This window comes from Catharus ustulatus, chromosome 2, assembly GCF_009819885.2.
Source record: "Catharus ustulatus isolate bCatUst1 chromosome 2, bCatUst1.pri.v2, whole genome shotgun sequence".
NCBI lineage: Eukaryota > Metazoa > Chordata > Aves > Passeriformes > Turdidae > Catharus > Catharus ustulatus.
The window spans coordinates 16,529,233-16,671,319 of NC_046222.1; the positions used below are offsets into that span (position 1 = coordinate 16,529,233).

Consider the following 142,087-nt stretch of genomic DNA (forward strand, 5'->3'; position numbering starts at 1 on the left):
GAAGAGCGTGTTTCCATTGTTGGGGTGACGGGGGGATCACAGGAATTGTCTTTGCTGGAAGCTGAGGTGAGCCTGACAGGAGAGGGGTGGCAGAAACATCCGATTGTAACTGGCCCAGAGGCACCGCCCATTCTAGGCATAGATTTTCTCAGGAGTGGCTACTACAAAGACCCAAAGGGATACAGATGGGCTTTTGGAATAGCTGCTGTAGTGGCAGAGGGCATTAAGCAGTTGAACACCTTGCCTGGACTGTCAGAAAACCCATCTGCAGTGGGACTCCTGAAGGTGGAAGAGCAACGAGTGCCAATTGCCACCTCAACAGTGCACCGCCGGCAGTACCGGACGAATCGAGATGCTGTGATCCCCATCCACAAGATGATCCGTGAGCTGGAGAGCCAAGGGGTGGTCAGCAAAACCCACTCACCCTTCAACAGCCCCATCTGGCCCGTGCGCAAGTCTGATGGAGAATGGAGATTGACTGTGGACTATCGTGCGTTGAACGAAGTGACTCCACCACTGAGCGCTGCCGTGCCGGACATGCTGGAGCTCCAGTACGAGCTGGAGTCCAAGGCAGCAAGGTGGTATGCCACCATTGACATTGCCAACGCATTTTTCTCCATTCCCCTGGCAGCAGAGTGCAGGCCTCAGTTTGCCTTTACATGGAGGGGCGTGCAGTACACCTGGAATCGTCTGCCCCAGGGGTGGAAACACAGCCCCACCATCTGTCATGGACTGATCCAGGCTGCACTGGAGAAGGGTGAGGCTCCAGAACACCTGCAATACATAGATGACATCATTGTGTGGGGGAACACGGCAGTGGAGGTATTTGAGAAAGGAGAAAAGATCATACAGATTCTGCTGAGAGCCGGCTTTGCCATTAAAAAGAGCAAAGTCAAAGGACCTGCCCGAGAGATCCAGTTCCTGGGAGTAAAGTGGCAAGATGGACGGCGCCAGATCCCCACTGAGGTCATCAATAAGATCACCGCAATGTCCCCACCAACCAGCAAGAAGGAAACACAAGCTTTCCTAGGTGCCATAGGCTTTTGGAGAATGCACATTCCTGAGTACAGCCAGATTGTGAGCCCTCTCTACCTGGTCACCCGTAAGAAGAACGATTTCCACTGGGGTGCTGAGCAACAGCAAGCCTTTGCCCAGATCAAGCAGGAGATCGCTCATGCAGTGGCCCTTGGCCCAGTCAGGACGGGACCAGAGGTAAAGAATGTGCTTTATTCTGCAGCCGGGAACCATGGCTTGTCCTGGAGCCTTTGGCAGAAGGTGCCTGGGGAGACTCGAGGCCGACCTCTGGGATTCTGGAGCCGGAGCTACAGAGGGTCTGAAGCCAACTACACTCCCACAGAGAAGGAGATCTTGGCTGCCTATGAGGGAGTCCAAGCTGCCTCAGAGGTGATTGGGACGGAAGCACAACTCCTCCTGGCACCCCGACTACCAGTGCTGGGGTGGATGTTCAAAGGAAAGGTTCCCTCTACCCACCACGCCACCGACGCCACATGGAGCAAGTGGATTGCCCTCATCACGCAACGCGCCCGCATCGGAAACCCAAATCGCCCTGGGATTTTGGAGATAATTACGAACTGGCCAGAAGGTGAAAATTTTGGTCTCGCCGATGATGAGGAGCAAGAACAAGTGAGCCGCGCTGAGGAAGCCCCACCGTATAACCAACTGCCAGCAGATGAAACATGCTACGCTCTTTTCACCGACGGCTCCTGCCGCGTCGTGGGGATGAACCGGAAGTGGAAAGCCGCCGTATGGAGCCCCACACGACAGGTTGCACAAGCTACTGAAGGAGAAGGTGGATCAAGTCAATTTGCTGAACTCAAAGCTGTTCAGCTGGCCCTGGACATTGCTGAAAGAGAGAAGTGGCCAAAGCTCTACCTTTATACTGACTCGTGGATGGTAGCCAATGCTCTGTGGGGTTGGCTGGAAAGGTGGAAAAAGGCAAACTGGCAACGTAGGGGAAAACCAATCTGGGCTGCCGACGAGTGGAAAGACATTGCCACCCGGGTAGAGAAGCTACCTGTGAAAGTTCGTCACGTGGATGCCCATGTCCCCAAGAGTCGGGCTAATGAGGAACACCAACACAACGAGCAGGTTGATCAGGCCTCAAAGATAGAGGTGTCACAAATAGACCTGGATTGGCAACACAAGGGAGAATTGTTCCTGGCTCGATGGGCCCATGACGCCTCAGGTCATCAGGGCAGAGATGCCACATATAAGTGGGCACGAGACCGAGGGGTGGATCTAACCATGGACAGTATCTCTCAAGTCATCCATGACTGTGATACGTGCGCTGCCATCAAACAGGCCAAGCGAGTGAAGCCCCTCTGGTATGGTGGGCGTTGGTCCAAATATAAGTACGGGGAGGCCTGGCAGATTGACTATATCACACTGCCTCAGACCCGCCAAGGCAAGCGCTACGTGCTGACCATGGTGGAAGCCACCACCGGATGGTTGGAGACCTACCCTGTGCCTCATGCCACTGCTCGGAACACCATCCTGGGCCTTGAGAAACAGGTCCTTTGGAGGCATGGTACCCCTGAGAGAATTGAGTCAGACAACGGGACTCATTTCAAGAACAGCCTCATAAACAGCTGGGCTAGGGAACACGGCATTGAGTGGGTGTACCATATCCCCTACCATGCACCTGCAGCTGGGAAGGTCGAACGGTGCAATGGCCTGCTTAAAACCACCTTGAAGGCACTTGGTGGGGGGACTTTCAAGAACTGGGAAAGTAATCTACCAAAGGCCACGTGGTTAGTGAATACCCGAGGTTCCACTAACCGAGCAGGCCCTGCCCAATCTGAGCTCTTGGGAACACCAGATGGGGATAAGGTTCCAGTGGTACACATGAGAGGTATGCTAGGGAAAACTGTTTGGGTAAACTCTGCCTCCAGCAAAGACAATCCTGTCCGTGGGGTGGTTTTTGCTCAAGGACCAGGTTGTACCTGGTGGGTGATGCAAAAGGATGGAGAAACCCGATGCATACCCCAAGGAGACCTTGTTCTGGGGTGAACTACCTATGATACTGTGTCTGTAACTGCATGTATGTATGTAATTTAAAGGTTCTAATTTAATGTAGTATGTTAGCATGGAAAAAATTTGGGGTGGATAATGTTGTGGGTTGGCGAGGTTTAGAAATTTTTTCCCATTATTATGTTAAGCTAGCCGGGATGGCTCTCCTATTAGCCGTTAAGAGCTGGAGACCAAGGACTACTTGAAGCAATGATGGCCCATTAGGGAAAGGTGGAGTCCTGCTTTTGTCTTCGGCAAGTAAGAGGACACCGGGGGTAGGAGAACTACACAGCTCGCCGGCCGAACTGGAGGAGAGAGGTTCCGTTTCTCCTGTTGGGATCAGGCTTCTTGGATTTGGACTGCTAAAGTTTTCTGCTTCCTCTGAACAACTGGGAACTGGGACGCCCACGGTGAGCAGAGTTTCCTTCCTCTCACCCTTTTCTTCCACCTGGGGTGGTGAGGCCACCTGGCCCCCTCCCCTGCCCCTGCAGCAGCCGCGACTAAGAAGCCGCCCGCCCTGGTCCATCGGAGAGTCATCGGTGACTGACAAAGGGACTGGGACTGAATTCCATTCTGTTCTGTCACTGTTTTTTTTTCTTTCGTATAGCTGATGCTGTTTTTGTTTGTCTTATAAATATTTCAGTAAAGAACTGTTATTCCCAACCTATACCTTTTTAGTGCCTGCGAGTTCCTGAATTCCCTTTTCCTGGCAATACTGTCCCTTTAAACCGGGACAATATGCCATGAGATAGAACAAGATGTGGCTGGAAAAAGGAGCTAAGGTGGAGATAGGGCAGCACTTTTTCATGAGAAAGGTCACAGAGAGTATGGCATATGGGCAAGAATGGGCATGGACTATGGAAGGAATTAAGACCACCAAAGACCCCCAAAGTCCTCCAACCCATTTTCAGAAAGGCCTGAAAGAACAGACTGTGCATGATAATCCACTTACATAGAAAGTAAGAAACCTGTCTTCAGGGTGGAGAAATGTATTCATAGAAAGATACCCCCTCAAGCCCAGCTGGTGCCCCAGGACCCTGGACATTTCATTGGCCAGATGGACACAGCTGAATCCCCACTGAAACCAGGACTGGAATCCCCTCTGCTGGATCAACACCAGCATCAGGACTGGTAATCTCTTTTTCTTCTCCTCCCTCCCTCCCTCCCTCCCTCCCTCCCTCCCTCCCTCCCTCCCTTCCTTCCTGACTTCCTGCCTTCCCTCCTGCCTTCCTTCCTGCCTTCCTCCCTGCCTTCCTCCCTGCCTCCCTCTTTAATTTTCCTCTTTTCTTTCACCCTACCCTTTCAGCCAAACCCCACTAGGTAAGGGATAACGCTAATTTTCATGCCAAATGGGCAATTCACTGTTTGTTTGAAATTCTGACTGTTTGCAGACTCTCAGACTTTTGTAATTCCTTTTGACCAGTGACCATTTATGAATTTCAAGTACGTACTACCCCTTAAGGGTGGGTCATCACACTCACACAATATCGTTTAAGTGCAGTACTGACATGAAAGACTCAACATCATCTAATGAATTATTCAAGATGACATATTGCTTCTCAAAATGATGATATTGATATTTCTCACAATAAAGACATACTAATTGGCTCTGCCATAATTTTTCCACCAAAACCCAAGCAAACAAAATTCAAAATTAACAAAATGCCCACCTTTTTTGTTTGATTTTGAGTACTCCACAGGAAAGAATTCTGACAGTTTTATCACTTAAACTGCAACATGTTTGCTACAGGGTTTTTGACAGATTGCCATTAATATTTTCAAATATGAGTTACCTTTGAAAAGCAGTAATACCAGACATCAGAGAATAAGCTCTAACTTTTTGAGCTCTTCCTTGCACCTCATCCATAGCATGACTAAAAGCAGCTGTTTACAGAAACCTGCTCTTCAATGCTGCCCCTCAGAGGGCACATTCTAGAAATTCACAATATCACAGAATGGTCTGGGTTGGAAGGGACCTTAAGGATCCTCTGCTTCCAAACCAGGCCATGAGCAGGGACACCTCCCACTAGACCAGATTGTTCCAAACCCTGTGCAGCCTGGCCTTGAACTCTTTCAGGGATGGGGCAGCCACAGCTTCTCTGGGCAACCTGTGCCTCACCACCCTCACAGGGAAGAATTTCTTCCTAATATCCAAACTAAACCTCATCTCTGTCAGTGGGAAGCCATTCCCTCTTGTCCTGTCACTCTCTTGTCTAAAGTCTCTCTCCATCTTTCCTGTAGGCTCCCTTCAGGTATTGGAAGGCCACAATTAGGGCACCCTGGAACTTTCTAAATTTTTCAAGTTGAACACTCCAAACTCTCTCAGACTTTTCTCATAGCAGACATGCTCCATCCCTCTGATCATCTTTGTAGCCTCCTCCAGACTCACTCCAACTGGTCCACATTCCTCTTGTGCATTTGAAACCTATTGACTATGTTGCTACTGACTGTTCACCAATATGGTACATTAATGTAAAACTCCTCAATCACTTTAAGAAATTGCTTTTACCACAGCAATTTTTGCCCAAAAAAGAACCTTCATGTCCCATTCCACATTCATGCTAGCCCCTAATGACAACCTTGCTTTGATTTTATGATTTTCTTCGTATAGTCCAAAATCCAAAGCAAATCCAAAAGCAAAATGAAATCTCCAGACTAAACCTGTAATAGTTTTTATAAGCTCCACTGGCAGTACCAGCTAATTGCTTTAGCACCATGAACTACAGACAGGCTGCTGTAGTTCCTTTAGATGCTTGAGGCATCTAAGCCCTGATATTAAAAAAAAAAAAAAGCATGCACATACATTTTTTTTAACTGTATGTTCCAGGTTACAATTTAGATGATCAAACTGTCTGTTACTTGAGAATTTCAAGTCTTCAAAAACAATGCAAAATTAGAAAATTACTACTGAACTAGCTAAAAGAGAAATAACTCCCATCCCATCCACCTAGTTCTTGAGTTTTACAGCTATAAATAAAATAAAAGTGGTCTAAAATGAACTAAGCCAGCTATTAATATAGCTCACAATTCTTGAAAAGCTATAGAACACTGTTTGTGCAGAGAACTGACTGTATTATTACAGCTTAGCAGCTGATGATATTTGAATTTTAAAGCAATACTTTCAAAAGTTACAAAATCTGTGGCAAACAGACATGACTAGTTTTAAACATTAAAAATGAAAAGTATAAGAGATCAGTTTCAAATATTTTCCTTTTAAAAAATTTTTTTACAAGTCATAATTTTCCATTAATGATTACAAAAAAGCGAAAATTAAGAAACATTGTCTAATTTCTTGCTGATGAACCCCCTTTCTTTTAAGTTCTGTATACTCACATATTGGAAGGTTTTGCTATTCCTCTTCACACTGCCTTTCACAAATTTCACCATAATCTCACTCAAGCTTCCTTAAACCAAGAAATAGACAAAAAAAGTTAAAGCAGCAAGTTTCTGTGAGACTGTAAGATGCTGTGCAAAGGACTCATTGTTTTATTCTAGATTTCAGGGAGAAACATGAAAGCATGTGTCTGGAATCCTCTAACACAGGCAAGTAGAGATACATGAATCATTAATGATCACAGAATCATTAAGGTTGGAAAAGATCTCCAGGGATCACTGACTCCAACATTTGACTGAACATCATGTCACCTTCACCTTGGAACTTTAGTGTCTGGTGACATCCCTTAGCTAATATCAGTGAGCTTGAGGATTAACAGCAGGATGCTACCTTTTTTGTTGTTGTACGTATTACAACGCTAGTACACTCACAGTGACCTGTTTTGAAGGTACATTAGAAAATGTTCTCTGCTCATTCCTTATATGTAAACCCTATTGCACTATTTAAATGATACCTTGGTTAACTGTCTGTAATGATTTTATTTATTTATATATATATATGTCACTTTATTTTACAAAATAAATAGTATAGTCTTCAACATAACAGGTTTTTTTAGTCAGTGTGTCTCTACTGTTCAAACAGAAGATCACACTTTGGGGATTTAGCGTGCAAGACTGAGAACAAGTCCCATGTGATAGTCTCAATTTTTGGTCTGAATCCATTCTGTGGCTTTTGGCCACACTACATTATGGCATGATTCCCTTACTTGTGCAATGTGGTGTAGTATCTCCTGCTTTGCATATGTGCACAGCATTTATTCATTAACATTTCTTTAAACACTTCAAGAACCATGTAGGAAAGACTATGCATTTTCTGTGGTGTGAGATATGGTTCTTAGTTACAGCTGGGCAGGCTTTGCAGTGCAGAAACGAGGGCTGCAGGGGTGTCTTTAGAGCTCTTTTGATTCACAACCAGGCACAGATTCAGGCCAATTTCTGAGCTGCTGGCAGATACACAAGGCTGGCAGAGTAGCCAGGAAATAATGGGACATGATGAAGTTCCCCAGGTCGTGCTGGTGGGTGACACTCCATGCTGGCAGCAAGAAGGACAGTGCCCTTGCAGACCCTGGGCCAAAAGACTCCCACTGACCTGAGTTCTGGAGATGAATGAATTCCTCAACAGGTACATACAGAGGACACATGATAAACAACCCTAAAATTAATCTTCAAATAATAATGGGGACAATATACGAAACAAATCTTTTAGTTACTTGGGGAAGGCCTTTAAAATTATTTAGGTAGCGAAACAAAGTATTAAAAATTGGAAAAGCCTCTGTCTCTGTCCTGAAGATCTAGTGCTAGACCATTCTTAGAAAATTCCAAATTGGGCATCAAAGTAACGATATGAAAAAGTGAAGAAAGAAGACCACAGATGTCAGTGGCTCAGCACTAGACAGCATAAGTTTTGGTTTTGATCTTAGAATCCTGCCTTTTTATCTAATTTTTTTTTTGCTTAGTGTTTTCAGAGCTGAAAGAAATGCAAATCAGGCATGGTAGCAGCTTGTTTCCAGGAGGCTACAGACAGATGTTATTTATTCTACTCTTCATTACTTCTTTTGGGTATTATTTCTGCAGAAGTCTTCATTTATTCAATGCCAAGTTTGTCCCTCTCTTCCACTATTTCCTATCTTTTCCAATTACAGCCTAAAACTCCTGTTTCTCTCACTCCTCAGTTTGGTGTTCTCCAAGTTTCCATCACCACATAGGTCCAGGTAAGTCCTTTCCACCTGACAAGAACAGCTGAACTTTCAGTAGCAATAGGAATGTATTTCCAGGTGTTTCCAGACTTTTGTGCACTCTACTGAACAAGAGTTCCCACATGACCAAACTGAAAATTGAAGAGAGGTATTTTTCTAACCCTTATCTGATCTTGTATTTAATTTCCTCAAGCAAAACAGAACTCACCATCTAGTGGACATGTCATTTTTGCCCAATCATGTTTTTTTCTTATGACAACAAAACAAGAAGGATCTCAACAATTTTGCTTTCTCTCATGAAATAAAGGCTCTTGTGTTGTATTTTGTTGAGTACCGTACCAGTGTCACAACCTCTTGATTGCACCTGCAATACAAACTCAATATAAACAGCATTGATTCCTTTCTGAGACTCATCCTTTCCAATTTGCTTGTTTCAAGGAACTTCTGAATTCTTGTCACTTGTTAGAATCACAGAATCGTTTAGGTTTCAAAAGACCTCTAATACCATTGTGTCCAACTGTTCCCCCAGCAGTGCCAAACCCACCACTGCCTCTCACTGTCTCATCTAAAAGTCTTTTGAACACTTCCATGCTAAGGCAATACTCCTCTAAAATCCCCAGAGATGCTTTCCTGTGACTCAAGCTAGCTGGATTAGCTATAGCAGAGACCCTACACTGAGGTAAGAATACCACATGGTAAGGAAATCTTGCTTTCCTGTTTAGCTTGCAATCCTCTGCACAAGTGAGAGAAGCCCAGGATGAGGGCAGTGTTTAACCCAGGACCTGTAAAGCAACGACCTAAGTAGTACTTAGCTGACTGGATGTACTCTAGTTGATTAGCCTGTTCCTTCCCATTATGTTACAAGTGACCTAAGTACAGTCTGGGGGAAAGCTAAAGTAACTGTTGCTACTAAGAGAATATTCTGAATGCTCAGCACTATGGGGCTCACAATTTTCTGTTTCAGGTTTAAGCACAATTCTCTGCAAACTCAGCATGGCCCTTAGCTTCCCCTCAAGATGCCACTCACATTTTTTTCACTGGCCAGTATTATTGGTGAAACACAATTGTTCCACTCACACTTCAGCAGATGCTTTTCAAACCCTTCTTTTCCATTGCTCAGGTTCCCACAGCTGAATAAGCAAACAAAAATTAACATTCTGTTCTTTTTATGAACTTCCCAAGATCTTATTAAATTTTCACCATCCTGGAATTTGACAAACAAGTCCCTACAGATAAGCTGGGGGTTTCCATGTGCACAATTATAGATTTTAGGTGGTGAAAGTGCAGCCAAGGCCAATAGCCAACCCTCTGACCTTTGCATGGTCCTTTAGCATGGCAATGTCTGTGCAGAAAATAAATGGTGTAGATGCATAGCTAAAAAAAGATCAAGGCCAAGTCAAAGTCATGATTAGTCAGCGAGTCCCCAAAGAAATCCTGGTTGTAACACAAAGGGGTGTTTTAGTGTTAATTCAATATAGCTTAATGAATACATATTGTCTATATTCATAGTCACAAGCATACATATATATATACTATGGTTTTAGTGGTGTTCTGGCCTTAAAAAATGTAGGTAGCATAAGCTTTGATAAAAACATTGTACCAAGAGGGTAGTTCAGAAATCATAGCATCCCTTTGTGCCCATGGTTGCCCCTTGTGCCAACTCCAAAAATTCTTTTTGGAAATGCCCACACTCCTTGGTCATGATAGACATGGCTGAGTAAGCTCCCTGTTCTGCTTCAAGTGGCATCTACCTCCAAATACTTCTGGCAAAACTGCATACAGAATTTTTAAAGTTCATTTGTGGGGCAAATTATGTAGTTTTCCTCTATCTTTCCTCTATCTTCCTCTATACTTTTTTAATACTTCCAGGGGCAGTGTACAAAACTGTTACTCTGTTACCCTGTTTTACAGGGTAAAACGATTTGATTTAAAGAATTACAGGACAGTAAAACTAAACTGTGGTCTTCTGAGATTACTCAAGCAACACATATCAAGTGATTTAATGAACCTTGCAGGGAGCCTGCTGCAGAGGTGGGGTAACAGTCTCTCTTGGCTTACAGGCTCAGGTACTGCAGATTATTTCTAAGGTCTTGAACTTCTTGTCTTTAAACAGTGTATTTGATTTTGTGTGGCACAGAAGCAAAGTTAATAAAATTTGTCAAACTTAAAGCAGATTCACTGTCACCTGACAGGACCTCAACTACCTGAAGAGGTGTCAAGGAGGGCCTCCAAACTGCTCTTCACCATGTTCTGTAGTGAGCATATTACTTTGCATTACCCTGGACAACAAGGACCTGACTGTCCAGCTCCGGGGTCCCCAGAGCAGGAAGGACAGGGACCTGTTGGAGTGAGTCCAGAGGAGGCACCAGGATGATTAGAGGGATGGAGCACCTCTGTGATGAGGAAAGGCTGAGAGACTTGGGATTCAGCCTGGAAAAGAAAAGGCTTTGGGGTGACCTAATTGCAGCCTCTCAGCACTTGAAGGGAGCCTACAAGGAAAATGGGAAAGAGACTATTTACAAGTGACAGTTTTGCAAAATGTGGAATATATAAAATTCTCATAAGAAAGGATATTCTTTAATGTTTTGTCTTCGTATACTTTCAAGCCCAATCAACAAGAAGGGAGATTTAATCCCTGAAATAGGTAACAGCTAGCAAGCAAATTGTAAGTGATGCCCAGGTGTCAGAAAAGCAAATTACTTGTTGGTAGAATTGCCTTGTTAAGGTTTAGGGCTTGACACGCTTTAATGAGCTCAGATGTATGGGAAGAAAAACAAAGGGAAGAAGGATACCCACTGATAGTGGACACAAAGAATGCAGAATTTCTGGGCCACAAGGATACCCTGCAGGAAAAAAAAAAAATCCTAATAAAGCCAACTCAGCCATTGTGCTGAAATCAGCTCAAACTGGGTTAAGAGTAAATCTGGCAGGGGGAGATCATTACCACTTGACTCAGACCACCAACTCAAGAAGCACTAATTAATATGAGGAACAAGAATTATTAAAAACCAGCAGATAGAATACTAAGAGAACTACGTAACTTGCAGCCAGCGAACACTAACTCCTTTGTTTGCTAAAACATATTAATAGTATTAAGTTTTCACAGTTAGCATGTATTATTTGTGGAAGACCACTGAGACCCCGGGCTTGTGCAGCTCTGAAATAAATTGCCAATGACTCTCTTGAGTGTTTAATTATTGGCATGTTGCACACCAGGTTAACGAATCTGATTTTTGTGGACAACAACAGGACAAGGGGAAATTGCTTCAAACTGAAAGCAAGCAGGTTTAGATTGGATATTGGGAAGAAATTCTTCCCCGTGAGGGTGGTGAGGCTCTGGCACAGGTTGCCCAGAGAAGCTGTGGCTGTGCCATCCCTGGAAGTGTTCAAGGCCACTTCAGACGGGGCTTGGGACAATCCGGTCTAGCGCAAGCGCTTGAAACTGGATGAGCTTTGAGGCCCCTTTGGACTCAAACCACTCCGTTGTTTCACGATACTCAGTTTTCCTATCTGTGCATGGCGCTTCCATGTGGACAAATATGTACTAAGCGAAACGTTTGACTGGAGCCTGCTCAGTTTTATGACGAGCCTTTACCATCGGCGGCCACGAAAGCTCTGCACTGTTCTCGCAACTTCCATGGCAAAGCGGACCGAGGACAGCCTGGGGGACGGTCTGAGCTGGACAGGGAAAGCAAGGCTCGGAGGGAGCCAACCCACTTGCTGGCGCTCCCCGGCTGCGAACGCGGCCAGGCCCAAGCGAGACGAAACCGCGGCCCGGAGCGTGGCACGACCCGGCCCGGCGCGGTTCCGGCCCGGGGGGCGGTACGGCACGGCCCGGGGGGCGGTACGGCACGGCCCGGCCCGGCCCGGCGCGGTTCCGGCCCGGGGGGCGGTACGGCCCGGCCCGGCGCGGTTCCGGCCCGCCCGCCCCGCGCCTGCGCGGTGCCGCGCTCCCGCCGTGCCCCGCGCGCTCCCGCCGCCGCAGCCCCGGCACGGAGCGGAGATGGCGCTGCACGTCCCCAAGGCCCCGGGCTTCGCCCAGATGCTCAAGGAGGGGGCGAAGGTGAGACCGCCGTAGGATGGATGCGCGGATGAGCGCACGGATGGGTGCGGGAGGAGGCTCGGGGTGGCGGTGCGGGAGAAGCCCCGGCAGGCCGGCGGGCCCGGCGGCACCACGTGTCCGCGGGGCGGGGGCCCGGGGGTTCGGGCACTGCCGCTCCCGGCCCGGGGCCCCTCCGCGGCCTCAGCGCTGCGGGGATCGGAGCTGCCCGGCCCTGCGGGGCGGTGCCCGGCGCACGCGGCCTTCCAGAAAGCTCTGCGGGGCCGGGATCCCGCTCCCCGCCCTTCCCTGCCCGCGGGCCCGGCCCTGCCGCTTCATCCCCGGGATGCGCCAGGGCCCGGCCCGTGCCCGCGCTGTTCCGAGAGCTCTCACAGGGGCTGGACAGCAGCATTCATTCGGGCCCTGGTGTTGAAGCTGTTCAGAAGCGTCCGGGTCGTTCTTCTTGACGTTTTCTGATACCTTTGTCAGTGATGTAGAACAATGTGATGTTTTTTATGTATTTCCTTGCCAATAAATCCGGTTTCATGGTGTTTAACGTTAACATAATAAAGGTTTTGGTAGAGTTGAAGGACTGTGTGTTATTAAAGGAGAAGCTTTTTTTGAAAAGTGGACAGAAAGCAAGCAGGTCTTTTTAAATTTTTTTAAAATTTTTTTTTTAAAAATTCATAGAATCAACAAAAGAGTTTGGGTGGGAAGGGACCTTAAAGGTCATTTAGCTCCAAGCCCTATCCAGCCTGGTCTCGCAGAGTTGTGCATCCACAGTTTTTCTGGGAAATCTGTGGCAGAGCCTCACCACCCTCACTGGGATTTCTTCCTAAAACTTAATCCAAACCTACTCTCTTTCAATGGGAAGCCATTCCCCCTTTTCTTGTCTCTCCAAGCTCTTGTCCAAAGTCCCTCTCTCCAAGAAAGAGGGAAAATAGGAAGAATTTTTGTTTGCTGCTATTTAATAGCAAGAAGAGTGAAGGTAGCAGCTCTGAAAGCCCTTTGTCTTTCCTTTTAGATTCCTTCTTGGGGCCAAATAATGGAATGCGTTCAGGGCAGGGCCAGAGCAGGGAAGCAGAGTGGCCTCATTGTTAGCAAGAGTTGTTTTCTGCAAAACAAGGAGGCAGCTGGCAATCTAAGACGTTTGATTTGTATTTAGAGAGTAAATATTATTGCTGCTTTTCTCCCTTCTCTTATGGGCTGCACAATACTTTTTATCCTGCTTTTTCTTAGGGTCCTTTCTGGGGATCCCACCTTGTCTGAAGGTTTCCAAACTGAAGGCAGGCTGATCACCTTCTCAAGCACAGATGTTTTACTTAATCAGTCTGTTTCCAAATTTTCAAACCACACATTTTGAATGTAGAACTGAGTTAAATTATTTTTGTAGCATACAAAGGTGGGTGTAAAGAAACATGTACCCTTGCCCTCTCTCCCAGCAACTGGGTCTTGGTTGGTTTTTGTTTCTTTTTGGTATGTCACAGGACTTTTTTTGAAGACTGAGGGGATGCAAATTGTATTGCAAGTCAAGTCAGTGTTCAGATTTTCTGTTTAAAAGCTTTTTGTGCCCGCTGAGCAGCCTAGTTCAGAAGGTGTATACAGTGGTTCTCACTTTTTTTGGGTAAGGTTTGTCTTTAAACTGAAAGTGAAGTACCAAATGTATATTAATAAAAAACTTTGAGGACTCAGTTGATTAACACTGCTTTGATGAGAAATTACTAGTTCAACACTTTTTTTTTAGCCTAATTCTGATCAGTCATTTTTCTCTTTAGCATTATTCAGGACTAGAAGAAGCTGTCTATAGAAACATCCAGGCATGCAAAGAACTTGCTCAAACCACCCGTACAGCATATGGACCAAATGGTAAATAAATCCTAAAATTATTGCTGCATTTTGACAAATGCTCTGTTTGGAGGCTAAACATACCTTGACAAAGAAGCAGCTGTTTGTTTCTGGGGGAAACACATTGGACTTGCTCTAAAACTGCAAATGTGTGACTATTTCTTTGTGACTGTAGAAATCAGATTTTGTTTTGACAGCTCTTCAATTATGCTCAGTGTCTGCTTTCACCAGGTTTTTGTAGCAGTTACTATGTTCTCTTTGAAACATGGTATAAAATATATAAAAAAACATAGAAATTTGAGGAAACATGATTATAAGTAGTCATAGTGAACATAATCTTATTCAGTCAGATATGGGGAAACAGAAGGTTCTCCTGTATCATTTAATTAAATAATGTGCTGGTATTTCTGAACAGAAAACTACTTACTCAGAACTTACTGATTTCTCCTTAATGTCTCACACAAGTGTTATTTCACAAAAATGTTTTAATGTTCTTAAATTATAAACAGAGCTAACATTTTAATGTGCATGATAAACCTGAAAGTTGGGAAACGGTGTCTATGTACAAAATATTGTTTGCATAATGAATGATTGTTATGAATTGTTTTGTTTTGCCATTTAGGAATGAACAAAATGGTTATCAATCATCTGGAAAAGCTTTTTGTTACGAATGATGCTGCTACTATCCTGAGAGAGCTAGAGGTAAGTTTTCTTGCTTCAGATGATGTCAGCTGTGAACCAGTGTTTCTGCTCCTGGGCTGTCATGGTTCTGACTGTCAGTAAGGAAATGTCACTCTGCCAGATGATTTACATAAGTCACTTTGAAAGTAATTTCCTTTTTTTCACTGAATTTGAGGTCCACAATGAAGAATATAACTATTTTGTGAAGCAACTTTAATAGTTGTAAGAGCTGCTTTATAATTTCCTACTTGCCCCAAAACCAGTAGGATATGTCCAGAAATTCAGTGGTTTGGAAAAGTCTGCATGACATAGCTGTTGAGTTAATCTCCCAGTGTTGTTGCTTGCCATGCTCTCCTGACTGCTTAGAATCCATCAGTTGAATTTAAGAATCTGAGGCTATAACAGCATCCTTCTGTTAAATACTTTAAAGGCATGAAAAGGCTGCCCTCTCTTAATTCTTCCTCTGACTTTAAATGGATATTGTGACACAGCATGAACAATATTTTACTGAATTTTATACTAGGTGATAGAAATAATGTAAGTATTTCCTTACTGAATGCAGTGTGTTAGTGTTCAGTATGAGTAGAATAACTGTGGAAATCTCAGTTGTGTTTTTAAAAAATATGATCTGCATACTAGTGACCTAATCTGATACATTTTGCATGTTACTTTCTGGTATAAAATGTCAGGTATAAATATTCAGGAATAGAGTGTTTTATTTCATTACTTGAAAGAAAAATGAAGCAATCTTGAAGCAGAACCCTCCCACACCCCCTGCCCTTAAAATGCAACTGTTATTTAGACATGTGCTCTGTATGTTACACATGAATTCAATTTGAAAATCTCAATTTCAGACTCTTCCTATTGCAGAACTCAGTTGTGAAGCCACTGCATCCTTTATAAGTAGCTCAGAACCAATGGATGTCAGTTGCATGTTGTAGCACCAGTGTTCAGTTCTCTGATTTTTTTTTAAATATATATTTGTACTTTTTTCTTACTGAGGGAGTTAACCATTTAAGATTATCTGTGCTGCTTTATTTTCCAATTTTGTGCATTCTTAATATCTTTAGGTACAATTTGAAATAAGAGAGCTTAGAAAGATGTGTAGAAAAGCCTGAAGCTGCAATCTTAGGTTGGGTGTTCATCACCAAGATGTGTTACTTCTTTTAAAGGTCCAGCATCCTGCTGCGAAAATGCTTGTGATGGCTTCACACATGCAAGAACAAGAAGTTGGAGATGGAACAAACTTTGTCCTTGTTTTTGCTGGAGTTCTTCTGGAGTTAGCAGAAGACCTTCTGAGGATGGGATTATCTGTCTCAGAGGCAAGTTATATTTTTATTACAGTTCACACAGCTTGAATCCAGATTGTCACTGATTAGTACTCTTGGGTCATAATACTGTGAGTCACCTGCTTTATTCTCACCTAATTTTTTAGATAAAGATGTTTGAAGGGGAACCATGTGTTCTGTTGCTTGTGATTGCTTACTTCCCTTGTAGACTTTTGCATCTGTAAATGTTTTATGGCTGTTTGAAAGGCAGATAAAAGCAGTATGAAGTGTTGTAGTGATTATTTACTGTTTGCTGCACAGGTGATTGAAGGATATGAAAAGGCTTGCAAGAAAGCCCTAGAAATTCTTCCAGACTTGGTGTGCTGCTCTGCAAAGAACCTTCGGGATGTTGAAGAAGTGGCATCTCTGTTGCACACGTCAGTCATGAGCAAACAATATGGCAATGAACGGTTCCTGGCGAAGCTTATTGCTCAGGCCTGTGGTAAGTGGGCAGAAATAGGTGTGGGCACACAGCTAAAAAGCTGAGTAGGTTTGCTTATGTCCTTACATCTTCATGTAGGATACAAAGTATGGTTAGTTTAGCAGGTTGGATTGGATGGAACACTTTAGCTCTGACATGAGGGTGATCTTTTCATGTTGAACTCTGTATTGGCATTATAGTTCAGAAGAGATTTGCCTTTCCTACTAGGCATTTCTAGAAATAGCTTTCAAGTCCTTTTAGTGCAGAAACCCATTTTTCTCCCTCTTTTTACATCATTAGGAGCCCATATTGCCCTTCACATAAGCTGTTATTAGTTGCAGCCACAGAACAGTGGAAGTAAGACTGTAGTTTTGTTGAGTTGTTCTCCCTTCAGATTTCTGGGATAAAACCTTCATTTTTAGTTCCAGGGATTTCTCTAAATATTCTGTGTCAGACTTATCTCTTGACTTTACCTGTCAAATGTGAGTGCATGTTTGAACTTAATTAATTGAGCACCCTGAATAAATGTTTCTGATTATTGCTTGATAAAAACAAAATTTCTGTTTCTCTTTATGCCAGTTATTAGCTGGTTATAATTGTCTTGAATTTAGGCAGAAATTTAGTAGTTCAGAAAAATTCCAGGCATTATTTATGGTGTCATTGTTCTTCTTTATTCATTAGGCAAGACATATTCATTATTTTTCTTTTTCTTTTTTTTTTTTTTTGCCAGTTTCTATTCTTCCTGATTCTGGTCATTTCAACGTTGATAATATCAGAGTGTGCAAAATTGTGGTAAGTTTGAAGTAGCTGGCTTTACTGTGATTATTAAGGTAAACAGTGTAATGAGGGTTAATCTTTGAATTTCCAGAGAGTCTTTCCTGATTTTGTTGTGCCATGTGTACTAAATTTTGGAAACTAGTCTTGACTTCTCTTGTTTAGTGCCCAGTAGCAGCATTCAGAAACAAAAATCATTAATATTGAAAGTAATCTAAAATGGGAACCTCTTAGACAATGTTTGTTGTTACTGAATAAGCTAAAGTCTTATTCTTGGGCTGTGTATCAATCAGTCCAAATGATTGTAAGGTCTGCTTTTCAGTCAGAGTAGTGCAGGTTTCTGACAATAAATAGTCAGTAATGCAATGCTGCCCCCCATTCATAGAATCAAAGAATAATTTGTGTTGGGTTTCAATGTGTCTTAAAGATCACCCAGTTCCAGCCCTATGGAACCTTCCATTAGACTAAGTTGCTCCAAGCTCTGTCCAACCTGGCCTTGAGCATTTACAGGGATGGGGCAGCCACAGCTTCTCTGGGTAGCCAGGGCCTCACCACCCTCACAGGGAAGAATTTTTTCCTGATATTTAATCTAAACTTAATTTTGTTCAGTGGGAAACCATTCTGCCTTGTGCCATTACTACTTGGCCTTTTAAAAAGTCTCAGATTCCATTTATTTCCTTTCAGGGTGCTGGTATTTCTGCTTCCTCAGTACTGCATGGCATGGTTTTTAAAAAAGAAACTGAAGGAGATGTTACTTCTGTCAAAGATGCAAAAATAGCTGTGTATTCCTGCCCTTTTGATGGTATGATAACTGAAACTAAGGTATGTTAAAGCTCAAAATAAGTTACATCTCTATTTATGCATATGTGCTCTTATTTTTAGACTTAGCTATAAATATTCTCGACACTTGGTGATTGAGATATTTTGGAGAATATTGATTTTTTTATTTAAAAAATTGAAGAGAAAAATTCTGAACCTTGATTGCTTCATAGGGTTTTTGAGGTAGGGGAAGTGGTGTTGGTTTTGTTGGGTTTGTCTAGAATTGCTTGGTGATTTCCTTTTTTTCCCCTCTCGTCTTACCGTGTTGCCTGGGGAGGGTGTCAGTATTACAAAATAGGATGACTTGAGGTTTATAGATAGGTTGGGAGACAAAATGGTTTGTCAGAAACTTGTAGACATGTGGTATGATGCAGAATTGTAACAGTGTATGTGTTCTACTAGGGCACTGTCCTAATAAAGAATGCTGAAGAACTGATGAATTTCAGTAAAGGAGAAGAAAATCTAATGGATTTGCAAGTCAAAGCTATTGCTGATAGTGGTGCAAATGTAGTAGTAACAGGTGGCAAAGTGGCAGATATGGCTCTTCATTATGCCAACAAATACAATCTTATGTTAGTCAGGTAAGTACTAGGAGCACATGGAAACATTTGGACTACCAGATTTATGAAATACACTTGCTAAGTTAAGAGAATACTCTTGTATGTGTGTTAATGTTATGGAAACTTGTTTTTAAAGGTTGAACTCCAAGTGGGACCTGAGAAGACTGTGCAAAACTGTTGGTGCAACAGCCCTACCCAGACTGGTATGTGCTTCCCAAATAAAGTGCAGGAGGGTGAGAACTGATGAGCAAGTTCAGTTCTTAACTCATGTTCTTCTTTCTAGACTCCTCCTACTCTTGAAGAAATGGGTCACTGCAATAGTGTGTATTTATCAGAGGTTGGGGATACACAGGTTGTGGTGTTTAAGCATGGTATGTATGTTCTGTAGAACTGCTTACACTGCTGTTCTAAAGTGTGTTTGTATGTGTTTTGGATGTAAGATTAAGGAATTAATTCAGTATTGCATGTCCCTGAACAGAAAAGGAGGATGGTGCCATTTCTACTATCCTCATTCGTGGATCTACAGACAATCTGATGGATGACATAGAGAGAGCAGTGGATGATGGTGTCAATACTTTCAAAGTACTTACAAGGGTAAGTAATGAGAACACTTGAGTTATCAGAAGTGAGAAGTGGATCAGTTTGAGGCAGGGCTGGAGCCTGCTGTGTGCTCATTTGCTACAAAGGCTGTAGATATTAATCTGCTTAGGTGTGTTCTGGAGCTGGAGAGAGGCTGTGCAGTACTGAGGTGTGGAGGGCTGTGTAGAGGAGACTGCTATTCTTGTGAACATAGGGTATGTAAAAGGTAGTGCTCAACATGGACTGCTCTCAGTTTTCCAATAATGAGTGTGTTCTTGAAGGTGGATTACCTTCACCACTTTCTACAGACAGTCAGCTCTTCCTTGACTTACTCCCTAAATGTTTTATGATGTTCCTTGGAAACCAGGCACAGAAGAAAAGCTAGATAGCTTTGTCACTTGGGATCAGGAGAAACTGATTGGTTGCAGACTCAGTTTCTAGTTCATTGGTGATAATTCATGCTTCTTCCACATAATACAGGTAGCTTTTTATGGATGGAAGAACTCGGTTTTACAGAGGATTTTTTTTAATGAGCATTTTATGTGGTCTTAAATATTACTGTTTCATTCTTTTTTTAATACAAACGGAAATGTTGGAAAACAGCGTGCAAAAACTGTTAAAACTGTTAGAATCTTAATCTCTACGTACCAAGATGTGGAGATTGATTTTGAGTACAGAAATGCTGTGCATTTATGATTGTCTACAGGAGTTGTCCTGTTTTAAGATTTATGATGCTTACTTTGTGGGTTAAGAGACCGGAATTAGTAAGTAAATTCCAAAGGATGTACAAAATATTTAATTTAAAATGAAAAAAAGCAAAACAACAACTCCCAACACCTTGTAATACCTGTTGACATATTAGACTTAGTGTACAGTAGATTGGTTTCCTGTATGATATTTCCCACCAGAATAGAAAAGATGAGAAAATCTAGGAACACTGTTACAGTTAACTGGGAGTTGAAATTTAAAAAACCAAAAAGTCCCAGACACAAAACCCACTTTATTATTATTTTGATTTTCACAAAAGAAGCTGTTTTTCTTCAAAGGCATTGGAATGAATGAGTAAATTCTGTTAGGTTTCCCTTACATTGCATGTCTGTGCTGAAGTGGATTCTTAATAAGTCTGTGTGGAATGAAGTTCTGTTGCATTCTTGATAGACTAGAAAAATCCTAAAAAATAAGTCATGCATGCTTTAAGCAAAACACTGTCTTTTGGTGTGTTCTTTCCACAGGATAAACGTCTTGTTCCTGGAGGTGGTGCGACAGAGATTGAATTAGCCAAGCAGATCACATCTTATGGAGAGGTACAGCAAACAGGCTTCTTGGCTTTTCATCTTCACACACACATCTTACAAAAAAATACAACTATTATTTCGTATCAACATACATATATGTGTAATAACAAGTGTGGGGGGAAATACCTCCCTGTCTTACAGTTTTTGAAATGCTGACTTGGTTTTCAACTTCATTTTAGACTTGTCCTGGGCTGGACCAGTATGCCATCAAGAAGTTTGCTGAGGCATTTGAAGCCATTCCTCGAGCACTGGCAGAAAACTCTGGAGTAAAGGCTAATGAGGTCATCTCCAAACTTTATGCTGTGCATCAGGAAGGAAAGAAAAACGTTGGATTTGATATTGAGGTAAATAATCCCATGTTACTTGTTGCCCTGCTGTGCAGGGTTATACTTAATAGTACTTCTGTCAGTATGAAGTATTTGTAGATTATTTTAAATTGTTGGAAGCTCTGTGTTGCACACTCTAGAATAATAACTTTCTGGAATTGAGATCTGTAAATGTTCTTTTTATCAGCAAGCAGTTCAATTCAGTATAGTATAATGGCCTTATGTCAGAAGGTGGAGGGGGATACTGCTCAGGGACTAGGTCTTGGGTAATTACTAACTTTGTCTTCCTGCTAATGGATTAGGAATGAAGGTTTTCTGAAGGGAGAAGATGAGATTAGAAAAGTGATACCACCTTGCTAGGTGAAAGCCTGAGAAAAGTTTTGCATAATTTCCTTTTCCCATCTGACAGGCTGAAGCTGCTGCAGTGAAGGACATGTTGGAAGCTGGTGTGTTAGACACATATCTTGGAAAATTCTGGGGTATCAAGCTAGCTACAAATGCAGCAGTAACTGTCCTAAGGGTTGATCAGGTAAGCTTATGTGTCATTTGGGTGCTGAATTAAAACCTGGCAGAACCATCATGCAAATAGGTGGACTCTCCTGGAAATGCAGGTGTTAAACATAATGCTACTTCAGAATGTGGTTTGTTTATTTCTGGAAGCTGTTTGTTCAAGAGCTTGTAATCTGGAATATGGCTGCTTCTATAGCAGTACTATTAATGTTTGTTTGGTTTGGGATTTTTTTTTTTAAAGATTTTTGTTGATATTTTGAAGACAGTTGATGTTTGTATCCAGAGTTACCCTAATTTCTGTAGGAACAATCTTTAATGGAAGAAACCTTCTCTCATGTATTTTTATGTGAAATTCCAGTTTTTAGGAAAATTGGAGGTTACAGTCTTGGTGGTAAAAATCTTTTATTATTTTGTGAAACTTAAGCAAAAATGAATTTGCATGTAAAATTTCTGTAGATTATTATGGCAAAAACAGCAGGAGGTCCAAAAGCCCCTAAGCAACAAGGACATTGGGATAAGGATGACTGGAAAGATGAGCCTGAAAACTAGTGTGCAGTAAGCTCTGTTTCTCTAGCAGAGAGGTATCTGTGTGAGTGCATGCATGAGTTCATTGACAAGCACATGGCAGACTGTATGCTCCTTGAGAACACATAACACTGCTGTCTTCTGCTGTGTGCTGATTGCTACATCCTGTATTTGTGCCCTTTGCAAACGGATTCTGCTCCTAAATCCAAATTTTCATTGAAGGGGTGATGAGTACAGGTTCAGATTTACCTTACTTGTTCATGTAGCCAGTGCAGAGAATGAGCTTTAACATGGTAGGACTGATGGACTTCATGGTTTTAAATGTGCACCCTGTAAACTAGTCTGTTGTTGGCCTATGTAAGCACTCACTTTCTGTTGACTAACTGAAGTCTTACTTTGCATGCAAAAATGAGGTAAAATACCATTTTTTACTCTATCTAGGCTCAGCCTCTACCATTCTCAAGAAAAAAAAAATAACTAAGTTGTTAATATCTCAATTAGATGGCTATTCACTGGCTTGGGTTCAGTGTAGGTAAAGTGCATGAATAGTGAATGCTAGCAGTCAGCATCTTGTGGCTGCAGAAAGGTACAAGCCTGATTTTAACATTTGTTTTTTCTGCTTCTCTATTCTCTTCAAGATCATTATGGCAAAGCCAGCTGGTGGCCCAAAACCTCCATCAGGAAAGAAAGACTGGGATGAAGACCAAAATGATTGAACAATTTAACTGTATTTCTTAAGTGACATGACTTTGTGAGTTTTTTAATATCCCAGTTGGAGCCTGTCACAATGTTTTGCTCTTGCCTTTAAATTATGAACAGTGTCCAATGGAGTGCAGACTTCAGACACCTCAATAAACGTACTCACTGTTAAAATGTTGACTTACTTCATTTGGAGCTGGCCTAACATGGTCATTCCCAATCTGGGAATGTGTAGGGGATGAATGACACAGTGGGTGTGATGGGCTGACCTTGGCTGGCTGCCTGACACTCTTCCGGTGAGGAGGGAGGCAGAACTTCTCAGGGTCTGAGTTGAAGGGGGAGATCACATACCAATTCCTCTTCTGGGCACAAGAAACCCAATGTGCAGAGAGGCTGACCATGACCCTGCTGCAGGGAGCTCATGATCACAACTGTTAGTGGTTCCTTGTGCTCTTACTTGCTCTTCTTGGCCAGTACTTGAGTGTAAACAGTCAAATGAAATAATTAAGTGTTGGCAGCAGGTTGCCTGCATTCAGTAGCTCCTCTCCTGAGCCCCCATTTGGAGCTCTGTGTACAGATGTGGTGCCCCAAACATAAGAAAGAGAAGTGTTTGAGTCCAGAGGAGGGTCACCAAGTTGATAAGGAGACACTAAGCACCTCCCTTACGGAGAGGGGCAGAGAAAGTTGAGGCTGTTCAGCCTGGAAAAGAGAAGATTGTGTGGAGACCTCACAGCACCTTCCAGTACCTGAAGGGGCTACAGGGAAGTTGGAGAGGGAATATAGTGGCATCAGGGAATAGAGACAGGACAGATGGGAATACCTTCAAACTGAAATAGGGGAAATTTAGGATCAATACACAGAAATTCTCCCCTGTGAGGGTGGTGAGGCCCTGGCACTGGTTACCCAGAGAAGCTGTAGCTGCCCCATGGCTGGAAGTGTTCAAGGCTGTGTTGGATGGGGCTTGGAGCAATCTGGTCCAGTGGGAGGTGTCCCTGCTCAGGGCAGGAGTTTGGAACTGGAAAATTCTTTGCCACACAAACCAATTTATGATTCTGTTTCATTTTTTTAACATGCATCTCTCACCCTTTTAAGTCCCCATGCTCTTAAAAGGGAATCCTAACAGCAGTGAACAGCATCACATTCTAATGACCTTAAAAATAAATGCAGAGCAGCACTAGCCAGCATGATGCAGAGTGCTGGAATCTTTCAGCTGAAGCCCCGTTATGATTAATCTTGGGAAGTAAACAGCTTATGTGTCTCCAAGTAGCTTGAAAGGAGAACCGCACTTGAAATCCAAGCCACTTCAATAAGTAATCCTTTTACTACTCTTGCCAGTGCTACTCTATCTCACAACCAGAAGGGAGTGGAAGGCTAAATCAAGTCTGTAACTATCTTATGCCTAAATAAGGCCGCCATACAACAGCTCTACTAATGCTGGCTTTATAGTCAGTTGGTGAGGCTGAAAAATAAACTCAGCAAGTTTTCAGAAGGATTGGCATACTGCTGTAGTCAGCTGCATGAGGGCCACTGCTGATGGCTCTAAGGGTTACAAGAACAGGATGGCCATTTTCGTAGTAAGGCTGTTGTGAAAAATGCACTGAATGTAAGCAGCTGCTGCTCTAGCATGGCAGAGCCAAGATTTTCTTCACATGAAAGCCAACATGAAGCTTGTGGAGAACTTCGAAGTTACAAGTCAGCACAGGACTACTGGTCTTATGCCTGCTGTGGGGAAAGGCTACATGGGAGTGTCTGTAATGAGAGTGAGCCAAGTGCTCAGCTTTGCCAAAGCACCAGCAATAGAGTTCCTGGAGCATTTGCAAACTTGAGGGCTCCTCTATTGGACATAAACCAAAAGTGAAAAGAGAGCTGAAGCTGCAATTGTCTAGGCTCTTAAGATGTGTAGGAAGAAACATTTTCTTATGCTTGGAACCCAGGTCTAAAAAACACATGGGAACGCATGATAGCCAAGATTAACTACAGTTCAAAAGTAGAGCTGGTTGCTTTAAAATGAAAAAAACCTGCTGACCAAGATTTATATCAAAACCAAAATTACTAAACAAAAACACAAAGCTGTAATTTTGAAAAAAGGTTTTATTGAAAAGTAGTGGAAACACTGGAAAAAGTATAAGTTAACCGCTTGTCTGTGTCTAAAATGCATAAAGTGAATTCCTGCTATACAGTAGCTCCAACATGTTAACATGATTAGCAAATCTGCCTTCTTTCAGACCTCCAAAGGTGGCTGCACACACAAGAAGGCTCTTCTGATGAGTTAGAGCAGCCTCTCATAGAACAGAAGATAGGCTTGGGAGCTCAGCACTTTGGACACAGAGACAGGTTGTACATGGGTATCACTGATGTGGAACCACTGACCTTTGATTGGCTCAGTTTCTGAAGCTGTGAAAGGAAAAATTGCAGAGTAAAAGTTACTACAAAGAATTGAAGCAATCAGTTTTATTACTGTTCTTCAATAAGAAACATAGAGTACAATCACAGAATCATTAAGTTGGAAAAGACCTCCAAGATTGAGTCCAATCTGTGACTGATCACTGCCTTGTCAACCGGACCAGAACCCTGAGTGCTACATCTGGTTGTTCCCTGAACACCTCCAGGGACGGGAACATCACCACATCCTTGGGGAGCCCCTTCCAATGCTTAACTACCATTTGGTTTTCCTTTCTTCCTGATGTCTGAGCTGAACCTCCCCTGGCATTGAGGCCATTTCCTCTCATTCTGTCACTGGCTGCCTGGGAGCAGAGCTGCGCCCCCACCTCGCTACACTCTCCTTTCTGGCTGTTCTGGAGAGTGGCAAGATCTCCCCTGAGCCTCCTTTTCTCCAGCTCCCTCAGCTGCTCCTTATAAGATTTCACCACCTTCATTACCCTTCTCTGAGAACTTACTGGCCATGGCAGGAGGGTGAGCTGGATGATCTTTAAGGCCCCTTCCAACCCAACCCATTTTGTGATTCTGTAAGAAATAATTTGTAAAATATTTCTAATGATTTACCTTGAGATTGTCCTCGAAGGACAAGATCAGAGAGGTGGTTGTTCATGGCTCTCATTTTAACATAGGCAGTGTAGTGCCCAGACCTCATTGTTCCGCTGTGTTCAACAACTCCATAGAGAGAGTACAAGACCTTTGTATTCCCTTCAGCCACGTTCTAGAAAACCACAAGTTTAGCTATGTCAGCCAAGTGCTGGGTTTTGAAGAATTCTTTGTAAATTCTTTGATTTTTTGCTGATGAAATGGAAACTGATCATTAGAGATTCATGCAAGCACTACAGTTACGAGCAGTGAAGTACAAGTTATCACACAAAGTAACAGGCTTAAAAAGCGTTCTACAAAGATTTTGCTATGCAGCTTTGTTGTGAAAGCACATTAGAATATGGGGAAGGAGAATCTGATTGTTTTCCCACTTACTTTACATTTAGCTGTACAGAAAGGAGCCAAGTCTATCACTTCTGGGAACTTGATATGCCTGTTAACCTTCTGCAGATTAAATCCAGCCTTAAACAACCAAAGTAGAGGGAAAACCCCATAATGTTAAAATGGAGCATAATACAACCATGTTAACTTACTAAATGTTTCAAATTAAAGTTTCAACAATACAAATTAGTTTTACATCACACAAAACTGGGAAAAAGCAGTTTTTAAAATTTTCTCTGATGTCCAGTATTCCAGCATTATTTCCTTGCCCCCACATGCTGCACTGGAGCACAAGCTAGAATGGCTCTTCAGCTCACTCATCCATTAATGTAATGGTAGCAGAAGTGGAAAAAGAATCAGCTCTAATGTACTTCAGTAACTATGAGGACAACTCTTGCTTCTCAGATACTGAAACATGCCTGAGGATCTGATCTTAGAGCAACTGAACTAATGCAAACTATGCTCCCACCTTAATCAAATAATCGTCCAGTATCAAACTGGAAAAAACAAAAGGACATGATGATAAATGTTATTTTCTTCATATTACAGTCTCTTGGAACAGGCTACACATTTCCATTTTCTACATGAAATTGGTTTTCATCTAATTAAAGTTGCCTCCCTTATTTTTCAAGTGTATTGACCAAAACACCAAAGAGGTTTCAATTCAGAAGAGGTAGTACTGTACTCATTCTCCTTCCTTTCCTCCTTCTCTCTTGAAAAGCTGAAGCCCTGAGTTAAATTTTTTTCTACAGCTTGGGAATAAAGAGATAAGTGACTTCAGTGTCTGTAAATAAACCTTAAGTTACTTTGCTTTCCTTTCACACTTCTTCTCCCCTACAAGGCTCAGAATTCTCTCTTTTCCACTTCTGCCAACTTTTTACTTATTTGTTACTAGTAAGGGATGCCATTTACCTCTACCTACTGAAATATATGAGCCCAGGAACAGCTGTAATAGTAGGAGACCATTAATGCTACGATTCTGCTTAATACAGTAAATAGTAAGAATAATGAGGGACTATGTTGTGAATACACTCACAAAACAGTGTTTTCCAGTTAATTAAGGGAATATTCTTTCAGGAAAACACACCTCAATGCCTTGGAGACCACAAAACACAATGCGGCACACTAATGCCTTTCAAACTTTGGGGAAAAAAACAAGTGAGTTTAACAGAAAATAGAAGTAACACTACCATGTTTTTAAGTTAAGCTAGTACTATATGCTTATGTACACATATATTCATATTAACCTGAGGCTTTATACATGCATCAGCCTGCTACTTACGTGCTGAAACCTCTTCAAGTGAAGGGTTAAAATTGGAGGAGCTAGAGAGATGAGCATCTGCTTTTTGGCATTAGTATAAGCATACTTCTTTTCACCTGCAGAAGAGAAAAATCACCGAAGACTAAAACAAGTGTTTTATATCAAAACAAATGTTACAGCATGAAATGTATTTTCCCTGTGCAAACTATTACAATGTCATTTACTACAAGAACTGAGAAGCTGAGCATTCCCCTTTAATATGATGAATGAAAGTAGACAAAGTTATACAAATACCACTTTAGGGATAATCCCCCCACCCTTTACCCACTCAAGAAGCAGACAAGCATATATTTAAAGTTTTCTTTTTAAAAAGTCTGTCATACTTTTTATGTTGTTCTTTGGTCCACAATGCCTTTGCGTACACACATCACACAGTAGTTTATTGGTCTCGGTAAGCGTTTCATTACGGGTAAATTGATACAAGCAATGGTGGATGGAATCTTCCTCAGGGTTCAGCTCTTCCCTGTTTGCCAGAGTACAAAACGCTGTTTCGGGGTCATCCCTAGATACTTCGCATGTCTTGTTAGGAACAGGCTGAAGGCCATCCAAGGTACTCGTGTCAGATTCACTGGCACCCAACTGGAGTTTTGAGAAGTCCGTAGCAAGCTTTTCCTCGTCTTCATTGTCATCATCCTCTTCTTTCAAAGACAGGTTGTCAAGGCCATTGACAAACTTCACAGGAGAATCTAAGCCTTCCATAGAGAGATCTGTGACAGACTCGTTTTCTTCACACTCTTCTTCTGGCTTTCCTGCATTTTCATGCCTGCTCTCAGTTTCTGAACTATTTCCCTGTATACTCAAGTCTTTCTGAGTTAAGCAGTGATCTTCGCAATCATGTGATGATTCCTCTTCTTGCTTCTTCTCAAGAGTTTCAGAGCTCATTTCAGTCTCTGATTCTTGGTTGTATTCGACATCTCTCTCTGGCTGTTCAGTTGCAGAGAGATCTGTCAAGTGAAGCATTTTTCCTTGAAGTTTTTGCTGCTGGCGTTGGCTCTGCACATTTGGACACATAATAAACAAGAGAAAAAAAAACCAAAGTAAGTATAAATTGCATTTAGCATTTCTTACCACTTCTTTATCAGAATGTTTCTTGCATGCCATAGATGCACAAGGCAGGAGGGGGAAGAATAATCTATGATTTAATGATCAGAGGTGATCAGTTCCACTAATTTATGCTCACTCAGGTGTAGTTCCCACTGCTCCTTGTTACACAGTAACATCAAAATACAGCTAATGATGCCCTTGCTATCTTCCTGATCTTTCTTGAGTCTGTATTCTAAAGTTTTGTGAATATTCTTGCAATTAATGACTGGAAAACAGTCTGATACAAATTAAGGCTACTTCAGACAGGTAACAAATTCTACTGGATATTATAATATCATTCCTACAGAGCAACGCTCAACAGAACATCTTGCAGCAAAGACATGGATATAATTGGTCTTTTCAGTTGTACATTTGAAGGAGAAGAAATTCTAAGCTGTCTCCTCCTTCATGTAAACTAAGGAAACAAAAAATAATTTCTTTTAACAGAAATAGCCAGCACAAAGTGAAATACCTATCCAAACCAACCTTAGCTTGTTTTTTGGTCTGTTTCTTCATTTTTTTCTGAAGGTGTTTACTCATAGCAGGGGGCTCATATTTCTGCTTAAGGTAATGGTCCTTGATTTTATCCTCTTCATCTTCAGATTCTTTTTCTTTGTTTTTTTTAGTGCTTTCTCTCTTTGTAATTTTCACTTTCTACAAAAGCAAAAAAACCACAGAACAACCACAGAAACAGAGATGTTATCTGAGTTTTCAGCTCAAATGTAACATTTTAATGATGTAACATACATGTAACTCACACCCTGATGTTAATGGCAGGAGTGTCTCACTCCAGAGTCCATATGAAACAGAATGAAACAGTAAGAAAAGTAAGGCTATCGAGGGCCAAATTCTAAACTTGTAAAGGGGCAACATCACCTTTGCCACTGACAGATCTCATTAAATGCATCAAAGAGTAATGTTTAACACAAGCAGAGACATTTGCAGTTGAACTGCCTGCCACAGAATTTGTTTGCTTTTGCTAAAATGAAACTTGTTTGTGGCAGAAGTTATGATCCCTTTGGTTCTTGGGATTTCATTCCAATATTTATGAATAAGCAGTGCTACACAAAAAAATCTGAAATATTACATATACAGGTTATCAATAAAAAACACAAAGCAAATCAAGTACTTTGAGTGTCTGGAGATTGGTCAAATAAGTATTCATATACTATCCTATCAACATTTCTTAATTTTATTCCATAACCTGAATATTAGAAGTGTTCTTGGTGCAGCAAATGGATAAAAACCCAAACCCCCAAAGAAGTTAACCAACCTATGTGATTTTCTAGAGACAATTTATGAGCCACAACTTACAGGAATGACTCTCAATAAACATCTTATTCTCTACCTTTCTGTGCAATTTTGACTTGCTAAAGAGACTTTTAGAAAGAAGCTTAAATGCTCTTCCTAATGACTGTATGATAAGTCATTACAAAGTCAAACAAAAATAAGTCATTACAAGTCAAACAAAAGTTGCATATAAAAAAAGCTGAGAAGCACCTATGTACTATTTCTTACCTGAACATCTAGTACGGGAAGCGACAAATCAAGGAAGGACTCATGGACCAAGGATACCTTTAAATGAACAATCAAGACTCCAATTTAATTTTGTTTGGAAGTAGCTGGCTTGCTGTCAATAGGTGTATTTGCATGTTTGCATTCAAGGCCTGCTTTTACTTGTGCACACAACTGTGAAACACAGTTCATTTACCTCCACATAGTTTCCAATGACCAAAAATCCAGCAGACACACAGAAATGAACAGGACATACTTTTATGAATTTCAGTTATCTAGTGAGACTGCACCCTAATTAGGGTCCTAAGGGACTCATAGCTGTAATCTATCAATATGCAACCAGCCCATTTGCAAATACACTCAATTATTTCATTCTCAGGATATATTATCCCAGTAGTGCCTTCTTAACTGTTCTGGCAATCCCATGGTCTTTTCATTGTGGGACAGGGGAAAACATAATCCTCTAGATGAAAAAGAAAAGGGCCCCATAACAATTACCTTGCTCTATGATCTGTACCACTGGAAGGTGTAAACTGGTAATCTAGGAGGGAATTCTGACAGAGGCAGCTTGCTGTTGCTGACCTCTTTTTCTGGAAGGCTTTTGAAAGGAACTGAAAGATGAACTTTAAAACACAAGGGGAGAAAGATTCCAGCCAAATCATGCTCCTTTTTGAAAAGCATGCAGCTAGTCAAGTCTTATTTCTACTGACAGTCACTTTGGGGTTCTCCTGCAGATTACAGGACATAACACGCCAGGTTATTCAGATCAGGCATTTTACTTACAGTTCTGCATTCTTCACACATAATTGTGCTGGTTAATTCTCCACCAAAGATTCGATCTACAAAACTTTGTATTCCCTTTTTCTTTTCATATTCTGAGAATTCAAAAAGTATATAGTAAAGTTTAAAACATTACATACAGTATACTGGCAACCAATTTCATTATGGCACATTGAATAAAAAAGGAGAATACATCATGCAAGGTGTATGATGGAACATGTTGGCCTGTTCTGGTTTCCTCAGGATAGCAAGTACAGCAAGATCCTTAAATTAAGGATCTTTTCTGTATCAAAAGAATGGGGGTAAAAACACATTCCCCTAACACAGCTTGGTTAAACCATACTTCTACCACTTCTTCTGCTCAAAAGCATATCCCTATTTTCTCAGAAGTAATGCATCTCAGTAAGAATTTCTGTTTTCTCTCAAGATTGAAACAACTGTCTGAACTTAAAAAACATGCACCAACTTCTGTCTGACAAACAAAAGCATTTTCCTCAAGTTGTAATTTCAGAGGAACACAGTCTGAATTTAAATTGGCAGTTCATCTCCTAAGTCATGTTGAAAAGTTTAAAAATTCTTCTGTTCATTGTTTGGATTTTTTTTATACTACTGTTAAGTAACAATAGACTATTAGTGGTTGCATAAATTATATTCACATACTAGTATTTTAATTTCTTACATGTTTGAATGATTAATCACTGCCCAAACATATTTTAATGTATGATGTCTACAGAATCAACCCTTATCCTGTTGAGAAGGAAATGTCACCAAGTTCGGCAAGACATTTAAATATAATCTAAAACTATTGAGCCTCTTATTGTAGATACACACACACTCAAGAGGTGGCATAAAGTTATACAAGTAAACATGTATCTTTTAGTTGATACTATTAATGTTACTTTATATTCTTCAATAAAAGAGATTTTACAAGTTACTAATGCTGTGATAATTTATTTTACCTTTAATTTTCTTTTTAAGTTCTTCTTCATTTTGTTTGTTAGAGTCACTCAGCGCCTTTAGTATTCCAACACTTATTTGCTGAAATTTTCAAAACAAATATACTCTGTAAAATTTCCTAAACAGATTAAGTTAGCTACTTCATTTTCTGATGTGGTTCAGATGGAGGAAAAAGTATGAATGTTACCAATTAAGAGAATCAATACAAACAACACAAATACCTGTAGAACCACACAGTAGTTCCTGTACATATCACAAAAAAAAAATTCAACTGAGAAGATGCAACCATAATGTTCCAATTAGTATGTAAGAAAATCAGTCTAAGGACAAAACATGTGCCCAAATTAAAACTGGCAAAAAGCCCCTGTGGAATTTCTACAAGTGTGTTTCAGAAATGAAGATGTAAGGACATTATTTACAGTGACTACACATACTCCAAACCCACTTTTTCTGTGGATTCTCTGCTAAAATGCTTCATGTGAGTGCTGTGGACAGCACAACCATGCTACAGAGGCTGATAGAAAGTGCTTTCTGAGCTATTTCTCCCCCCAGCAGAAGAAAGAGTCTGGTTTTGGGTATGAAGAAGAATGCACAGTTATGACTTTAGCACTCACCTGGATTTCTTCTGCTCTCATTCCATCAAGTAAATAACGAAGCAATTCATGACTATCTTGCTGCTGATAACCTTTGAATCGTATTGCTCTGTTAAATGAAGTTGTAAAGTATAACTGAACTCGGAGATAAGGCAAAAGCAATTCACACCAAACACACATGGACAAAGTCTCCAGAATGTATGTATATAAAAGCAACAAGTGATCACATATATTTTCTAAAAATATGATGCCAGATACTCAGTATGTCACTGAATATCTTTCATTTTACTGCTATTCATTTGTATTTTGCTCTTCTTTCTAAAACTGTTAAGTGTTCTACAAATTTTATATGCTGTGTTTTGTGCTAGAGAAAAAAAAAAAAGAGGAAAAACTGACAGTCTTAATTCACACTCATTATAACGTGCAATTGTACAGATACTCACTTTTTACAAACCTGAGCAAAAAGTTCCTTAGGAGTCACTACCCCTTTTTTTGTCTCTTGCATTTCTGTCACAAACTGATGCATGGCTAGTGTTAAAGGACCTGGCTGATCTAGTTTTATTAGCTGAGGTTCCTGTTTGAAAGAAAAGCAACAGAGTTATTTTGCCTTAATTCAGTGGCAGATTCTTTCGCAGTAAGTTTTTCCTTTTCAGTTCCTGAAAACATTATTGTCAAATAGAATACACAAACCTCCAAAATGGCAATAAGTTAATCTGCGTGGTTTATCATGAAACAATAGCAAAACTCAGTTATTTATTACTTAGTTCAAAGTCTGGATTTCTTGCCTCCACTAGGAAAAAAGCCTTTTCTTTAAAAAGGTTGTGCATTTTCTTTGCTGTCTAAATCTCTAACTGCAATAATAGTGTGTTATTTAAGTTATTGCTACAGACATCCTCTAATTCCCTATTTTGCATTTAGACAAGTAGCACTATAGCAAGAATGACACATTTTCATCCTGTAAATGACATCATCATAATGCTAGCACTCCTTCTACCACGAGTATTGAATCACTGCTCTTACACTCTGAACAAAATACCTCCACTGACTTCAGCAAGAGCTTCATCACTGATTTCCATAAAGCTGCTTCTGATTTTACATCCCAATCTTGTTAGTATTTAGCAGGAACAGCTTGAAAATTGACAGATAAGTATTGCTTGTTTCCTTAACAGACTGGAAGGTGAGGACAAACACTATGGAGGTCAAAGCATATTACCATGCAGAGCTCAGGTGACTCAATTTTAATTGTTGTGCCAGGCATTTTAGCTTCTTTAAGCAGCTCCCTCAGGACTGGAGTTTGTGATAAATTCTGTAGAACATAAAAGACAGAAAGAGATTGGAAAATGGGGACAACAGGAAGGGCAGCTGAACTGCACTAGTCATGGAATTTGTAACAACCAGTTTAGCAGCAATTTATTTTCCCAAATACAGAACTAAAGTGGTTAATTACCATTCTAAAATCCCCACCTGTGTTTAAGACTTAAAGGTCCCATATAGCTAATGGGACTTTCAATGCCCTCTATAAATATTACTTCATATTGCAGAAACCCTAAATATATTTTTCTTCTCAGACTGTTTGACAAGTGTATTTACTAGTCTCTGTTTCTAAAAAAATCTAAGGATAAAATGCAAGCATGTGCATTTGCTTGGTTTAAAAAGTGTTTAAAAATAAATCAAAAGCAGTTTATTAAAATCTGCAAGAACAGTGGGAATTTTGAGTAAAGCTTCAGTATCAAGAGCCAGAGCACAAGAACACATCAGTTTCAATACACATGAAAGAACAAATTTATTCTACACTTCTTAGCTGAAGAAATAACACAAGATGGCAATGCCTGCAACATGCTCATCCTGTTTTTTTCATCCAATATTTAGCTTTGATTTCCTGCTGCTCAGAGAGACATTTTTATTGAAATAAACACCCATGGTCTTTAAGTACTAATCCCTTATAGTCTAAGGGATCACAAGGGTGATATGTCACACTATTTCATATTTTTAAAAAATAACTAGAAGTTGGTATGCTTATTTAATGTCAGAGAAAAATGCTGTCCCTCAAGGACAAGGTAGTTTATTGTATTTCCCCGTACAGCAAGTCTCAACCTGCAGCTCTGTTTCTTCATATTTCTCTGGGCCAACACACTATTTTTAGAAAGAAGCCATCATTCCTGGCAGATAAAAAAAATCACATTCTAAGTGTGTCACTGTAAAATGCTGGGGGCAGGGCTGTTGTGGGCTGTTTTGCATTTTGTTAGCAGCTTTTCTTCCTATTCAATGTTTTTCTAAAAACAAAGCAAGTCTTGTACCTGCATCACTGCATTAAAGAAACACGTATTCCCCAAGTTACTAAGTCCTTTCACAGCGACTTCTCCCTTAGCACTTGCATGAGAATTTTCTTCTTTTAGTGAATCTTCTTTTTCTTGCTCATTTTTGCTGTCTTTTTCTACTTTTTTATTTTCAATTTTTTTGTTCTCTTGTTTTTCTACTGAAATAATAAAAACATATCACATATTAACACAGTTATAGGGTATAGACTAGGAAAGAGTATTATAGCCAGCAGCAATCTATGATGTTTAGAGCTTATACATATGATAATTAATTCTTTAATTTTTAAATATTAAACAACTGGCTTAGGTTCTTATATTGTCTAGGTAACAGAAGTTAAAAAATAAACAGAACAAAACAACAAATCATGAACCCCCTGAAATGCCATTTTAAATCAGCAAGCAAATTAAACATCTCTTGGCCCACAAGCCATTCATGTCAACATCCTCTGAAATTCTTCAAGTGTTATCTTAAATTTTATTGCTGTCAAAATCACCTATTTGAGGGCTTTCTACAACATCCAACAAGCTCCCACTCATATTCATTTCATGTACCTAAGCAGATGACACTGAAAGGGTTATAATCTTCAAGACTAGTTAAAAATATTTTTCCCCAAACTATTTTGGTGCATTGCTGAAAATTTCAATGGCCTGTTTAATAAAGCTGTAAGAGAGTTCCAGGCAGCTTTCAAAATAACATCCACACTGGTTCTGCCAGTTTGGCAGTCGGCTATTGATTAGGTTTCTGGTAAATAGGGCTGAGAGCTAATACCAACTCTAAAATCAAGTAACACAAGTTCAGAGAAAGCAAGGAAAACAGACAATGCAATCAACAGATGGATGGACAACACCACACAGAACACATGAAACAAGCAACAACTGCACCCAGGTATTCATTGGTTCTCCAGTTCAAACCCAAGAAGAAAATTCTGGCAACTGATATAAGTTCAAGTGTTTATCTGGGAAAGACTGACCACTCAAAAAACTCTGCTCCCTGTGGGAAAACCTCAGCTGCTTTCTGAAAAAATTGAAGTCAGAGACAGCCACGTGGCATTGCTGGATGTTTGTGTTCCATCTCCCACAGAGCCTGTGATTTCACCCAAGTGTAGGAATTTCTGTAGTCATTTGTTATAACATTTATTTTCATATGCAAATTCTTCCAAGTTTTCTAGTGGAAATACCTTGTACAAAATCAGTTTTCCTATTAGGGAAACTAGGGGTTTTTGCTGGGTTTGTTTTCTTTTAAACAACTGTATTTTTCAGAGAGACTGCAGGCTGGACACAATATTTTAGAGTTCTAAAAGCACTGCAGCTGCCTATACTCAATGTACAGACCCAGTGACAAAACCTCTGCATACTACTCCTTTCATTAGTGTATGTGCTGCATCATCTGGAGACTTAGTCATTCCTGATACATTCACAAATACCCACAAAAAGACTAAAAAATTAAATTATCTTTAAGCAAGGGCAATTTTTCTTTAGATCTCAAGACAAGCTGAGCAACACTGATGAATAAACACAGCACTGTAAGTACTGAAAGTCAAATGTCTATTTGCAGAAAAACTGAAATGTCACATTTTAAAAAAAGTCACAGTAAAACTGTCTTTTTTCCTCCTCTTCTTGTATGTCTTGTCTGTAAAAGTTTAGGGGATGCTGAGCAAAATCCTGATTTAATTAGGTCTATGGGCTAGGATGTTAATTATGCTATCAGAATTGTGACAAAGAAGATAAAAAATGGGAGAAATTAGTTTTTCCCTTTACCATAAGGTCCTAAATCTAATTTACTGTAAATTCTCAATTTATAGTACTGTCTCCGACACTTAGGAGACCTTCTGATTTACTGTATGTACACTATAATTACTTACCTGCATGTGATGAGTCAATACCAACTTGTTTTCTAACAAAATCCACAGTCTGGCCCAAAAGTGTTGAAGTTTTATATGGAACTTCATTATCACATAGGTAGCACCTGTCTCCGCCGCCCCCAAAAGAAAACAATTAATCCTATTTTTTTTTCTATTATTAAAAAATCCTAAACTATTTACTTACAAGTAAATACTTAATTGTATTTAGTAATCTGCTTTAGAGAAAATTGTGGGAGAAGCTGTAGTCATAAAGGCTCGAGAAGGGTAAAACCCTGACAGAGCAAAAACAGCTGAAGTTTTATACCTGCCAATTTTGTAGTTCCACCCAATCAACTCTTTGAAGAAGCAAAAGGTACTGGTACTTCTGCATTTTGGAAAACACCAATTACAATTCGTAAGCAGACCTCAGGATTACCATAAATCAGACTCAATTTTCTGATATTAAAAGCAGAAGAAGTCTGCAGCAAAGTGTTTCCCCAAATCTCAAGCATCCCTGGCACTAGCTACAGTCATCACATTTCCTCATATCTCATTAAAGAAATTGGTTCAGCTTTTGGATCCTTGATTGTTTATCTATTGTCTATAATAAAAGCAAAAGCAGTTTTGATCAGAATTTTGGTACTAGGCCCATTGTGAAATACAATTCTTGGCTGTGAGTTTGTTTTATAACTAATGTACAGCCAATATATCAATATTTTAATCATTCCTTGTTTGTATAACAAAGAAATTCTAGAATGAAGTGAAGCCATCAAGTATGATCAAGTAAATAGATAATGTTATATAAAATGAACATAATGACAGACACTAAGTTGCAAAACCTTATTACTAAGCAAAACAAACACTCTTTATGGTCAAGTACAATATTTCTATATAGCACAGTTTAGAAAATTAGGGCTTCCCCTTATATATATAATGGTATATTTACTTTTGAGAAGCAAAAACGACCAGGGACATGGATTTGTATTGCTTGATCCAGTAGCATCTCACAATTCTAGCTGCGCTTCCTGCCCATATGTGGTATTAAAAAATCGCATTTACCAAGGAGATAAAAGCTAGGTGGTCACTAAGTGCACATTAAAAAGAACCTTTTCCCAAGGTCAAAACTTAAGATTTAGAGCTACAGATCAACATTTGTTTCCATGTGTCAGTATTCTCACCAAGTAAAAGTAGTAAAATACGAAGTCAACCACATCTACTAGTTGGTCAAGTTAAAACTTCAATTATGAAAATTTTCTAATCATAAATTTTACAAGAAAATAACACTTATTTGGCAAATATGCCTAGAGAGAAATCTCAGAATTCACAAAGAAAGGACAAATTATACTTCAGCCTCTGCTGCCCTCCAGCTCTGTCTTGTGCTGCCTGACAAACTCACCACACACTCCAGTTGTCCAAACTGAGAACCAAACAGTGGGGATCTGATCTTGGTGTTTGATAATGCTTTAAAGCATGCTGGTCTGGAGAATTTCTGTCACAGCCCTACAATATTGATAACCACAAGTGTCAGAAAATCCATTTGACTGTCAATGAAACAAAGTCAGAGTAAAAACAAAGTATTACAATCAAAACTTTTCAATTACATTCAGGTAATTGGGATCAACAGATGGCTATTTTAAAATACTTATTTCTGCAGATAAGTAATTTATCAGATGCAGAATAAAGCTGCTATGGACTGAACATTTAATGAACAGATTCCAATCTGAACACCTCAAAGAATGAAACAGAATCAAAATCTCTTCAGCATGCAGAGTTCTAAATTTCATGAAGTAATATGAGCATTAAGATCTTGTAAAAAAATCACAGATTAGAAGCATTTTGATTTCCTCAGCAGAATGATTCGAACTTTCCAGGAAAACCAGTCCTCAAGATGGTATTTTAGCCTTAAGCCTGCTAAATGCCTTTGGGCCATCTTCCAAATACTTCATTTGACATTTTAAAATCACCCTCTACAGTGTATAAAGTCATCTAGGTAGCACCATCTTCCCAATAAGAGAGAGGGAACATAAGAGTTTAATTAGAAACTCTCTTGTTCCACTGTATTACAAGACACCAAAAGGTATTAAGACAAATTAACAACAAAAGAGATACCCTATGGCCACATTTTAGGCATAACCATATCGAAGTGCCTTCATCAGCCTCCTGCTCCTCAGCCTTCTCTTGTGTCTTACTGTCTGCCTTGCAGTCCTGACAAACATGCCATTCCACATTCTGCAGTGCCTTTCTCACATGCCCTTGGTCCAGTCCTTTACGAATATGGTTGCACACAGGTTCTACAAATTAAAAAGCACAAGAAAGATGTAGGGAGCATAACAAATGCAAGCACTGAAGACACAGGCAGCAATCCAGAACCTAGGACAGTCTTTCCAGAGGCAAAGAAACACTGACAATTTATCAGAGCATCAGAAAGAAACCTTTTGTAACCACCATTCACAATCTGGTGTACTGTCGCTGCATCCTAAACTTCACTTTGAAGTGCTTTTATTGCTCAGATAGTGTGACAGTTCTGAATCCATCTTTGTTGAGGAAAGATTAGAACCTCAAGATTGCAAACTTCTGCTGGCATAAACTGAAATTGGTGCAAATATTTGTACCTATAGTTCTGTTCCTGTCCAAGATTACTGGATTTTATCAAAGTGCAAATGCTAGCCAACAAGAGACAAACACAAATCTTTAGCATTCTTTAGCCTTTCTGAAAAACACAAGCTTCATCCACAACCTCAAAATTATCATTTAAAAAGCAAACAAAAAAATTTGTATATTGGCAACTCCTGTTAGAGTGGAATTATTCACCATGATCAGTCTTAAGTTTCATTTATGGCTTTACAGGTCTTTGTCATCGTAAGACACCCTATTTATAGGCAAAAAAATAGAGATGCCAGCAGCAGGTAAAACATAACTGATCTCTGCAGGAGAAAAAGAGGAACACCCACAGACATTGGCCCTGACTTCAGGAAACAAAAAAGCCCCCAACATCCCCAAGAGACAAACCAGACAAAAACAACTAAAAAAGACATCCATTAGAGACAGAAACTAACACAACAAGAGCAGGACAATCAGGAAACCAAAGCAGAGTGGACATAAACAAGAAATCTATGCTTCTATCAGGAAATTTATACAAACCACCACACCATCCCACCAAGCCTCCTCAAACTCTAAGTGCTCTCTCTCCCAACTAAATTAATCTGGTTCAACTCGCTTCCCCAGCTGGGATCAACAAAAAAAAAAAGATGAGAAAGACACAATCTGTGACCTGGCAGATAAGGTGGTAGAAAAAAATGCAACACAACACCAGTAAAAACAAAAGCTACAATAATGAGGGTAAAGAAGACAGAAAAAGAAAAAAAATCAGCACAGGTGAGATCCAGTGGAGCCAGGAGAATAAAATTTAGCATCTGGGATTAGGAACTATTAGGAACAGAAGAACAAAAAGGTTCTGGCCAAAGTACACTATGACAGCTGAAGTGTCCCGAGTCAATACCAAATTAGCTGCTAGAATAAAGGCAAATTGCTTCAGAAAAAGTATTTTAGTCACAGCTTTTACTGCTAAAGAAAGAATCTGCTGCAAAAAACTTTTCATTAGGAAAATGCAACTTAAGCTTGGCAGCTGACTTCACAAACCCTTTATATTCTGAGCAATTTTACACAAGCTGTATCAGTAAAAAACCGTGCGTTTGAGTTTCCTGAAAAACCAGAAACTCAGTTTTCAAGACAGGATTATTATTTTCCAGCATACTTAAAAAAGTCACGACAACAATATTTCTTTTTAGACTTGAGTTTCAATTAAAAATCCAGATTTTGTAAATGAGACTTCAAAGCCAGTGACTAGTGTGAAGGCCTTTTAATGTTACTCAGCTTTCAAGCCTTCTTTGAGATTAAAAGAAACATTAGGTCCACAGACTTCTCCAAGGAAACATACTCAGTATATCCGGAGACTCATCAGACTGTGCAGTTTTGCCTTTGATGCGTTTCTTCCCCATCTTTGTTGTCTGTAATTGTTCCTAAAAGGAACAGTGACCTAACAAAGAAAAACAGTAAGATTAGAAAGCAGCTTTGGTTTTCCTTGTTCATTGGTACAAAAGTTATTTCTATGGCCAAGCTGTCCTTTAAGATGAATTAACTTGCTTTGATATGATTTTCAAAACAAAATATTAATTACATTTTAACTTGAAACAATTGTAACTGTTGTATAGACAAGATCACAGTGTGAATTACAAAACCCAAATGATTTCAAATGTTAAATCAAAAGCACTGCACAAAATACCAAGACTGGAAGCTTCAGGATCAAAAATCCTATAAACCTTAAGGACTTTAACACCACAGGGATTTTATGAAAAAGAATTGGTTTTGTCCCAATTAAATCTTGAAGCATTTGCAACCTTTTCATTTTGTTTACTGCAAATTCCCTGGGTCTTTGATGAAGTCTGACACAAGTAAAATACTTCTAACATATTTGAAAATATACAGACAATGGAAATTCCGATTTTTCAGTTTCTTTACTGGGGATGATTTATCATTGCCTTCCCCACATATGAAGCAAATAATTCAGATGAGTGTGTTATCTACTATACCTGTGGACCCTTCTCAACAAGAGTGATCTACAGAGTCCTAAACCAAGTGCTTGGCTTCAGATAGGTGGCTACTACACATGTGATAGAACATTTTTAGTTTCTAGCCTGTAGCCCCTGCACTTCACCTGACAAAAGATCATTCAAAAATCTCAGGTAAACTTAAAACTCAACATATGTTGTACAGTGAAAACAGGGAAGCTAAAAGGGTTCAAAAGCAAGTCTAGCTTAACCCTGCTGTCCACCCTTCATGTAAACACAACCAGCACTAAATCTATATGAATTAATCTTTCCAAATCCATTTCTTTGCTTGTACTTGGCAGCACACCAGGCCCAGAGCACAACTGGCTGCTTGGAGCTGTCACAGCCAAAAAAAAAGTTAACCCAGACCAAGAGAATCAGAGAGAAAAACTAAGCTGGGGAGATGATGCTCAGGCATGAGGCTTAGGCATGATACTCAGAGGACATTTGTACGAAAAGCCATTTACAAACACGAGCATGTTTGCAAGAGCAGGCTATCCAGCTGGTTGGCAGCCACTTCACCGAGAGCAGAATTACCAACTTTTTCAACTTAGCATTCAACTTGTTCCGGAAAAAAAACCAACTGCTCATCCAACAACCTTCCTCTACAGCACATTTTTCTGCGAAAAGCTACAACACTTGATCTCGTAAAAACAACTTTTAATTAATAAAATCCTTTCCAAATTGTCCTTGCCGAGAAGGACAACACGTGGGGCTGTTAATTTAAGCCACGCTGTGCCTGGGTAGACCTGTCCGACAGGATCTGCACCAGCCTTTCCAGGGCACTGCCCTCACGTGGGAACGCACAGCCGAAGCGACTGAGGGATTTTGTATTTTTAAAAATAAGATAGAGCGGTCTGTAAACGACCAAACGCGCACCTGCGTTTGACTGGCACGCTGGAAAAAAGCCCTGAGAGCCTCGCTCGGGACAGCCCGGGGAGTGGTGGGCAGCAGGCCGCACCTGCCGCCAGCGCGCACCTTCCGCACCGCGGGCAGCAGGTGAGCCCCGGCCCGGCCCGCGCCTGGGCCGCCCCGCGACCCGGCCCCGCCTGCTCCCCATTGGCCCACGCCATGACTGACAGCTGCCGCAGCCAATCGGGATCCCCGCGCGTCCCGGCCGGAGAGGCGGCTGCAGCGCACCGGCGGAGCGAGTCCCGGACTGCGAGGAGAGTGGCCGAGGCGGTAGGAGCGCGGCCCCGGGGAGCTCCCGTCCCTCACCTGCCGGTGCGGCGGAGCGAACAACTTGGTGGCGCATGACTCCACCAAACGGGACAGTCCTCTCACCTCAATCACCGTGGCGGTGGTCACCGGCTGGCTGCCATGCGCACTTCCCGCGCGCTGCATTGTGGGGCCGTGACCGGGGGTGGGCGGGGAGGCGCATGCGCGGGCGCCACGCTGGCTCGCTTTCCGCTCCTCTGCCCTCTGAGGGGCTGTGCGGGAAGCGGAGCGATCGAGGGGCAGGGGAGGGTTCGAGGGGCAGGGCGGGCTCCCCAGCGCTCAGCACACCGGAGCAGCAGCCCTGTGTGGATGGCAGAGGCTGGTTTGGTGACACACCAGCGCTTCCTGTCTCGCCTCAGGGCGGCGGAAGCAGCGTGGGCTGTCATGGTGTGTGCGTGGCCCACAGTGCCCGGCGCACACGAGCCGGTTATGGTGGGCTTGTTCGTAACTATGAATATGCATTAAATCTACAGCTTCCTCGTGAGGGGAAGTGGAGGGGCAGGCACTCTCTGGCGGCAGTGACAGGACCCGAGGGCAGGACATGAAGTTGTGTCAGTTTAAGGTTGGATATTAAAAAAAAAAACCAAGTTTTTTCCCCTCAGAGGGTGGTTGGCAGCTGGAACAGCCTCCCTTGGAAAGTGGTCACTGCAGCGGCCTGGCAGAGCTCAAGAAGCATTTGGACAATGCTTTTCAGGCACAGGGTGTGACTGCTGATTTTCCTGTGCCGGGGCAGAAGTCAGACTCGATGATCCTTGTGAGTTCCTTCTAACTCAGCATATTCTGTGATTCTGTAACGTGATTTGCATAGAGTAGTTAATGAACTTTGTCCCATAATCAAGCCGTGTCTTCCCCGATTTTTTTTCTTTGCTCAGGGATCAACAGAAATGGCCAGCCAAGAAGAAGCAGAAATACAAATTTCGGAGTTAGATTTACTGTCTAGCATGTTTCCTTACGAGGAAGAGTTTGCTGTCACAGACCAACTGGCTCTAGCTGAACTGAAACACTATGTTGAAAATGAGTCTGCAGAGGTGCCATCTTCAAAAGTTCAGTTTATACTGAATGTAAAGACAGAGGTGCCTAATGCCTCAATGGTATTGTAAACACCTTTTAAAAACAATTATTGTATTATTTTGTGGAATTTCATGGCTTGTGTGGAGTAAACATTTGCTCATTTGTTTTTAGGTGGAATTCTCTATGACCTGTGCTTTACCATTTAAATATCCAGCTGTTCTCCCTGAAATTACTGTGAGGTACGACTGCTAATAAAAACATTTATAAGTTAAAGAGTGTTGCACAAATACAGTTATGGTCAGAGAAATCAGTTGGATTTCTTTGGTTTTTTTTTTTTAATGGTTTACTTCTGAATTATGCCAGGTTGACAGCACTGCTGAAGAAAAACCAAAGAAAGAAGGTTATGATTTCTCTGGTGTACTCAGCAAATAAGTGGGGGAAAGGGAAAAAGTGTGAAGGAGCCATTGCCTGGACAGAAGGGTTACATGTAGATGCTGTTCATATGTCTGATGCTCAAGAAGAGAGTCATGTCTATTTTGATAAAGCTTAAGACTCTGTGCCAGGGGAGTTTCAGGTTGGATATTAGGAAGACTTGCTTCATGGAAAAGGTGGTCAATCATTGGAAGGAGCTGCCCAGGGAGGTGCTGGAGTTGTCTCCCTAGAGGTGCTCAGTGCACTGATTTGGTTGACAGGGTGATCATTGGTCAAAGGTTGGGCTTGATCTTGGATGTCTTTTCCAAACCTGGGGATTCTATTGTTCCATGTTTTAGAAAACATGCTAAATTGTGAACACATATATCTTCATATGCATTTCTGTTTTCCTTCTTCTTTAGGTCATCATTATTAAGCCGCTCTCAGCAGATTCTCCTCAACTCTGATCTAAAAACATACTTGATGCAAAACTTCAGCGGCGAGCCCTGCATGCTGAGTGCGAGGGAGTGGGTTAAAGACCATGCAGCTGCTTACATTGACAAAGATCTCTCATCCTCCTCAATGACAGCCTCAGATGCCACACAGTCAGAAGTCACCACGTTCACTCGATTGTGGATCTACAGTCATCACATTTACAACAAGCAGAAAAGAAAGAATATTATTGACTGGGCCAAGGAGCTTTCTCTCTCAGGGTTTTGCATGCCAGGGAAACCAGGTGTTGTTTGTGTAGAAGGTTTACAAAGTAGTTGTGAAGAGTTCTGGTCAAGGTTAGTTCTTCTTTGTACTTAAATGCCATGAGTAGTTAGAATATTGCATTTTGTCATGTTGTACATGTGGCCAGGAGGTGGGAAATCCAACCACCGCCCCACCCAAGCTGTGAAGGTCTGCAAAGTATTTGTGTTTATAATAATGCGTGTGCAACTCTGAACATCCAGTGTACTGTAGATTGCAGCAGTCAAAGCAACCAGTACTGCATAGTGCACATTTATTTCTGTTTTGTTTTCCTCTGTGTCTCTCTTATAGAGGTGGACTGCAGTACCCCAGTTGTGTTAGATACGTGTGCTGTTATATCACTTCACATCCATGTTTGATTCTGCTCCCATCATTTATCCTTCTGGGTGGTGCTGACTAAATAAGCATTGTAATTTGATTGTATCAGCTAAGAGTGTGTGAGAATTCTTAGTACAGGGAAGGCAGAAGTGAGCCCGGAAATGGAAACCACATCCTCATGAACTATTTTGTGAGGAATAGCATTAAAGTTTTTCAGTCCTGAGGAGTTATCAGGAGAAGTTTGGTTTTTTTAAAAGAGGTTTGCGTGTGACTGGTATTTCTGTCACCAGCTCATGAACCATTATCTCTGTCAATCTGTATACACAAACAGAATTTATTGACTTTAGTGATGGTAGTTATCCTGTAGTATTTCCTAAGACAGTCTTTATTTTTTTAGGTAGATTAATATTTTCCCAATTGCTTTCAGGATAAGAAGATTAACGTGGAAAAGAATTCTTATTCGGCACAGAGAAGATGTTTCTTTGGAAGGTGGAGGACATGCTGAGATCCAGAAGCAACGAAAATTCTCCACTTTGGAAGAAAAATGTTTTGATGCACATGGTGCCAGGGGAAACCATATGGACTTGGGGCAGCTATATCATTTTTTAGAAGAAAAAGGATGTGCTGACATATTTCAAATGTACTTTGGGGTTGAAGGGCATTGAAGGGGTTGAAGATCAGCACAGGCCTCAGCACCTGCATTTCTAATTTAATCCTCATAACAGATTGCCTAGTTTTTCTGCAACAGTTGGTCAGATAGGGGATTAATAATTCATGATTTATGTGATGAATCCAGTTTTCAATGAAAACAAATATCCGGTGAAATCCTGAATAATGAAAATTACTATAGGAATACTTTATGGTGTTAAGGAGATTTATGGTACATACCTATTTAAAATGAAAGAAAACGTATTTGATAATCTACTGGACAGTTACAGAACTGTGATGGATGAACAGATGGAATATGGTGAATAAATATACAAAGAAGAAAAGACAAAAATGCATTGTGGGTATCTCAGGAGTGAGAACATGATGTTTACATTAATTGTTACTGTTTACGTACACTTAATGAAAACTTTTTTAAAAAAAAGTCTTCTACTTTCTACCTGTAAGTTTAGTAAACCATGAGATCAATATTTTATTTAAAAAAGAAGAAAGGGAGGGAGCACATTTACAAGAGTCTTACTCATGCTATTAAGATGAGCTAGGATGCCTACTCTAAGGCATAAGAATTTTCTGTGGGCAAAACTGTGTGTGCAGGTAAGAGAGATACCACGGTGGCTCCACTACATCAGTTATTTTGGTCTGTGTAAAAACAGCAGTGTGCCAACGACTGGGCTCATTTATAGCATGCTCCTAAACTCTGAAACGATCTTCAGCCTTCCCAGTTCGCAAGTTTTCACTCCTGTAATACGAAGTGCATTATGTTGCGTGTGTTTCTGAGTGGGATTTCAACAAAGTTGTATCAATGAATGCTAATTTTGTGGGTACTGTATCTAAGTCCCACGGTTAAAAAAGCAGACATTAGTTTCTTTGGATTAAATATTTTTATTAAATATTGATTAAATGTTTCTGTATACATCCAATAAAATCGCTGACATTCAGCTCTGTGAAAGACGTTTTCTAGGAGTATTTCATAGCGATGCCATTCGACAAGCGCGGGTGAAACTTTTCCCAAATCCAAAGTCCTTGTAAGTGTACAAGAACGCCGCGGCTCCGTAAAGCCCCCAGGTTTAAGATCGATGGATTTTTAAGTTTTCTTTAAAGGATGTTGTTGAGTTCGAGGCCACTCGGGCAGGTTCCCTCCCGCGCCGCGGCCCCGCCCCGGAAGTGTCGCGGTGCCCGCGGTGGCTCCGGCCGGGCCCGGTCCCGGTGCCGCCGCCGCCGCCGCCATGGGGGGCAAGAACAAGCAGCGAACCAAGGGCAACCTGCGGGTGAGCGCGGCCCGCGGGGCCGGGGAGGGCGGCGGGGCCGGGCCAGGCCTCGGGCACTCGCGGTTCCGGCGCTGGGGTGCCCTGGCGGGGGCCGCGGGCCGGCGAGCCCGGTCCCACCGCGGGGCAGCGCGGGGTCAGGGCCGGCTGTGATGGCTGGGGCCGGGCCGGGGCCGCCTCTGGCCTGGGCCGTGCTTTGGGGCAGTGCGAGGGCTGCTGGGTGGTGTTTGTACGGAGAGGCAGCGAACCACTGCGGGTGTAGGTTCATCGAGGTGCCGGTGGTACATTCGGGATGTTTTTCTGTGCAGAGTCTTAGAGTACACTCTTGCCTAAAGGCCGGAGGTGATGTGACATCTGTCCTGTCATTCAGGATTGTGGGAGAGGTCTGGTGTTCAGGATCTCTAATTCCTCCCTGGATTTAGGGAACGAAAGCATCATGTCCTTAACAGCTCACATGCAGAAAAGGTGATTTAAACCCCACAAGCTCACAAAACTGCTGGCTGTCATTAGGAAATAGGAGGTATTTGAACTATGTGGTGTCCCAGAAGACATTAAAACATCAGTCAGTTTTGGGGCAGTCTTTCCAAAAGAGTGTGGTTGAAACAAACCTGAGCTGGTAATACAGTGAGCAAAGGGGAAACTAGAAGAGATGCTGAGCTCCGAACACGCACTGTGTGGTGATGTTTATTGTACTTGTTACATATGCATGCTTTTGCTCCATTCCTCTAAATAATTTTTGGCCACTTGGTTGATGGGAGAATCCTTTATTTTGTCTATGTGTCTTTATTTGTTCAGAGAAAAAAAGAGCATTTCCTGGTAGATGTATTGGCCCATGATAGGTAGGAAAACCAGAAATAGTGAAGGAGGACAAACAGTTCCTTAATAAATTGTTTATAGTTTCTTAATAAATTGCTTGCCGAAGGAGTTTTCTGTTCAGCTTTTTTCTATAGCAAAAAAAGCAGTATAAAGCACTAAAAGCAATAAAATTATCCATAAGTATTCATGCATTATGAGAGAAGAGAATTCTGATTTCACAGAATCATGGAATAGACTCATAGAGTCTATTGGTTTGGGTTGGAAGGAGCATTAAAGCCAATCCGGTCCCACCCACTGCCATGGACAGGGACACCTTCCACTAGACCAGGTTGCTCCAATCCCTGTCCAACCTGGCCTTGAACACCTCCAGGGATGGGGCAGCCACAGCTTTTCTGGGCAACCTGTGCCAGGGCCTCACCACCCTCACAGGGAAGAATTTCATACCTAATCTAAACCTATTTTGTTTTAGTTTGAAGTAATTTCTTCTTGTCCTATCTCTCTCCTATCAGTTCCTGATGAAGACTTCTCTCCAGCTTCCTTTTAGGCTCCTTGCTGATACTGGAAGGATGTTACGAGGGCTCCCTGCAGCCTTTTCTTTTCCAGGCTAAACAGCCTCAACTTTCTCAACCTGGTTCTAAAGAAAAGAATAATTTTCTAGGTCGAACTTCTGTGTTGAAAGCACAGGTGGACTCTTCTTTGAGAGGCTTTATTTTAACTAGAATGTTAATTATACCATATAAATAGGATAATATTTTCAAATGCATGATGTGTGCAAAATAAAATTAAATAGATAATTGACTCCTGTCCCTGTTTTTTGTCAGCCTTCTAGCAGTGGCCGAGCTGCAGAGCTCCTTGCCAAAGAACGTGGAACAGTGCCTGGGTTTATTGGCTTTGGGACATCTCAGAGCGATCTAGGATATGTTCCTGCAATTCAAGGAGCAGAGGAAATAGACAGCCTTGTGGATGCTGATTTCCGAATGGTGTTGCGGAAACTTTCTAAAAGGGATGTCACAACCAAGTTAAAAGTAAGTGTATCCTTTGCCCCCATAACTTGTTTTTTTTTAAATGGGAGAATAATACAGTTTTTTAAATTGGAGAATAATACAGTTTTCAGGTGGAAGAGGAATAGGAAGTAACTAACACTAATTTCACTTTGGTGGATTTGCTAGAACTGCAATCTAGAAGGTATCTTGGATAACCTATAGCAAGGTCCATTGTGCAATTATCTCTGTAGATGCTTATTTCCAAGAAATGAATTGATTTTTGGAAAAGGGAGTTGCAGTTTCAGATGCAAACTGGTAAATTACAGAACATATCTACCTGACTTCTTGAGTTACGCTCTTGATATTTTGATTTTAGGCTATGCAAGAGTTTGGGATGATGTGCAAGGAAAGAGAAGCAGAAGTTGTTAAAGGTGTTCTTCCTTACTGGCCGAGAATTTATTGTAAAATTTCACTAGTAAGTACTGAAGTATTTAAATTAAGAACTTAGCTATATCTTTCCTGTGACTGCCTCTAAAGTGGTCTTTGTTGACCTATCTACCTTTGTTGGAATTACTGACTTGTTCTGGGGGAAACATCAAAGTTGAAGGAAAATACTGTTTTTTTTGTGGACATATTTCAGTATTAGCAGTGGGTGGAATCTTGAACTCTTGGTGTCAGGGCTGTTCTTCTTTGATAGGTCTGTTAGACCTGTATGTTTAAAAGGCAGTACTATATTTCTTATGAAAAGTTCTTTAATGTGGATTCCAGAAAGGCTAGAGAGTTTGAGTAACATAATTATAAATCTTCATCATCTAGGACTAATGTCTGACTAGACTTAACACTAAAAAAAAACCCCAAACCCAAATATGAAAAGACATGTGTAGCCAGTAGCAATAAGTTTTTTGAAATATTTACTGTATTTCCAAGCTGTCTAGAATGGCTACTGGTGAAAACATGATATGGGACAAAATGCTTCACTATTCTTACCCATTAAAGTAATTCCTACTGTTTCTTTCTGGAGTCAAGAGTGTAGAAAATCATGATGTTGTAAATTCACGTACAAATAAAGGACAACAATGCACAGCTCCATGGTTGTTCTAACTCAAAAGATATCGTCAATGCTTTCTGTTTCTACTGCCTCTTGTCTGTCTGTAAAATGTTTGTATAAATTGGAAACAAAAACTGTTGTTAGAAATATCAGGGAAAGGTTGCAATTCTGAATGTACAACACTTTGGGAGTATGATGCTACTAAATTGGGACTCTCCCCATACCTTGGGATACCAAAATTTTTTTTATTGTTGGTGTATATTTTCAAATCTGTTTCAAATCCAGTTAATTGCCAATATGGCTTTTTAATCACCACTTTTGCTTTGAAGTACCTGAAAGCAAACATACATTTCTTAAACCAATAAACCTTTCTCTTTTTTTCCTTCTTTTCTTTGTTTAACAGGATCATGATCGCCGTGTTCGAGAAGCAACTCAGCAGTCTTTCGAGCAACTGATTCTTAAAGTAAAAAAACACTTAGCTCCTTACTTAAAAAGTATCATGGGTTACTGGCTGATTGCTCAGTGTGACACTTACTCCCCTGCTGCTTCTGCTGCAAAAGTAGCTTTTGAGAAAGCTTTTCCTTCAAGCAAACAACCTGAAGCCTTAGTATTCTGTAAGGATGAAATTCTTAATGTGAGTTTATACTTTCGTATTTCTTTAAGTCTTTGTATATATCAACTTCTAGTAGAAATTTGAAAGTTATCCTTCTCCCATCTATTCTTCACGGTTAAATTTCTTTCTTGCCTGAAACTTTGTACCTGTGAAGAGAACCATAGGATGGTTTGTGTTGGAAGAGATCTTCTTAAAAGGTCTTCATGTTCCACACCCCTGCCATGGGCTGGGACACCTTTCACTAGACCAGGCTTCTCCAAGCCCTGTCCAACCTGGCCTTGAACACTTCCAGGGATGCTGCAGCCTCAGCTTCTCTGGACAACCTGTGCCAGTGCCTCACCACCCTCACAGGAACGAATTTCTTCTGTAAGGAAATTAAAAAGAAGAATAATAAAGAATGCAGAGAAAAAAATGCATCTGTTATTTTGAACTTGAGAATGGCTAGAACCAAAGGAATGAATAGTGAATTTCCTTGTGTGCATTCCTATGTAATGATGCTCAGTCAACACATAATGTTGCTGACAGATGGAATAATGATGCTGGAGTAGTTTAGCTACAGTGGAAAAGGAAAGAAGAATGCTGAGCAGTGTTTCAGCATCTACAAGTTTAATTCTGACCAAGGTTTATGCTCTTCTGCCAGTCAGATATGATACTCAGTTGACTGAATTAGAAAAGGTAAAAGATCACATTGCTGGCCCATCATGTGCAAACCTGTTTTGATTTCCCTGAGTTTGGCTTCCTTTTAGCAGAAGCACATTGGCATAGGGCTGCAATTTACTAAGTATTATGAAGACTTAATTCAGGCAGCACCACAGTTTCTGTGTTCAGCATCAGTCAAATTATTTTCTAGCGTTTACTAGCATGTCTAAAAAGATTGGACAACTCAGAGGTTTTAAAATTTTATTGTAGGACTGTCTCTGAATAATGTGTGGACTATATTGTTCACGTATAAGTATTAGATTTCTTAGTGTTTATATGCATTATTTTTTTCCCCATAGGTACTTCAAGATCACCTTCTGAAGGAAACAGCTGATACCCTCAGTGACCCTCAGTATGTTTGCCTGCTTAAATGTATATTTAAGTCTTTAAATATTATTCTTTATTGTGTTCTCTATACCTGGAAGTAGCGAATTTAGTTTTGTTTCAGGAGACAGAATAATTATTTGAGTCCAGATCCCAGCAACTTTGTTTGGGACTTAAGTGTAAATGGTTTTAAAAGTGTTAACAGTTATCTAATTCTTGTTTCAGCTCTTTTAAGAGTAGCATTTGTGGGTAGCTGGAAGATGAGATGACTCAAAACTCTTTTTTCTTCTAACACTTTATAATGTGATTTAGAACCTGTGGAAAGTTTTTGTGTTTACATTGCTGGCACCTGAAATTAAAAACAAAAAACAAAAAACAAAACAAGAAAACCCACAAAAAAATGAAGGCAGTTTAGTTTAGACAAACTTGGGATGCCTGCTGGTTTATTTGCAATCCACTTGTAACATTTTGTTTGTTTTGCTTTCTGAGAACTGTACCAGAAGAAGAAAGGGAAGCCAAATTTTTCCGGATTCTGACCTGTTCCTTGTTAGCTTTAAAAAAGTTGCTCACCATGTTGCCAAAGAAAGAGATGCATTCATTGGAGGAGAAGTTAATGTCACTTCTGTCCCAAAACAAATTTTGGAAATATAGTAAAAACAACGTATCACAGGTGACTTTTTAATTTCTTCTTCATTTTGCTTGGTTTTTCTTAAAGGTAATACCCTTAACTTAAGGAAATACTAATTACTGGTATTCTGCAAGGATGAACTAGGTACTTCGCTTAGGTTTGAAACAGCCTTCAGGTTTCTAGGTAGATTCCAGAAAGGCTAAAGAGACTGTTCAGTTAACATAATTATATTAACATAATTATATTATAAACATATATTGTATTAATGTAATTATAAATCTTCTTGATCTGGGACTAATGTCTGACCAGACTTAATGCTAAAAAATCCTCCAAACTCGATATAGACTATATTGCTTGAAAATTTATGCAGTGGGCTGAATTTTTATTTCCATATCATCGTGATCTACTTATTGGCAATCTGCTGTAATTTAAAATTTATGTAGAAGATACCAACTCTTTTAACTTACAACGTGTGTTCTTAATGCTTTGGGATTTTAATTTTTTAAACCATTTTACTGATCTTTAGTCTACCAATACCAATGGTGCATAAAGTGATGAATTTATGCAGTAGTATTTTGTTTAAAAGCTTTGAGTTGCCTCTGGGAAAAAATGCCTCTGGAGAAGTACATAAAAATGCAATTTTGACAAGTATTTTATCACTAAAAAAATTATGTTAAAATATTTGATAAGACTTTTTAATAACATCTTTGTTTTTAATAATATTTTAAGCTTTGTTAATGTGATAAAATATGGTGGTAGTGTGTTGTAAGATTTTGTTGACTTTAAAAGGAATCTTATAAACTACGTGTAGTTACAAATTCTGTTTTTCCTTCTGTGGCCTCTGTCAGGTTCGCTCAGCTTTCTTTGAGCTGATTTCTGCTTTTTGCCAGCACTTACCTGAGGTAGTGAAAGCTGAAGCACCAAGAGTTTGCCCTGCTGTTCTTCTCAGCATTGACGACAGTGATGCAGTGGTGTGTCCTGCTCTTTGGGAAGCAGTGCTTTATACTGTCACCACTATTGAGGTAATGTGGGAGGCGTAAGGGGCAGATATTTTCATCAAATTAAACTTTTCACCAACTCTGTGTAGAATTAGGAAGACAGGCTTGACTGAGTTTTCTTTCTGATTAGTAACAGGAACTCCTTAAGGCTACATCCTCTTTCAGTGTAATTTTCAAATATATCGTGTCCAGCATATCTGAAAATTAGAGTTGTTTTATGAATTCAGTTTAATTAATCTGAAACCCATTCATTAAATATAGTTACTAGTAAGTCAAATAATGCATAAAACCTTTTTCTTTGTTAAAGACAGTTACAAAAATGACCTGCAGTGCATTTTTAGTTAGTTTGTTTCCCCTTCAAATGTAAGGGCTCTATAGCTTCTTTTTTTTTCTTCTTAATTTTAAATGAAACACTGGCTTTGAATTTATTAGCAGAATGAGGTGTTGCCATAGACTGGGATGCTTTGAGGATTTAATGCTGCAGGTCCCTTTTGCAGCTGTGACGAAAAACCCCTAAACAGTCTTTGTTCTGGTTGTTAGAAATGCAGATACCGTGAACTATAATAAATATGATAATAAATAAGATAGATCAGATGACAAAAAAAATCTGAGGCAACATACTGTTATTTAATTTATAAGTAAATTTCTTCCTGTAGGACTGTTGGAGTCATGTAAATGCCAGAAAAGGAGTTCTGCCAAAGCTCTGGACAGTGCTTCGAGAAGGTGGGCGAGGATTAGCTACTGTTATCTACCCAAACCTCCTGCCCTTCATTAGCAAAGTGCCTCCTGATGTCGTGGAACCGAAGCTGGAATACTTCAGAGTTTTTTTCAGCTCTATAATTCAAGGGTATGGACCAAAAATTTATTTTTTTATTTGGAGTCAGTCTCTTTTACATTTGGAAATAAAGAAAGTAATCTTTAAGCATTTAAAGATGAATGAGATAATATTTTTAAAAAAATTATTTTCAATATCTAAAACTGGAGTCAGTCCTTTGTGGCTGTTCTTGTCATCTTAAACATTCAGCTTTCCTTTTGGTTTTACTACATCTTCCTTACATGAGGCATTCTTATTTTTCCTTGCCAAAGCTTTGTGTTTATTCCATGACAAATTTGAATGTGGAACATTAATTATAATTAAAGGTGACTCTTATGAGTCAAGCTCTTCTCACCAGTGTGTAATTCTTAGGGGATTAGTTTTGTGATAGTGACATTTCCTTTAGGCAAGAACTGTAATTCTTGTGGTACTCATTTTTAAAGGGTAAAGCTGTTTTTACTTTGTGCCTGTAAAATACATCAAAACCACCTTTCAATCAAGTGTAATTTAAATGTGCATTTGTGCATTGTGTACTAAAAGCATATAGAAATTATTTTATGAAATACTGAAATTTCATTTAATTGAAAAAAAATTAGTTCTCAGCTGATGTTGATGTGGCAGTTAGTAGAGCTCTTGGAGAAGAGAGTTATTAGGGGTTTGAAAAGTACAGGATTTTATTACACGTAGTATAATGACTGTAATACTTCTGTGATCATTTGTGTGATCTAATATTCATTAAGAAGCAAAGAAAATGCACATTTTCAGACTCAAAACTGGTGAAATTGTCTTTTGGTGGCTTTCTTTTTTCTCTGTTTTTTTTCCGTCCTCTTTTTTTCCTCTCTTCTTTTTCTGTAATGATAGAAATTCACACTTTCTGAACCTCTGTGATGTGTGTGGAAAATTGCTAAATAGTTTTGACAGCCATCTGAAACATGACAGTGTGCTAGGCTGTATGTGGTTTCTGTGTTTACATAGATCTTTTTTTTCTGAATGCTAAGACCAGATGAAGAAGTTATTTCGATATAGGTTCTATTAAGTGCCTGGGTTTATCAACTTTTAAAATTGCCTTTATTTTGATCTGACCATAGAAATGATTCTATGGTATTGTGCTGGTGTCTGGATAAGAACAACATAACTGAAGTTACATTAATGACATTCATACTGGGTTTCTTGGAAGCACAGCTGACCTTGTGTCCTGTCTCAGGTTGTCAAGTGAGAGGACAATAGCCAGCCCTTCAGAAAGTTCAGCAATTATCACTGCGTTTATGGAGTGTCTGTGCTTTGTTGTACTACAGAAAAGAGAAGAAGAAGACCAAAGCCAAATTCATCAAATGCTTATATGTGACCAGGTATTAATCAGAAATATTGAATTACGTTGTGTGTACATTTAAGAAGTCAAAATTAAAGAAAACTGTGAATTTTAGGTGAGGATTTACTTCTCAGTTGAGAGTTTCCCTAGATTTTATGAAAAAAACCATACAGAATTGTCAAGGCTGAAAAAAACCTTCAAGATCATTCAGTCCACTATCAGCCTAGCACGATCAAAATTACCCTCAGACCATGTCCCCAAGAGCCTCATCCTGATGTCTCTTAAGCACTTCCAGAGGTGGTGACTCCATCACTTCCCTGGGCAACTTATTCCAGTGCCTGACCACACTTCCAGTGATGTTTTTTTTTTTTTCCTAATACCTGGTCTGAATTTCCCCTGCTGCTATTTGTGGCCATTCCTTCTCATCCTTTCACTTGAGACATGGCAGAAGAGACCCACCCCCACCTCCTTTCAGGGAAGTGTACAGAGCAATGTGTAACAGAAGTAAAGGTACTGAATTTAGGGTTTTTTCTTCATATGGACTCAACCTTTTTACTATGCAATGAAAGTTATATTTAAGGGGGTAAAAAGTGCCTCTCATCCTGTATATTTTTATAAAGTGTTAAAATATAAATAATTTTGATACTTGCAAAATTGCTTCCAGAATGTTCAGAGTTATATAATTTCTTGTCATTATAAAAAATAAAATGATTTTATAAATTGGATCACTGTTCTTTAATACATTTTTTTTGTCTTCATAGCTAATTCCTTTTACCAATGCTGTACTTAAGGAGCCCAAGTTACAAAGTGGACCATTATTTTATCAAACAGCAGAAATGCTGAGTTCCTGGGAAGCTAAAGCAGAACTCTCCAGTGATGATGGTACAGATGAAGTTTTCCAGAAACTGTTGTCAAGTTTTTGGGACCATCTTTTAAAAATGTGTATACTTCATGTTGATAGGTTGGATGCTGATGAGAAATTACTGTTTGCTATATCTGGTATGCTAGAAATTCTTCGGAATCCAAAAAGTGCTACGAAACCAAACCATAGAAAATCTCTAAAAATCAGATTTACAGATGAGGATGAATCTGAGAAGAACACAGAGAGTCGAAAACTCACAGAAGTGAGAAATGGTGACGCTGAAATTCAGGCTGACTTGCAGCAAATTTCACGTCTAAGGAAAGAACCTCTAGAGAACTTAGTCTGCAACCTGGCTGAGCTGAGCATTGTGTATGTCAATGAACAGAAGTCAGAACAGCATTTGAAATTTCTCTCTGCCCTGCTCAACTCTTTTTCCTCAAACAGAGTTTTCCAAGTACTTTTAGAGCAGGGAAATGATGTAAGCCCTACTCAAGCTGAATCCCAAAATGAAGTGAAAACTCATTACCGAAGTCCATCTGTGCAATTTCTGTATATGAATTTAATAACTTGGCTGAAAGAAGACTGGAGGAAAGACACCCATTTCCTGGTTGATATTTTATACAGTGTACTTCATTGTTGCAACAGTAATGATGAAAGGAAAGCCATTCTTGATGATTTAGCAAAGGTATGACTTGTATATGATGTTATTAATTTTTATCAGAGTCATTACTGTTATTGTGGTGCCCTGGTTCATTAATAATCTTACTTTGGCTCTGTCACATGGAAGATAATTCTACATGAATTTGGGTTAAGTTCAGCATAAAGCAGGTAGTTTCAGGGAAGTTGGATGGGATAGTATTGGGGGAGAAAGGTTCTGTCCCTTTCTATGTGGTATAAATCATAAAAAAAAAGTATCATCAGAATTTCTCTGCTCTCGCTTCTTTATACAGTGTGCTTTAATAGTAGCCATTGGTAGCCTTTCGTATAAATACATTCCCTTACTGAATTTTGTGGGAGAGAAAGATTCGGAAGACAAAAATGACATAGTCAATAACTTTGTTACTGGATTTTAGCAGCTTCTACTTAAGCCTACAGAGCAGTTAAAATGGCATTATTGCTTCCAATTCAGCAAAGATTTTTATTAAATATTTTGTTTTTCTTTTCAGATGGATCTGAAATGGGTTGTATTTCTCCAGATAATTCAAAAGGTACCTCTTCAGATTTTTTTTTGTTCTTGTTATGCATAGCTTTTAATAATTCTCTGATGTTAGCTTTGAGACTCACATGGATTTGTAGTGATAATTTCCATAGTTTGAAAATCTTAAAATTTCAGAGGAGTGTTTGTTTTAAATGCATTTAAATCTGGGGACAGTCTTAAAAATGAAATGATGATGCAAAACAAAAGGATCTTTGTCCCTTCTGGTTTTGGTCAGTTTGCTTTTTGAGCCAGAGGGATTCCTGATTTGTTGATCATCTCTTCTAACATAGAAAGAATGGACCTGGGGGTTAGACCAGTAATTTAAATGATTATTTATATCATCATCCTTACAAGGTGCCTATAAAGAAAAGGTAATATTCTGCTTTTTCACACTGAATGTTGACGAACTGACATTTAAGTAATTGCATGGATGAAATAGGAAGTGTATGATGAATTTTTGGACAAGAACTCATAGCACTTGACTTACAGTCCCCTGCATAGACCACAGGATCTTCCCTCACATGTGCTGCATATTTTAGGAATACTCAGTTTTATGATTTTGTAACTTACAGTGGCTCATCAGCAAAATAATGTTTTTAATTTGTGATCTTCTATTTCTTCTTAAAGAAATTCAGGTGCTATAAACAGTTTTTATGTTTTAAATAGATTTTATTTCAGCCAGCTTGATCATCCAGAAGTTATTTTTCTAATTCCAGTGTAGGAATTTCCTGGACTCTATAATTGGAGGAGAAATGTAAAGGAAGCATTTCCAGAAGGTGACTAGTTTCACTCAGCAGTAGAGATCTGACCCAGCTATAAGTTGCTGTCTCTTACAAAAGGAAATTTGGGGGATGTTGTTGCAGATGTAAAATCTAAAGGCTGTTTGTGGCAGATGATATAATTCTCACTCTGTGTGTGTGAGTTTGACATACTAGTTTTATGCTTAGTAATAAAAGTTAATAGTTAATAACAGGTTACCTAGAGAAGCTGTGGCTGCTCCATCCCTGGAACTCTTCAAGGCCAGGTTGGACAGGGCTTGGAGCAACTTGGTCTAGTGGGAAGTATCCCTGCCTGTGGCAGGGGCTTGATGCTTAAATTGGGGTTTGGAAGAAGATCTTTATGGGTTCTTCCAACCCAAACCAAACCATTCTATTATTCTGTACCCTCAAAAGATTCTTGGAATGTTTTTCTTGTGATCCAGGCATGCTCAAGCACAACAAAACTTTCCTTGGTCTCTGACTGGCTGAAAGGAGATATGCTTGGAGAAAGGCTGGTGATGCTGGCAGATGATCTGTGTCACCTGGGTTTAAAACCTAGAGCAGCCTCATCAATATCAGCCTCTTCAGAAAGGTGGACCCTCCTGAGCCTGGTGTTGTCACAGCATGTTAAAAATGGTGAGCATGTATAATCCTTGGAGTCCATGAAGTGTAAATGCTGCACTTACACTTTGCATAAGGCTGAAAGGAACTTGGGATCTTCCAGAATACTTCATGCAGAACATTTAGGCTTTCTCCTGGTAGTGTTTTGTTGATTGTTGTTTTTTGTTGGGGTTTTTGCTTCTTAATTTTGGGGGTTTTTTTATATACCTTAGCTGGTTTACCGCATTCAATTTAATTTTGTAAACACTAACTTGGCAGCAGTAGCTGCCATTCTTTTGGTCCACATTGCTGAAAAAGGACAGTGTTTAAAGAGAAGATGCAGTTTGGAAAACTTGAGAAAATTTAAGTAAGCTTGATCTATCAGCTGATGTGCTGTAAAATAATATGGCTTTTTAAATCATACCATGTGAAATTTACCTTCAAAACTAGAATGCCAAGTCAATTGTTATGGACCTATGTGTGTTTTAGTAATGCCTTCTTACAGGAACTTTGAATTGTTTTGAGCCATTTCCATTTATTTTCATGTCTTTTAATAACTCTGTGTGTGGTCTTATCCAGTAGATGTAATCTGATTTTTTTTTTTAATTAATAGCATCCCAATTAATTTATTCCTTGCAATTTTAGTATCTGATGTAGACTTCCAGAGGAATTCAATTTCATTCATGTTTTCTATGTCAATTCAGCATTTGCTTTGATCCCTGAGGTGACATATTTCAGTGTCAGTGGATGCTGTGCACATTCATGGTGCTTTCGAGTTTCAGAGATGCACACAGGCAGCTTACTGTGGTGGATGTTCTTAGACAAGGCATCCTGAAGGTGTCCCAAGATTGTTTTTTCTGTTACTGGAACTTTTCATGTAAAGGACCATCAGGAAAACCTGTTTCCTCTCTCCACTGAGAGTTCAACAAAGGTGCCTGTGAGTCTGTGGCGTAGATTCTCGGGTTGATTGTCCAGTGACTTTGCTTTTTGACTCCAGAGTGGAGACACTCCTGAACTCATTTTCTGCTGGGTGTTGGGTGACCTCTTTTTAAATAATTTTGGATGAAGCCTAAGAGATTTTGGGGAGCTATTGTGGTTCTTGACTTAGTCATTCAAACCAAAGTAGAGTATGTGGACTTTCAAGAGGATTTTTGAAATGAGATCTCTTATCTGTGTTTCTTAAGGCAGATTGTCATGGAGGAAATAGAAGAGCCTTTCATGCATCAGTATGCTGTGATGACAGGAATTAAAGGGGAAACATGATAAATAGGAAGATAATTGTTACTGAAACTTCACAGTTTCATAGCAGTGCAGTTGTGATACGAAATGCTTAACTGATACAAAAGATTGCAAAAGAAATCCAAAGCCTATAAATATTACAAGTATACATGGGAAGAACACAATTGTAACTGTATCAATTCAATGACCTGTTAAAACTCAAAAAGAAATCTTCAGTCATTGTTTTGTTTCCCTGTAAGTGGCAGGTTGTAAAAAAGCAGTAAAAAAGGAATACAGGTTGTTAGGAGCTGCTGTGAAAAGAACAGAGGATAAATGAAAATTATTATAGCATGTAGTCAATATACTGAATATGTTGTCAATGTCTGGAATACTGCATGTAATTTTGGTCACTCCAATATTCTTGTTCACCTATATGCTTTTGAAAAACATGTGATGGAATTTGAATATGCCCAAGGAATCTGGCAGGGATGATTAGACAAGCAGTGGCTTCTGCTTGTAGAGGCAAGAAAACAGACTAGAATTTGTTAGCTTGTAGTGGAAGTGATTTGGGATGGGGTTGTGCTCAAGAGCCATAAACCCACAATTTTTATAGAATATGCAAATAGTGAGGAATTTGTCATTGTTTGTTTCAGTGGAAAAATTTGAGTTTCTGACACATGTTTAGCAGTCTTGAGGGGCAAGAAAAATACACTTCTTCATACAGTTTATAATTAAATAATGGAACTCATTGCCTCAGGATGCTGTGGAGTTTGAGGATAAATGGGATTGGCTTGCTTGTATCCCATGAAAAAGGAACTAAGTGTGTTCATGGCTATATGCAAGAGTGCAGTGAAATCTTGGTTCACAGCTGGTTGCCAGAAGCTAGGAAGGCATAAAAGGGGAGGGGTGACTTTACACTTGCTCTATTTTAAATAACCTTTTTCATAGCTGCTTCAGCTAGTTTAGAGAGAAGATACTTGGCAGTTGGAATGTTGGCTGTTGTCTGTGAAATAAGAGAGTTTAGGTATCTGTTAGACTGAAACTGCTTTGCACTTCATTTTGCGTTCAAAATTACTAAATAGAAATCAGATTGGTCCATACTAACATGATGTCTTTGCATGGTTGTGCTTATCAAGCAGTCAAAGCATACTGTCTTTTTCCTCTGCCCAATAGAATCATTGATTGGTGAAACTTTTGTTGAAAGGATTATTGATAAACTTCAAGCAGCTCTGTCTAAAGCGAAGGATCTTTCTGAAGCTGGAAATACTGAGCCATCAGTATCTTTCATCTGCGATGTGGCCTCAAGCTTTTTCAGCTCAGTGAAAGGGTGTTTGCTGATGCCATCCTCAGAAGACTTGCTCCTTACCATCTTCCAGCTGTGTGCTCAGAGGCAGGATGCAACACACTTGACAGGTAATCTGGAAAAAGAACTTCAGCTGAGCTTTTTCATAGGTGATAATTGCATCTACATCCTTTACATCTACATTCTTAACATCTACATTCATTACATCTAAATTCTTCCTTTTTGTGAAACAGAATCAAGTATCTGATAGAATACTGAGTTCATGTACATTGAGCATTTGCAGCTGCATCTGACGTGAAAATCTGTGCTTTAATTTGCAGTGCCCATAGTTACTACTAAGCACCAAGTCCTGAACATCCTTATGAGGATTTTGAAGCTTTTTTTAATGTTAGTATCAGCTAACTTTGAGGCTGTGATATTACACACTTTTTGCACTGCTACAGAAGTTGTTTGCAGTCTATGAAATATAATAAATGAACATTTTTTGTTCATTTTGCAATCTGGGGAGTCTGTGAAAAAATGTGTACAATCCTTCTTTACAGATAACATGTATTTATTTTGAAACCATTTCTATTGGCCAAGTTGCCCAGACAAATTGTCATCACGCCTCTCTCAGTTTCTCATGTTCAGACTGAGATCCTGATTCATATTTGTTGAATGCAGAATTTGAGGGTCTTAAACTGGTACATGCATTTACTGACATTATTACAAGCAGATAGAGTATTTCAGTGTTGTCATGGAAGTGAAGTAGGACAGTACTAGCTCAGAAAGCACTGCTTGAGGTTGTGAATGTTTAATATTTTGGTAGAAAGATCTGTGGGTTTGAAGACCATATGGACATGAGGTAGCAGACAACAGGAAGGAACATGACTCTTATTCTCAATTAAATTAAATCTTACCTCTGAGTCACAGTTAATTAAAAAATTGCTCTGCAACAAGAAAGTTGTGTAAGTGCCTTTGATAGTTTTTGCATGTAACCACAGAAAAGAGAATTGTTTTCCTAATGTAGGACCTATAGATGTGATTGTTGCTGAATTCTGTAGGTTGCAATTAGAGTAGTGGTTTTGTAGTGGTTTTGCTTGTCCATTTGTTGTTGTTTGCTTTTTCTTTTCTTTTCCCTATAATAGATGTACTTGTATGCAAATTAAAACACACTTGGATGTCTGGTGTGAATTCACTTGTGCATCAGCTTCAGAGCACTCAGAAACAGAGCACCTTTTTGCTTAAAGCTGCATTGTGGGTCAAGAACCAAGTTCAGTCTTCCTCTTTGGATGTTAAAAGGTAATTGGGGTGCACATGTGTGTTCAATAATGTGTCGTTCTCCAAAACAAACCAGGATCAGTGCTGCAATAGCCTTTATTTAATTGACATCTGTATTACTGAGAGACTTTTCAGCCTGTTGGAGGAGTGGGTAGAGCAGAACGTAAACCACCCCTGGCACAGCATGTATGGAGCATTGTATCAGTGGAAAATATGCAGGTGGCTCTTAATGAATAGTGCCAAACTTGTTTGCAGCATTTTCTCCTCTTCTTAGTCTTCAGGTTTTGATCTCTGCAGTCAGTGATTTGTTGTTGAAGCTCATGGAAGCTGATGGACAGTCTGGATATCTTGTGAGAGCTTATGTTGAGCACATCACGCCGAACAAAACTGAGTGGGGGAAATTGCATGAGTCTCTGTGCTCTGAGGTAGGGAAGTGATAATGGCTTGCACAGGGTGGTCAGTCTTTCCTCAAGTTTCTGTTCCCTAGGGTGGTTTTTTTGACATGACACTGCACTTATGAATACCATATGTTTGTGCAGGGTTTTTTTTCAGCCTCTGTCCATAAAGAGGACAAAATCTCTGTTTATGGACCCATCCAGTACTACTGGAGAAAAATCAAAATCCATGAAATTACCCTTTTCTGCACAGAACACCAGCAGCTTGCTTTACAATTCAGGAATTTTATCTGACAGAGTATACATTTTAAGGTGATTTTATTCTAAGTTAATTCTTCATAAAGATTAATTTTGTGAAAGACACCAATAGCTGCAGAATACCATGGTGTGCTATTTATCAACAAAATGCTGACATACATAGGAGTAACCCTCCAATTTCTTGTAAAATACATAGAGTTCTAAAGAAATGTATTTGTTTCTGAGCAGCACTGCAGTTCTAAGTAACTGCTGTGCAGTTAGGTTTTTAATATACTGGAGTGGGTCATCCTCACCTTTGTGTTTTTGATAACAATGTGTATGTTTCATGGTTGTTTCTTAATAATTCTGAATTTTCAAGGTGAAGCAGATCAAAGTATTTTTTTCACATTCTTTTTATGCACATATTACAGTGGATGCACAAGCCTCTTCTGGAAGGAAGGCTTAGTATGAATTGTGAACCTCTGGGATCAAGTGTCAAGCTGTGTGGCACAACTAAACTTCCAGACCATCTGTGTACTTCAGCCTTATTAAGTAAAATGGTACTACTTCAACTGAAAAATAGTGTAGTCCATGGAAATGATGATGCTGAAAGAAAGAAAATTGATAATATAAGTAAGTTATAATGGTAAAATTTTATTTTGTAGTAGTTGTAATCTGAATTGAAAATTAGAAATGCTTAGTTAAAGTTTGGCATATAGGTATGAGAAATTATCCAATTATCCTTTTACCTTTTGTTGCCTTTTTTTGGGGTTTATTTTAGGTCTCCTTTAAAAGTAGTTTTTTTATTCCTGGGACCTCTTTTGGTTATATATATCCCATCTCAACAGAACTTTGAATTGGGAGAAGTATGAATTTTCAATGAACTTCAGATTTGTTCACTGCCAGAACACACTATGCATTGGCATGAGTGGGTGCTAAGAACTGCATCCCTCCCTTGAGGGTTTAACCATAATGTAAAGATAGTTTGAGACAACAACTTTTCTTAATTCCATGAAGTGGAATCTAGTTTCCTTTTATTTTCAAGAATACTCAAATTAAATGCAACATTATCAAATCAACACTTCTATCTCCAAAAATCTCACCATGATGAGAAGTGTAATTTTTTAGTGTGGGTGTTTGTAAGCTAATGAAGGAACCACATGCTAGCTCTTATGAAATTTGATTTTCTTCTGGTCTTAGATATTGATTGCCTTGTCTACAAGAAAGGTATATTACAGAAAAGGAGGAGAACAGAGAGGAGTCATGCCATGCTTAATTTGCTTTAAAATGTCTTGAATATCTAGAATATCTACTGTAGCCTTTTTTCTCTTGTATGTTATGATACAATGGCAAATATCCAGTTCATGCTCTGAAGCACCTGAGATTGCATGTAAAAATAATCTCTTTAATGCATTAAAAACTTATTAAAAAACCCAACAAAAACTTGACTTGAAATTTTTGCTTATGCAAGTCAGTAGTCTTTTATAAACAACAGCTGTTATTTAATTAGTCGCAGAACTGCTGTACTCATTACAATGGATTGAAGAATTGGAGAATCCTCCTTATCTACTTCTGGAGTATCTTCACATGTTGGAAGAGATGCACATCACATATGAGGAGTTCAGTGCTCTGACTAGTACAGCTAGCCTGCAGCAAACCATATTTGACAGGTATGTGAGAACAAGTGAAACAATTCTTAGCTCTGTCTTCACAGTTTGTATTGTATGGAGTGCCATTGTATTTCCATCTGTGTGTTGATTCAGAATGCATCCAAATGCTTTTGTGGTGAACCCTGAGCTTCTGTGTATATTAACCAGCGTCTTTCTTCTTCTCTGAAGATCAGAGGAACATGGAAGACTCTGGTCCTTAACCATGGCCAAAGTGATCCGTGCTGAGGATGCTGTATCTTGGGAGAGGAGAGAACTTTTCAAGACAACAGAAGGGTATCCTAATAATGCCTTTAGTGCCTATAAACTTGCAGTTTGTTGTGAATGTTGATAGTGTGAAATGATCCTGATTCTGACCATTGACAACTGAAGACTGAAAATGAAGTGATGCATGTGGAAGATGTGAAAGTCAGACTGGGTTTAGATGTGAAATTAGTTATATCAGAGGATATTGCATCATTATGAACTAACTGATACTTTGTTTCCTAGTTCAGTTTTTGGGTTTGTTTCATTCTTGATGTTTTGCTTATATGAATAGGTTCCTTCCATTAACAGAGGGCAGATTGCACACACTTCAGTGTTTATCACCTTTCTTACTTGAGGAAGAGAAGAGGGAACTTGTCTTCCATTGTGTGGCCAAACTTATGACATGTACACAGACAGAGCTTTCCAGCACTGATGGTGAGTATGTTCTTACCTCAGTCTAGTTCATTAGAATTTGAGAACATTGTCTTGTAATAATGTTTGCTTTTATATAAAACATATTTACTATAACATTGCTTTTCCTAGATAGAAATGCTTTCTCAATTTGCCTATTTCTTCTAGACTGTTTGGCATAGTAATTTTCTGCCTCATTCCGGAAGTACAAGCTCTAGTGCCAGATACAAAATTAGAATGAAAAGATTTAGGCTGATATTATTAAAGCATCTTGATGTTGCTGTACTTCTAGTTTAATCTATCTTATTTAAGCATGTCTGTAAATATCAAAGTTTTCAGTGAACCATTTAGGCTTTACACAGCATGCAAAATTATTACTATTGTCAACTGGTTGTGATTGTCTTTAGATGCTTTGCCAAGAACTCTTTCACAGGTTACATATAATTTTTGAGGAGCTCCTCCAGCTGAAAACTGCATTACATTAACTGTGCAGCTGTGGAAAATTAATTAAGAGGTGGTTGAGATGTATTCTGATATTGCTTTGAATATGATATCTGTGGATTGAGTGTTCAAAGAAGAAAGCTTAGATATTGTCCAGCTGTCTTACAATATTAAAATTAAGTTCTATTAACACACATTCTAATGTTTGTTTTGTCTTTATAGTTAAGACTGTTGAGTTTACATTTTTATTCTGTCATAGGAGCATTTGGGTGTCTTTCCATTTTGAACTCCTGCTTGAAGGATAGAAGTATTGATTGTGATCATCTACTACCTTCGATACTGAAAATCATAATATCTTGGAAAAATGATAATGAGGACAGCTTTCTCTTTAGCTGGTGGGTACAACTTTGAGATAATTTGACCTTTTTTTTCTTATTTCTAAGACATGAGTTTAAAAACACAGACTAGTTATTAATTCAAACAAAGTCAATCTGTACAAGTGCTGTCTACTGCTCTAATATTGCACATTTTAGCTTTTGTAGAAACCTTGGTTTAGTACATCTGTTATTAGGTATTTACTAACTCATACTGCAGAAAATTACCTGGATGGTTGAAGGCTGGGAAACTGAGGAGCTTTGTAAATGCTTTTGAAAGATGCCAACTGTTTTCGAATGCATTCAGAACTGACCAACTTTTGTAAGTGTTGGCTGGATATTCAGTTCCAAGTTCTGATTGCTTGTCTTGGTAGCAGGAAGAAGACTGCATACCAAACTTAAGTGTCTGTCTTTTAAAATTCTGGACCCAAAAATGTAACTTGAAAAGCTTCCAGCAAGGAGTGAAAATATACTGAGATTTATTTTTTTACTATATTGAGAAAAATTCAGGCAACAAAGTTTGAAATTAATTATAAAACCATAAAGTGGTCTAGATTGGAAGCTCATGCTTAAAGCTCATGCAGTTCCAACCCCTGCCATGGGCAGGGACATTTTCCATAGGACCAAGTTGCTCCAAGATCCATCCAACTTGGCCTTGAACACTTCCAGGGGTGGGGCAGCCACAGCTCCTCTGGCAGCCTGTGCCAGGGCCTCCTTCACAGGGAAGGATTTCTTCCTAATAATCTAAAACTATAATAACAAACCTATAATATTTGGACACTTGGGGACTAATATTTTTTCCTAAATCAGTAACTTAAAATTATTATTTTTCTTGCATTGATTTAACTAAAATTGCTAAAATTCATAGTTTATGTAATATATTGCTCGAGCACATGTGTAAATTGTAGAAATGTATGAATCTATAATTTAGGAATCTTATTTAGACTTGGCAGCTAATGTAGCACTCTACCTTTGAAAGACAGAATATCAAAAGCACATAGGACACAACGTGGTGGTGCCAGACAAATTTGTCCTGTAAGGAGGAGTGAAGGCAAGAATATAAATACTCACATCTACAATATGAAGCTATATAAGCTTTGGTTGTGTTTTTATTACAGCAATCTGAAAGAAGCAAGTGCCCAATTGCTTGGTTTCAACATTGAGATGATGCGTTACCTTCCCTTGTTGCTGAAATACTCCACAGCTCCTTTGGCTGATAGTGAGTGGGACTTTCTGATGTGCTCCATGCTGGCTTGGTTAGAGGTAATATGGAAACATTTTTACTTTTCATGTACTTACCTTTTTGATTATTCCCTGCATGTGCATGGACACTGTAATCTCGGCGTACCAAATACTTGACACAGTGTTAAAAAGAATTGCACAAAATCCTGTTTATGTTGGACTTTGGACAAAGGTCATATGTGGTTTAAAAGGACAAGCAATTATACTGTCTTTTTTTTTTGTGTGTGTACGCAGATAAAATCAGCTCACTCTTCATTTGATTAATATGATATTTAATAATGGTATTGGTAATTGGAGAATAATTTTGGAATGTGTTTGCTGTAGGTCTCTGTCTTGAAATATGATATTCCTTTAAGACACAGTCTAACATGATGCATCAAAATTAACTGAATAAAAAGCAATGTCTGCATTTCAATACATGAAATAGCAAAGTTATATTTTAATGCTGTTAGGAAAGAGATCAGTAGTGTCAGTAGTCATCTGACTACTTCTTGACTAATCAAATAAAGATACATAATCTTTCATTCTTTGTCACCTATGCATTTAGAAGGGCAGGCTGGAAACTTCATGTGACCTTTCTTGATCTCAGGATTAATCTTACCTAATGGTGTGTGCCTTGGAACTATGTATTTTGTTTAAAAACAGACAAAAAACTTTTAAGAAAATCTTGTTGTATAGACTAAGTAGGGAATGTTTTTATTGATAAAGATGCTCCTTTCTGGCAGAACTAGTAAGAACAAAAATAAAAAGAAAGCAGCTCTGTTGGGGGAGAGGAAATATTCTCCTGATAGCCACTTCAATAATTTCCAGTTTTTAGTAGCATGTTGTCCATTGAATTTTCTTTTTGTCATTATAAGGAAGGTTATATAATGCAAACAATCCATGGTTCAAAATGTTGGTGAGACTTGGAAATTAATTTCAGGAAGTCTTGTTAAAGTACAAATTCTATTTTTAAACACACCTTCCTGCTCCGAATAATTTTCAAATGGTTTTTGCAACTGAATTGTATTTGAAATTACACTTCATGGTGTAGACAGGAATTGTGAAACATATTTTAAAGCAAATTTATGGTTAAGGAATCTTCCTCTGTATTTATTTCCTCCTAGACAACAAGTGAAAGCCGTTTGCTTTACCATGTCCCGCTTGTGCAGATTTTTGCTTGTGTCAGTTGTGACTTGGCATCTGCCCTTAGTGCTTACTTTGAGGCTGCAGCTCCTGACACTACTGCAAATCTTCCTAAGAACTTGGTCAGTGAATGGAAAGAATTCTTCTCTGAGGGAATTCACAATTTGCTGTTACCTTTGTTGGTGAAAATCACAGGCAAGTATATTACAAGGGGATAACAGCCAGGCTGTTCTGAAATAGAACTGAACAGGCCACAGTTTTGAATTTACAGGCATATAATGTAAATAGAGTTTGTAACAACTCAGTTTTTTTAACACTTACATGCTAATTGGTAAAGTGATTGCCTGTAAAATAGAGATTGTTAAGATGAGATGGAACCTGCCTAGTGCAGTCTTGTTTCCAGCAGAGCTTGTTTATGGTATCATCCATACATTCTGCATCACAGCTTGTCTTATTTTAAATAGGAGAAACCAAAAATGCATCAGAAGGCTCTTTTCAGAACTCTGTGTTATCATCTTTGGGTGAAGCTCTAACTTACATCTCAAAGGACCAGTTGTTAAACCACAAGCTGCCACCCAAGTTTGTTGCAGGCCAGAAGACAAATCTTCCAGATAAACTCCAGACCCTGCTGAACACACTCTCTCCATTGCTGCTTTTCCGGGCTCGACCTGTACAGGTTTCTGTCTACCATATGCTTCATAAGTAAGAAACAACAAATTTCTAATTCTTGTTGCCTCCCAACCCTCCTGCCCCTTCTTTTAAAAAACGGTGCTATAGAATATGCAGTTGTAGCAAAATCATGTTCCCTTATGGGAGAAAATCCTTAATTGGGAAATTTGTGTTCTTTTCTGGAGGGCACTGTATAAAAATCTAAATGCTAAAGTTAACTGTAGTAGCAGACTTAATAAAGGTATTTATTTTTAGCACTTGTAGAATCCCAAAATGCAAACTGAAATATTCCAGGTTTGATCTGGGCTTGACACTACCATTAAATAGTATGATGTTTCTATTTTCACTAATTTAGGTAAGAAAGTGAATATAGATAGGTAGAATTCTTGTGAACTTCTTGGGTATTTTTAATACCTAGAGAGACAATATAGAATTTGAAAATATGTGCATTTGGCTCCCCAAAATGCAGACTGTAAGGCAGGTGGCTTAAGCCAGCCACCATTATCTTTCACTTATACTGAGGCATAAAGTTGCAATAGATTTATTCTGATGGAGAATTTTATTTTAGCATGAGTCAGGAAAAGTAAGAGATCTGGAAAGAGAAGTGAGCAAGGATGTTTACTCATGAACCATCTTTGCAATGGTGACATGTCTCTGAAAGATTCTGTGTTGTTGTTAAGGAATAACTGCCATTATTGTTTTGCCTGTCAGTAGTATTGATGTTGATAAGCAAAGAACTATGCATCACATATATTAAAATAGTTTATTAAAAATTATTTTTAAATGAAACCTGATTTCCTTTCTATATTTCTATAGATTAATGCCTGAATTGCCTAAATTTGATGATGAAGATCTCAAGTCGTATGGTGATGAAGAAGAGGAATTGGCATTGTGTGTATTTTTTTCTCACTTTTTATAAGACTGTCTTCCATATTTTTAAAATGTGTTAAAAGATTGAAATTTGCAGCAGAGTAGCTGTCAGCCAGAAGATTGCATAGCTATGACAATAAGGTTATAAATATTTAAAATATTAAATATTTTGGTCCTATCTGTCTTTGCACTGAAACTGGGGACAGTATTTGCAGTTGTTTTTAGGTGCAGTTACTGGACTAAATGCCATATATATGCTTTATATGAGAAAATCTTGGCAAATTTGTACTTGTATTCAGGATGTGTCCATCTGCACAGGTAATTTCAGTTACTTGAAACTGAACAAAATTAACCCGTGTATTTTATACAGCTTGAATCCAGTGAAGTCTCTGGTTTGAAGAGGGAATGCAGTAACTGGTTAAAATTCCTTTTTAACTTCAGCCCAATGATTAATATCTTTCCTAACTGCATACTTGCAAAAGGCTTCTCAACCCAGAGCCAGCAGTGATTAGGAGATCATTGTTCAGTTGCTCCTTTGTTGGTGTGACTCCAGAGAAAGCAAGCAAAGCAGCTATCCATGATGTAGGTTAAATCAATTCATTCATAGACTACACCCAAATTAAGTGATTCAGTTTAAATTTGCCTTCTGAGAAAAACTCCAACTATCCCGTTCAAGGAAAAAGAAGAAATTTTAAAAAGAGTAAATTTTCCTGTAATAAAAGGCTCACTTTATGTTCTGTGTGCATGGCTTTATTTTCATGACTTTCTAGGAAGGCTATGAACATAAATTCAGTTCATGCTGTGCTCAGGATTTGAGTTTACTATTACAGATAACTTTTTTCCACAGATCACCTCCAGCAGCTCTGATGTCTGTCCTGGCCACTCAAGAACTCTTGCTTGAAAACATCCTGGAGTGCATTCCGGTTGGAGAATTTGCAGTTATTCAGCCCTTGAGTGATGAGTTCTGCCTTGTTCTAGGGTATCTTCTCACTTGGAAATTAACATTAGCTTTCTTTAAAGCAGCTTCTTCTCAGGTATATTTTCAGAGTCCTTTTTTTTTTAAAACTGAATTTCTTAACCTACTTATTTAGTTTCAGTCACAAAGTTTCATCCAACCTTTTTCTTTTAATTATGTAACGTCTTGTCCCTTGTTTTTTGAAATTAGTGAAGATTCTGAAAGCACCAATAGACTTAGATTTCTGCACTGCTGTATTTGAGGATGGTAAAATTAGAGCAATGAAGAACTAAGATTCATGAAAATACTGTTTTTTCTTGCATTTTCAAACAAGCTGGGTACATATTATAATCTTCTAATCATTCATAATGGTGCAGAGAACTAAACTTCTCTTCTAAACACTTGTTCTGAATCACAGTGTTGCTCTTCCTCCCTGCAAGGACATACTTGTACTTTTTACAGAGTAAGCTGTATTTACTGTGTTTTGGTTTTTTTGTGAATCTTTTTAATGCTACCAGCTGCGAGTTCTCTACTCACAATACCTTAGAAGAACTAAAAGCTTGAATAAACTGCTTTATCACTTGTTCAGGCTCATGCCTGAAAACCCTGTCTTTTCTGGGTCAACTTCAGAAGCTCCAAATAAGGACACAAAAACCTTCTTTACTGAAGAGCTTCGTTTAGATGTCAAAGGTTAGTAAAACTTGTATTTGTGCATTTGAGAAGTTGTTATATATAAATAAGGTTTTTTTTGTTAAAAATATTTACTTAGAAAATCTTACCTGTGAAACAAATACACAGAGAGACAAACACATACATATGTTTAATAATCTTTGGCTAACACTCCCCATTTGAAACTTAACCAAAGTTGATATGTTTATCAGAGAAACCAAGAAAAACAAAACCCAAGAATAATACATTGCTAATATTGAATCCTGAACATTCTAAAACACTAGAAATGTGTGATCTATTCAGGAACCATTGCTTTGCTTCTAGAGATATTTTTAAATATTAAATAAAATTTCAATATTTTCTTGTGTTTTAATATATAAATTAAAAAGATTAAAATATTTTAATATATATTTTTAAATGTTTGAGATGTTAAATTGTGTGTTGCTTTTGTCATGCTGTTCAGAAGTTAATCAGTTATGATGAGAATATATATTGCTTTTTTAGCTGAGAAACATAAAGAGAATTAGATTTTTAAATCCCTTCTTTGAAAATTTTTTTATGTACCTACACAGGTATAAGCAAGGAAAAGGAGTTTCCATTTCTTAATTTTTTGCTTGGAAATCACTGTATGTTGCAGAATAATTTATCTGGATGACAGTAAGAAAGAATTACTAACGTGACATCCCAAGGGAAAGACTTCCCTTATTTCATCATAGAATCATGAAGACCTCTGGGATGATCCAAGTTCACCCTTTGAACACCACTGTGCCTCCTAAACCCTCTCACAAAGTGCCCTGTCTGCATGCTTTTGGAACACCTCCAGGGATGGTGACTCCACCACTTCCTGGGCAGCCTGTTCCAGGGGTAATCCACTCCTTCAGCAAAGAATAATTTCCTAATATCCAATCTGAACTTGGTGAAACTTGAGGCCATTTCTATACATGCCTGCAAAGCTCAGCTGTCCTGCAAACACCTTATTGTTTGTTCACTCCAAAGTCAGTGTTTCATGATTTTTACAATGTAAAATTGTTGTTGATTCCTGGTGTCCACTTGGAGTTCAGTCTCTAATTAGAAGTGAATTCGGAGGTGTGGAGTGTCTCAGGCTAAGGAGCAAAGGAACTGGCCTGGTGGAGAAGGGCTGAGTCAAACAAGCCCTTAGAATAGCAATAATAGAAACATGCACATGAAGGTCCCGTTACCACAATTCTATTGGAATCAGAATTTTTGTGTGTGGTGTGGAGGCACCAACATCTGTGACTGATATATTAAGAGTATTTCAACACCTTTTCTTTCCCTCCCAGGAACAGGGATGCTGTCATCCCAGATCCCACATTTGGCCTGCTCTGTGTACCATATAACACTGAAAGATCTGCCAGCCATGGTGAGGCTGTGGTGGAATAGCTGTGAGAAGCGTGTCTTCAATGTTGTGGATAAATTCACAAGCAAATACGTCAGCAGTGTGCTCTCCTCTCAGGAAATATCTTCTGTTCAGACTAGCACACAGTTATTTAATGGCATGACAGTAAGACTTCTTGTCCTTTCTTTTTATTTACTTGAGTTTTTTGCAAACATTTCAAGAAATTTTACTTGTCAGGAGCAGACTATAGTTCTATTTCATGTGATTTCAATTTTGTTGTTCTAAATGACTGATTAAACATAATTTTGCTTGATATCAATTAATTTGATGTTTATTAATATTCTGCTTGGAAAAGCATGAAAGAATGGATTTTACAATGTTGAAGAAGTTGAGAAAGTAGATGGAAGGTATTGCTATCAATATCCTACTTTGTTTATTAAAAGATGTGAGTAGATTGAAAAGTAGCTGGTAATTTCTTTTTAGTTTACTGAAGTATGAATAGATTTTTGTTTTCTTTAACAAAAGTGTTTACCTGATGTAAGAAAATAATATAATGTGTATAGTAATGCATTTTATAGTATATATATACATACTCACAAAAACTAGAGATGCTGGAGTACCTCTCTGTGGCATTTTTTAATATGAGTATTTTTTTCAAAGGTAAAAGCTCGATCTGCAGCACGAGAAGTCATTGCAACCTATTCTGTTGATGATATCTTTATTGAACTAATAATACAGCTTCCATCAAATTACCCACTGGGATCCATAACAGTTGAGAGTGGAAAGAGGGTTGGTGTGGCTGTACAGCAGTGGCGCAATTGGATGCTACAGTTAAGCACATATCTTACACATCAGGTGAGTTTAAATAAAGCTCCTAGTTTTTAAAACTTAAAAAGTCCTCATAGCAGGAAAAGTATTCCTAGTAATGCAGTATTGTATAGATCTGTGTAATAGATCTCATTAAATTGCAAAGGCCTTCATTAGGTCACTCTTACCATCTGCTTTTCTCCAGATACAGAAACAGGTAAAATGATCAGCCTACTAGGTCCTGCTAAATCCAGAGTTCAAGTTGAAAATTTAGATCTCTTAAGATGTGGACCAGTTTTTTGTCCTGTGTGGCAGTACCATCTCAACTATAATTTGAAAAAAAATCACAAAGCAAACAAGAACAAAAAATCAAAAATCCCGTTCATGGAATTCTCTAAAAGACTGATGGTTGCTGAAATTGCATCATCTGTGGTTAGAACAAAACAAAGCAGTGATTGAAAAGTGCAAAATCCCTTTTTAAGTGCTCCTGAATACACTCTTCCTGCTCTGATGAATACTCACTTTTCTGTAGATCAGAGTTTTATAAGTTATGCCCTGCATGTATTGCATGTCATTTTAGATTATAAATTCTTCAGGCTTTGTTTCCTTCATGTTTTTATGACTACAATAGGAATAGTCCAAAGGAGTTCTATAGTATTAACAGCTCTTTTCCCTCTTTTAGAATGGAAGTATTATGGAAGGATTATCTTTGTGGAAAAATAATGTGGATAAACGTTTTGAAGGCGTTGAAGATTGCATGATCTGTTTTTCAGTCATTCATGGTTCAAACTATTCTCTTCCCAAAAAAGCTTGCAGAACATGCAAGAAGAAGTTTCATTCAGCTTGCTTGGTAAGTACCTGGAGTAAATATTTTTAAATAGGCAAAATATCATAGAATCATAGAACAATTTGGGTCAGAAGGGACCTTGAAGCTCATTTGTTCCAACCCCCTGCCATTGAGAGGGAAGCAACCTTCCACTAGACCAGGTTGCTCCAAGCCCCATCCAACCTGGCTATCCATATAGTTTAAACCAGAAACTTCTACTGTATTACCAACAGTTTTCCACTTTGTCAATGGAGTATTTGGGACTGCCTGCACTCAAATTATTTCTGTGGATTTTGTACTTAGATGTAAGGGCAGATAATGAGAGAAGAGCTGCTACACAGCTGAGTGTGTCTTATATACAAATACATATGTACATACACGCATGCATACATGTACAAGTGAAAAGGGTTTTTTTACTGTTTCTTATTGTTCTTTTTAAAAGTATAGTTAATGTTTTGGTAGTTACATTCACAGAATTAACTAGGTTAGAAAAGACCTTGATTGGGATCAAGTCCAGCCTATGACCTAACACCACCTTGTCAGCTGGACCATGGCACTAAGTGCCACATCCAGTCTTTTTTAAACATCTCCAGGGATAGTGACTCCACCACCTCCCTGGGCAGCCCCATCCAATGCCTGATCACTCCTTCTGTGAAGAACTTCTTCCTATTGTCCAGTCTAAACCTGCCCTGGTGCAGCTCAACAGCACAGGTCCCTGGCAATAATGGTTATTATTGATGATGTGCTAGTGTTTCTGATACTCTGCTTTGTATATTAAACAATTGTATTTCTCTTTTTCAGTACAAATGGTTCTCATCCAGCAACAAATCCACCTGTCCGCTCTGTCGAGAGACATTCTTGTGAAACAAAATATTCTTCCTTCTTTCTGTGAGCTAAATAACAATTAAAGAGCAGGCAATAAACTGTATGTTGAAAGAAGTTAACTATTTGGGAATAATGTCAGTTACTTTAAATTCTTCACTAGTGGAATATAACACATATTTACCTCTGGACTGGCTTTTTGTAAATTTGAAGATTCTTCTTTGATATAAAGAAATATATAACAATAATTTATTTTAATTGGTATATTTTTAAGATATATTAAAAATTTCAGAAATAATGCAGGGTTATGTCTGAAAACTGGTGTTTAAGCCACGGCATAGTTGATTAAAACCTTTTATTTTAGGCATATTCTAACATGGTGTTATGTAATTAACCCAGGTTATACCTCTTAATACAACAGCTGAATATAACATAGGTGTTACAAAGATTTGATTTTTGATTAAAATGCATTCATAATAGTCCCTTTTATGGGGGAAAAAAAGAATGTTGTTGCTGTTAGATACTAAGGCACAAAACTATGGTGATAATCTGTTAAAGCATAAAATTGAAACATAGCCTCTTCTAATAAACTGAACTTTCACCTTTCAAAGTTTATTTTTCCCAAAACTCCTCAACCATCCAGTAGCCTAAAATCATGAAAATCCAGAAGCCCAACTAAGTAGAGAGACCACAATCATTCCTGCATGACAATGAATGACACCATCTATTTATTGCTGATTGGCTTTTTAAAGAGAAGGCAGACACACTGATCAGTCCTTGTTTGTCTTCCTGAGCTGGCAAATTAGCTGTCACTGAATGTCTACTGTACTTCCACTGTCCTAGAATAATAAGGACTCTTAAGTGAACATGCAGATGTATCAGAATCTAATAGCCTTCAACTATACATGTTTTTTCATGCCTTTTTTTAAACAGTGGTAGCATACTAGTGTATTCCAACTTGGGTGGTATTTGTGGTGGGTTTCTTTGAAAAGTCAATAAAGGTGGGGAATAAATAAATAAATTTTGTCACTCTCTGTAGTCTCTGGATTGCTGTCTCTTCCTGTGTGTGATGAACTTTTAGAAATTAATAAATTTTCAGATGCTGAGTTTGTAGCATGGTCAATTGGCTGTACCTCAGCAGCTATTATTTTAGATTTTTAGCTATTGATAACTGAAGTCTATATTTTTAACGTGTAATGCTGGGTTTCCAGAGGAGATGTTCCTTGACCTTTTGTTTCAAGTAGGTGAGAAGGGAAAGGATTTAAAGCTGGTATCGAGAAGGTCTAACTGAGAAGAGTAGGGAAAAAGCTGTATTGTTTCACAGTTACTGATGCTAGAACTCCGGCATTGCCTCTGTTTCATCACTTTGGTTATTCTCAATGGCTTCTTTGCAAGGTCAGTGACTGATCTGAAGGCAGATACCTCAATACCTTTTCATGGATGAGTACTCTTCATCTGGATTACTCCATACTAGTATCCTCCTTGTAGTATGGAATAAAAGGGAGTGCATTCACCACACTACTGCCCAGAAGATTTTAGGACAGTAAGAGCATGCCTTGAATCATGGAGTAGTTAAGGTTGGAAAAAGTGTTTTAAGGTCCTCAACTCCAACCATCAACCCAGCACCAGCCCCATGTTCACTGTTAAACAATGTCCTCAAGTGCTGTATCCACGTGGATTTCAAACACTTCCAGGTGTAGTGACTTGGCCACTTCCCGTTCCAAAGCTTGACAACCCTTTTTTCATAATACCTAATCTAAACCTCCCCCAGTGCTGTTGGAAACTTGAGGCTGTTCTATTTTGTGCTGCCCCTTGTTCTCTGTCAGAAGAGCCTGGTCCTCGCCTGGCTGCACCCTCCTGTCAAGGAGTTGTGGAAAGTGAGAAATTCCCCCCGAACCTCCTTTTATCCAGGCTGAGCCCCTGCAGCTCCCTCAGCCACTCCTGGTGCTCCAGACCCTTCCCCAACTCAGTTCCCTGCTCTGGATGCTCTCCAGCACCTCAATGTCCTTGCAATGAGAAGCCCAAAACTGTCTCCAGGATTGGAGGTGCCTCAGCAGTGCCCAGCACAGGGCATGGGGACAATCACTGCCCTGGCCCTGCTGGACACACCATTGCTGGTACAGGCCAGCTGCTCTTGACCTTCTTGCCCACCTGGGCACCCCTGGCTCATGTGCAGCTGCTCTTGACCTGCATCCCCATGGCCTTTCCTGACTGGCAGCTTTCCAGCCACTCTGCCCCCAGCCTGGAGCACCGCACAGGACTCTGGTGACCCAAGGACAGCACCCAGCACAGGAAAGACCCTTGCTTCACCTCTGTGTTCAGAAGGACACCATTTCCTTCTGACAGAAACAAACTTGCTAATTGTGCCTTGGACCTGTAAAAGTGCCTACATCAAAAGGAGCACTACTGATTCAGAGTATTAATTTAAACCCAGCATAGCTACACAGAGGAGGAATTATAGGAAGTTTTAATGGTCTACAAGCTGAAGTACAGGATTTCCACTTCAGTGCTAGTTCTGCATAGTACATCTTGTATATATATTTACACAAGTCTCTAATAAAATTCAGTTCCTGCCACCACCTGGCTCATTAATCTTATCAGAACATGAGACTAGTCAGTGGCTAAAATTTAGGATTCAACCCAGCAAACACAAGCAAAGGCTTAGCAATTTGTCTGAGAAATGGGAAAATGGATTTCTAGTCACAACACTACTTATTTGTTACAGAAAGTAATGTAAAGAGCTCAGGCTCTGCGGTGGTGCATCCCCCTTCTCCCCCAGGCTGCACTATAATCTCAGAAATGCTCAACAGGCTCTCTCTGCTTTGATTTCTGTATCTATGGAATTAAGATAATTTTTATTTGTGAAAATAATAGTTTTTAAAACATGAGAATGAGGAATATATATCTGAGGGCTACACATTATTTATTATTGCATGCAACAGTTATGCTTGCACTTATACATGTTATACTTACATGTACAGTGCTCTGGATCCAGGGATAGAAGTCCTAAAGAGAGAAAGTTCTGGAAGACTTGTTTATAACATATAAGAGCATCACAACAGCCACAGAATTAGTCAAGACAGCATTATTAAACAATTATATTTCCTTTTTTTTCTTTTAATTTTATTTCCTTTTCTTTCTTTTAATTTTATTTAATTCCTTGGTTTCTCCTTTAATTTCCTTTAATGAGATGTAACTTCTTCATTTCATGAAAGGAAATGAAATCTCTCATTTTCAATTAATATAATTTAATTAAGCTTCAGTTAATTTCATTGCACTTCATTAATTTTCCTTCATTTCACCTCATTATCTTTCTTTTTCTTTCTTTTCAGTTCACTTTGTTTCTCTCATCCAGATTGTACTTCGTTGGTCTTAAACTGAATGAGAACCGCCATTATTTGAAGAGCCGTAATGTATTAGTACAAAAAGCTTGAACCTTCTCTTAATGGCTTCACATGACCTTGCAGGAAGGAGGCAAAGGCAATCCTTACAGAGAATACATACATGTGAAACAATATTGTTCTTGAGGATACTTTGCAGTACTCTGCCCATACCATAATATTTGTAGTGGAGAGTCTGAAGACATTCAGGAGGCTCAATGTCCATCCATTTCACACCATTAAGAGGTGTGAAATCTAAACATGGTTTATTTCACCTGTACAGCAAGGCTGAGTCTTTACTTAAGCAGAACCCCAGAGAGCCAAGTTTGATTTGGAAGATGAGATTTCTGTAGCTAGACTGAAAGCACCTCAGCAACATGTGAGCCTAGAGAAGCAAAGCACAGGAGCCTGTAGTAGCTTAATTTTGGTAAGCAAAGAAAGATTGTGCCTCTTGAAGCAGGGAAACAAAAGGTGGTGACTGAAAGCATGTGCCTTTTGAGGCGCAGATAACCTCTTCACTGATGAAGATCAGCATTGCTCAGTTTTCACAATGTTTTGGAAGATATTAAATGTTATTTCCACCACGGTAAGGCCCCAAGCAACTCACTTGACAAGAGTTTTAAGAGGGCTCACAATTGTTCGTGTACTCTGAGTTAGATGCACAGGAGAAATACCGACAAGATATTCTCAAGAGGTCAAAACAACACAAAAGACTTTACTGGCAACTTTAGAGAACTTTGGCAAAATATTTAGTGCAACATTCAATCAACATTAAACACTTCTCAAAGCATTAGTTTGGCCCACTCAACTTAGCAGACTTCCAGTGCATTTGATTTCAAGTTACCCAAAATTCCAAGAAGAGGGAATTAGAAGAAGGAGAAAGAAAGAAAAAATATAGAAAAGCACGCATACAGCTACCATTCCTGGGTTCCAATGATGATAGAAACTCCAAGGAGAGGTAGGGTCCAGACAAAGTGATTACCTCATGTTCAGCCTTCAATACCTCATGGCCTTCCTGGGCCCTTCCCCTGGGAGGGACTTCTGGTCATTTGGCACTCAGGAACTGGGTTAGGGACTCCAGAGGCAGATGGGGAGCATCACGTGTGCTGTGCCTGTGATTGGCACCACAGTGGGATGGGGCACAGGCTCTAGGACAGGGCACTGCCTCACCAGGGCAAGGCCTGAGCTGCTCCTTCCCCCCACACAGGCATCTCAAAATGTCCCAAGGCATTAATCTTTGCAGTCTTTCACAACCATCCACTGGCTTTAAAACTGGCCGGTGAATGGAAGGACTGGGCTGTGTCACTTTAGGTGCTGTGTACTCATCCCCATCGTCTCCTGTGCTTCTTGGTAACACTGTCACATTTGACATAGCACCCAAAAACAGTTGGGTTAAGGCTCAGTGAATGGTCTCCAGATTTTATATATCCACACTGCAGCATCCTACTAAGGAGCAGAACACCAGTGGGAGGATAGAAGCCTCCTGACTCACCTTGTGCACTCAATATATGACTGAAAAGAGCCATTACTAGGTTAAATCACAGAGTGGAACCACACAATCACAACAGTGCACAAAAGGACCCATTCTGTAGGAGATGTACTGCACTTGTACAGCCTCCCTAAGACATGGTCCAAGGGCCTCTGATTTATACTGCATCATTTCCTATGACTTCTCTTTCTTTTGCTGTTTTTTCATCAAATGCTCTGTATAGGTATAGTCACACAGGAAGCCAAAAGAAAAGAAACAAAACTGTACAGCTCTCAAACCCACTAACCAATATAGAAGGAAAATAATGAAATCTGTGGAACTAAAGGTCTGTTAATGCCAGCAAAGCACATTAATGCTCTTCTCTGCAATCTCTTCTTGCAAGGGAGAGGCATGACTGGTCACTCCCACCAAAGCAACCCACACAGTAGACAAGCTTCTTAAAAGATTACATTGAATGAATGAGCACTGAGACAGTAAAACACGTAATAGATTTCTGATTGAAGTCTGAGAGGCTACGATAATTTTCTCTTATGCAATCTTCTCCAAAACAATACCTCTCTCAGTAAAAGAGATAGGATTACTGAATTTTGGTGTGTAATAAGAAACTTGCCTACTTTCTAGTGTTTCTGGGTTACAGGAAAGATTATAAAGCTATTTAAGTTGTTAATGCACAGAATTTACTGTGTAAATTTTACATCAGGAATTTAGACTGAATTTTTACAAATTCTACAGAGGCTGAGAACTTTTTGGAAATGCCATTTCAATTGCATTTAATAATGTAAAAGAAAATAAATTAGTAGCTTGCAGAATCCTTTGTCCATGCCCTTTTCATTGACAGTCATAGCTTTCTGAGAAGTGATGGCTTTAGTAGACTCTCCATTTTCTCAAGAAAGTAATTTAAAAAGCTGACTTCATGGTGGGAAAACAAGGCACGAGAACTCAGCTTAATATAATTTCTGGTTAATGTATGACTAGCAGCTCCCCAGCTGGGGACCTCACACATGCACATGATGGCCAGCTGCCTTGGTCAGAGGCTGAAAGGCTAAAAACCCCTGTGACCTACCAGCTTCCTCTTCTCTGAAGTCTGAGAAGAAACTTTGCTAAACAGTGGTTCTGCATTATATGCAAGTGATGGGAAGCAAAGAGCACGCTTTGATTTTGGACACTGGCTTGTCATGGTGAAACAAAGATTGAGCAGAAACGGCTTCCAACACCCATGCAAGGCACTGCTCCTCTGGTGTGGTTTGTTTTCTTTCTTAGAGGGGCTACAGAGCTCTAAGCCTACAAAAGAGAAATGAAACACACACCAGAGATAAATCAGAAGAGTTAAAATACTCTGACCTCTAATTACAGAAGTGTTGCCAGGAAGCAAGCACAGAATATAATTGAACAAAACAAGTGAAAAACTCTCCCCACGATTGTGAAGAACTTCATGCTTTTTTGAGCTGTCTTCCAAGGGTGTAGCCCTTGCTGAAGTGCAGATTTTCACTGATGAATGCAAGCTGATCAGTACTCAGGGACAGATGATAATTGGGCCAGGTGGATGTGCAAGGCTTCCTTTTCTCATCTTTTGAAGGTTTACAGCATCTGCTTGATACCAAAAGGATATCTGGTATCAGAATTAACACTACAGCATCTGTTACCAGCACAGCAAGCCCTGGAAATTTCCTTCCCTAGCAAAAACATAAAGAAATATAAGGCATCCCTGAAGTAGCCTTTGAATCATATTTCTCAGCATGTTTTGCAGAAAAAGTACCCATTTCACAACTAGCAAATGTGAATGCTAACTGCTTGGAAATCAGACAATTCCTGGCTAATAGTTCCAATAATGAAAGAGTACTGCCTTCCCAAAAGCCATATGCACATATTTTTGGCTAAAGATGCATTTGTTCTTGGTAAAGAGCAGCTCAACTAGGGCTGTGTTTAACATCATAGGAGATATCACTTGGATGGAACACTCTGGTGACCCCTCTGTCCAGCTGGCACTTTAACTAAGGTCAGATTTGGAGGTACACTGGGCTGCTCAGGGCTGGATATTTTTTATCATTCCAGCTCTCCTATCTGCACAGTAAATGGAGTGACATTATGACTGCAGAGTAAAAGGCAAGAGATGGAATACTGTGAAGGACAAGATGATCCAGCACAAAATCATTCAGGACAAGAGTGAAGCCACCTTTGGCCTTTCACTAACTTATTTCTAAAGGTTTTCAGTGATGGTTTTGGCCATGCAAAACCAAATATGCCAGAATCTTGTAATCACTACCAACAGAGACTTCTCCAACATGTTTATCCTGAAAACCTTTTCACAGACTTAAAGCTGATACTTCTTGCTCTGTTTGAACCAGAGAACATTTATTCTTGTTCCCTTTACAGATCTGAGTTTATATTTAAAGACCTGATATCTCATAGTAGCCTCATTGTCTCAAGTCTTTCAGTCCTTCCTCCAACTAGAAGTCTTACTTGCTGTTCTCTCTGCTATTCCAAATTGGTTGACATCTTTTCCTGAAGCATAATGCCTGAAAAATTGGACTCATTACCTTCTAAGATCCTATTTCTCTGAATCAGCAAATACAATTCTCAAATAATTCCTTGGTTATGGAAGAAGAAAATAGCAGTGCCCTGTGCTAGGCAAAAGATTGTGTAGTCATAATTCTGGACAGACCATGATTGTTTCAGAAAATGTGCAGGTGCTATGTAATGGATGTTCACCCTAATACTGTGAAAGCAATTTTAAGGCCATAATGTCAAGGGAAACATGGATTGTGAAAATGCTTTTCATTAATTTTCAAATTGTATGTATTTATTTTGCCAGGAGTTATGACAATCCTGGGCCTGGACACCTACTTCAAAAACTGTGGAAAGAGGAGCTAGGATAGGAACACCCCTTCCCTTCCCTTCCCTTCCCTTCCCTTCCCTTCCCTTCCCTTCCCTTCCCTTCCCTTCCCTTCCCTTCCCTTCCCTTCCCTTCCCTTCCCTTCCCTTCCCTTCCCTTCCCTTCCCTTCCCTTCCCTTCCCTTCCCTTCCCTTCCCTTCCCTTCCCTTCCCTTCCCTTCCCTTCCCTTCCCTTCCCTTCCCTTCCCTTCCCTTCCCTTCCCTTCCCTTCCCTTCCCTTCCCTTCCCTTCCCTTCCCTTCCCTTCCCTTCATCATGTGCTTTTACCTTAAAAACCAGAGAAATACATTCTGATTAGGCCAAATATATAACCGAGCTCTTTCAGTGGTGATTTGGTTCACAAATACTTCTGCTACAAGCTCTATGGTTTGGGACCACAGGAATTCTTCGCAAACCCCATCTCAACAAAGGTGATGGAGTCACATGCTTTGACACGGATCCTGCCCTGCCTGCCCTGCACCTGGCTGAGGTAGGACAAGTCCTGGCTGCCAGACTCACTCTGCTGCTCTAGGCCAACCCACTGCACTCGGACACAGGCAGAGAAATCACCTGTAATCACTCCAATTTCTCTGTGTGGGGGATGCGAAAGGTTCCAAACAAAAAAGACAAAGTAATCTCCTGTTTTTACTTTATCTAATTACAGTGGAATGTAAAGTGGAAAGTACCAGGCTTTCAAAGCATACTATTGCCTTCCACTTTCTACTTGCAGGGAATTTTGGACAAATGTGTCAAAGCATCCTACTTCCTCTGGGAAATGTTTTAACTAGAAAACCTCTGATAACCTGAATCTGTTTGCAGAAAAAAAAATACTCTGATGTTTACACTTGAAATATTTTCAACATGACAAAAGTGTACAGCTAGAACAACTTGTGCAGCTCCCACAGATGGGGGTTTAGTGAACTGTCAGACTAATGCACTCACCTGCATTTGCTCTTGTAACAGATGCCAAGATTCAAGTTCACCATCCTAATCTAATAGTTATTCCCAAATAGTAAAGAGATGGTAAAATCTCACAAAAGCAGTGGATGCTACAGAATAGATGTCAAATACTCAGGAAGGCCACAGGGGGGTTGCCTACACCAGGAAATTTTGCCCAGTGTGTGCCAGAATTTTATCTGTGTGTTGCTATGGGGGAATGGCTGGTAGCACAACTGTAGCCAGGCTGGCCACATCCAGGTGTTCATCCTGGAGGGTGTCATTCCACCCAGCCCAGTAGCACCAAGGGCCAAACAATCCTCTGCTGTGTTTCCACCATCCTCCACTTCAGTGGTGGCCAAACACCAACTTAGTTATTCAGGAAACACCAAAGGTAAAACTTTAAAGCCCTCTCCAGCCTAGACAAGGTCACAATGAGTGACCAAAGCCTCTGCCACCTGGCCACGCTCTGAAGGGAAGAGAGAAGAATGGGCAGAGGAGGGTGGGTGGGGAGGATGGAGGTGACCTGGCTGTGCAGGGGCAGAACTTGCCTCTCAGTGCTCCTTTCCCTGGGCATGCAGCACCCTCCCTCCCTTCTCATGACGGTTTTAAAGATGTGAGTTGTGAGGCTAGACTGGTGCTTTGGCAGGCCACTAGATGGCAAGAAATGGCAAGGATTGAGAACCAGTTGAGCTTTTCTTCCCTGAGAGAGGGACTCCTCATGCTCCCCTCAGTTCCCGGCTGGAGCCTGCAGAACAGTCCTCCTAACTTCACTAGAGTGAAGCACTGAGTACAGGCACAACCCCCCTACACTCAACATCTCTCGGATTAATATCCTCTTTTTATTTTTAGGTGACACTTTGGGTGTTCTTTGTTACTGCTTAGTTGTTTTGCTGTGCTAGAAGTCATGGCACCTGTTTTGAGATGCCACTGAACCGTGGCGTGGCGGTGATGTGTGAGCAGAGCCTGTTCACTTTAGGGAAGAGAAAGGGCTTCTCTGTAAGACAGGGTGACATGCCATCAGCTGAAAGTGGTTTTCATTGATTAAAAACAAGCCAAAACCCTTACAGAGACTTACTTATATCCCTAATTGCTCAGCCTTTTGCTCTTTTTGCTGCAGTGTTATGTGTCCAGAGAGAAAATCCCACAAAACTATTGAAATGTCAGAGATAAACATCTTTACAGTTCACAGCCCTACCAGCTGAGGTATGATTTTTATTTGCATTTTTAGCCAGAACAACTCTCCTTTGATTAACTAAAGAACCAGACCAAAACCATTTTACTATATTTATCCATTTTTGAATCTTTTCTCTAAGCTTATGATTTTTCATTACTCTGGTGCCAGTCAGAGGCCTTATCATTCAAAAAGTTATATTGAAAACAGAAACAGAACAAGGTTCTTATTAACTTATCTCTGTTACCTCCTGTCTTTATGGACCCAGAGGAATGCCCTACAAGGATGAAAGTTGTCCCCTGCCCCATCCCTGCCTTGAGCTCTGGATGTGCCTGGCCACATGAAGCCAACGCAGGGAGCTGAACATCTTTTGTTTTGGTGACTCTCCAATTGCCACAGGTCCCAATCCCTCATTGCCACCAGCTAACAGAATGCTTTTTCTGCAAGGCTTACTTCTACTTGGCTGTCCCAAACCTTCTGTTAAACCAATCCCACTCCAGAGCTGGGCTCCAGGGAGAAGATGACAAGGTCAGGTTGGTTACAATCCCATGTGACAAACAGTACTTTATTTAATGTTAGATTAGTAGGTTCCTGTGTTGGAAACAAAGCTGGTTTGGAGTAGAAAATGCACAGAAATTCAATTCAAAAGAAACACGTTATGTTGAGAAAGTCGAGAGAAGTCAATTAGCTTGGCACATGGGATTGTAACCAGCCTGACCTTGTATCTTTTCCCTGGAGTCCAGCTCTAGGGTGGGATTCATTCCACCCTTTTCAGACAGGGGAGTGTCTGAGACAGGCTCCATTGAAACTCAGAGGAAGATGAATAATGGCAGGAATTTGTGCGCATCATAGTTATGTGGGCATTGGATGAATCACCATATCTTCATTGATTCACTCCTTGATGGTGAAGGAAGCCTTCCCATCCACAGGAAGTAGGAGCAGGGACCCAGGGGCCTTGCTATGAACTTCATCAAGAACACAAATTCCTTTCATCTGCTGTCATACACTCATTTTCCATCTTCTGCAGGCCTCCTTTCCAATTGCTGTAAAAAACATCCACCTGGATCAATTAAGGCAGGTCTAAGATCGAGATCTGTTTGACTGATCTGTATCCTTTGGGTCTAGATCCAGGACTGAAGATCCTCAACTCATGTTAATGTGGGGTTGTCCTGCTACAGCTATGGACAAAAAACTGGGCAGGAAGCAAAGCTACCATGAACCACAGAAGAAAGTTCCTGTTTCATCCCTTCAAACACAGAGGATTGGAAGCAACTGAAGCTACAGGGCTGATCTCAGGTAACACAAGAAAGGTCCCAGTCTCAGAGCTGGCACCCACCACTCTGCGGTGCAGGTGATCAGAGCTCCTGCCTCCCTCCCTAACATCAAGGTGGCAGCAAAAGGAAACCCAACATTCGTGTGCACAAAAGATTTCAGGCCAGACCATAGGTGTCCTCTGATCCCTGTGGTATCTGAAGCAAGATACCAGATTTCTAGGTAAACAAGGAAAAGTAGGGTGCTGCCTTCCCCTTCAGGGTGGGTCATTACAGGGTCTGACATTAGTTTTCATATCAAATGAAATGAGCATAAAGGTTTATGGTGGCAAGAGGTTGAGTCCCAGTTTTTTCTTCTTCTGCACAGAAAAAATTAGATTCTGCTTGTCCTGACCATTTTCTGGGATAAACACCTTCTGAGGGCTCTTGGTAAATGAGCCAGAAGGAAGAAAATTAATAATGTTAGAAAAGAATATTTTCATAGTTTCACATTTTTTTAAGCAGAGAGCATATGAGGGTAGCAGACATACCACGCAGGCTGCTGTATCAAGAATTAACCTCTTTCCATCACAGAAGAACATAACTTTCTTAAAATATGTGGGGGCAAGAATGTTAAATTCCATGGCATGATTTACTGTAAGACCAGCCCTATTAAAATCACTGAAAAACAACTATTAGAAACCCTCATCCATCACTGTAGAGAGTAATGGAAAACTGAAGACTAAATTCTGACCTACTACTTCTCTCCTTCTTCCTCAGTTAAGGACAGAGCTGCTGGAAAAACCATCAAAGAGCAATGTCCTTGAAGTCAGGAGAATACCAGGTCAGCCATTTAGGATAATCTCTCTTGCATGAATTGCAGAAATGAAGGAGGAAGGACAGGAATTTTACTCAGGTTATACCCAGCAGAGCAGTGCAAGCATGGAAAGAGCAGCTGTGTTAGTTTAACATAATCTGGCTTTTAGTGGGGACAGAGAAAAAGCCACAGAGGCTGCTTCTGAGAGAGAAGCTCCTTGAAGCTTCTACTGTGTCCAGCAGAGCCAATCCCTGAAGGCTGTGACAATGGACATATTGGCTGGCCCAATTAGAGAAGTTAGTAACACCAATGTGATGACACCAGGGATGTCCTAGTTTGGAGGACAGGTGTCTGCTAAGAAAGGCAGGAACTTCTCTTTGAAATGGAGAATGTAAACCCCCTCCCTCCAAATTATTATAATTTTGAAATTAAGGGTCTCTCAGGCAAAGATATGGGAATAGGAATAACAATTCTCTACTAGGAAAATTAAAATAGAAATACAGTACTACAAAGAACAAACCCAAAACCCTGACAAAGTCAGAGTACAACCTGACACCCCGTCAGGCAGGGTGTTGGTAGCAGTGCCATTAAATGGTGGCTGCATCCTCCTGCAATGACAGATGTGATTCAGTTGGAGCAGTGCTCCTGTACAAGGTGCAGTTTCCCTCCGGAGGTCCAGTGATGAAGTGGAAAGGTCTGGTTTTCCTCTGGAATCCAGTGGGGGGAAAAAAGGCTGCTTTGGTGTTCCAGCTCTCAGTTTTTATCCAGCTAGGAAAGGCTTGGCTCCTCCTCTGGGTGGAGCATCTCCCAGTGGGATGATGCAATTTTATCAGTCACACAGTGGGACTTAATGGGCCATTAACAAACGACATCTTCCTGGAGGAAGAATGGGTTGTGGAAAAGATAAAGATGACTGCCCCACCTGGTTTCAGCGATGGTGGTAGAATACACACTTCTGGTCACATCTTGTATTGCAGCCTGGGACAGTGAGCAATTCCCCAACACAGAGCCCAGATGAGATCAACATTTCAGTGCTGCAAAACTCTATAAAAATTTTTCAATTGATAGAACTTGAGAACAAGCCAACCTATGGACACCAATTATCTCCCAAGTCAGAGAAAAAGAAAAGGTGAAGGCACGTGAAGAGAACAACGTGGTGACACAAAGGGCAGTGAAAAGGAGGGAGAGGAGGAGGTGCTCCAGCTATCAGAGCTGAGATTCTTCTGCAAGCTGTGGTGAGGACTGTAATACAAGAAACTGTTTCCCTGAGAGAGAGAGAGTGAGAGAGAGCCCTTTGCCATGGGAGGGACTCATATTGCAGCAGGTTCAGGTGGGACTGTTACTCATGAAAATTAAAACCACTTTGGAGAAGTTCACAGAGAACTGTGTCCCATGGGAAGGACCCCAAGGCATAACAGAAGAAACTCCTCTCCCTAAGTGAAGAAAGATTTTTGGAAGTGACAAACTGACTAAAAACCCTATGTTTTTCTCCCTGCGCTGTTGCTAGGAAAGAAAGAAAGACTGGAGGTTGGGGGGAAAGGTGTTCTAAAGCTTTATGCTAGTTTTCATTATCCTCTTTTAGTTCAACTGATAAATTTTTCTTTATACCTTTTAAGTTTTGAGCCTGTTTTGCCCTTAGAGTGTTTCCTCCTATCTCACCCCATGAGTCTTTCAGTTTTTTTCTTTCCCTTTCCTCTGTTCAAATACAGGCAGGGGAGAATGAGTGAATGTTTTTTTGTCAGTGCCTAGCTTCTAACCAGTGTCAAACCCCCACAGCAGCCAGCCCTGTGTTTGGCAGTGCACAACTGGGATCTGAGCTGAAGAGGACTCAGTGTGGAAATTTCCTCTGCATTTCATCTACAGTAAATTCACGAATACAAGCCGCACTGAGTACAAGCCGCATTGCCGGGTGTTGGCAAACATTTTGTTTTTTGTCCATAAATAAGCCGCACCCGAGTATAAACCGCTCTGTGTTCGCAGCGAGGACCCGTGTGCAACAAAGTTGCCAATTAGTAACAGAACCGAGGCATGGCGGGGTTTACTGGCTCGGCTCGGGTCATGAGGGCTTGGGGCTGCCGACAAGGCTGGGTGGCCCAGCTCGGCACTGCCGCTCGGCGGGGCCGCTCAGGGCCGGCCGCTGCCACCGCTGGGCTCAGTCACCCCGGCCCAGCGCTGCCCCACGGCAGCAGGGGGGGCACAGAGCCCGCCGGCACCTGCGGCGGCCATGGGAGCCGGGGATGTAACCTGTCTGCTCCTGCGGCAGCGGCACGCGGGGATGGGAGCCCCCCGAGCCGCGGGGCCAAGCGGAGAGAGCTGCCCCGCCTTCCCCCAAGCCGTGGGACCAGCAGGAGAGAGCTGCCCCTGCTTTCCCCGAGCCGTGGGGCCAGCAGGAGAGAGCCCCTGCCTCCTCCGAGCCACGGGGCCAGCAGGAGAGAGCTGTCCCTGCCTCCTCTGATCCGCGGGGCCAGCAGAAAAGAGCTGCCCCGCCTTGCCCACCCCTTGTGCTGCCTGCACAGAGCAGCTCCACCCGCCGCGCAACAGAGTAACCAATTTGTAACAACCGCGTAAATGCAGGGTTTTACTGGCAGGAGCTCGACTTTGCAGTTTGCACTGACTTGGTTTGCACTCCCAGGGTTGAAAATGTCAGAAAATTATTCACATATTGGCCGCACCTGAATATTAGCCGCATTCCCGGTATGGGCTTGTATTTGTGAAATTACTGTAATGCCTTACCCAAAGGACTCTCCCAGCAAGTACAGCTTTCCAGAGCCAGAAAAAAGCTATTGCATTTAAATATAACTTATGTTCCAAAGAACAAAAAACAAACATGACCTATTACAGGCCTCCAGAGAACTGTAATTAGCCCAGATCTGGGGAAGGGAGACTGTTCCAACTCGATCTTAAATTTTTAAACAAGATACCAGAAATTAATCTCCCTAAAATTCTCACATTTTTTTTTTGAATTCACATTCCCAAAGAAAAAGGGTGGTAGACAGTCAGAAACTTTCATGTAGAGATAAGCTTTGAAATCAACCAAGCTAAAAATACTCATCATCCCCTCCACACATTGCATTTGCCTCTCCTTAGCTTATGCCTGGTTGTTAGGAAGCAAAGGCAGCAGTGTTTTATGGGCCCACCCCGGCAGTGTCCCTGAGATTAAGGACAGGTAAAACTCACAGGAGGACTCGAGAACTCTCATTAGGTTATCTGATCTGGCACACGTCTCTGGTGCAAGTTTTGATTTATTCCAGACCCACTCAGGGGTCACAAAACCCACAGAAACAAGTGAAGCTGCCTACACTGACGATACACAACGGGCAGACTTAGCGCAGATGAGAGCAAGTATTCTCAAAAAAAAAAAAGAGATCTAACAAAGTTCTGGTTATATTCTTAAAAATGGTGACTGTGTTGTGGCTCTCTCTGGAACAGAAAGTCTATGATAAGGAGAAATAAACAACCTTAGTTTCCTCTGAGGCTGTCTGGAGCTTGCAAGATTTTTTGGAGCAAAGAGCAGACACAACACAGCTTTTCAGACGCAAAACAACACAGCTTTTCAGATGCCAAACAAAGGGTTTAATGTCAAAAAAAAAATAAAAATTTCCCGGAATTGATTGCAAGTGCAGTTTTGTTCCTGGCAGAAGGACTATTGTGGTCCAGAGAGCAGACAATTTATGATTTTCACAGTCATGTAGGTGTCTGGGTCACTTCACAATTTCTTTGTCTAGGTCACAGGCTCAGCCTCTGCCAACAGCCACATAAAGAGAAGGGAAGTGCAGAAGCGCAAGCGGCCCCAGCAAGGCAGGAAGGGGTCAACGTGGGCATAGCCACGCCACCGCCGCATGCCAACCACTGGAATGCTGTTCGACTGGCAACGTGCTAAACTGGCTCCAGCTACTTTATGGGGGGGAAAAAGGTTTGAAATGGATCAGGTGTGTGAAAACAGATATTTTATCTAAAGAAAGGCGTTTGACAGCTCTGTTCAGTAGTTTACACTGTCTCAGGTCAGTGGTGTACATACCTGTAATGTTTAATGCAGGTTTTATCCCTTCACTTTTTTCCACAGAAGAGCTTTACAGAGTTTGTTTCCTCCTAAGTTCCCCTAAAATGCTGATGGAAATGTTCAGGAAAAAAAAAAAATGACCCAATGAAAAACACCTTTTATTTTTCAGATAGATTGTTTTGATTTAAAAAGAATAAAACATATTTCTGCAAGACTGCATAATTTCATTTCCTCGATGTCTGAATAGGTGGTTTATTCTCTTCACTTGAAAATGCAGGTTTCATTCATGTGTGGCTTGCTTTGACATCTGCTAGAAATCAGCTAGCCCATTACCATATCAGCTGCTGTTTCAGAAAGTGGTTGTCTTGGCTAAGAAATGACAGGATGAGTTAAACAGGCCTTTTCTGGAAGAAATCTGCCGTCTTTATGCTGCCATCACTGTAAAACCATTGTCTAACTCCACGATGATTCATATTCCTTAAAGAAAGTGAAGAGAAGCTCTTACAAACCTGCTTGCAAGTTACTCATTTCCTGACCCTCTGCCAAGACCCAGAGCCCCCAGGCTCTGCATATCCATGCCCTTGTCTTCTTCAGGAGAGAGGAGAAGGACACAGGAAAAGATGGGCCTCTGAAATGCTGACATAGAACACTCAGAGCAGTGAAAGTCACTGGAAACCACATCTTGAACATCAAAATAGATGAGTGCTGTCCAGTCACCGGATGTGGGAGAGCCGCATGGAAAAAATGTAGGTTGAGGCTAAAGTCATTCAGTTCACCCAAGGAGGCAAAATTATATGCGTAAACTTTTCATTTTACAATTTCCTACCTTCCATTTGCACAAGGGGTTTCCCTGTTATTCATCCTGTTACCCGGGCAACACATTTCTTTTAGGATCTCCTTTCCTCTTTTCCATTCAAGGACAGATGGTGCTTCCTCTGGTCATGTCTTTCCCATTCTTCATGCTTCAAACAGTCAATGCAGAAGAGGAATTCCCACATCATTTTCCTGTGTTTTGCTTCCTGCCCATTTCTCAGCAGGATCCTTGTTACCTATTCCCGTTAGGCTTGCCAATAAAATAACCAAAATCGTGGTTCATGATTTTGAATAGAAAAAACATTGCCTTTCCTGTTGCCCTCCATGAACTGCTTTGTAACAGCACCCCGAGGGCAGCAGACTTCCTCTTCAGTTTCCCAAACCATAGTTTGGGCCTCAGAGAGTATTTTGTAGCATCACTGGACAAATTCTTGTCCAAGCAAGTCCAAGAAACTAAATAAGTTGCAGACAAAAGTAAATGCATTTGCTTGCTACCTAACACCCAGGCTTGGATATTTTGAGCACAATTTTCAGAAAGTACCCACTTCCCAGGCTATTTAACTACTTAGACATTTTTGGAAATACAAGGGAGTTTTATCTTTAAAACACTGACTGCTTTAAGTAGGGTACAGAAGAGAGGATCTCCTTGCTGATTTTCCTCAGCTTCAGACTAGGTCAGCCAAGAAATGCTGCCCATATAATGAATTATTTTTGGCCTTAAACTGATGCCAGCTGGCAAACTAGGAGCTGTTGAGAACTATCAGGGGTTTTGTTAAATATATGTTAAAAATATGTTAAAGTAAACAGAAATGAAGAATTTCTCCTGGACTGTATTGGTTAAGTAAAGAAAATTATATAAAGACTTGAAGAACACTTCAGAAAGTTTTCACACATAAATTTTGTTTTGTTTCAGTGAGGCTTTTCTATTTTCATCAAGAACATTACATCTCACTTCCACATAATTTGTTGGTTATCTTTGCTGGCACTGACATCTGTAAGTCTGGATGGCCTCTTACCATGTCAGAATGGCAGGTTACACACGGGGCAGCCCAAGAATGCATTCCCATAAAAGGAAGGACATTGCTTGTGGCTCTTCAAGATGGAACACGTCACCAATCTCATCTGCACATCACACAATATTTTAATAACTTAAAAATCTCAGGTCAACCTATTTCTAGCTAATAGGCAAAAAAATTCTCCTGGGTAGCTGAGTTGAAGCAAGGGCAAAGAAATCATAGAACAGTTTGGGTTGGAAGGGACCTTATAGATAATCTTGTTCCAACCCTCTGCCATGGACACAGACTCCTTCCTCCAGACTGGGTTGCTCAGGGCCCCATCCAGCCTGGCCTTGAACACTTCCAGGGATGGAGCATCCACAGCCTGTTCCAGAATCCTCCTGCCCTCATAGTAAAGAATTTCTTCCTAATATCTAATCTAAACCTATCCTCTTACAGTTTGGATCCTGTATCCCTTGTGTTATCACTACCTGCCATTGTAGGAGGGCCCTCTCCCTCTTTGCAGGCTCACATCCAGGTACTGAAAGGCCACAGTAAGCTTTTCCTGGAGCCATCTCTTCTCCAGGCTGAACAACCCCAATTCTCTCAGCCTTTCCTCATAGGAGAGCTGCTCCATCCCTTTAACTATATTAATGTCCCTTCTCTGGACTCGCTCCAGCAGGCACATGTTGTTCCTGTGCTGGGACCCCAGAGCTGGATGCAGTATTCCAGGTGGGGCCTCACCAGGCAGGGAAAAAATAACAAGGGAAGTTACAGTTCATGACATTTAATCAGAGCTGCCCAGTTCTGGAAGTGAAATGCTTTAAGAAAAATGAAAAGGATAAGTGGTGCCATGTTTTTTGATCTGATGTGGACTGAGTCATTCAGATAAAAGCCATCTGTGAAATACTGGGGTGTACAGTCTGTACTCGTTTCCTTTATAATTATCTTTTTGTCGTATTTGCAGTAACAAGTTCTGGAAAAAATGGGGCCTCCCACTTTTTGGTCTTTTATTGTTGAAATAAATATTAAAATAGTTGATATTTTAAATATTTAATATTGTAGAAATACTGTAAATATTTAAAATAAATCCTCACCTAAACTGGACTGACCACAACACTGACAGCATGTTAGTTCATGGCTGAAAATAAATGTCACAAGGTCTTCCTTTGACTCATGTCTCCACACCCTTCTTCAGCCCATCAATAAAGATCTGCAGGCATCTGAGCAGCACACCCAAATATATGCAACCCACTGGGAGTCAAAATGTGCACCGCTGACTTATTCTCACTGCACTGTGTGTGGCCTTAAGGAGCAACAGAAACAATACCAAGTGAGCACGCAAAAGGGCGAGCAACTTACGAAGTTAAAAAAAAAAAAAAAAAAAAAAAAAGAAGAGAATGTGGGTAGTGAAAAAAAAATAAGGCACAAGAACAGAGAATAAACAAGATGGGGAAGACAGAGAAAACCTGCTATCTGAACCATGAAAGTTGCCATAAAATTTCCTTTCCTATCCACATCAACGACTGCTGCTCTGGCTCTCACTCCCCCTCCCCTCCTAATCACTTATTGTGACCTAAAACTCACAGATGCACATTCTGTTCCCCCTGACAATTTTCAGATACCTTCCATGGATTCAAGTAGTGAAGGCTACAAAATAAGAAAATAACTCAGTAGACAGCCCACACACACGTCACATCTGTAATCCTCCCTTCCTCAGCATTCTGTTTGCAGAAAATTAGTGGTAGCCACCAGAAACCTCTAGGACAAACAAAGGATGGAAGTTAACCCCAAAAAAGTTTTGCTGCAAGGTTGAGACATTTCAGCCGTTCTTCTCTCTCTCGGACTGGTCACTGTATCAACAGCAAGGCAAACTTGTCATTGCACGCCATCCTGCACAACTGCTTGGGAATGAAAAAAGAAATGCTGTGAAGAAAGCAATCTAAAGTTTCTCAGGATGTGGAAAAGACAGGGTGTTGCTGTAAGCTCACTCTCTGGAGCTGATGGGTAAGAAAGAAAACATACACTTAAAATCAACATTTAGTGAAAAAATTTAATTCCTACTCCCACGGGGCAAAACAGTTTTTCTTCCAAGTTAGGGCAGAAAAGTGTCATTCTTAGTACTTTTCTGCACTACACTGCTTCATCATATGGAGAACAAATAACATGAGAAACAAAATCTAAAACTCCACATTAATACCAAAAGATTTATTGTCAGCCTGAACTCATTGGATTTATGCAACTGGGTTATGTCACATGTCTTTCTTTTAGTATTGTGTTTTCTATTTTCATATATTTTCCTCCCAGAAGACTGAATGGTCTGAATATTTCTCTAATGCCCACCAGGAAAGATTAAAATCTCTGATATGTAGCAAAATAAGACATTTTCCTTCTGGAAGACAAGATATCCTGGACAACCTGGACTCAGTGCACCCAGAGAGCACTGCTGGAAGCAAGGACCTGCCTACAAGGACACAACAAGGTGGGAACAGGAAACACATGGGCCCTTTATTTCTGTCTGCCACCTCAGTTTTCTCATTCTAGAATGCGAAAACTCCTAGCTTAAATACTAACTAAACCTTACTCTTGGAATTTACATGTCATTCTGTTTATCAGTGGAAGATCTTGTCTGGAGAGAAGGACTACTTGAAGTCAAAGCTGTAATCATCTCAGGATTTTATCGCAGAAGTCAGCAAGGGGCACAGTAAAGTACTAGTTGCATGTATATATGTATATATGTATGTATGTTTATCTCAAAATAGAGGGCAAAATATGATTACCTGTGCCCCAAGAAGTAATCTGGAGTATTCTTTAAGTTTTCCTGCAAGAATAAATCCCAGACATCTATATTTCCACATATTTCTATTTGAAGTTATTATCTAGAACTAATGACATACCTAGAACTAAAGTAATATAAACAGAAACTATCTTGTACACATGAGAATTTGTGTGGATCTGATTTGGGATGTTTTAGCACAGAAGACATGAGCAAAATGACCTGGAAACTGGTGAGTTCACACAGGCAGCACAAATCAGAAATCCTGTATCAGGTTTCTATAGCATAAACTTTCCAGAAGGGCTTTCCTTCTGCAGCTGATCTCTGACTTGCTCTCCCATCAAAATGTTCTTCATGACAGAGAGAAGTCGCCTCCTTCAATTTCTCTTCACAAAAAATAAACTCTCTCCCAGGTAATCCTCTGTAATTCCTGTAATCATGTCTGCTATTGCTGTAGTTCCTCTCTGCTCTCCAGTCCAGTGTTGATGGCACCCCATGTCACACAGGGCAGGCTCAGTCTCTCCCCTAACCAGGGGCTTGGCTCCACCATCCTGTGTCTGTTAGTGCTCTGAAGACAAGGACATGGAATCATGTAGAGGTTGCTCTTGGCTCTTCCTTTAAGACAATTCCTCTTCAAGTCAGCTAAGAGGCAGTTCCACTTCCACGTAGTTACTGGTTTGAGAATGCCACTGGGAAAGGAGATTAATATTTTTATGAATTCATTTAAAATATTTTTATGAATCTCACTAATATTTATTAATCTTTCCTATATTTATAAATTCATTTTTATTCCATATTTTTATGAATCTCCTTTCCAGTGGCATTGTCAAACGTCTACCTAAAGTCTCAGTGGCATTCTGAAACCTCTACCCAGTGTCTCAGAAAAGCTTATTCAGTTTGTTGTGCATCCTAATCATTGCTCTCTATTTTCCCTCTACTCTAGTCTCTTATCTTCAAGAGCAGCAATTTAGAGTCTGAAGATGTAGAATTTTACATTATTTAGGGTTGTTCCCAAGCTAGCTATTCCTTTAACATCAAACAGTTCATAGTAATTTATTAAGGTAAAATAAAACATTAAGGAATACTAACTGAAAGACTTATTACACCTTGAAATACTTCTCTTGTAAAATATTTATATATTTTCATTTCAGTGGGAAAGGCAAAACCCCACAATTTTTTATACTTGCCTATTTTTGGAAGCAAAAATTCTTGCCTGTTTTGCACTTGCCTATTTTTGGAAGCAAAGTTCAAAAGCAAGGATGATGAAGAAATATTTTCCTTTCTGAGTTGACATTATTTACACTCTTATAATAAATATTGAACTAAATCTTAATTTAAAAACCAGAAAGCACTGTATATGTGTACGTCAGCAGCAGAATGCTTCAGCTAAACAGCTAAATCAGATTTGGTAAATCATACCAAATCTGGACTAAAATAGACAGTGCTCTGGGAAAGGGTTGCAAAAACAGACCCACTTTTACAAATGTTTGCTCAGGGGAATTTAGTCTGAGAATCAGCTCCAAGCCAATTACAGTAATTTCACGACCATAAGGCGCACCGGACTATAAGGCCACATCCCCCGGGAGTCGGCAAAATTCGCAACTTTGTAGATCAGATAAGGCGCACCGGACTATAAGGCGCACTTTTTTTTTGCAGCGAGGCTCTGCCCCCAGCTCCCCCCGCGTGGTTGCTGGCCGAGGCCCCACCTCAACCCGGCAGCCATTGGCCCCCGGGCCCGCCTGTACCCAGCAGGGCCGGGCTATGTCTGCTGCCGCTCCATGCAGCGTCCCTGGGGCCCCGCTGCTCCGGGAGTTCCCTGGTGCTCTGGGTGTCACACGCCCCCCTGGCGCTCCGGGAACACCGCACTGCTGGTGCGCTCCGGGAGTCCACTGGCAGTCCAGGTAACCCAATGCCGGCAGGCTTGCCCCGCGTCGCCGCTGCCCCGATTCCGGCGGCTTTCCCCCCCCACCCCACGTGGCAGCCGCCCCGATGCCGGCTTGCCCACCCCACACGGAGGCCTCCCCGATGCCAGTGGGCCCGCGCCAGGCCGCCGCTGCCCCAATGCGGGTGGCTTTGCCCCCCGTCCGGGCTGCGCCGCCGCGCTTTTTCCCCCCCATGCGCGGCGGCCACCCCGATGCTGCTGGGTTCGCCCCGGCCCAGCGCTGGCCTGATGCCGCCACCAGGCGGGCTCTGCTTGGCTGGGGACTGTTGCGGGCTCGCACTTCTGGGGTGGCAAATGGCGCAACTTTGTACATCAGATAAGGCGCACCGGACTATAAGGCGCACTTCTGGGTTCGGGGCAAAATTTTAGTCAAAAGGGTGCGCCTTATAGTCATGAAATTACTGTACTTTCCTCAAAAGGATATAAATGCTTTTAATTCTAAAACTCTCCCAAATATTTCATCAGGAAAGACTAACAAATATGTACCAATACAACCAGTTAGAAATACAAAATTGTAACTATATGAAACTGTGCCTGCCCAAGCCCACTTCATGATGGCATGGATTATACACACACCACCCAAACACCCACTCAGTACACATTGCAAGCAAAAAGCAAGGACATTAAACTGAGTCTTCTTGTGCTACCCCAAGAGTGAAGTTAAACCATGGAGCAGAGGATTTACAGCTAATGTTAAATAATTCATCATATTTTCCACATAATACAAATTAAGCTGATAGAAAATAAATACATGCCTATTTTTTAGCACTTAACCCCTCAAATTTTCCAACTTCAAAAAGGTCATAATGAACTGTTGGAACCCTGAAGCCTGAGAGTTTTAAACTTTCTGTGCTTTCTGACACTGACCCTCAAAAGAACACTGCTTTTGACTTGAGGCCTTGGAGAAGGTTTCCAAATTAGAGTGATAGAGTTAGAATCACTGCTGTGTGGTTAGAATAGAAGTGTGTGATTTTTTGGGTTGGATAGTTAGTACCACAGTGCAGGTCACAGGAGTTTGGTTATTGAGCAAAAGTATAAATAATATCGATGTTTGCTTTTAATTGGATAGTTAGGCTTTAAAAGACCTTGTAACTAGCTGGATACACCTCCATTTCTCTTGCTTTTAGCTAGTTAGCTGGAAGTGTTGCAGAACTCTCTGTAGTTTAGATAAGATTTAATAAACAGCCAAGACCAAACAAGAAATCCGTTTCTTGTGCATTCTATCCTGAGTGAAGGTAGAAGAAAAAAGAAATTAGCCATTAATATGTGGCACGGCTATCAACAAGCAGAAGAAACAATTGTGCAGTTTCCAGGAATATCTGCCCTCTCATATTAAAATACCAACTTTCCAACTAATACAGGAAAGTTTGAGAAGGGAAGACCTTGCAGCAGGAACCTCATTTTAAACACAAGAGGAAAACACCCTGAGGAATGCAACATCCTGATTTTCTTCCAGGAAACCAGAATCTCTTCCAGTTGATTCAGTCAGCTTCTTACATAAACCATTTGTGATTTCCACATGTGATCTTTCTCAATAGCTGTGTCTTCTCTGGTTTTAGCATAAAAATTTTTCAAGGTGCCCATACAGTTTTCTAGGGTTAATTTTTATCCCTCGGTTCTTTCTATTGGGTAGATTAATGTGGAAAGCTGTGTCAGAAAGGGGAGGGAAAATACCTGAGTTGCCATCAGAGACACAGTTCCTACTCCTACTGAGAATGAGATTATTCCCACAGATGGAAGTACTACTCACATGACAAAAAATAAAGGCATAATAAGCTCTTTATATGGACTGTTAGGCACAACATTTATCCCACAGTGGAGAGTTTTATCTTTCCCAAATTTAGTATCAGATTAACATTTCTCACAAAAATTTGGTCTGCACAGGACAAACAGAAATGTGTCTGAAGACTCATGAGTCTGAGTCCAGATCTCACATGCTCTCGAACAGTCCCAAAAAGCACTTCACAGGAAATCTTGTGAAAACTGGGAGAAAAAAGCCCTCAGCCTCAACTGGCAAAAAACCTCAGCCTTGATAGTTAGACAAGGCCATGCTGAGTAACCTCTGCAGCCTGATGCTGTGAGTCCATCATGGGGCTTCACACCACCTCTGCTCCTTTACTGATTTGTAGGGGACAGGACCACACTCATTCTTGGTTGACCACCAAACATCTCCTATGTAAACCTCATGAACTTGTGTCTTTGCTCGTCCTTGACACTGGGATTTCTGCTCTTCCAGGGGCAACTCAATTTTTGTCTAGGAAGCAGGCAATCTACTCAAGCAACTAAATTTCTCCAACTCCAGTTTTTCAGTTACTCATGTGGCCAGTCTGCCACTGTACAAATAGCAGGGTTCTGACAGGCACCCCAAAAAAAACATGGATGGGCAGTGCAGGTGGAGTAACAAATCCTCATTCTAGTGAAGCAAATAGGAAAAGGATCTCAGCTCATGATCACTACTGCAAGTTGCAATAAGATTTAACTCCTCTGGTGCCTAAATCAGTTTAGAAGTCAGGACTCTCAGCTGCAAATCAGGAAGAGATGGGAGTGCTGAGGGCAGTGGGAGAGGGGACTGTTCACTTCAGAAGAACCCTGAAGTCAACACCACTGTTACCCTATTGATAGCATTGTGACAAACTCCCTGAAAATTCTAAAATTAAAATATCAATCCCAGGAAGCACTATGAACCTAAGTGCAAAAATATTCTTGAATAATTCATCTGAGATCTTACCATTAATTCAGGTCAAACAGAACACATTTGCCTTTGCTTGACACAACTCCAATCCTGTTCTTCCACACAGACGACAGCACAAGTAGCTACTTGACTCCAGGTGCATCATTTGGAAGCAGAGCAGGACACACAAGCTCTCTCTCATTTTACCAGTGCAACCACTCTGTGCTGAGACACTCAGAGCTGTCAGTGAAACAAGCCAGCTTTCTCTCATCCCAAGTTTTCTAATCTCTCATTCCCAACATTATGCCTTCCATGCTGTCCAAGAAAGTATTCTCTTGTGTTTCCATGAAAGCCTAAGGAGTTCTCCTAGTGCTGCTCTCATCATCACAGAGTTCTCACTCCCAGCTTAATTAGACTGGAAAGGAAACAAGACTTATTAAGTGAATTTCAAAGTTATCACAGAATATTCTGAGTTATGGGAAGGCACTCCACAAGGATCATCAAATCCAAATCTCAAATGAATGGCCCATATTGGTATCGAGCCCTCAGCCTTGGCTTTATTAGCACCATGCCCTAACGAAATGAGCTGTCTTATCCCAGGCTGTGACACAATAAAATGACACCAGAGAAGGCCAATATTCATCATCCCTACATAGGATCAGTTAGCTGAAATAACCAGCTGCTTAATAGAAATCAACATATGCAACAGTGGTGAGAGTGTGCTTTCCTTTTATTCCATGGTGACATATCAGCCATGTTACTCAGGCCCCCGGTAACACATTTTCTTTTTCTGTACATTTTGATGGAACAATCATGCAGCCCAGCAAAGGAGAACAGCACATGTCAGTGGGCTCCACATGAGCTCCAGCCAGTGTGTGTGCCCAGGATCTGGGCTCTGTGGAGTTCCTGCAGACAGACAGGAGCAGGGATATTTTCCCTAGGTCCGTCTATTGGTGCCCATGTTGTCTTCCCTTGAGGGGCTATCTCCTGGTTTGGAAACAAGGACAAGATTTCACAGAAGCTATATTCACGTTGTGATTACTGTGACCCAGGAAGACAAAAACACCTTCCAGTGATGGAGTGACTGTTGTGAACACTTGAGCACCAGCGAGGGAAAGGGAGAAATCAGATGGAGAATGTGTCCACACAAGTAAGAAAAATAGCATGCTTAAGTTCAAGTACTTTGCAAAGAACAAGAATGATCAGGAAGGAACTTGTCCAGGACCAATAAATCATGGAAGCCTGAACAGTAAAGGGCAAAATCAAGAGGAGAGAAGTTGAAATCAGGATCACCTTAGGAGTGGTTACAATAAAATATAAATCAGTCTCTCACTCTGCTTCCTTATCAAATTACATTAACAAACTCTTGTCAGAACAAGCAATGTCTGACCCATGCTTCATCAGCAAGGACCAACCTGATTAACCTCTGTTTCAAGGGAGAAGTGGAAAACTTTCTTTTGTCAACCACTACATTCAGCACATTGTTTTCCAGAAGTAATTAATAAGACTGCAATAAGTAAGGAAATACATCTCCTCCTTTTCCTCTAAGGAAACCCAGATTAGTAAGGCTGGGGCTGCAGTAATTTCCCAGTTCTGCCTCTCCAGGTGGCCACACTTCCTTCCTGCAGGCAGAGTGACTCAAAGAACCAAATTCACTTTATTACCATCTCCCAGGATGCCACTGAATATGGTCTTCAAAAAACAATTTAAATGCTTTCTACTTGAAGCTGAGAGATTTTTAAGCCTTTCTTGGTGAAAAAACACTGGCCATCAACATGCAAGTTCTTCTTCAATCCATCTAAAGGAAAAAAAATCCAGAAAACCCCCCACCACAAATCCTCTTAGTTTCCAGCTTAGCTTCCTTCCCTGGCATCTTGCAGCAGACTTTGAGAGCAGCTGCCACTATGCTTTCAAAGCAAACAGCATTTTAGCTAGCAGAGCAGCAGCTGGGAGACACAGAAGTGAAGCAAGCAGGCAGGCACATGGCATGACACGATATGGAAAAGTCACCCAGAAGCATCTCAAGTCTGCTTCTCAGACTTGGAAACTGGAAACAATGTGCAGAAACAAAATTAGTGGGTTGGTGAAGGATAATGAAAGGACAAAGTAAAAAAATACAAAAATGCATTCACTACCTCAGAGGCAGCTGGTGCAGCTGCCTGACCTCGGGCTGGGTGGTCAGTGTGGCAAGGCAATGGGAGAACACTCCCATCCAAGGCAAAATGGAAAAGTCATTCCCACAATGTGATTGGAAGTGATTTTATTTTATTTTATTTTTTTTCAAATTCCGTCTTTCATAGGAACCCAGCTCTGCATATTGGCTGTTTGAAGACCCCCTCTGCATCTTGGTGGTTATGAAGTTGTTATCTCACACACACACTTTACCTTCCTGTCCCTTATGTCATCACAATTGACAAGGACATCCTTGATGTGATTAAGATAGAGATAAAAGAACACAAAGACAGGAGACATCTGTAGGAATTAAACAATACATTGTGACTTGAAAACTAAAGCAAACGTTTTGACAGGTTCTGAGGACTGGGCTATCAGCCAAAAAAAGCAACTTTTTATAGATTTTACAGCAACCTTGAGGTTTCCCTGAGGAAACATGCTGTTCTACACATGTTCACGTTTTGTGAAGTTAAGGGTGGCCAATCTACTCTTTCTAAGGCCACTTAACTCTGCTACCATACCTCAGCCCCAGCCTGAACCACCTCAGCCTGCACTGTTTGGTTCCTGCTCTGCTCTGTCAGCACAACCCACCTTGCAACTGGTGGCTTAAGCAGCACTTGAGCCAACTGTGCCAGGAGCTCCTGGGCCAGGCAAACATGTGCATTCTGCTCTTGTGCATGGTAAATTATGTTCTTCCTCCTGGGAAAACCACAGTTTGCCCTGTGCTGTGCTCAGGGCAGCAGCAGTGCTGGCTCAATGCTTTCCCTGATCGAAGAGTGTCACATTCTTAGACTCATAGAAGAGTTTGGATTGGAAGGGAGCTCTGAAGGCCATCCAGTCCAAGCCCCTGCAATGAGCAGGGACATCTTCCACCAGACCAGGCTGCTTACACCCCATCCAGTCTGACCTTGAATGTTTCCAGGGATGGGGTATCCACCATTTCTCTCGGCAACCTGCTCCAGTGTTTTACCACTCTCATTGTAAAACACTTCTTCCTGATACATAATCTAAATTGACCCTCTTTTAGTTCAAAACTGTTATAACTTGTTCTATAGCAACGAATTCCCAGGAGAAGAAACTACAATCCCCCATTGTTCAGGGTGAGCAAGGCATTGCTGCAACAAAACTTGAAATTTTGGCCAGCATGCAGGAGGAGGCCCTTCAGAAGCCATCCTCAGAAACCATTTGTATCTTTGAGAAAATTAAAAGTTTATGTTGCAACCTCTGGAAAACCTCTGGAAATCACTGCCTATTGTATTTTACCAACAAATGCAGCTCAGATAAAAAATAAACTGATGCCATTCAGATCTAGGACACAATCCCATGACACTCAGTTCCTCTAGGGATACAGCAGCATTGACAGATCCTTTTAACTATATTCAAGTTTCTCACGAATCACATCTTTTAAGAAGAAAAGTGCAAGTTGATGTAATGAGAAACAAAAATTATTGTGGTTTCACAATTAACCTCAAAAGGCCAAATGTATTAAAGAATACACTGGGTCACTACTGCTTTTCCCAAAGGAATTAGTCATACACTTAGAGCTCATGAGTAATACTTGTCTCATTGGTTTATAAAAGCTCACAAGCACTGCACTACAAATGAAAGAAATGATGTGGCCTTATGTTCAAATTTTCTTTATTTGGCTCCTCTTCATCCAGGAAATACAAAAAACAAGACAGTAGAGCATGTAACTTTAGATAAAAAATAATTAAGGAACAAACATGACACAGACAATAATTGTAAAAATATAAAATACACTGCTTTGATTGACTGGAGTTACTTTCAAATCTGAACTAAACTGCAGCTGCTGTGGTCAAAAATACTTCTGTAAATTTATTTCAAAAGTTTTGTTCAAAACCTACTTTTAAAAAGAAAAAAATATCTCAAAACACCTTAAAATCCCCATGAATTCCCATTTTCTGTTCAGAAAGGAAGCAAAGTATAAATAAAAACTACTAAAAAGCCTGCCTCCCCCCACCACTCCCCCCGCAAAAAAAGGTACCAGAGTGTGTTTTTAATGGATCAGATTTTTTTTTAATTAGAAAAAGTGAAATGTACAAATAAATAATTCATATTGTTCCTACAGTAGTGCAGCAAACATCACCCCTCACATCCTCAGTAACACAAGCAGACACACAAAATTTTCTACCAGACTCTGGAGAGGCCACTGCTCTAGAGCCAGCAAAATATTTGTTCTGAACACTGAGTCAGTGCTAAGTTTTAAACCTCCATTATTGATTTTTCAGCTTACCTCAGTAAACAAATGACATAAAAAGCACAACCCAAATGCTGTGCACTCTGGTAAGATGGAGTGTTTCAGATGCACAGGTGCTCATCAAAGCCAAAAGAAAAGGGAATACTGTTAGTGGTCCTGACACAATGGCAAACGTTCAGACGGAAGGCAGACTGAGAAACACCTTAAATGCCAGCACTCATCAGAACAAAAAAACACCAGGGGACCCCCCTGCAGCCCTCCAATCTGTCTATCCTGTCAGTAAAATGGGTCACTAAGGTACACTCTGAGGCAGGTTTGCTTTTAGCAATCTTTGCCCTGTGGGGCAGGTGCAGAGCCCTGCAAAGGTGCTCAGAGGCTTTCATGGTTTAACCCCAGCCCGCAACTGAAGCACCACACAGCTGCTTGCAGAGCCCCCCAGGAGGGAAGGGAGAGTCAGAATGGGAGCCTCATACTAACTTCTGTAAAAAAAATAACTCTGTCCCAACCAACACAAGCACAGAGGCAGAGGGCACCTGGAGCCTTCAACCTCTCACAAAGATGAGGAGCTGCAGAGCAATGCCCAGGAGTGCATGCTCATCCTGAGCAGCCTGCTGCTGCCCAGCAAGAGGGGGTCAAGCACCTGGAACTTGTGGGAAGACTGGAAATGGCCAGATCAGTAGGCTTGGGCTGGCAGTGATGAGCATCTTGGGATGGAGGGAGAGGAACTCCAATCCATCCGGGGACAGGAGCAGAATTAGGTTCCAGCTCCTAAGAATAGTGCAGTGTCTTTATCTGCTATCAAAAGCATGACAAACCAGTAAACTCTCTGTAAGAACTGATATCACTGCAGCCACAGCGTGGGCTCAGCATGTGACACCCCACTCAATGGAATAATGGCTTTTGGCCAGATAAGTGATGTATCACGATAAAAATGGATGAAGACAGGAAAGACTACTCTGCCCACTGCCTAAGATGAGCACAAAAACTATTTATGAAATCCATGCCTTTTAATAGCTCAGCAAGGAGTAGGACAGGGTATTAACAGAAAGGAAAGATGGATAAGACGATGCCCCCAATACTGGCCTTTGTTACCATCTCTTCCTCACTCATATATTTATCATCACAAACATCCCTAAAAACCCCAGAAAATACAGAAGAAAACATTCTAGGATTAGAAAGAAGTCAAATAAAGTAAGTAACTTATATATTATACAAATTACTTACAATTCTTCCTTCCAAACTGTGGCTGCTACTGCCGTTATGTAGCCACCTGCTTGGAGACCTATTGCTCTTCCCCAATAATTCTGGCAAATCCTGTGTGGTTTGAGTCCTATGATTTTGAGTCCAGCAGGTCTTTCCAGACAGAGAAAAAGGAGTTGGAACAGTTGGATAAGAGAAGAAAAGCCAGAGGACAGGAAGAGAGCGATGAACTCTCAGAGTTGCTTCAAGTGGAATTGCAGACAGATATTGGAAAAAATTAAATCCCTCTTTACTGCAAGAACAATCGGGCACTGGAAGAGAGTCTGCAGAGCTTCTATCCATGGACACTTTTCAAACTCAGCTGGAAGAAGACAAATACGTTCTGTCCAGCAGCAGTGCCAAGAGTGGCATGGGCAAAGAAGGTTTTGTCTGACAAAGTCTCCTCCTTTGCAGAGCAGCAGACCAAGTGGTCCCTCCAGTCCTGCATTTTAAGGGCCTAGACCAGACAACAAATGTTGTGTTAGTCATTTCAGTGATCATCTCAGCTCAGATAGGGCTGTGTATATGATGTCTTCTTCTTTTTTAGCTGCTTCTTTCCAGTCAGTCAAGGCGCTATGGGTAATGTTGACTTCAGGCTGCTGGCTTCTAATGATCTGGTAGATGGATGAAAATCCTCAAGGATCCTAGAAAACACAAAAAACCCCAAGAAAGGATGAGTTGTCACCATTGTGTTTCTGTCTCAGGTTTTGCTTAGCAGTGTAGTTGCTGTTGGGATAGGAGGAAGAGAAATGCACAGTGGGGAAAGAGGGGAGCAACAAACTCACCCTTTGGTGAAAAACTTCCCTGCATTTTTAATTCTGGAAATCACACACGGTGTGGAATTCAGAATATGACGTAAGGAATATACAAAACCCTGGAAGGATTTGTAAACTGTGAAAAGTAAACCAACTTTCTTCACGGGCAATAGTACACCTATAATTAATTAACACACATATATAGAGTATGTAAGTAATTTGATATTTCAATATATCTTTTGTATGTTTGAGATTCAGTTTGCAAATCTATCTTTACATGGCTTTGAAGACAATAATAAAATATATGGCATCTTTACTTGTAGAGGAGTAGGAAAGAGGTTCCTCATCTAATAAACCTGCATTCAGACAAAGTATTTTGTGAAGTATTTTGGAATTGAGTACAGTAAATTCACAAATACAAGCCGCACTGAGTATAAGCCGCATGGCTGGGTGTTGGCAAACATTTCAGTTTTTGTCCATAAATAAGCCGCACCCGAGTATAAGCCGCTCTGTGTTTGCAGCGAGGACTCGCATGCAACAAAGTTGCCAAATACTAACAGAATCACGGCAGGGCGGGGTTTACTGGCTCGGCTCGGGCCATGAGGGCTCGGGGCTGCCGACAGGGCTGGGTGGCCCAGTTCGGTGTTGCCGCTCGGCGGGCCCGCTCGGGGCCGGCCGCCGCCACCGCTGGGCTCGGTCACCCCGGCCTGGTGCTGCCCCACGGCGGCAGGGGGGGCACAGAGCCCGCCGGCACCTGGGGCGGCGATGGGAGCCGGGGACGGAGCCTGCCTGCTCCTGCGGCGGCGGCACGCGGGGACCGGAGCCCCCCGAGCTGCAGGGCCAAGCGGAGAGAGCTGTCCCTGCCTCCCCCGAGCCGCGGGGACAAGCAGGAGAGAGCTGTCCCTGCTTTCCCCGAGCCGTGGGGCCAAGCCTAAAGAGCTGTCCCTGCCTCCTCCGAGCCGCGGGGACAAGCAGGAGAGAGCTGTCCCTGCCTCCTCCGGGCCGCGGGGCCAGCAGAAAAGAGCTGTCCCTGCCTCCTCCGAGCCGCGGGGCCAAGCAGGAGAGAGCTGCCCCGCCTTCCCCACCCCCCGTGCTGTCTGCACAGAGCAGCTCCACCTGCCATGCAACAGAGTATCAATTTGTAACAACCGCGTAAATGCAGGGTTTTACTGGCAGGAGCTCGACTTTGCAGTTTGCACTGACTTGGTTTGCACTCCCAGGGTTGAAAATGTCAGAAAATTATTCACATATTGGCTGCACTTGAATATTAGCCGCTTTCATGGTATGAGAGCAAAATTTTGGTCAAAACAGTGCGGCTTGTATTCGTGAAATTACTGTATATAAATAATTCTTGCCAAGGAAGTGAATGAGAAATTGAAACAGTGAGGCAACTATTCATGTATTATAGGAATGCTATTTGTTCTCTCTTTCAGCTGCCAGCCTGGATTTTATTTTCTGGTTATGTACAAAGCCCTATTGTTGCAATGAAAAGTAGAAGAAAAGACTGGAAAATTACTTTATAATAAAATATGAGAACAAATATGATGCACAGGATAGAAATTGTACTAGTCACATATACTAAAAGATTCCCTGTTCACGAAGAAAGGGCTTTGTGTTTAGTAGCATAGATTTCAGTGCCTTCCCTTTAGATGTGCAGGACGAGACGTTTCATATGTTCATCCTGTTGGTGGCAAAACTGGATTTATTTCATCCTTCCAGACAAAAACCCCAGCCATGGCTCAGGAGACCAGTGACCTTTCCCTCCTTCCTCCTCTGCCACTCCTATTTCCCTGTTCTTCTAAATAGAAAGCAGGATAAGGAGCATGCTTTTCCCAGCAAAACATGCTAGGGAAACAAACAAAACATCAGCCATCCCTGTCCTTCACAATGAAAAAGTAGCACTAAAGCATGGAAGCATGCCCAACCTCCCTGTATGTATGACCAGAGGGTACTGCCAGGCACATTTCTGGGAACAGAAAATTAGGTGGAACTACTAGGGAAAAGGACCTGTCTGCGTGATTATACTCAGAAAACATCTTTGCTTCAGTTGCAAAATATTTATGTCTGCAGGAAACCTGATGGGCAGCCTGACAGCAGAATTATCCTTTCACTGACATTTTGTTATGAAGGTTGTTTGGTTTTTCAATTCCTCCCCTCAGCAGCTCTGTTAAGGTCTGTTTGTCTGTACTGTTTTTAGACTGTGGCATTTTGGGTTTTGGGATTTTTGTTTGGTTGGTTAGCTTGGGTTTGGGTTTTTTTTTGGTTTAGTATTAAGAAGGGCAAAGGCATGAGGCTGTTGTATATTCACTGTATGTTTTTTCTATTTGGCAGGAATTCAAAATAGGACAAATATAAGTAATTTCACGATTATAAGCCGCACCATTTTGACGAAAATTTTTCTCCCACCGCGGAAATGCGGCTTACACTCAGGAGCGGCTAATATGTGAAAAATTTTCTGAAATTTCCAACCCCGGAAGTGCCAGCCAGGGTGCCAAGACAAGCATCTGCCAGTAAAACCCGGCATTACGCGATTGTTACAAATTGGTTACTGTGTTGCGCGGCGGGTGCAGGTGGGCTCTGTGCTGGTAGTGCTGGGGGGGAGGGAGGCGGGGCTTCTGTGCTGCCATCCCTGCGGCTCGAGGGGGAGGTGGGGGCTCTGTGCTGCCATCCCTGTGGCCCGTGGGGGAAGTGGGGGGCTCCCGCCCCCTCCTGCCGCTGCCGCCGTGGGTGCTGGCAGGCTCCATCCCCGCCTGCCACGGCGGGGCAGCACCAGGCTGGGGCGAGTGAGCCTGGTGGCAGCGGTGGCCGGTCCCAAGCAGTCCTGCCGAGCGGTCCCACCGAGCTGGGCCACCCGGCCCTGTCGGCAGCCCCAAGTGGGCCGAGCCTGCACACCCCGAGCCGAGCCAGTAATCCCCCTGATCCTGTTACTATTTGGTAACTTTGTTGCACGCGGGTCCTCGCTGCGAACAACAGAGCGGTTTATAATCAGGTGCAGCTTATTTTTGGACAAAGAACGAAATGTTGTCAACACCCGGAGATGTGGCTTCTAGTCCGTGTGGCTATAAGTAATCGTGAAATTACTGTAATCTTCTACTCCCATTAAAGCCACACTTGAGAGGAAACCAAGGCTACTCTAAAATGAGCCTCACTAGCTGGGATGTGTCCGCCAGAAACCCATTCCTCTGTGAGCAGAGCATGTGTGTTATATCCATCTGCCTCATTAAACAAGAACCTATATCCTGAATTTGTCATCGGAAAGTCTGGTATTTAGTGGTCTTCTCTGGAAATACTATTCTGAAAATTCTCCTAAAACCAAGCTGCTACTATATTGTTCTCATCTACCATGTCTCTAGCTAGTAAGAAAACCAGATGTCAAAGTAAACACAGAAGAAACATTCCAAGTTGTAAGACAAAATAACAATTTCTGAAATTTTTAAGCTAGAGCTTAGAAACAGAGCCTTCCCCAAACTGAATACAGACTAGAGAATACTGCTATAATGACTCTTCCAGAATTAATTACTGTCGTTACTATAAACAAAGCAATGAAGTACAGTAGTTTCACGAATACAAGCCGCACGGATTATAAGCCGCACTTCCGGTGCCTCAACAATGTTGCTGTCTTTGTCAATAGATGAGCCGCACCCCGAATATTAGCCGCACTTTCGTTCGTCGCGAGAATCCGTGCGCAGCTTTCACAAATTGGCCAATTAGTAACAGGATCGCGGCATAGAGGGCTTTACTGGCTCGGGGCGGGGCCAGGAAGGCTCGGCCCGCTCATGGTTGCTGACGGGGCCGGCCGGGTGGTGCTGCAGCCGCCGCCGGGCTCACTGGCCCCCCTCTCCCATCAGCACCGCCTCGCCGCTGCGTTTACGTACTCGCCCTGCCGGCGGGCCAGCCACTGCCGCCGCTGGCAGGCATGCCGGCCGCCTCGCCGCTGCGCTGTTTACGTACTCGCCCTGCCGGCGGACCAGCCACTGCCACCGCTGGCAGGCATGCCGGCCGCCTCGCCGCTGCGCTGTTTACGTACTCGCCCTGCCGGCGGGCCAGCCACTGCCGCCACTGGCAGGCATGCCGGCCGCCTCGCCGCTGCGTTGTTTACGTACTCGCCCTGCCGGCGGACCAGCCACTGCCGCCGCTGGCAGGCATACCGGCCGCCTCGCCGCTGCGCTGTTTACGTACTCGCCCTGCCGGCGGGCCAGCCACTGCCGCCGCCGCCGGGCTCGCTGGCCCCCCTCTCCCGTCAGCACCGCCCCGCTGCCGCGTTCCCTAGCCCTGCCGGCGGGCTGCCGCCGCCCGGCTTGCCGGCCGCGCCTCGCCGCGTTCCCTAGCCCTGCCCGCCGCCGCCCGGCTCACCGGCCGCGCCGTGCCACGTTCCCTAGCCCTGCCGGCGGGCTGCCGCCGCCGCCGCCCGGCTCGCCGGCCGCGCCGCGTTCCCTAGCCCTGTCGGCGGGCTGCCGCCACCGGGTTCGCCGGCCGCCCCCTCCCGTCTGCACCGCCGCCGCTTTTCCTCGCCCTGGCCGGCACTGCAGGCCCCCGCACCGCCGGGCTCCCTCATGCTGCTGGCCCCGATTCTGCTGGGCTTCCCCCGCTGCCAGGCAGCCCCACCCGCCGGCCTTCCTGCTTCTGCCATGCTCCCCTGCACTGCTAGCCCCAGTTCTCCCAGGCTCCCCCGCCCTACTGACCCGGCTCTGCCGCCCCCCTGCCCCGCCCTGCTGGCTCAGGCTCTGCCGCCCGCCCCCCACACTGCTGGCCCCGCCTCTGCCAGGCTTTCCCACCTCTGCCGGGGCCGGCCGGGCTCCAGCTTGGTTTGGGGCTGCCGCGGGCTCTCACTTCCGTGTTGGCAGCTTTTAGAATTTTGTTAATGTATTAGCCACCCCGGAATATTGGCCGCACTTCCGGGTTTCCACCAAAATTTTGGTCAAATTGGTGCGGCTTGTATTCGTGAAATTACTGTACTTGTTCTTATAAAGTTTCCCAAAAACTGGAATTCCTGCACAATACTTATCTCCCAGCCTTCCAGGACATACTTGGCCACCAAAATTTGGGTTTCTCAAACCCACATACAATAGTTGATCAGCCAAGCTGCTATTTTGCACTTACCAGACCTGATTCTATGCTATTTGTAGTAACTATCAAATTCAAAAGGTAGCAACCAGGGAATCTGAAATTCCTCTTCAGGGTATTAAGTGATCTCCAGCTTGTAGCAAAGAGGTATTTTGAACTTGTTTTGGAGTACTTGTCTAACATATTAAGGACATTGAGGTTCAGCATTTTTTGGAACACAGACAGCTGGTTGTGTTCAGACACAAACAGAATCATAGAATCATTAAGGATGGAAAAGACATCCAAGGTCATCAAGTCCAACCTTTGAACACCACCTTGCCAAGTAAACATAGAACTAAGAGGCAAAGGCAATGTTTACTATGGGAACCCAAGACATCCCTCTGGCTTCCCTGGACCACTCGAGACCCAGGCAGGGGGCTCAGGAACCTTGGCACAGTGCCCAGAAACGCTGTGCCTTTGATTTCTCTCCCTGGGAAAAATTACCACCATTACATGAAAAATTGCAAGTCACAAAAAATAAGTAGAGTATAAGTTAGATTATTATAAGGTGAAAAAGTAGTTTTTTAAGATTGTTTATAATAAGGGTCTGGGGTCAAGATGGAGGAATTTGGGTGTGTTCTGTCCTTCTTTCTCCTTCTTCCTAGTATCCACCTTTTAGGTGATGTTGGCATTTTTAGATTGGTTTAGAGCAGAACCAGACTGTACAATATAAGTGATAGGTATTGGAAGATAATTGTAAATAATGTTTATGTAGTTTATAGTATAAAAAATAATGCCATCCCAGGGGTGGGCAGTATGCCTGGGTTGACTAGCTGGAAGGACTGTGGCTGGTCAGGGAAAGAACTTTTAGATTAGATAAAATAAACCACCTCTGGAAACAACAGAAGACATCTCCTGACTCTCTGGTGCTCGGGTTGGAACACAGAGACTCTAAAACATACACAGGTGGTCGGCTCAGGTTCCAGAGACACCACCGACCATAGTTTACATCTGAGTTCCAAAAAGTCTCCACTTGAAGGAGAACCTGAATGTCTTGATTTACAAACAGGAAAAACACATTTTTCTTCTGGTTCTTTCTACAGAATGGAATTTTTGTTCTGGCCTAGTCTCTTCTTCTATGACTCTTCAAGTTTTCTTCTTGCAGGCTAACTTATTCTGTTATGTTTTCTTATTTATTCAATATCATATCTACTCAATTAGAAACCCCATTTTTCCCCTTGTCACAGTTTGAATACTTCTGAAGCTTTCCACATGGCAAAACCTGTAAAAGCTACCCAAGAGAGATCAAAATACCAATTTTTAAAAATAAAACCAACCAACCAAAACAACCCCAACCATTCTGGCCTCAATATGCATTTGTGAAGTAGTCCTCCCTTACAGGTTACCACAAGCCTCCAGAAAAAATGTATGCGTGGAATTTTATCCCCCTGCAGACTGATACATCCTGAGAATTAACTATAAAGCTTTTTAATTGGCCAGGTTGAAATATGAGTATCCTGCAAGCCATGAAATAAGCAAGTGATGCTGTGGAAAGCATTCAAGTGAAGACACATAAATGACAGGTAAGTCACAGGAATTTATTCAGGCTTGTAGCCTTTATTTTGCTTCTGCCCAGGCACTTGGCTTCTTAACTGGACTGATTTATTTCAGTGTAGTCTGTACCTAAGTTCTATTAGTTGAGTAAGGAATGAAGGGATTTAACTTTTTATCAGATGAGCAGCACCAAGAAACTTCATGGGAGAATTTATGCCTGGTGATTCTTTGCAGCCTGCTGATTGCACTTACATCGAGTGACAGGGACAGCTGGGTTTGCACAGCTGGGTTTGCCTGCTTGCTTGGTAGAGGATGAGATGCGAGTTTTCCAAAGCTTGTGTGTCAGCACCTGCCACAAAGGCTGCTCAGTTTGATTCCAAACAAGTCACTAATCCACAAATGTTGGGACATTTTCAGGGAGAACCAAAACTCTGGAGCTGGTACACAAGGCAAATGCCTGAAGGATGGGACATCAACTTTCAGCCCCAGATACCTGATTCCCAAGTATCTACCATGAAGAGGAACAAAAATAAAAGCAAAGCAAAACTTAACCATACTCTCTGAAGCAAAAGCACTTGGAAGAAACTTTGTCAGAGAAGGCTCCCCAGCCACCGAGATGAAAAGCTACTCTTTTATTTAAAAACTGAGCATCTTGGCAAGCCTGCAAAACTGTACTTGTTATCTAGTGCAGAATGAAAAGAAGCACTGAAGCCTCAGACAGACCTTGGTATTATCAAGCCAGTGCTATTAGCTCCCTATTGTGCTGTTACAAACAGCATGTCCAAAAATATGTGTGTAGGCGCTGCATCTCATTTCACCCAGCCTGAGAACGACAGAGGACAAAACCAGAAAAGGGCTTTCTGCAAGATAGTTCTGCCTTTTATGACCAACTACAACCAAAGCTAAAAAAAACATAAACATATTTTACAGATGATCAAGGGAAAAACAAGTCACCACAAAACCAGGGTAAGAAGTTTTGGGGATTTCTTCATCACAATACTTATGGAGTGGTAACACACTGTGAATATAGTGTTAAAAATTACCATAGCTCCACAGATATTCTTAGTAGTCTAAGGATAGCCAGGAAAGTGCCACATACATGGAATGTTATACAAGATGAACTGTAAGTAACCCTTAGCCAGCAGCAGAAGAGAGCATCCTGGGAGAGAAAAAAAAAATCAGATGGTGATCAAACTGCACCACCACTGAAGTTTTACAGCAAACTAATTAATGATGCCTTTAGGGAAGCAGATGTAAATTAGAAAGAGAGACTACACATTTTGCTAAGATGGTCACTGTAAGAAGGAATACGATCAGCTGCTCAAAATTACTCTGAGTAAAGTAATGCTGCCTTTATTCAAAACTGATCCAGGTCAATGCATTACATTTTTGAAACCCAAAATCAAAGAGCAACTGAAAAGATGTAGACTATGGCTGATAAAAACTAGACTACACTGAATGAACAGAGACTTAATGACTTACAACCTCACTGCAGAAGTCACATTCTGGTATCAGCATTAATCAAAACCCACAAAAAGCCAGAAGGAACACAAACAATTGATGCCATTCAAATCCTGCTTTTCTTGACAAACTTTAACCCAACAAACACTCTCTACTAAATGCTGCTCATCTAATTTATGCCCTCTCTCCCACAGAACAGGGATTTATGTTAAGTCTTGACCTTGTGACATGTTGGCATACATGTGGGACCAGGAATCTTGATGTCTTCCCAGGTAGCAGGACATGAGAGCCCACTTCTCTTGGAGACACAGAGGGACTTCATGCTTCCTTTTAGCTAAGGAAAAAGAGGCACAGTGCTTTCAGTTGAAACTAATGCTTTTCTGTGTCTTACGTTTTCCTTACAAGGCCGGGGAGGGGGATCTGTTCAGTTTCTCAAGTAACTTGTAGGCTCAGTTGTTGTGCACCACAGCGGTGTCTCTGCAGCAAGAAATCATGTCTTACATGACCCATATCATGGCACAAGGATACATGAAGTGGCCTGGGGGTGGTGTGGGATGTAAGAAACCTACTGTTACTGCCTGCTAGGGATGGCCCTGTTACAAACTACCACTGAACCCACATAAGGGCATTGCCCATGGAACCACTAATATCTACAGGCCAGAGTGTCTTAGGTTGCAAGATAAGATGTGACCAAAAGTATGCATTCTATCACCATCTGCTGAAACCAGGTGGGGCAGTGATCCTTACCTCCATGGGAGATATGATCTGCTAATGGGCCATCTGTTAAAATCAGGTGGGGCAGTCATCTTTATCTTTTCCACAACACATCCTTCCTCCAGGAAGATAGTCTGATAATGGGACATTAAGTTCCACTGTGTGACTATAAAATTACATCATTCCATTGTGAGATGCTCCACCCAGGGGGAGAAGCCAAATATTTCCTACCTAGATAAAAACTGAGATTAGGAACACCAAAGCAACCTTTTTTCCATTGGATTCCAGAGGGAAAACAGACCCTTCCACATCATCACTGGACCTTTGGAGGAAAAGTGCACCCTTCTACAGCACTGCTTCAACTGAATCACATCTGTCACTCCAGGAGAACTGCAACCACCATTTAATGGGACTGCTACCAACACCCTGCCTGAGGGGGTGTCAGGTTGTATTCTGACTCTGTCAGTGTTTTGGGTTTGTTCTTTGTAATACTGTATTTCTATTTTAATTTTCTAGTAAAGAACTGTTATTCCTAATTCCCAAATCTTTGCCTGAGAGCCCTTTAATTTCAAAATTATAATGATTTGGTGGGAGGGGGTTTACATTCTCAATTTCAAAGAGAGGCTCTTGCCTTTCTTAGCAGACACCTGTCCTGCAAACTAGGACACAGAGTCATGCCAGGACATGTTAACATCCTCAGCCCACTCTAAACTTGAACAGCCTGGTCTTGTCAAGCTGTGTTTCACTGAGTGACACTGGTCCAGCTTCAGGCCCCAGTGCAGACACAGCATCCTAGTGTGGTTCTCATCTGCCATGCAATGAAGGGGCTTCAAAACAATGCAAGGCAGCACCTGTGCTTTTTGGCACTCTCTTTTCCTGGTTGATCTCAGATCTGTCTATGGGGGGATCCCAAAGCTCTATCAGATCACCTCCATCTCAAGGTCTCTCCTTCAAGGTATGCTTTGTACAAGCTCATTTGTGTTTGGAATGGTTGTTCTAGAATAAAGATACATATTTCTTGTGAGCATTTAATATTTTTCTTCTGATCCTTTAAAAAGTTGTATTTGCACTTTAACTTCCAGGTTGGTCTGAAAATTCAACAAGAAATTTTATCTTCTGAATTTTTTATAGAATCAATGGAAGTCTCACTTATATTTTACAATTAAGACATTATATCTGGGGTGTGAGAACTGTTCAATTCTCCTTCTTCTCAGTGAAGATTTTTGTTTCTCTGGCAATAGTAGATTCATTTGGTCAAACCCTCTTAATAGTAGATGCGGTGAATCTAAGTTCACAATAGACGGATGTGATACTCCTTGAAACCTTTCTTTATATCATATTATTGTTCTGAAACAGGTATCTTAATAGCCAGGAACTGAGCTGGTGTTTCTAAATATATTAGTGGAATTTAAAGCCAGACATGGAATTTGGATTTACAGTAATTTCACGAATACAAGCCGCAGCAATTTGACAAAAATTTTGGTGGAAACCCGGAAGTGCGGCTAATAGTCGGGTGCGGCTAATATATTAATAATTTTCTGACATTTACAACCCCAGACGTGCCAGCTAGAGTGCCGAGCCAAGCACCGGCCAGTAAAAGCCGGCATTTCGCAATTGTTACAGTGTTACCGTGTTGCCCTGGCTCCCTGCAGGCAGCACGGGGGGCGGGGAGAGAGGCGGGGAGAGCTCTCTTCTTCCCTCCTCTGTCGCAGCCCAGGGGAGGAGGGGGGGGGGGCGCCGCCATTGCCGCGGCCCGGGGAGGACGCGGGGGGGCCGCGCCGCCATTGCCGCGGCCTGGGGAGCCGACGGGGGGGGGGCGCCGCCATTGCCGCGGCTCCGGGAGCCGACGGGAGCCCTGCGCAGCCATTGCCGCGGCCCGGGGAGGGGGGGGGAAGTGCGCGCCGCCATTGCCGCATCTCGGGGAGCCGGCGGGAGCCCCGCACCGCCATTGCCGCGGCCCGGGGGGGGGGCGGGGTGCTTTGTCCGCGCCCGCCGCTGGCGCCACAGGCGCGGGAAAGCTCCATCCCCGCCCGCCGCCGCTGCCGTAGGAGCGGGGGAAGCTCCATCCCTGCCTGCCACCGCGGGGCAGCGCCGACCCGGGGTGACCGAGCCCAGTGGCAGCGGCGGCCGGCCCCGAGCGGCAGCACCGGGCTGGGCCACCTGGCCCCGTCAGCGGCCCCTAGCGGGCCGAGCCTGCACAGCCTTAGCTCAGCCAGTAAACCCCGCCCTCCCGCGGTTCTGTTACTAATTGCACGCGGGTCCTCGCTGCGAACGACAGAGCGGCTTATATTCGTGTGCGGCTTATCTATGGACAAAAACCGAAATATTTGCCAACACCCAGAGATGCGGCTTATACTCAGTGCGGCTTGTATTCGTGAATTTACTGTAGTTAAACCACAGTGAAACTACCAACGACCATCAAATTTCTGTGATTTCTGAAGCTTATGGTGTCTTCCCCTCCGACTTTTTCTGTTCATTATATTACTACTAATTAAGACTAGAGAATTGAATTGATCCATGACCAGGTTATTACACACTCAGAGACATTACAATTACTTCAACTGTTCCTTAATTCACCATTAGGAAGTACATTCATGTGCCAAATTTGAGCACACTTCTTCATCATATTACCCTGTTTGTCTTAAAAAATAAAAAGATGGTGCTGTCACCAGTAGAAAATGCTTCCCCTGAGGAGACATCACTCTGCATGAGTGCGTTTCTCTCCAATATCTACTTCACCTGCCAAAAATTATCTGAGCATACCACACTTTGTAGGTTTCCAGGAAAATGTGAAAGATAAGTGAATCACTTCTGCTGATATTGCTACTTCAAAGCAAACCAAGAGCAGCATGTCCTGCTATGCTTGGATCCTTCCCTCACAATTTTCAGCCTTGGATTGTCCCTTGGCAGTGGGAAAACAGCTCTGAAACTTACATGCAACTGAGGCAACCTCTAAAAACTGTAAACATATTGCTATTATTATTTGTTATTGTTAACTTGTCCAATATGACACTCATACCTCCAGTGGTATCCCAACAAAGTCTTATTCTTCTCTGAAGATGATCAGACCTTATTATGGGCTCTAGGAAAACCATGTTTCCACACATCGGTGACTCACCACTTCAACTCCTCCTGCATGGGATCATCCTCCGGAACATCACAATCAGAACTACGATAACCATGACGATTACTAGAGGCACTGCAATAATCACCGGCCAAAGCAAAGATGATCCCTCTTCTGTGAAAACAAAACAACAAAGCACCCACAGCAAATTAATCTAGCTTATTGAGAAAAAAAAGCAAAACAAGCCAAGAGGATGTCTGATTAATGACAGCAGTTCCTCTGATATAGTATTGTGAAGGCAAATGAAAGCAGCACTTGCTCAAAAGAGAGAATAAACTTATGTATCTTCAAAAATAAACTACTTGTCCACAGAAAATGTGAAGAAAAGATGTGCTCATGGCAAAGAACACTGCCATTCCCATACCTGATACAGTGGTTGGCATACTTCATACAAGTCTTAACACTTTCAGAAGAGTTTTTTTGTTTGCCCAGAATTTTATTATTTTTTACTTTTAAGCACTTAATACTGTTGAAAAGGCAACATTAATTTTAAGAAAAAAAGACAGGCTATGTTTTTCTGCCTGCAAATAGCTCTATCCAACAGCTGAACGTTTATGTTCCTCCCTGATTAGACATTAGCCACTTCATTTGACTGCTATTAATAAAAATGCTATACAGAGGCTCATTTCACTGACATTAGCTGGAAAATTGTATGACTTGAAACTTATTTGACTCAAGCCATACCTATTATGTCTTTTAACAAAGATACGTTGAACTGTTCATTTGAACTTCTTGTCCTCCAGAAGACAAGATTGTTAAAACAAGTTGTTAGCTGATTTTTTATCCACTTAGCAAGAAATAACAACAGTCTTAGTCTTCTGCTTTCTGAGATACACATTTTCTTTTTAAATGACCAAAACAAAAGAATATTGAAGACAGGAGAAAAATATTAATATGCTCTTTCAGAATTGTAATGTAATTCAGAATTAAGAACTAAATTTCTTTTGAATGTTTAGAGAGCAGATATTAAAAATCAGATCCTGCTCTTTACTATAGCAATCACTTCTTGAGAATGCAATTTCAGAATTAGCCCACAGCTACAAGCTGTTTTTCCTATCTTGCTAATTTACAAGTGGTTTCAATTTAAGGCTTTGGATATAGAGACGTGAATTTTAAATCACCCAAGTCAATGCTCCTGTATGCACTAAGAATGGTACTTCAGCTTTTAATGTTTCTGTTCCTTATCTGCAGAAACAGGATCAAAGTCTTTCCAGTAGAACAGAATGTTGGAAGAAAAAATAAAATTAACATTACAAGATGCTCATATGATACATTAACGCACCTAAGATTTCCATATAAACCAAATGTAAGAATCTTCAACTGACGCCCTCCCTGTATGCCTGAAAGTATTATTCCTCCCTGACTACTTTGGCAGTGGACACGTGCCTTAGCAAAGAAACAGTGAAATGAAATAATAATATACTAGAAAACATGCAGTAAGTTGAACGGAAAGATTTGATTCAGAGACAGTTAGTTATGAATTTCAAAATTTCTGAGTTCATCAAGCAACTCATAGAGTTTCTACTCATCTTTCTACTCACAGATATCAGCTGACATATTTATTTTCAGACTGTTAAAAAAAGTTATGAACGCCTAAGTAGAAAGTTATGTTCAATTTGAAGCAAAATGCATGGTGCCTGTAAACCCCATATCTCCCTAGCTGATTAGTCTGGCTTTTTTTTCCCTCTTGGATAGGAGTCCAATATGTAAGGACTTCAAAGACAACAATGGATGCAAATAGGATTTCCTGACATATACACATCTCACTCCCTCCTCTTCCCAGAAAAGTCCTATCCAAATATGCTATTGCAAGACATTGAAACCAAGAGAAAGCTAACAAGTTGCTTGTACTGCTCACCTACCTCCTTTTATTTTCACAGGCAATTCAACTGTTTCATTTGTGTTGCTTACTCTGCAGGTCAAATCCCGTGCACTGATGCTCTGAATGTTGTAGATTTCCAGTCTGCTGGTGATGGACACAATCCCATTTTTGTGTTTGACTGTCTCCTCTGTAGGAGTAGAATTGAACAGGTTGTTCCAGGTGATGGTGGGCTCTGGGAGGCCATGAGCATTACAGGTGACTATGAAACGATCTTCAGAACTTTCGTGATGGACAGATGCATTGAGACCTTCCAACATACAAATGAGACAAGTCATCACCACAGTGAGCACCTGGTCACGCAGTAGTTGCAGCCTAACCATTACAAAGCAAAGCATACTGGATTCACACTGAGCCCAATGGCAAGGAATGCAAGAAGAGTTCCTTGGGTCAGGTCCCCAGCATGACTCAATACTCCTTCCCCCACACTGAAGTTATATACTGTTGTAATAAATCATATGAAACTATTTTCTTCATGTGGCAAAAGCCAATTCTTTATTCACATAATGCATTTTTATAAAATTTTTACAGATTTCGTATTTAATTGGTTATTAGTTTTCTTACTGCTTCATTTATTGTTCAGAAGGTGATTTTGCATGTACGTGCTAAGGTTCAAGCGTTTACATTTTTCCTTAGTGGGTTCTCATGGGACAAACCTTACTGTTTACACATGTGCACTTGTTTTGCACCCAGGAACAGGCTGTTAAAAAACTTTTAACATGGTGTTAAACACAGGGTTTAATAGGTTTTAACACCCTTTAAATACGGTGTTAAAAAACTTTTCATACTAAGATTGTTTCACATGTGAACTTGCAAACTGCACTTAGAAGAAATGACAAGCTAGCTTTAATTTAGCAGAGTAGGCCTGATTTGTGAGGACTTTCTTTTATAATTTCTTTACCTGCCTATAATAATGTACCCCAAAGATTTCACTCAATCTGAAATCCAAGTATTAAAATATTCTGTTAAGCAAAATAATTTCTTGGTCCTATCTGCTAATTCCCTACCAATGGTAGGATTTGGCAGAGCAGCTCACAGCACTGGGTTTGTACCTTGCACCAAATGGAAACTACAATGGGCGATGTTGGTTTGTCCAAGTTCCATCTGGGACTGATCAAGGACTTACAAAGATTCTACTCCTTGCTTTTCAGCTGCTACTCAAGAAATAACAAGTAAGAGCCAAAACATCAACAACAGTCTTGAATAAGACCCACAGAGTTTTGCTCTAGTAGTAGTGCTCTGTTTCTACATCATGTTCCACCAAGGGATGTTCCTATCACTGCAGTTCTTGAATCTGCTCAAGGAAATACTGTAATACCTCTTATTTCACTAGAGACATATTCCTGCAGAGAACCTCACCAAAAACACTCAGGGAGATACTTCCTGAATAGGAGCCGTCAGGGAAAACATTGAAGAGACACTTGTAACGTCCTGAATCATCCATTCTACTGTCCCAAAAGGTTATGCTTGTCTCGTTGAGTTCCAAACTTGTGAAATTCATTCTGTCTTTATAGGGCTCGTGAATCTTTAATCCGTTTGCTATACTGTATGTAGCTATATTTTCATTCGATTCTTCTGACTCCTTTTGCCATGTCACTTGCAAAACCTCCTTGGGCTCCGTCAGGGCACATCTCAGAGTCGCATTTTTACCCATCCTCACTTCTGTGTATCCAGCCTGTGGAACCACTGCAATGACAGTAAATAGTTAATGAAATGGGCAGATATCAGACATATTCAGAAGCTTAATGTTGATTCTAAGGCCTGGATTACTGACAGACTCAACTCCTTCAGTTACATACTGTTTCTATGGCTTTCCCCTACAAAAGAGTGCATCTCCTGCATACTCCTAGAAATCAATGAAGTTATATTGATTTACAGTAATTTCACGAATACAAGCCGCACCATTTTGACTTAGATTTTGCTCTCAAACTGGAAATGCGGCTAATATTCAGGAGCAGCTAATATGTGAATAATTTTCTGACATTTACAACCCCAGAAGTGCCAGCCAGGGTGCCGAGCCGAGCGCCTGCCAGTAAAACCCAGGATTTCGCAATTGTTACAAATTGGATACTCTGTTGCACAGCGGGTGGGGCCAGCACAGCGCCGGCAGCATGGGGGGAGGGAGGCAGGGGAGTTCCCTACTTCAGGCAGGGGAGAGGCTGTGCTGACATCCCCACGGCTCGGGCAGGAGGCGGGGGGCTCTGCCCCCGCTCTCTGCCGCGGCGGCGGGAGCAGGGGGCGCTCCGTGCTCGCCCGCCGCCGCTGCGCCGGGACCGGGGCGTGTGCTCTGCGCTCGCCCGCCGCGGGAGCAAGGCGTGCTCCATGCTCACCTGCCGCCACTGTGGCGGGAGTGGGCCGCGCTCCGTGCTTGCCTGTCGCCGCCGCGCCGGGACCGGGGCATGTGCTCCGCGCTCGCCCGCCGCAGGAGCAAGGCGTGCTCCGTGCCCGCCCGCCGCCGCCGTGTCGGGAGCGGGGTCGGGGCGAGCGACCCCAGAGGCGGCGGCCAGCCCCGAGAGGCCCTGCTGAGCGGCTCCACCGAGCTGGGCCACCTGGCCCCGTCAGCAGCCCCCAGTGGGCCGAGCCTGCACAGCCTTAGTTGAGCCAGTAAACCCCCCGCCATGCCGCAGTTCTGTTAGTATTTGGCAACTTTGTTGCACGCGGGTCCTCGCTGCGAATGACAGAGTGGCTTATATTCGGGTGTGGCTTATTTATGGACAAAGAACGAAATATTTGCCAACACCCAGAGATGCGGCTTATACTCAGTGCAGCTTGTATTCGTGAAATCACTGTACATTGGCTGAGGCTTTAGTTTTCTTCTAAGCTGTTTAAAAGACAAAAAGACTTATCTATTTCTGTACCCATATCTGCAGAGTTCCCTCTTAAAATAGCTCATGACTTCCTATGCTCAGCAAATACTCAGTTTTTTATTCCCTAAGAGCTAGACGAGGTTTGTACAAGAGAAGTACACACCACGCCATTATCAGAGAAGTAAACAACAAAACGCCTTTAAAAGGCGTTTTTAACTGTAGTTTCAGAGTTCATGGTGCATCTGAGATGAAGGGAAGGAAATTCTTTAGGAATGCCCCACTCTTGGAAGCTGTCAACTCCGGTTAACAATGGGGTCCAGTGTCACTGTAGATATGGGATGCCTCTTGTCCCTCCCATCTCTAAATGCTGCTCCAGGAGGTTTTGTGTCTCTGTCTCGGCTATGTAAATTAAACAGCACCAGCAATCTGTATTTCACCTATTTTTGTCTTTTACTCTGTTGAAGCCTCAGAAATCTGAAACCAGTTCGCCAAACAATTTCAAGATTTCAGAAAATTCAACTTACCATTTGCCTTTCCAAGCCCAGAATATGCCAAACACAAAACCAGAACTTCTAAAGTCATTTTGGAAGAAAAAATCTGCTTCCCCTAAAGAAAGACAAGGTAAGATGACAGATCATCTTCTGGTGATATTGTACGTTCAGGGTGCAAAAACTAAGAGAAGATTTCTCATGTGAAAAAGAGTGTCATTCTGGGGTCAGACAGCAAAGCTTGACAAGTCTTATTGCCCTGTTTCCTATAATGGAATTGCAGACCTGCCTGGAACTGAAGCTGGTATTACATTTAAGTGGAAATGTTATTTTGCAAAAAAAATGCCTCTGTAACACACTCTACCCACTGCCAAGATTTTTTGGCCAATTCCTGCAAAACTAGCTGATGCATTTTGGGACCATTTTCTGTCAAGAATGTAGCCAAAGCCCAATCTTTTAAAGATTTTCACTACATGCAGAAAAAAAAAAGAGACTATCAACTGAAAAGCATTTTCTCTACTACACAGGTTAAAAAAGAGGTCTGGTAAACAAACAAACAAATAAATAAGTAAGAGGATGAAAAAAGTATTTAAAAACAAATTGCCAGCAAACTTGCATACACGCTGCATATACCCACAACCAAGAACCGGTTAAATTTTTAACATACTATGCTAAAACAATTCCTGATGTAACTCTCCAGTTACCAAGAACGAATAGAGGCCAAGTCATTATGTGCAGAAACAAGAACCCATCAGCAACGAGCCCAATGAAAAAAGTTTGTGTAGTCAGATATTTGAGCACAACTATAAGAAATTCAAATAGATATTCCTACAACATGCAGAAATCAAGGGCCAGCATAGCAAGCAGAAACTACCGTGTCACAGAATTGTTTATAAAGCACTGTACCACACCTGCAGGCAAGCAGAGTTTGCTTCACTACTTTAGTACCCGTTGAACCCCTTAATGCCCCATTGCACACAGCCGGGGTAGCTACAAGAATGCACACCATGAGGAAGGAGCCTATACCGTGTAGCTGTAACACAGCAGCTATAGCGGGAACAGAAAAAAGAAGTACCTTTAGGTTTTACAACCCTAAATCCCCTAAATCACGGGTGCTGCAGCGGGTGGGGAAACAAAACACCAAAACGAATTGAAGAAGAAGAAAAAAAAGATTAAAAAAAAAAAAAAAAGGCGTTAGAGACTGGGCCAAGTAAAGCTCAAATAAGCTCAAATCCTCTACTTGCCTTCCCCAAACCGCACCTCTCAGGGCTCCTGAGGCACGGGCTGTGCCCCTCATGGACAAACCGCTCCCCTCCACTTTCTGCAAACTGCCTCCAAGTTCTCAAAAACTTCGACCCTCCTGACCTGGAGCACCCTCCCAGCTAGGAAAGAAGGAGGAAGGAGAGGCGAGCCTCGGGCACATCCTCCCGTCCGTCCTCCCGTCCGTCCGTCCATCCGTCCGTCCGTGCCCCGGCGGATCCCGCCCCGGCGGCGCGGTCCGGCACTGCTCACCTCCGCCCGAAACCCTCCTCAGACCTGCCGGAGCCTCCGGGGAAGGCGGCGAGAGGGATGGCTGCTCTCGGCCGAGTACATGGACGTAGGGAGGAAGATGGAATGAAAGCCTGAGAAGCGGAAACTCTCCCACGCAGCTCCCAGCCGCTTATCCCAGAGAGGAAGATGGGAGGATCCCGTACAGCAGTGAGCCTCACCCATCCAGAGTTCCTTTTCCTCAAGGGAAACACTCCTCTAACAGATTATTTTAGCTATATCTCTTTAACTATATTATATGATTGGGAGCGCTCTTTTGTTTTCCGGTTGGGTGGGGAGGAAAAGGGGTAGTGATACTCTATTCTTTTTATGTTAGGTTAGGATCTTCCACTGGTAAAATAACAACACATAAACTTATCAGATCAACCATTTGCCGATCTGATTATTTAGAAACATCATTCTTAGGACATTCAGTGCCTGCTGTTTCTTCAAATGCTTTCATACACATGTGCACGCTCATACACTATTCATACCAGTTGCAATGTTTATCCTGCTCTAGAAGGTCTCCTGTTTTAAACCATCATCACTCACAGGAAAAAGCAAAGCAAACACCACGATTTCAACCCCCTGACAAAATTAATTAACAAAGATGCCCACATAAACCCAGAAACTCATTATTGTTTAAGACAGAGATGTGTGGGAATATTTGGAACAATGCCACTAAACTGTCTTAAGATAGAAGGTGATGTTTGCAGCTTTCCTGGGTCATCCCGGGCTCACCATGTGTTAACCTTACCTGTCCTGCTGCTCTCGGTGCACAAAGGAGTGCCTTTTGACCTGGAAAAATAGAAAGCTTCTGATCCTAATGGATCTAGCCTAGCTTGTAGCTGGGATCTGGAGGTCAGGGCAGTATCTCTTCCAGATGGGACTTGAACACACCTTCCTCACCACTGTGCTTGATTTAGTGCAGCTTTTTCCCCTACCAACTAACTTACCAAAGCCCCTTGGCTTCTCAACAAAATTTCAACATTACCACTATCTTTATTTCTACATTTTTTTCTATCTCCTAGGATTGATCATTACATCTTAAATCACTTAAATTTCCCTCTGCCAGCCTTTTCCTTTTTGTTCTTTCTAAAACATGCCAGCAAATAACCCACCAGTTGTTTGAGACTGATGTACCTACAAGCTTCACACTTTTTGTTTTAATGAGAAAATGTGCTAACAAGTTTCTTGTGGTCACATGCTCTCACTGTAGCTGAGGGGATTTTAGAGGGAAGTCCAGAGAACTGCCTACTGCACAGCTTAAAACAAATTTATCCAGAAGTGAACTGTACCGGCAAAGAAACAAAAGGAGGGAAATCCCAGTGAAATCTTCCATTTCTTATTTCATGAAAATAATAGGGGGATTTGAGCGATATATTACAGTAACTCACATCTACTGAGGTGGAAAATGTCTGTATTTAGATAAATGTTATTACTTCTTCAGTGGGCTGGAGAAACCTAGAGAAGAAAGAAGGAAATGATAAAAGGATCTGGAAAACAAGAAGGCTGCTTCTTTAGAAGAGAGGGCGTAAATTAGAGTTGAGCAGGGGAAGAATGGTACTGAAGCAGTAGGCAAAGACCAGAGGTAACCTCAGAGGCAAATGAAAAATATTCCAGATAAACCAGGTTGGAAGATTCAAAATATTTTTATATTTACAGGAAAACAAGGCACAAAAATCCACTTCTGCCTTATTCTGTGTTGTAATATCAACTGATTTTTTTACAGGAACCTGGCTCAGCTCAGCAATCTTTGCCGAGTTTTACAAGGTATGTTACCTTCTCTGGAGCTGGTGGTAGCCAAGGTGACATGGACTCTCTGGTATGATAAATCCTTTGAAGTTAGTGAGAAAGAGAGTAAGTAGAGAGCTCTTGTCTTAAAATCCAGAGAGGTCTTTGTTAATTTTATTTTATTTATTTAGCTGTAATACACCATGCATGCTGGTGGAAGGAGAAATTTAAAATGTATTCTGTCACGAATCAGGTCTATCCTTTATTCTTTCCTCTGCCTTCTGGGTGGACACATTCCACTACTAATACAATTCTTCCTTCTTCCCTTGATTTCTGGACTATTGACCTCTTACAAGCAGAGCCATTTGAGCCACTAGCCAGTGAAACTGTACAGGTTTAAGGCAAATATATAATACAAGTATGATCCAAGTTGCTATTATTTAACAGCAAAAAGGAAAAAAATAAAAAGGGTTACTGGAGTCAGTGACACAGATTCCAGTAAAACCAAACACAGTCAGTTTTACAGGATGTGCTGCCTGCTGGAGGTTTATACCAGAACACCTGTTCTCCTGATTCAACTCCCTTATGACTCTGCTCACATCAATTAGTGTATCATCATGCTTTAGTCATCATGCTCAGGCAGTGCATCTTCAAGTCACAAATGCTCAAATGGGTCTACTAGAAGGTCTAAACTCATCCAGAGGATCTGTCACCAGCTGTCATTTTGCTGGTGATTCAACTATGGGATCATAAACCACATCTCTCTCTCAAGCTTACTTCTACAGAACAAGCACAGGTTAAATTGTTTAAAGTTTAAGATCCTGCCAATTTCTCCTACGCAAACTGCACAAGTACTCCCAGCAGAAAAAGTTAGCCTTGTGAGTGGAGATAAAAACAACAAAAAAATTTCTGGAGTTCATTCCAGTGTCAATTTATCAGTGCACAAAGGCATGAGTGGGTTGAAATTGGAAGAAAGTGACCATGGTAGTGAAAGTTTTAGCCCACAGCAGGGCAGAAGAGGGATCAGGGGAGGACATTCCCTGCTGCAACAGGTGGTAGGAGCTGAGGGATCCATAGCTGTTAAGCTCTTGTATGTATTTTGTATGTATTACACACACACACACACACACACACACACACACACACACACACACACACACACACACACACACACACACACACACACACACACACACGCGCGCGCGCGCACAGTGTTACTTGTTATTAAGGGGTCCTTAAGTGATTTTAGCTTTAGAAAAAGATCAAGAAAAAAGCCAAAACAATGCTACTGGGCTTGTAGTATTGGGAAATGCTGTTATGGAAGAGAGGGGCTGTGAGGATCCATGACAGCCACAAGGGGACAAGATGGGCTGAGAGAGTAGGTAAGGTTTCAGCTGGGGAAAGAGGCATGAATGATTTAGTTGATGGAGGAGTAGAGGAAAAGATTTTGGGTTTGGAAACTGATGAAGGGTTTAGTCTCATAGCACAAACTTGTAGAAAAGACCCAGAGAAAGTTGCGAAGGTATGGGATGATTGACTGTATTATTCCTAGGGATTTGATAAGTTGTTAGAAGCAGCATGGAACATGTACAGTAATTAAGAGTGAAAGTTTTATTAGCAGAAGAAAGCCCAATAAGGGGAGGGGGGCATTGGGAATACTGACACAACAAGTGGCATCCTAGAAGAGCAAAGGATGCTCAGCCTGCCTCAGGACATTATTGGCAGCAGTCGTCGAAATCTAAAAGTGTGGGAAATGCAGGCACAGAGAATTCTCAGGGCCTCGTGCATACAGGCTCAGAGATAGAGATGGATAAAATAGCTAACCTAAGACCTTGGAAAAGGCTTGGTGAATTAGAGCATTAAAGTGAAACAGACAGAAAACAAGACTATAAGTTTGTAGTTTAAGTAGAAATATGTTTTAAGCAAACTGAGATATTTAAGTAAAGCAATGAGATAATGTAAACACAGCAATATGTTAAATAAAACAGTAAAATATTTTATAGTTTAGCAATAGAACCTGTTATAAAGTTAGAAGTTTAAGATGCATCAATGTAAGTTTGTGAAGTGTTATGAGATTGTTTGAAAGATGATGCATTGTGGCAAAGCCATAAAAAGCCAAGTTATTAATGATTGGTGTAAAAAGACACTTGCAAGTTGCGTAAAGGTATTTGATTGGCCAAAAATCTAACATAAGGCACAGTAACTAAGAATTAAGTGGCTTCTGATACTATGGCATTGGATGTAACAACTTTAAAGTCTCACCCTTCTATGAGACTGATGTCATAAGGCAATAAACTGTCTTTTATGACATCTCTCAGTTGTCCCATCTTTTGTAATATTAATCTCCCTGTAAGGAAAATAAAAAAAAAAGAAATTAACCCTGGGGCAGCAACTGACTATTTTTGTAGTGGTGTTGGAACAAAAAGGAGGACACTGGTCATCACCAAGCGGAACGTTAACATACCAAATGGTACTGCCAGAACAAGATGACAAGGAGTTAAAAGAAGCTAATATGAATCTAGCACTGTTCCTAACAGCTGACACATAAAGAAAGGAATCTGCCCGTGATTGTTTGCAGATCCCTGAAAAGGTATAGTGTAGTTGAGACGACATACAGAACTCGGAAGACGTGGACTGGAAACTCTCTGAGAATGGGAGCAGCTTTGTGACAAATGGAATCCAAAAAGCCAAGTAAGTCAGTGGTGACTCAGCATGAGGCAATAGAAGCCAAAGCTATAATGCCCAACACATTGGCTCAGGAAGCAAAAGTGATTGCATTGACAAGACCATTGGAACTCTCACAGGATAAGATTGTAAATATATGGACAGACTTAAAATTTGCTTTTAGAATGGTCCATGCCCATGGAGACATTTGGAAAGAGAGAGCTGTTAACATCCCTGGGATCCCCTGTGAAACATGGACGAATAATACAGAGATTGTTAGAGGGGGTGCAGTTACCTTGAAAGATGGCATTAATGCATTGTGCAGCTCAACAGTCTGGACAGATCCCAGCAAATACTGGAAATTGCCTGGCTGACAAAGCAGCCAAGGAGGCTGCTGGTGAGGACGTGCTGTTGGTCATACCTGAGAAATAACAGTATTTGGACAAGCAAGTTTCTGATTATCAGGCCAAAGATGAGAAACTGGCAGAATTGTTAGATGCTGGAAAGACTTCTGAAGGATGGTGGATTATATCCAGTGAAGAAGTAGTGATTCCCCAACACCTTATGAGGAAAAATCGCAGGGGAAGAACATATGGTAACTCACTGAGGAATAGAGTCTATGGTAGAAGCAATGAAGCCTCAGATTTTGGACATATGAATGACTGTTATTATAAAAAGCATTGTTAATAAATGCCAAACAAAGAACAATGCATGTCAAATTAGATAGCTTACACCTATGAGTGTTAAGAAGGAAATAGGAGATTATTGGCAAATAGGTTTTACTGAGCTGCCATGGCAAAATGGCCACAGGTGTGTTTTGGTACTGGTTGATACTTTTTCAGGATGGCCAGATCCTTCTTGTTGCACTAACAAAGCTGGTGAAGGTTTTGGTGAAGAAAATTATCCCAAGGTTTGGAGTATGAACGGGAATGTCACCAGACAGAGATTCACATCATTGCTGAAATATCGCAAAGCCCAGCTTACCTTCGAAGCACCTCAGCCAATGGGGAAAGGGAGAGGGTGATGCAGCTAGGAAATTAGGGTAAAAAGAGGGCTATGCTCTCCAACAGCTTGAGAGACCCCAGGGGAACTGCCCCATGGCCTTTCCCTTCATTTGAATAAAGTTAAAGAACTCTTCTGTCTCTTTTAGGACATAAACTTCTGGCATTATGAATTTATCCGCACATCCTCTAGCACTGAACCTCTTCTGTTCATTGCTGGCCGACTTGGAAGCGTGAAGAACAGACTTGAGAATATTTCCACATCCCTTTCCCTGGCCCTTTGAAAGACCTCTTTCTCCAGGAGAGGAAAGAAGAACTGATATCCAGGGCGCAGTTCATTTATCAGACCCTGTCAACATCTTTTCCAGCAGCCACAGTCAAGGTCCGCTGCTGAACAGCTCTCATAAAGTCATTTCATCATGGAATGACTTGGACATGGCGATTGTAATTTCTTAATACCAGATGTGAGAAACAAAGTTCACTCTTTAAAATTTTGAAAAGTTTGATAGGGGATAAAAGGGATAATATCCAGCGCTGGAGTGCCTGACAAACTGCCAGAAGCACCATAACAGCTCTTATATACTTTCTCATGCATTGGTCAAATGCATAACGAAACCCCCTGGTCTGAGCCCAGCCAGGCTGACCGGTGGTTTCCCCAGGAAATGGCTCTGGTGACCTTATGGAGAGTGACAGCTTTGATCCGATTGTTCGGAAACAGAACTTTATGAGGTGAAAACAGCAAACAGGAAGGCATGCACTGTACTGGAAACCGGAAAAGAGCAGGGTCCAGGGTAGAGCAGGGATATTTATACACCTGGGTGCAGGGAGGGGTTAAGGCAGGATCTGAGGGAGAGATCCAATGGGAAAGATCGATTACCAATATTACAATTTCTTCAGTGAAAAGTAACCAACAGTAACAAAGAGAACTGAGAACTTTCTAGCACCGATCTACGTCACTGAACAGGGGAATCTTGGGAGTGAGCCTTTTGCTTACCATGGCTACAAAGGGTTTTCCTACAGCCTTAGGTTGCTGAACCAACCACAACAGCATATTAATGAATACTATCCATATTCAAACATCACTCTGAGTTTACATGTCCTGAGAATTCTTTCTTAGTTCAACCCTTGACCTAATCTTCTTAGAGTACATGCTGCAATGCACATGTGATTTTAAGGATCTTGTGTTTTATTTCCTCATGAGGGCCCCTGGTCTGTGGTTTGGCAGTTATTGATAGTTGAGGGTGAGTAGTAGATTTCCTCCTTGCTCTTTTGGAGTTATTTATCTGGTTCTCTTCAATGCTATCTTGTCATACAGATGTTCCAGCCATTTTTACAAATAAATGATCAACATTAGCTATTTAATTATTGTCAGTAAGTTACAAAAATGAAAGCATTTAATATTATATAATCTCTGTTTTAATATTATGCAAAGGCCTAAGTTAAAATATATTTATCACATTACTATTTATATAAGCTATATGGTGCATAGAAAAGCTGACAGATAATACTGTATCAAAAACCAAAAACAGTTAAAAGGGATTACAAATTGTTCTATATCAAAATCATTATCATTAATAATAACTTGTAAAAGCTAATACACGAATGTGAAAGCCAATATTTATATTGTCATTTATGACACTGAAGATGGGGTTGTTGGATACCAACATATTTTTTAAAGTCCAAAGAGGAAAAGCACAGTGCTGGTGAGTTAATATTTTAATGGAAGACTCACTCAAGGTGATCTCTCCAACTAGTGAATTAAAAAACTTAAATCCCACAGCAAAATTCTGTTAAATAAGGCATTCCTTTATTACAGTGCTGGAGACAATGCTAGGAATTTTTTGCCATGAGCATGTGCCACAAGACACAGTTCCCTGGAGTTTAAATACATTGTCTCACTTACGGTTTCCTTATAACCCCTCTCAGAGTCTGCCAGCCATTACATCCAAGGTGTCTTCTCCAATGTTGTCTTGGTGTGGAGCAGGGCTGCCATATAGAGTCCTTTACCTGTTATTATTTTGATTATGGGGCTTTGTTACTTCATCAGACGGTCTTCATTACTGTCTTTGCCACCTGCCCTCTGGATGACCCTCCCATGTGGGCAGCTCCCAGCACATACATAATTCACTTCTGTTAGTTTTTTTACTGTACTAAGTCACTACCGTGACACTACATTGACCTTCAGTTAAAGATAATCCAGACCTCCTCTTACCTAAAAATTCTCAAATGAATTTACTTCTGTAGGAGAACAAATCTCTATTCATTAAGTTTTCTGAGGTGTAAAGGTCTCTCCAGGTTCAAGTTCAGCTATTTCTTAATTTTCTACGGTTTTTAACCTTGTTCTACTGAGTTAAACACATTTAATTAAAATCGAAGTACTAAAACCCCCACATAAGGCATGACTCCTTACAAAGTTCAGAGGACTTCAAGATTCTTGGCTAAATGAGATATAATTTCTTTTCACTAGGTGGTTATCACAGGCAGAGCTCTGCACCTAGGATGCACTGCCACAGAAACTGTGAGAGCAGCCTTTGCAAATACATTGAAAGCCCATCTCTGAGACACCTTGTGTAATGACACACAGAGATGGAGGGGAGCTTTCTCAGATCAAGGCTTTGAAAAAAAATAACAACTTGTTTTCTTTTTTCCTCCTTTACTTTTTTCTTCCAAATACCAATCCTGGCCTAGTTCTGTTGGTCTTGGCCCATCCACTGCACAGGTCCTTCTGCCTGTCTGCCTGTGACACATTAAAGAGCACCCTGGGACACATCCCCTACTCACTGGCCAGTCGGGCTGTCCCCATGCTGGCCCTCACAGGCTCACCCTGGTCACTCCAGGTGCCACACCAGGGACACACAGGCTCTGACCCTGTCCAGGTTGCTGGCTGGCACTTGGCCTCTCGCTCAGGTCCCCCAGCTGCTGGCACCCAGGCAGATGCAGCCCCTGGTCCTGGCCCAGTTGTTGACATTAGGGCCCCCTACACACATGCACACCATTTGGGAGAAGAGTTAGAAATAGAGTTTAATGAGAAGACAGGACAAACTGTGGTGACAGAGCACTGGGCCAGCCCAGACATGCGTACTGACCAGCCTCCTACAAAAATGAAACCAGATTCTTATTCCTTCATCCATCCATTTCCCCAGGCTAATTATTCCCAGATGCCCTTGATTCCTCCCTTTCTCACCTTTGTCTCCTCCCCTAAGAATCCCATAACAGTCCAGTGCAATCCTCAAATGTTCTTCATTTGCAAGGCCTTATGTTTCCATAGCCCTTAGGCAGTGATGCCTTGAGTTCAAAAGGTCCTCCACTGATGGACTCATCTGGATGGGTTTCCCACATAGACCCTAGGGCTTAGGATTTCCTGGGACATCTCTGGGAGGGGGAGCCTGGGCAAGCTGCCCCTTCCTGAGACCTTAGTGTGGGCTACTGACCATCCCATGGGCCCCTGTGCTCTCCTGGTGTCTCTCCTTCCTCTGCTGGGCTGGGGAGCAGCTGGGCTGGGGTGTCACTTGGACTCCCTCACCTGCCATTGCCTCTCTGCCCTCCTTCATGGGAGAGCAACCAAGCTCCTTGATGGATAACCCATCAGGTCCACTCTTCAATTCACTTTGGAAGCTGTTGTTCAGGTTCTCTCCTTCCTCCGAAAACAAGTGCCTCCACCTTTTTCTCAATCCCAGGTTTCTCTTCGGCTTTTTGTGAAGTGGGGAGCCTGGTGTCTGCTTCTGCAAGAGACCCAGCAGAGTGATGTGGTAATCACTACAGACCTCTACATCACCTGGAAGAGAGAAGTGATGAGTAGACAAGAGGGTTCTGTATTGATTTGGCACAGCCTGGTTTTTGGTAGCAGGGAAGGGCCACAGCAGTGGTTTCTGTGAGAAGCTGCTGGAAGCTGTGGCCATGTCCAACAGAGCCAATTTCTGATGGCTCTGAAGATGGACATGGTGCTGGCCCAGTTGGAGAGGTTGGTAATGCCTCTGTAATGACATATTGAAGAAGAAAATCAAAAGAGCACAAGGGCAGTTTGTTTTCCAAGGGTGGCGAGGCACCGCCGCCAGGGCCATCCCAGCAGCTGGCGGCAATGCGCTGCCGTGGCCGTGGCCATCTTGGCACGGCCTGCGTGGGGCCTTGCCTGCCTGGCCACCCCAGCCAGGCCCTGGGGCAGAAGGGCAGGGGTGGCGGTGGCAGCTTCCCCTTCCCACGCCCCACACAAAGAGAGGCTCAAACAGCGCCAGCCCCGGGCGGCTGCCACTGCCCACGCCATGGAGGGGCCGCAGGGCCGGCGGGGGAAACACGGCCAGCGGCTCCAACGTGGGACCTGAACGAGATCGACCTCTGGGCACTGCGGGATCCTGCAGGAGTCTTTGAATTGGTGGAGTTTGATGGCAATGGCACCTACGAGCAGCAGTTTTTGTACTAGCCAGAGAAAACAAGGAAGTGAGGACATGGGAGGGAAAACAACATGGAAGCACCAAGGTCAGTGGATAAAGAAGGGCAGGAGATGCCCCAAGTGTCTGAGCCAAGATTCCTCTGCTGGCCATGGTGAGGACCATGTTGAAACAAACTATCCCCCTGTAATCCATGAAGTCCACAGGGGATGCAGAGATCCACTTGCAGCCCATGGGAAAAGGGCTCATGCTGGAGCGGGTGCATGCCAGAGAAAGCTGTGATCCAGTGGGAGACCCAGAGTGAGGGCCCTTGCTTCCAAACTAGAGCAGTCTGTCCTTAGAGGACTGCACCTTGTCGATGAGTGAACCACAGTAGTTTTGAAAGGACTGTTTGCTTGTGGGAGGGACTCACATTGCAGCAGTTTTGGCAGGACATCTTGTGAGATTGGAACTATGATGGAGAAATTCACAAGAACTCTCTCTCATGGGAGGTTTCCCATGGCATAGTTCTCCCAGAGTAAACAGAAAGATCTTAGGTGACGAACTCACCAAAACCCCCATGCCCTGTTTCCCTGTGTTGCTGGTGGGAAAGAGGGAGGGGCAGGGGGGAAAAACAGGTGTTTTAAAGGCTTATTTTACTGCAACATTATTCTCTCCTGACTCTGTTAATAATAAATTTACCTTATACCTATTAACTTGAACCTGGTTTGCCCTGTTTTCTTCCAGTCCTTATCTCAACTCATGAGACCTTCGTTAATTTTTTCCCCTCACCTCTGCCCAGATGTAGCAAGAGTAAGGGTAAGCCAAGGACTTCCATAGGCGCCTGGTGTTTGGCCAGTGTCAAACCACAGTTACAGCACTGGAGCACCAGGAGCTTGGAGGGGAAACAGGGAACACATGGGAGGTCAGAGCAAAGTGTCTGGGAGGAATTCCCAGCTGTGACCAAATTCTGGTTTTGTCTGAGGATGCCAGCAGCCCTCCAAAGCACCTTTGAGTCTGCACCAGGAGGAGGGCAGGGCAGACCCTTGTGGGGAAACTTCTGTGTGAGGCTGCTCTTCACAGTACCCAAGCTCTGCAGGGCTCCCTGGCCTTGTCCAGAAGGGACACATCCAGTGCCTCTTTCATGCCTTTGCACCTAAATAACTTTGACCAACTTTTCTGCTGCACCCTCCAGGGAAGCAGTGCAAAACTTTAAGCAGTTTTTCCTGATCATTGCTAGAGGGGGGCACATGTTGTGTCATCTACCCAGTGTGGCTGTCCCATGCAGCAAAGAACACAGCAAACAGAGACCTCTAATGGAGGATGTGAATAATCACTAGAAGCCTTGGCTGTTGTGTTACCTCATTTTCATAAGTGATGCGCTGGTCTTTCAGACTCAGAGAGGGTCTCTCACCTAGGTCTTGATGTAAGCCTGTCTCCTCTGCAGGAGTTCTGGGTGCACCTGGGTGTGTCTGCTGCCTGGGAAAAAACCATATCATCAATTAGTCACAGGATGCTTAATATACTCATGTCATTTAGAGTGAATTGTGCTATTTTAAAGAAGCTGTTACTAGCTAGATGCGTTTCCAGAACAGATATATAAACAATACCAAGAAGAAAGGCAAATTGCAAGGTGAACAGAGGCAAGGCACCTCATTTGCAAGAAAAAGGATACTATTCTTACTTGTTCCTTCTGCTGTTATTTAGTCTCATGACACAATATATCAAGACCAGTACGAGCAACACAGCAGCTAATATCGATGTGATGATGACTGTGTTCTTCTGAACATCTGCGAAAAGAAACCAGTAAGTTCACACAGAATATGGAGCGATGCCAATATGTTTCTGCTGTCCTCTTCCAGGGGCTGGGACCCAGAGTGCAACATTCAGCATTTTATGCTCATTTATTCTTTGGAGGAGGGAAAGGAACAGTGTAGCAATATAACTCTACCAAAGGTGAAGGATTATTTTCTGTTTTTAAATAAATACTGATAACGTCTCACATTTCCCTGGTATTAGGTTGTATCAAACTCCAAAACTTTTACTCTGGATCTATTTGTGTTTCTCTTTCTGTTGAAAGAAATTTTATCACAAGAGAAGTGTCCCATCCTTCCTGACACATATCCCCCAGCAAGATATTCTATGTGAAATCTTTTTCCCCAGCATTTGGCTGTCAGAAGCCTGCTCTGCTGGTATGTCCCAGCTGTGTGTACTGCTGCTCTACATAAATCATTATGTAGAAATGTAGACATACTGTGTATGCACAAATGTACTTGTTTATTCCGCCTATATATGCACACATCCACCACACACACACAAAGGCATCACAGGGAGGAGTCTTCTGGAGGGTTTCAAATCCGAAAGTCTTCATCTGGCATAAGATCTGACCTCACAGAAAGTGGTCTAGCAGATCTATGCAAGTACAAGGTGCCCTCCCACAATTGCACATCCTTCCCTAAGTGCCCCCCACTACGTTACACATCCCCACACAACTGCAGCCTACCTTCCCTTCCTTTTTCCAGGTGAAGGGCCTTCTTTTGCCTTCCTTGTGGGTGGTCGAGGAGGCAGAACAAGGCATGGAGGTGGCTGGCAGAGAAGTTTAGTCTGCTTGTCACTGTTACTGTTCTGTTGGTGTTTTGGATGTGGTGTATTTGAGGTGTTTCCTCCAGGCCTCTGTCATCCAGCCATGTGATGTTAGGGGCTGGCTTTCCTGTTGCTGAGCACACTGCAGTTAGGAGACCCTCAGCAGGCAGGAGGGAATGGAATTCCACTGTGAGCTCAGAAATTGCTGGCAGCAAAAAGAGAAGGGGCTTTTTACACTCTGGTGATTTTACAGTCAAAGCTCTGCAAAAAGTCTCTCTCTCTGTACAAGGTTTTTATCCAAAAGCATCTGCTATTATTTGCTTTCACTTCCCCTGAGGAAAGTGTCACCTTGAAAATAGAACAGATCTTCCCCCAAAAAAGTTAAACTGAAAATAAAAGCAAATCTTTACTTGAAAGCTTTCAGGTACACAATATGGCAAAACCCACACATAGTATGGTAATTGTTCAAATTTTAAAAGGTCAATTGATTATTATTCCTGTCATATATTGTCTAATTAAAAGGACAGTTGGTTAGGTGATAATTCTGGTATAACAATCTGAACACTATCCACCAAGGAGATGCTTCTGCATGGAAAATCTCCATATGGTGGATAGTATAATGACATCCCCACCTTCTGAGTACATCAGACTCAAACTGAGTGCCAGAAAGAGAGAAGGCGTTGTTGGAAAACTTACTTTGAATGTTGAGGCGTATATCTTTGCTGAAGGAGCCATGACGGAACACACTGAAAATGCATCTGTAATAAGAGTCATCCTCCAGGGTGAGATTTTGGAGGGTGATAGCTGACGCCTTTGGGGTTGCTCTAGTGAAATGCACCTTCTTCTGAAATGACCCTATCAGCCTCTGCCCGTGTATTGAGCTGTAAGTGGCCATGTTCTGGAATGAAGTCCCATTTCTCTTCTGCCAGGTGACTTGCAAAACATCCATCGAGAGTGAGAAGTTGCAGTAGATATTTGCCTCTCCCGCAAGGGCTGCTACAATGATGGTATCAGATTGGATGGGTTCCTCCAAAGCTAGGAACAAAGCAAACCCCGGATCAAGATAGGAGAAAAAGCAATCAACTCGGGGAAGGCCACAGTGTCTTGAAACATCCAGTCACATTGTTCCCATCTTGCAGAGCACTGGAGGGAAGAATTCCACCATTGTGAGGCACACCAGGAGACCTCAGACACCTCTTGTCACAGGTAGCCATCACATCATTATCCTCTGCTGTACAATTCCATGGAGAGGAGGAAGGCAGATTGGGAACAGAGGGCAGGCAGGCTCTTTAGCAACCACCCAACAAAAACAGCTCTTGCTCCCAAGAACACTCCTGCTCCCCTCCTTCAGCACCTGCAGGGCCGTGGGAGGCAGGGCAGCCCAGGGCACCCTGCAGGAGGCAGCAAGAAGGGCTGCAGAGGGATATGCCCTGCTCCAGCCTCTCCCCAGAGAAGTGTGCACCATCCAGACATGTGGTGCAAACCTGCTGCATCCCCTGTGCTTAGGAGTTCAGCAACACCAGCAAAGAAAGGGAATATACAGGCAGAGCAAACAGCTTGTGAGCAAAGTGCTCTGTGCTTTCTGTGACCAAGCCTTACCCAATCTGGCTGCTGCTCACTCGTACCCAACTTACTAGCTACTGTCCCAGTCACCAAATTATATATTTTGGTCAGTATGGTATCTGTCTCTCTGCTTGCTAGGACAGGTGGTGGTGGTGCTGCTGAGTTCAGCTGGTGGGGGGGAATGGGTGCTCTACTCACCCATCGCTGGTTCCACTCTCTGGCAGCCTCCACAGAGCAGCAGGTGACAGATTTCAGCCCAGAAGAGTAGGGGGAAAATTGCTGTGGGGCAAAGTAATTGCCCAGGAAAGCTCATCCCTTTCCCCACTTCCCTCAGAGGGCAGCTGGGATGCCTAAAGGGACTATAGAAGATTGTCTTTTATAGAGGTCTCTTCATTGCCTATTAGCAGCACCATTGTCAATCATTAACACAACTACAACATTAGCCATCACTGCAAAAAATGAAACAGAACAGGAACTGCTTTGTTCTTTCTTTGGCTTTCTTTCTCTCGTTCAGCAAAGTGTGGTGATGTCCCTTGTTCACGCCATCCTGCCCAGCTCTGCTACAAGCTATGAAAACTATTTGCACGTCTCACGGTGTAAATTTGGGATCTTCCTGGTATGTTTGGGAGGTGTCTGATGGAGAGGGAAGAAACAAGGGGCCACAGGCCCTGACAGACCCTGCTCCCTTTCTCTTTGGCAGGAAAGGGATGGTGGAGAGGGAGGTGCTGCCTGTGGATCACTGCCTTTGAGGCTTGCCAGACATCACCCTGGGTGCCAACACTGGAGTCCTCAGGGAGAACACTTTTCTCCCTTGGATCTGGCCCAGAGGAGTCACAAACAAGTCTTCATTCCAGCTGTGTGATATCATTCCAGCAGGGGAAAGCCAGGGGTGTGATGGTGCTCCTGGGCTCAGAGGCGATCTCCTGTGCCCAAGAGGTTCACAGAAAAACTGCACAGGGCAGCTCCTGCCCCTATGGCAGCCCAGGGCTGAGATCAAACACCACATACGGTTCCAAGTTGTACTGACAGCAGGACACCATTGCACTCTACACAGGCTTTCTGCAAGAAAGGGAGAAGCCTATTTTACAGGAAAATATGAAAAGCAATACCAGTCTGTGTTCATCTCTGATGTTTATGAATATGACTTTTTCCTTGGTCGGGGGCAGCAGCATCAAGTCCTCTAGTTCTCATAAGCTCCATGGTTTCTTACAGTTCTAGCCCATCCCTTCTCCCCATTTTGTAGATGAATTCCATACAAGGTGAGATGGATGCAGAACATCCCTCCTGGCACCTTCATTAGGGGAAGAGGCTCCATCCAGTCTCTCATTCCTAGCTACACACCAGCTTGCACTGCAGGAGAAGAGCATGAAAGCAGTGCGTGCCACCACGTCAGAGCCTTTCCACAGGGTTCCTCGAGGGTTTTCAACTTCTCTCCCCGGTCCTATTCCATCTCTCCTCTGTCCCAGACTTCTGCTTTGGGCAGAAGGGGTGTTCTTACTGCCAGCAAGGCAGAAGCATTTTGGGCTAGGAGTGAGCACCCAGAGGCTGGCTGAGAGATGCTCCAGAGCAAACTCTGTGACATGGAGCAAAAAAAGTAATGACAACTCACTTATGTCCCCTTTGCCAGGGTCAGAATTGCCAACAAAATCCAGACTCTTTAGTAACAAACTCAGAAATCTCAACAAAAACACACATCAGAGATTTTGGCAGAAGGATCTCAGGATGAAAAAGGACAAGAAAGGATGCAGCTAATGTTGCTGAGCTCGCTCAGAGAGCTTTCCTGGCTTAGAAAGACCAAAGAGCCCATGGAGGTGAATATGTTCAATGTACACAGGCAGCTGCATGAGGGCAGCACATCACTGCCCCAAGCAAATAGTGTAGCAAACATTATGCAAACAGCACAAATACCAACCACTACAGCGTGTATCTTGCACCCAGGATACAACAGACTTACCAGAACAGATCTCTCTTTTCCATCAATCCCCAGAGCCTGGTTGGAGATGGGAAAGCAGACCCGGGTGCAGGCATCAGTGGAAGGTTACACATGTAAAGGGTTTTGTGAAGGCATATCTTCAATTTCTTTCCTCTATAACAGGGGAGATTGGTGCAGTCATCTTAAATAATGACCAGTTCTTCCCTTCTAGAAGTTCTTCATTGTCCAGGCAACACAATGGGCTCAGATATTTTTATTACAGCAAGAACCTTTATCCTCTGAACCTCATTGCATTTTTTACCTGGGCAAGGATCTTACTGGCCAGGTTTGTGTTGTGGAGCAAAACTTAGATTCAGACAAAATAACAACATACAGAAATGGCACTAGCATCTTTAGAAGGTCCTGGCAACAGGTCAAATTACAGAAACAGAGTCTGTCCAACTTGTTTCCTACATGCTCCTTCCCCAGCTTTTTCTTTTTCTTTTGTGTAGTTCCTGAACTTTGCTTACCAAAAGAAGCTATCTGGTTTTCTCTTTTCAGTCATTTATCAAATTTGCTGGAAGATGCAGTTGTTTATTTAAGCAGAATAGTTGAAGTTTGTCCAAGCCAGACCTTAATGCTTTTAAATTTTCAGATAAAACATGTTTGGGCTTTGAGTACTGGAGAGTGTCACCCTAATTACTTATTTTTTACTTTCTGAAGGGGAAAAAAAAGTTTCAAATTCTGCCTAATTGCCCTATGCTTAAATTGAAGAGGCAACCTTCTGGGGACTTCTCTCTTTTGGGCTTTAATTTTCTGCTGATGCCAAAGAGGACAATTACTAATGAAGAGAAAGACAGTTCAGCAGCAGCTTTGTAGCACTGTATTTCCCCACATTTTTGGTGGCTCGTGTTTGTCATTTTCAGTTTTGCCAGAGACTAAAAGGCATCCTGCTCCTTGTCACAGCCTGTAGATAAAAGGGTGAAGAGAAAAAAATTCGGCTGCAAATCCAGACTCCAAGAGGGGA

General features: G+C 41.7%; 6 protein-coding genes across 14 annotated transcripts; 3 read left to right on the forward strand and 3 right to left on the reverse strand.

Moving 5' to 3' along the window:
• The first annotated feature begins 12,071 nt into the window (after positions 1-12,071).
• On the forward strand, positions 12,072-22,695 carry CCT8 (chaperonin containing TCP1 subunit 8). The gene is made up of 15 exons (XM_033053060.1): positions 12,072-12,183; positions 13,935-14,025; positions 14,627-14,706; positions 15,858-16,007; positions 16,275-16,455; positions 17,165-17,226; positions 17,893-18,030; positions 18,430-18,608; positions 18,724-18,790; positions 18,871-18,958; positions 19,066-19,181; positions 20,399-20,470; positions 20,641-20,805; positions 21,197-21,316; positions 22,461-22,695. The coding sequence occupies exons 1-15, from the start codon at positions 12,124-12,126 to the stop codon at positions 22,536-22,538; spliced, it is 1,647 nt and encodes a 548-aa protein (XP_032908951.1). The 5' UTR covers positions 12,072-12,123; the 3' UTR covers positions 22,539-22,695.
• Positions 22,696-24,594: 1,899 nt separating this feature from the next.
• Positions 24,595-42,318, reverse strand: USP16 (ubiquitin specific peptidase 16). Of its 5 annotated transcripts, none has more exons than XM_033051853.2 (18): positions 42,244-42,318; positions 40,290-40,388; positions 38,462-38,643; positions 37,749-37,852; positions 36,374-36,477; positions 34,491-34,669; positions 33,407-33,499; positions 32,637-32,767; positions 32,215-32,302; positions 31,603-31,681; positions 30,647-30,738; positions 29,867-29,923; positions 28,835-29,002; positions 27,589-28,258; positions 27,227-27,321; positions 25,939-26,025; positions 25,525-25,678; positions 24,595-24,915 (listed from the first exon to the last, which is right to left on the reverse strand). In XM_033051853.2, the coding sequence occupies exons 2-18, from the start codon at positions 40,348-40,350 to the stop codon at positions 24,791-24,793; spliced, it is 2,469 nt and encodes an 822-aa protein (XP_032907744.1). In that variant the 5' UTR covers positions 40,351-40,388; positions 42,244-42,318; the 3' UTR covers positions 24,595-24,790. The 5 variants fall into 5 exon arrangements, with proteins under 5 accessions (XP_032907744.1, XP_032907743.1, XP_032907745.1 ...); XM_033051852.2 differs by having other exon boundaries at positions 42,178-42,285; XM_033051854.2 differs by lacking the exon at positions 42,244-42,318 and having other exon boundaries at positions 38,542-38,643; positions 40,290-40,379.
• On the forward strand, positions 42,091-46,237 carry RWDD2B (RWD domain containing 2B). 3 transcript variants are annotated; one of them, XM_033051859.2, is made up of 6 exons: positions 42,095-42,183; positions 42,780-42,931; positions 43,050-43,268; positions 43,360-43,427; positions 44,022-44,387; positions 45,098-46,237. In XM_033051859.2, the coding sequence occupies exons 2-6, from the start codon at positions 42,923-42,925 to the stop codon at positions 45,333-45,335; spliced, it is 900 nt and encodes a 299-aa protein (XP_032907750.1). In that variant the 5' UTR covers positions 42,095-42,183; positions 42,780-42,922; the 3' UTR covers positions 45,336-46,237. The 3 variants fall into 3 exon arrangements, with proteins under 3 accessions (XP_032907751.1, XP_032907750.1, XP_032907749.1); XM_033051860.2 differs by lacking the exon at positions 42,780-42,931 and having other exon boundaries at positions 42,091-42,183; XM_033051858.2 differs by lacking the exons at positions 42,095-42,183; positions 42,780-42,931 and adding an exon at positions 42,421-42,739.
• Positions 46,238-46,483: 246 nt separating this feature from the next.
• Positions 46,484-76,179, forward strand: LTN1 (listerin E3 ubiquitin protein ligase 1). The gene is made up of 30 exons (XM_033051889.1): positions 46,484-46,604; positions 48,239-48,442; positions 48,777-48,875; positions 49,852-50,082; positions 51,060-51,112; positions 51,574-51,754; positions 52,561-52,734; positions 53,367-53,557; positions 54,729-54,873; positions 55,595-56,380; positions 56,862-56,903; positions 58,095-58,287; positions 60,643-60,882; positions 61,900-62,053; positions 62,307-62,457; positions 63,096-63,297; positions 64,175-64,334; positions 64,503-64,607; positions 64,870-65,012; positions 65,689-65,824; positions 66,922-67,066; positions 68,152-68,365; positions 68,635-68,872; positions 69,656-69,730; positions 70,557-70,743; positions 71,183-71,354; positions 72,635-72,855; positions 73,351-73,545; positions 74,180-74,347; positions 75,125-76,179. Exons 1-30 carry the CDS (start codon positions 46,563-46,565, stop codon positions 75,185-75,187), a joined length of 5,310 nt encoding a protein of 1,769 aa, XP_032907780.1. The 5' UTR covers positions 46,484-46,562; the 3' UTR covers positions 75,188-76,179.
• Positions 76,180-104,444: 28,265 nt separating this feature from the next.
• On the reverse strand, positions 104,445-125,510 carry LOC116993188 (OX-2 membrane glycoprotein-like). 3 transcript variants are annotated; one of them, XM_033053555.2, is made up of 6 exons: positions 125,225-125,509; positions 123,749-123,830; positions 121,777-122,103; positions 120,401-120,667; positions 118,533-118,652; positions 104,445-106,531 (listed from the first exon to the last, which is right to left on the reverse strand). In XM_033053555.2, exons 2-5 carry the CDS (start codon positions 123,804-123,806, stop codon positions 118,537-118,539), a joined length of 768 nt encoding a protein of 255 aa, XP_032909446.1. In that variant the 5' UTR covers positions 123,807-123,830; positions 125,225-125,509; the 3' UTR covers positions 104,445-106,531; positions 118,533-118,536. The 3 variants fall into 3 exon arrangements, with proteins under 3 accessions (XP_032909446.1, XP_032909448.1, XP_032909447.1); XM_033053557.1 differs by lacking the exon at positions 104,445-106,531 and adding an exon at positions 113,691-114,398 and having other exon boundaries at positions 125,225-125,510; XM_033053556.1 differs by lacking the exon at positions 104,445-106,531 and adding an exon at positions 114,457-115,034 and having other exon boundaries at positions 125,225-125,510.
• Positions 125,511-133,560: 8,050 nt separating this feature from the next.
• On the reverse strand, positions 133,561-139,350 carry LOC117011323 (OX-2 membrane glycoprotein-like). Its single transcript, XM_033086676.1, has 6 exons — positions 139,347-139,350; positions 138,282-138,620; positions 137,506-137,790; positions 136,687-136,792; positions 136,364-136,481; positions 133,561-134,360 (listed from the first exon to the last, which is right to left on the reverse strand). The coding sequence occupies exons 1-6, from the start codon at positions 139,348-139,350 to the stop codon at positions 134,052-134,054; spliced, it is 1,161 nt and encodes a 386-aa protein (XP_032942567.1). The 3' UTR covers positions 133,561-134,051.
• Between the last annotated feature and the right edge of the window lie 2,737 nt (positions 139,351-142,087).

Excerpts from the sequence above, each read along its gene's own strand:
- CCT8 (XM_033053060.1), top strand. The coding sequence starts at position 12,124 with ATGGCGCTGCACGTCCCCAAGGCCCCGGGCTTCGCCCAGATGCTCAAG. Across the intron at positions 16,008-16,274 it reads TGGGATTATCTGTCTCAGAG|GTGATTGAAGGATATGAAAA; the intron begins GCAAGTTATATT and ends TTTGCTGCACAG. Across the intron at positions 19,182-20,398 it reads CTTTCAAAGTACTTACAAGG|GATAAACGTCTTGTTCCTGG; the intron begins GTAAGTAATGAG and ends TTCTTTCCACAG.
- USP16 (XM_033051853.2), bottom strand. The coding sequence starts at position 40,350 with ATGGGGAAGAAACGCATCAAAGGCAAAACTGCACAGTCTGATGAGTCT. Across the intron at positions 32,768-33,406 it reads AGTCACCTGAGCTCTGCATG|GAACCTCAGCTAATAAAACT; the intron begins GTAATATGCTTT and ends TCTTTCAAACAG. Across the intron at positions 29,924-30,646 it reads TGTGTGAAGAATGCAGAACT|GTATCCTTGGTCCATGAGTC; the intron begins GTAAGTAAAATG and ends GTTCATTTAAAG.
- RWDD2B (XM_033051858.2), top strand. The coding sequence starts at position 42,719 with ATGAAGTTGTGTCAGTTTAAG. Across the intron at positions 43,269-43,359 it reads AGGTGCCTAATGCCTCAATG|GTGGAATTCTCTATGACCTG; the intron begins GTATTGTAAACA and ends ATTTGTTTTTAG. Across the intron at positions 43,428-44,021 it reads CTCCCTGAAATTACTGTGAG|GTCATCATTATTAAGCCGCT; the intron begins GTACGACTGCTA and ends CTTCTTCTTTAG.
- LTN1 (XM_033051889.1), top strand. The coding sequence starts at position 46,563 with ATGGGGGGCAAGAACAAGCAGCGAACCAAGGGCAACCTGCGG. Across the intron at positions 54,874-55,594 it reads AAATGCTTATATGTGACCAG|CTAATTCCTTTTACCAATGC; the intron begins GTATTAATCAGA and ends TTGTCTTCATAG. Across the intron at positions 71,355-72,634 it reads GCTTCGTTTAGATGTCAAAG|GAACAGGGATGCTGTCATCC; the intron begins GTTAGTAAAACT and ends TTTCCCTCCCAG.
- LOC116993188 (XM_033053555.2), bottom strand. The coding sequence starts at position 123,806 with ATGACTTTAGAAGTTCTGGTTTTGTGTTTGGCATATTCTGGGCTTGGA. Across the intron at positions 122,104-123,748 it reads TGGGCTTGGAAAGGCAAATG|TGGTTCCACAGGCTGGATAC; the intron begins GTAAGTTGAATT and ends CTGTCATTGCAG. Across the intron at positions 118,653-120,400 it reads GCCTGTGAAAATAAAAGGAG|AAGAGGGATCATCTTTGCTT; the intron begins GTAGGTGAGCAG and ends TTGTTTTCACAG.
- LOC117011323 (XM_033086676.1), bottom strand. Across the intron at positions 136,793-137,505 it reads CCTGGAAAAAGGAAGGGAAG|ATGTTCAGAAGAACACAGTC; the intron begins GTAGGCTGCAGT and ends TTCTTTTCGCAG. Across the intron at positions 134,361-136,363 it reads GCATCACTTATGAAAATGAG|AAGCAGACACCAGGCTCCCC; the intron begins GTAACACAACAG and ends GGTCTCTTGCAG.